Consider the following 144,179-nt stretch of genomic DNA (forward strand, 5'->3'; position numbering starts at 1 on the left):
AGGGTAACTTAGTGGCCCATTGGTAAATTTTCAGTTTCCACTAAGACCCAATCACAGGTCAAGACCTGTCTCTCAAGGAGAGAACAGTTGTCTGCAGATGATGGCAGATCCTTACTCTACAATCCCAAAGGTCCCTTCTGTGACTCACCAATAGGGCCCTGCCTAAGGCTCCGAAAGTCATCCCGATCTGCCACTGACACAAGGACCACTGCATCTGCTGGACCATGGTCCAGGTAGTAGAGCAGCCCACACAGCACCCTGGACCTGTTGAAGAGCCTTCTCTTGTTTCAGGCCCCCCACAGAATGAGCAGCTTTCCAAGTCAGTAGGTGTATGAACTAGAGTAATACACCCAAGTAAGGAATGTGCTGTCGCCAGAATCCAAACAGGCCCATTAAATGTTGTGCTCCTTTCCTGGTTGTGGGAGGAGCCAGGTACAATAACTCATCTTTCTCCTTAGAAAGAATATCTTTGCATGCTTCACACCACTGGACTCCTAAGAATTTCACTGAGGTAAAAGGCCCTTGAATTTTGTTTGGACTTATTTTCCATCCTCTGATGTTCATATGTGTTACCAATGAGTCCGAAATGGTTGCTACCTCCTGTTCATTTGGTCCAATCAGCATAATGTCATCAGAATAGTGAATCAATGTGATATTTTGTGGGAAGAGACAGGTGATCAAGAGCTCTTCTAAATATGACACAGGGCTGGAGAGCTAATATATCCTTAAAGTAAAACTGTAAAGATAAAGCAAGTTGCTTCTGCTGGTCCTTGTGGACAGGTCCCGAAAAAAAGGCATTTGTTAGATTAATAGCTTCATAGTATGTTCAAATAAGGATACCACATCTGGTGCAGCAGCTGCAATTGAAGTCACTACTTGATTGATTTTCAACAGTCAACTGTTTTTCTCCGTGATCCATCTGTCTTCTGTACTGGCCAGCTAGGAAAGTTAAAGGGAGAGTCATCTAAACTTCTGATAACTTTTTAAAATTATGAGCGCTTCCACATTAAATCTGGCCTTTCCATTCATGTGGGCCCATATTAATAAACTCAGCCTAATCCAGTTTTATGCTCCTTTCATCATTATCCCACACTCTTAAAATTCAGTCCCACACACATTCCCTAGATTTCTGCTTGAGGAGTTAGCAACCTCTTGAAGCTCTGTAGTAGAGTAGTGTACCTCCTCATGGACTACACTTCCTATCTCCCCTCTAGGATACTGCTTAGCTCTCTATCTGGTTCTAGGTCTAGAGGCCACTGTTGGTGGGCCCTGAAGAACACAGTCTCATCGTGTCTGGCTTTTCCTTCGGAGAAAGTCACTGCTGATGTAGCAGACAACGAAGGATCAATTTCCTCACCCAAAGGCATAAAAGGCAATATTTTAGAGGTTGGGAGTGTGCGTACATTTCCTGTTGAGTATGGACAGCCTACTTCCTCAAGTGATATAAACCCTTAAGAATCTGAGGGTTAGCTAGGCAGCAGTGGCACATGCCTTAATCCCAGCACTCGAGAGACAGAGGCAGGTGGATCTCTAAGGTTGAGACTAGGCTGTTCCGCAGAGTGAGTTCTAGGACAGCTAGGGCCGCAAACTGAAATCCTGTCCTGGAAACAAAACAACAACAACATGGATTCTGAGGGTTCAAAGTTCTGAGCTTCAGTGGGGGTCCTTCCTTACATCTGCATCCCACATTACAGGATCCCATTCCTTTTTTTTAAAAAATAAATAAGCTTATTTATTTATTTTACATCCCTGCCACAGTTTCCCCTCCCTCCTTTTCTATGAGCCCCCCCACACTCCTGCTGTGTTCCCACCCCGCAGTCCACTCCTCCTCCGTTTCTGTTTAGGAAAGGGCACCTCTCCCATGAGTATCAACAAAATTTGATGTATCAAGTTGCAGTAAGACTAATCACTTTCCCATGTATTAAGACTGAGCAATGCAACCCAGTATGAGGAGCAGGGTCCCAAAATCAGTAAAAGAGTCAAAGACAGCTCCTGTTCCAGCTGTCAGGAACCCCACAAGAGGATCAAGCTACACAACTGTAACAAATGTGCAGAGGGCCTATGTCAGTCCCATGCAGGGTCCCTGGTTGTCGGTTTAGTCTCTGTGAGCCTCTATGAGCTAGGTTAGTTGATCCTGTGGGTTTTCCTATGTTGTCCTTGTCTTCTCTGGCTCCTACAATCGTTCCTCCTTCTCATCTGCAGGATCCCCCCTACTCTGTCTAATGTTTGGCTGTGGGTCTGGATCGATTTCCATTAGTTCCTGGATGAAGACTGATAATTGGGGAAAGCACCAATCTGGTCAAGGGAGATGGCCAGTTCAGGCAACGTGCCTGCTATTGCTGGGAGTCTTAGCTAGGGTCATCCTTGTCGATTCCTGGGAGAAACCCAGGTTTTTACCTGACACTGGAATGTCCTGCCTTTACAGTGGTCTCTTTCAGTACTCTCCCCGCCCGGCCCCAGCACTCTGATCACTCATGTTCCCATCCGCACCTGCCATCAGTCCACTCACGAAATTTCTTCTCTTTTCTCTTCCCTGGGAGATCTGATTGCTCCCCCATGAACCCTCCTTGTTACCCAGTCTCTCTGAGTCTGTGGATTGTAGCATAGATATTAGTTTACAGTTAATATCCACTTATGAGTGAGTGCACACCATATTTGCCTTTCTAGGTCTAGTTTACCTCACTCAGGATGATTTTTTTCCTAGTTCCATCCATTTATCTTCAAATTCTCTGGTGTCCATGTTTTGAACAGCTGAGTAATATTCCATCGTGAAAATATACCACATTTTCTTTAGCCATTTCTTAGTGGAGGGACATCTAGGTTGTTTCCAAGTTCTGGCTATTACAAATAAAGCTGCTACGAGCATAGTTGAGCAAGTGTATATGCCCAAGAGTGGTATAGCTGGGTAACTTTATACCAGCAACCAAATCTGTTGCCTCTCATAAATGGTGTATCAGGATAATCAAATGCGTTTGTCTTCTTAAGTTTGTAGAATAGTTCACATCACTGGCTTTCAGTACTTTCCAATCTCCCAAGAGAGCCTTCTGTAATTGGAGAGGCTTCAGTACCTGTAGATGTTGGCAAATTGGAAAGTCTATTCCAGATACTTAAAAGATTCACTTTAACTCAGCAGTAGTGGTGCACGCCTTTAATCCTAGCACACGGGAGACAGAGGCAGACTGATCTTTGTGAGTTCAAGACTAGCCTGGTCTACAAGAGCTAGTTCCAGGACAGGCACCAAAGCTATACAGAGAAACTCTGTCTTAAAAAAATAAAAAAAAATTCATCCTTATTCTTCTGTTGCTCTAGAACCATTTCTGACACCAAAATCTGTATTAGTCAGGGGTCAGGGTTTTCTCAAGTAACAGAACTTATAGAATGAAGATGTATAAATAAAATTATATGTATAATTTTATATATATGTATAATATGTATATATTTTATATATATGTATAATATGTATATAATTTTATTAGAATGACTTACAGACTGTGGTCCAGCTAGTTCAACAATGACTCTCTACCAGCAGAAGGTCCATAGGTGTTCAATCCATAAGGCTGGATGCCTCAGCTGGTCTTCAATACACGCCAGAATCCCAAAGAAGTTGACTCCAATGACAGTAAAGGAAGGTGTTGCTAGCAAGAGAGGGAGGAAATAAGTGACAAACTAAAGCTTCCTTCTTTCATGTCCTTTATATAGGCGGACAGCAGAAGGCATGACCCAGATTAAAGTTGGATCTTCCCACCTCAAGAAAAATCTTTGCGGCGGAGAGGAGCGGCACGCAGTCGTGGTGGAGAGGTGCTGCAATCAGGAATAGGCTTTGGGGGACCGGCGCAGTGGCAGACACAAGCGGCGGGGACCAGAGCGGCGTCCCGTCCCTGCGGCAGACGCACGAGGCGGGGACGGGCACGCAATAACGAGAGCAGATCATTACATTAAACGGAGAAAAACTCAAAGCCATCCCACTAAAATCAGGAACACGACAAGGATGTCCACTCTCTCCATACCTCTTCAATATAGTGCTTGAAGTTCTAGCAATAGCAATAAGATAACATAAGGGGATCAAGAGGATTCATATTGGAAAGGAAGAAGTTAAGCTTTCGTTATTTGCAGATGATATGATAGTATACATAAGCTACCCCAAAAACTTTACCAAAGAACTCCTACAGCTGATAAACACCTTTAGTAATGTGGCAGGATACAAGATCAACTCCAAAAATCAGTTGCCTTCCTATACACTAAGGATAAGGAAGCAGAGAGGGAAATCAGAGAAGCATCACCTTTCACGATAGCCACATATAGCATAAAATATCTTGGGGTAACTCTGACCAAAGAAGTGAAAGATCTATTTGACAAGAACTTTAAGTTTTTGAAGAAAGAAATTGAAGAGGACACCAGAAAATGGAAGGACCTCCCTTGCTTTTGGATTGGGGGGATCAACATAGTAAAAATGGCAATTCTACCAAAAGCAATCTATAGATTCAATGCAATCCCCATCAAAATCCCATCAAAATTCTTCACAGATCTTGAGAGGACAATAATCAACTTTGTATGGAAAAACAAAAAACCCAGGATAGCCAAAACAATCTTATACAATAAAGGATTGTCTGGAGGCATTACCATCCCTGACTTCAAACTCTATTACAGAGCTATAGTATTGAAAACAGCTTGGTATTGGCATAAAAACAGAGAAGTCAACTAATGGAAGTGAATAGATGAACACCTGATTTTCGATAAAGGAGCTAAACATATACAATGGAAGAAAGAAAGCATCTTCAACAAATTGTGCTGGCAAAACTGGATGTCAATCTGTAGAAGAATGAAAATAGATCCATATCTATCACCATGCACAAAACTCAAGTCCAAATGGATTAAAGACCTCAATATCAGTCCGAACACACTGAACCTGGAAGAAGAGAAAGTGGGAAGTACTCTACAACACATGGGCACAGGAGACCACTTCCTACGTATAACTCCAACAGCACAGACATTAAGGGCCTCATTGAATAAATGGGACCTCCTGAGACTGAGAAGCTTCTGTAAAGCAAAGGACACTGTCACTAAGACAAAAAGGCAACCCACTGACTGGGAGAAGATCTTCACCAACCCCGCAACTGACAAAGATCTGATCTCCAAAATATATAAAGAACTCAAGAAACTAGACCGTAAAAGGCTAATGAACCCAATTATAAAATGGGGCACTGAGCTGAACAGAGAATTCTCAACAGAAGAACTTCAAATGGCCAAAAGACACTTAAGGTCATGCTCAACTTCCTTAGCGATCAGGGAAATGCAAATCAAGACAACTTTAAGATACCATCTTACACCTGTCAGAATGGCTAAAATAAAAAACACCAATGATAGCCTTTCCTGGAGAGGTTGTGGAGAAAGGGGTACACTCATCCATTGTTGGTGGGAATGCAAACTTGTGCAACCACTTTGGAAAACAGTGTGGCGGTTTCTCAGGAAATTCGGGATCAACCTACCCCTGGACCCAGCAATACCACTCATGGGAATATACCCAAGAGAGGCCCTATCATACAACAAAAGTATATGCTCAACTATGTTCATAGCAGCATTGTTTGTAATAGCCAGAACCTGGAAACAACCTAGATGCCCTTCAATGGAAGAATGGATGAAGAAAGTATGGAATATATACATATTAGAGTATTACTCAGCAGTAAAAAACAAGGACTTCTTGAATTTTGCGTACAAATGGATGGAAATAGAAAACACTTTCCTGAGTGAGGTAAGCCAGACCCAAAAAGAGGAACATGGGATGTACTCACTCATATTTGGTTTCTAGCCATAAATAAAGGACATTGAGCTTATAATTCGCAATCCTAGAGAAGCTAAATAAGAAGGTGAATTCAAAGACAAACATATAGGCATCCTCCTGAATATTAACCTTCATCAGGCGATGAAAGGAGACAGAGACAGAGATCCACATTGGAGCACCGGACAGAAATCTCAAGGTCCAGAATCAGGAGCAGAGGAGAGGGAGCACAAGCAAGGAACTCAGGTCTGCGAGGGGTGCACCCACACACTGAGACAATGGGGATGTTCTATCGGGAATTCACCAAGGCCAGCTGGCCTGGGTCTGAAAAAGCACGGGATAAAACCGGACTTGCTGAACATAGTGGATAATGAGGACTACTGAGAACTCAAGAACAATGGCAATGGGTTTTTGATCCTACTGCACGTACTGGCTTTGTGGGAGCCTAGGCAGTTTGGATGCTCACCTTACTAAACCTGGATGGAGGTGGGCGGTCCTTGGACTTCCCACAGGTCAGGGAACCCAGTTTGCTCTTTAAGCTGATGAGGGAGAGGGACTTGATCGGGGGAGGGGGAGGGAAATGGAAGGTGGTGGCGGGGAGGAGGCAGAAATCCTTAATAAATAAATAAATTTAAAATAAAAAAAAACAAAAAAAAGAAAAATCTTTGTATTCCCACAACAGAGATCCTGTTTAGAAGGATGTCTTTTCACTTCAAATGATTCAATTAATAAAAAAATCCCTCACTGGTATGCCCTGTCATTTGGGTTTTCGTTAATTCCAGATGTGGTCAAGTGACAACCAAGAATGACCAGCGCAAGAATAAGTCCAAATATATTAAAGACAAAGAAAGAAAAAACCAAATTGTCTCCAAAGTTCCAAAGGCAACCAAAATCCAAAATACCTCTAGAGAGCTGAGAGCAAGCAAAGAAGAGGACCAGACCCAAGGTCGAGACCAAAACGTCTTCAAAGCACACAGATGCCCTAAAAGTGAATATTTTCAGAGCAGACCACAAAAGGTATCTATCAAATTATGATCCTTACTTAAGCAGCTATTAATGAGAATGGAATGCTGACCAAACCAAGAGAGGTCTGTAGCCCCAGAAAGACCTCAACTAACAATCCACCTGAGGAATAGGACCCGGCGGCTGGATTCAATGGGTCCATGCAGATACTTGGCTTACTTTCAAGTTATTGGTCTGGTGAAAAGTGAATCCTTCTGTCAATCTCATGCTGAGGTCCTAAGAGACTAGGCCTTAGACAGATGGAAAAGGAGAGGGACTAGGTAATAAATATGATCAACGTCCAACATGGCTGGCTTCTTCCTCCCCTTCCTGACCTGAGACAAAAGCTGCAGCTTAATACATTTTGTCTGACCCGTCGAGACCCCTGATGACGGACTGACTCAACAAATTCAAGGCTGAAAAGTAGGGGTCTGCTAAGTTAATAAATTCCAAAATGGCTTTAGGTGTTAGTCACAGGATACTAGATCTGACAGAAGTGGGTAAGGAGGCGTGGCTCACTGGAACTAGTCCAACAAGGTAATTAGACTTGCAACATTCCAACCTTTCTAGAGTATCACAGGGTTTTTTGTTGTTGTTGTTGGTGGTGCGTTTTGTTTTTTTTTTATGGGGGGGTTGTTTTTCAAGACAGGGTTTCTTTGGTAGCCTTGGCTATCCTAGAATTATCTCTGTAGACCAGATGGGCCTCAAACTCACAGAGCTCCTCCTGCCTTCTGAGTGCTGGGATTAAGGGTGTGTGCCCCCACCCCCAAAACCCTGTGTAAGCAATCTTTTCAGTAGCTCTTGTTCATGGGAGGATAAGTTAAGAAAGTGCTTTTATTGGCAGTTTATAGGTTTGAGCTTTAGAGAAAGAAGCTGGAGATCCTCGGAAGCAGGGTACCATCCAGCTGCTGACCTGGGACTTTGTGTAGAGTGAGGCAGAGGAACTAGAGTGAGGGGCAGAAGTTGTCAGTCCAGATGGCCCAATCATGTGCTACCCTGGTGCCTCCTCTACGTTTTGGTCATGTCTTCATATATAGATTGCAAGCAGGGATGTTCTTTTGAGAGAAGAGAGAAAGCAAAAATGCAAAAATCTTGTCTCGCATCCCTGGCCTCTGCTCTGACTCAGGCAGAACCAAAGACATTTTGGCTCAGTCATTTTTGGCATCTTTGGGCTTTAGCAAGGACAGAATTGCAAACTGGACCAGGAGCATTTCTGACTTTTAGACATGGTATATCTGTTTTTAAGATCCCCTCCCTAAAACTGCCTAGCTTGTTTCCTATTCTCATCCTATGCTGGAGAAGTAACCCAAATCATTGTTATGTTATTTGGCCAGTGAATGGCTTCATTCACCGTTCTCTGGAGTGGTAGTTGAGGTACCTTACAGTGGCTCTGTGTAAGAGACCTTAAAGGAGCACTGGAGGTTCCTTCCGTTTGTACAGTCGCCATGCGTGATGAGGAAAGTTGCTTTGTGCCTTGATACAGATATAAGGTTTGGAGTAAAAACAAGAAAATAGTTGGGGAGAAATGAAACTGCAGGCCTCTAGTCAGAGAAAACGGTCATGTCCTACCAGGAGCAGGTGTGACTTCACACAAGAGCTTCGCATAACGAGCTCTAGGCAGATACCCAGGAGAAGCCAGAGCGAAGGCACTGAAAAGTAGAGACCTATTAGAATCCTTCAATAGGCTCCCAAGAGCATCAAGCCATGTGTGGTTTATTTGGCTCCTCGTTGTTTTTTGTGGTGGTTATTTTTATTTTTTCAATCCAGTCTTCAAAGTTTGATTTGAGAGTGATGAACCCGAGATCTCTGCCTTCAGCCATTTTGATAGTTGTGGGAGTGAGTGGCTAAAACCATAGCTTTGCGTTCTACCCAGCTGGATTCTGCCAAGGGAGAAATCGCGGAAAGAGATTTAACCACCATTTGATTTTCATGTTAGAGCACTAGTAGCAAGCTTGTCTTTCAGCTGCAGTGTTGAGACTGAGCCAAAGCGTGGGGTTTTATATATAGCAGCAGGTCTTATTAAGAAAAAAACTTACTCCCCATACTCCCCATATAGTAGGTTATATGGACTTAAGCCTAATGTCTAGTGTGTAGGATTCCTTGGACTGGTTTAAACAAAACCAAGGGGAGAGAAAAAGCATGCTGATTGTTCGAGTTTGGTTTCTTTTGCTGTGATAAACAGCATGACCAAAAAGCAACTTAGAAGGGCTTACTTCTTCTTGCAGATTACAGTCCGCCACTGAGGGAAGCCAAGGCCAGAGCTCAAGCAGGAGTTTGAAGCAGAAGTCGCAGAGGAACACTGCTTATTGGTTTGCTTCCAGGCTTGCAAAGCTACCCTTATATAAAACCCAGGCCACCAGCATAGGGCTGGTAGTTCAGATGGTGGGCAGGGGCCTCCCACATCTACCAGCAATCAAGACAATGATGCACATATACCACAAGCCAATCTGCATGGGCCAATTCTCAGTTTATAGTCATTATTTCAAGGCGATTAGAGTTTGTGTTAAGATGACAATAAGTGTCTGATCATTTTCCCTTTTGAAAAGAGACATAGGATATCCTGATTATGGTTTCCCCTCCTTCTACTCCTTCCAACTTCTTACCAACTTCCTTCCCATCCAAATCCACCTTGTTTCTGTCTCTCATTAGAAAACAAACAGGCAGGCTGGAGAGACGGCTCAGTGGTTAAGAGCACTGCCTGCTCTTCCAGAGGACCTGAGTTCAATTCCCAGCAACCACATGGTGGCTCACAGCCATCTGTAATGAGGTCTGGTGCCCTCTTCTGGCATGCAGGCATACATGCAGACAGAATACTGATAATACTGTACACATAATAAATAAATAAATCTTAAAAAATAATTTCTTTTAAAAAAAGGAAAACAAATAGGCTTCTAAAGGACAGTAATAAGATAAAGCAAAAACTAACAGGTCAAAATAGGACAAAACAAATAAGCCAAAGGAAAAGAGGCCAAGAAACAGAAATAGACAGAGACCCATTCTATTGCATACTCAAGAATCCCATAAAAACACTAAAAGAGAAGAAATAATATATACGTAAAAGAACTGCAAGGGTAAAAAGAGAGAACTTCTCTCTCTCCTTTCCTCCCTCTCCCTCTCTCTTTCTCTCTCACTCTGTCCTTCCCTCTCCCTTCCTCTTCCTTACCCCACCCCTGTGTGATATAAAATTTAAAAAAAGAAAAAACCCCAACACAACATTATGAGACAAGGAAACTTCAAAGATGCTGTTGAATTCATTTTCTTTTGGCATTCACTGCTGGGCATGCAGCCCTACCCTAAAAGCAGTTTGTTTCCCTAGTGAGACTCCATTGGAGAACACTAAAGTTTCATTTGGAAGTGGTGATAAATTTGAGATGCCTTCTGGGTTAGGGATGGGAGTGTATGAGCACTTTTCCCTTCAGCCCCAGGAAGTCATCTGTCGCTGAGGCCTGCATGCCCTGTGCATACTGCTTTAATTTGTGTAAGTTCATACTTGGATCCAGTCTTGCTGGTTTAAAGGGCATTGTTTTCTCAGTGTTCTCCATCTACTCTGGCTCTTACACTCTTTCTGCCTTCTCTTCCATGAGGTTCCCTGAGCCCTGAGGGGAGGGGCTTGAAACATTTTGTTTCGAGCTGAATGTTTCAAGGTCTCTCACTCTTTGCAAGTCTGGCTGTGGGTCTCTGTATTTGTTCCCATTTGCTGCAGGAGGAAGCTTCTCTGATGATGGCTGAGTAAGACATTGATCTCTGAATATATGAAGCATATGAGTAAGGCAGAATGTCATTAGCAGTCACTTTATGTTGTGGGATAAGCTTGATGTACACTGAATACTTATTACTCGGATTGGTTTAATAAAAAGCTGAATGGCCTGGTGTAGGAGGCCCTTCTGTATTTGTGTTGCTTTCATTGGCTATTAAAGAAACTGCCTTGGCCTAATAGATAGGGCAGAACTCAGGTAGGTGGGGAAGACAGAATAGAATGCTGGGAGGAAGAAAGCAGAGACAGGCAGACGCCATGAATCTCCGGCCTGAGACAGATGTAGGTTAGAATCTTGCCGGTAAGCCACAGTCACATGGTGATACACAGATTTAATAGAAATGGGTTAATCAAGATGTAAGAGTTAGCCAATAAGAGGCTAGAGCTAATGGGCCAGGCAGTAATAAAATTAATGCAATTTCTTTGTGGTTATTTCGGGTATAACCTAGCCAGGCACCCGGGACCAAAAGCAGGCCTTCTTGCACTACAATGGCCAATAGGTAAGCAACATTTTCAGGGTAGAGAGAATGCTGGGAGGAAAAAGGGCAGAGTCTCGAGTCGGTGCTGTGGGATAGATGCAGAGCCAGCAGGATGGGAAGCACATAAATGAGGTAAATAAGCCTCTGATATCCAGAGGAAGGGGTGAGGAGGGGGGACATGGATCTTTCTGGGATGGGGAAATAAAATATATTTTATGAATGAATTGAAGCAGGGATAAGAATGGGAGCATCACCCCAGAGGATGCCTGGTCAGTTTTGGGTTTACAATAACTTTAGATGCAAAGGACAGACATGCCGCTTGCTGATGATACAGATCTGAGAGCTTAAAAATCAAAGTGTAAATTACCTGAGTCTTTTGAACTAAAAAATAAAAGATTCAAAATGGAGGCTTACCTTTCAGTCAAAATTAGTTTTAAGAACTAAAGCCCTTCCCACTAAAATAGTTAAACTCACAGACAGGTCTCAATAAAAAACAAACTCAAAACTACCATACTGCTGCTGCTAACTTTAAGAAAATATATTTTACTATTCTTTGATGCTTTAATGGTGATTTTAAAAAGACTTTTTTTTTCCAAGGATTACTCTCAATAATCAAGCATCTATGCCTCATGGTAAATGACTGGATAGTTACAAATGGATAGGAAAGGTAGGGTTTTCACAAGTGGCACAGATTAAGATGGCAGGTGTTTCCAGAATGGAAAAGAGAAGTAGGTTTGTACAAACTGTGAGAGTATGAAGAAGTGGCTAAGCTCTGTGAAAAATGAGACTTGAAGGTGATAATATGATGTTACAATTTCAATGTTCAAACTTTAACACATTAATGTTAAACCTCTAAGTCAAGAGAGTTGCTGTAAGTTATTAATCTACTTTTGGTAACTGTTAAAATGTTGCCTATAAAAACTTTAACAATGATTAAAATGAAAAAAAAAAGAATGGGAGCATCAGCTGGGGGATGGAAGATGGGGTTGAAGATGAAAAAGAGGGGAAAGACAGTTAAATTGAGGGGCCTATGTAGGACAGTATAGGAACAGTGCAGTGGAACCTTCCTAAAATATACAAAGGCAAACCTAATAAAGTTTCCAAATAATGAGTGAGACATAGTCTCAACTGGTCATCTCTTGACACCAAATGAAGCTTCTAGTACTAGGATTGGGTTACATCTAATTGAGACTTATTGTTTTTGTAGTCTGAAATGACATGCAATGAACAATTATAACAATGCCCACATTCCCAAAAAATGGATTGTGGATGTTTGCCTTTTTTTAGAACGCTGGTTACAAGTTGTTATGGATAATGGTTAGAAGAAAAGCTAACCAAAAGAGATTCGATTCAGAGTTCTTGTTTTGTTTTTTGTTTTTAAAAAGGGGGGAAGTGCTGTGAGAAAATGGTTTTACACTGTAAAGATTTGTTTCTTGTATGTGTTTAACAAAATTCTGATTGGCCAATAGCCAGGCAGGAAGTATAGGCAGGACAACCAGGCAGGAAGTAGAGTCAGGACAAGGAGAACAGGAGAATTCTGGGAGAAGAAAAGAGTCAGTCTACAGTCATGACCCAGACATAGAAGAAGCCAGACACAGAGTAAGCAAGATTTGACTGCCTTGCTGAAAAGGTACCAAGCCACGTGGCTAACACAGTCAAGAATTATGGGCTAATAATAATTATTAAGAGTTAATAATAAGAAGCCTGAGCTATTAGGCCTACCAGTTTATGATTAATGTAGACCTCTGTGTGTTTCTTTGGGACTGAACAACTGCAGAACTGCGAAGCAGAATAGGAGTCCCTTCTTACAAGTATCAGGGGAAGGGAGAGGGCTCATGTCACATGGTTAATGAGTTAATCACAGTGTGAGCCAAGCTGTCCTCTATTCCCAGGTATATGCGAGGGGCCCCTGCACTCTGGGGAAGGCTTGTATGACTCTAAGAATGTTGGAGAGGAGAAGCAATTCTAGCTGAGGTGCATCCATTCCACTGGTAGCCCTCTGATGGCCCAGGAGTCTGGTAATCGGAAGCCTGTAAACTCCCTTGAGGAAGTAAGAATGACATTTGTCACCCTCCTGAACTCTGGGCACCTGGGAAGTCTGTTAATGGATTAGAGTCACAAACAGGTGTTAATTGGGAGCTTAGGCCACAGCCCCTTGCATCTATCCTAGCTCCCTGACTCTGAGAGTAAGCACTCTGGACTCCAAATCCCGGCAGGCTAGGTCATGACCCCTCCCTGCGGGGGGAGGTCAGGACCATGCCCAAGAACATTTAAGTGAACTCCCAAAAGAGGAACACGTGGTCTCCTTTTTTCCTCCCAGTGGTAGGGTAGTGTTCGCAAGGCTTCCTGGTTTGCCCTTGGGGCCACCGGAGAGTCCTGAACTCCTATTAAACCTGGATATCTCTTAATTTGGCTTGCTTTAATTTGGCTTCATTGGTAATTTGCATTGGTGGAGAGCTCACATTAGGAAAATATTTCCAATAACAGGCTCCCATTTTCTTACAACAGCTGTGGCTGTAAGGAGGCCTCTTGGGCTAAGCATGGCCTTATTAGCTTCTAGTTGAAAACCTAATATGGTCCACATGCAGAACTGACCGTTAGATGCCGAGCAAATATGTTTCTTTTGGCTAACTTGATGACTTACAGTGGTTTGTGTAAGAATGTAGCAAGGGCAGAACACAGCTTCTCAGGCCTCCTCTCACAGATAAAGACAGGCACCCTCCTGGTGCTTCATGACTCCCTTGCTAGCAGACTCACCTGGGAAGTGCATGCACATCAAAGAGGTGCCACATTTTGTATCCTAACCCCTTCTCTGCCTCCTGCCTGGAAATCAGAGAGCCTGCAGACTCTGGCTGGGACCCCCCTTCTGCCTTGTGGGCTCTGATTCTCTTTAGAAACTTCCCCATGTGGCCTCTGGCGCTGGAACCCAAACTCTGCTGAGAGCGACTGCCTGTGTGTGTTCACAGCATTAAGATCTCTCACAACGGACTCCCCAGTTCTCAGCTGTCTCTCTTAGTGCCCCCTGGAATCACAAACCCCAAACCCAAAACCTGGCAGTCTGTGGATTTAGAGGTAGCGGGGTACAGGGTGGTGGGTTTTGGTGGTTATTAAAAAGCCACAGAATGAAAGCTGACAACAGATAAGGGCTTATTAACTATATGAGCATTCCCCCCTCCCTTTGCTTTGGACTATATATAGTTTGATGCTGTCACCAGGAATGCAGGGAAGGAATGTGGACTCTAGTGCCCTTTCTTTGGGCTGGCAGACTATTGAAAAGATGGACCCTAGGAAATTACAATTTACCCAAGAATCTCATGCTGGGAGAAAGAAAAAGCTGAGGGCCAGCCAGGGAAGGAACCTGAGCCTGACGAACTGTCTCCAGAGAAGGGTTTACAAATCGCCAGATGACCTTGTAGGAGAGTCTGGCCCAGGGAAAGCTTGGAGCTGAGATAGTGGTGTTAGGACCCTGGAGCTTGACCAGGGCGGTTCCTGGGTCTCTTGGTCCTTCTTTCCTTGTCAAGTTGGGAGCACAGGCCCCAGCCCCTCACATCTATCCCAGTCCCCAGGCCTGATCTGGACTCCAAATCCCAGCAGGCCAGGTCCTGACCCCACCCCCAGGGAGGGGTCAGGACCACTTTTTCCCCCCAGGGTATTTAAATGAGCTCCCAAAAGAGGAACACGTGGTCTTCCTTTCTTCCTCCCTTTGGTCGAGTTTGCAAGGCTTCCCGGGCTTCCCGGTTCCCTCTCAGGGCCACCCGAGAGCGCAGAACTCCCATTAAACCTGGATATTTCTTAATTTGACTTGTTTTGATTTGGCTTGATTGGGAATTTTGCGTCAGTAGGGAGCTCACGTTAGGAAATATTCCTAACATTCCACGGTATGATTCTCCTTTGCTTTTTACATGGGGTCTTCTAGTAGTCTTACTTACACTGGGTGACTCACCCTGGCCTGCTCGGCTGCTAGCCCGTGCCAGGTTAGATTGAGCAGCTTCGTGCTGTATTAAATGACCTTTTGCTTTCTGTACCACTGCTATAAAAACGTTCTGCTTATTCCTGAAAATAAAATAAACGGTTATTTCTTTACTCATTCAGCTGTCCGAAGTAACTTCAGACATTTCAGAAATCCGTCAGCGCCCTCTGACCATCCTTTGGTGCTTTTGTTTAGGAAAGGCCTGCCTTGCTTCACACTCCGCATGCAGCTTGCCTTCCCTCTTTAAATCTCTGGTGGGCCTTGCAGCGGAACCGAACTCTGGTTTTGCTTGCTTCCTTTTCAACTGTATCATCTTCCTGCTCGCGCGCTTTTTCAACAAAAATGGCAAAGCCTGTAAAAGGAGAAGCCCCTTTCCTAGGAGCTAAAAGACAGGAAGTTTACGCGCGCGCACGCAGGATGGAGGCGGGGTGGGAGCCAGGGGTGGGGAAAGGGGGGCTTTGCCGGAATAGGTTTTTACTCTTCGGTTCTAAAAGACAGCTGCTGTTAGGGCTGGAGATGCTGCCGCCCAGAGAACAAGATATAAAAAGATCTCTCTGGCTGGATTTCCTTCTCCGGTCTTGCCGACAACTTCAAGAGAAGCTCCCAAGCTGATAGTATTCAAGACTAGATAATCTTCAGTTTGAATCCACATTTCTTTCTTGATTCAGGATGAGCAGCTAACAGAGATTCTTTATTTTCGTCCTGAAATTAATTGAGGAAATTTATAAATTTCCTTGTAGCTAGATGTTTGTCAAGTCTCGATTTTGCCTGTCTCTTGGAACAAAACTTAACAAGGTGGGGCACCGACAAGTTTCCTCCCCAAACTTTTCCTCAACTTCCCTGCAAGCAAGCGTGGACTCAACTCTTGGGGTGCCTTTTGTCTGTGTGGCAGACATTGATCTGGCTTGAAGTCTTGCTCCCGCGTGCAATCTTACTGGATTTCACACCCGCCTCTGTCTGAGGTTTGGGCTACTTTCCTTTGATATCACTCACCCCGTACCTAAGGTAAGTTGGCGGTTTTTTTTTTTCTTTCTGCTATTAGAGGTCAAACTTAGGACCTTGTGCGCGCCGTGCAAATGATCTGGCACTCACTGAGCTGCACTCCCGACCCGTTTTGTAGAAACAATCTTTCTTTACTTGTGCTTTGACAAATGTGATTAAATCTGTACTTTTTACACTTCACTGTGGGTATGAATCACTTGAGGAACTTATTAAAAATAGGATAAAGGTGGCTTAAGAGTAATCAGAGTGTGTTGGTTATGTGTATGTAATCAGCAAAGAACAGATTTAACTAATTAAAGCAATAAAAACAGGAACTTGAGATGTAGCCCAGTAGTTGAATACTTGCCTAACATGTTTAAGGCACTGGGTTCATTCTCAGTCATGCTGTGAGTCTGGGATTCTGTTTATTTGCTTGTTTGTTTGGCTAGATCGCTTTGTTTTAAAGACATGGTCTCACTGTGTAGCCCTGGCTGGCCTACAGCTAGCTTTGCAGACCAGGCTGACCTCAAATTCACAGACATCTACCTGACCCTACCTCCTGAGTTCTAAGATTAAAGGCGTGCATCCCTGCATCCTGCCTTAGAATTTTTAAATTTTATCTAAAAACAAAACAAAAGCTTTTATTTTATTTTGGAAGTTATTTATTATATTTTACCTAGGGCTTGAACTCAATGACTCATGTGTGATAGGCCAGTATCCTACCTCTGAGCTATATCCGCAGCCCCTAGATTCTACATGTTACAACCTCCAAGGGATCACTGCATCTCAATGCTGTGGTTTGTGTTCCAGCCTTGAGTAAACAAGGGCTTAGCTCTCTAGAGATTTAGCTTCATCAGAAGGGGTTGCAAAATACAGACAGGATGACAGGATTTGGCTGAGCACATGATTATGTAGAACATTGAAAAAAAAATCACTGTGAGAAGTTGTCTTTAAATTCAGAAGTTCTCGTTAAAGAGTTCCCAGACATGTGTAATGCAAGCCAGGCTAGTCACGTCAGAGAGGAGACTGAGTGTCTCCTCTGGTTATTTGTTCATCTTTCCTCTCCACATGTCTCACAATTATTTACCAGTCTGGGGCTGCTTTAGTGCTATGAGACCAGAAAGGAGCAGTTAAAACAGAAACTACATGCTCAAAAGTCTAAAATATCTACTGTCCTGACTTTTATAGAAGTGTGTCAAGCATCCCATGATGTAAGCAAAGGTGCTGTCTACTCTCTGGGTCCGAGGCTATGACTCTGACTTTGGCACTGGCTGTAGAAGATGGAGACAGAAATCCCTGCCTGTTTGAAGTGTACCTTATAGATAATAAGCAAGCAGAAAAGCAATATATGATACAGTGTAAAAAGGATATTCCGGAGGGCAAAAGGAGGTTTAACAACAAAGTGTTCGGGACAAACATTTGAAGGAAGCCTGAAGAGACTGAGAGAAAGGCGAAAGAGGTGGAGGAAGGCATGGTGCATCCTGCTAGAGACGCAGTCAGACCAGTGAGGATGGAGTAACCACCTCATGGTTCCCACAGCCAAGCATTGGGTTGTACACAATGGTTACTGATGGCTCAACTTCCCACACTGCACTTTAACGGCACCGTCCTATTCACTGTCCTATGAAGCCAGCTCTTTCGTCATGATAGGGATAGACAGTAAATGGTGCGAACAGGTGAGCATTTCCAAACCTGCTTTGCCACATACATAGGCTTGTGATGAGAAGCAATGGTATGTCAACTACATGGCAATACCCTTGCTCTTAGAGGCAAGGCCAAGAAGTAATGTGCAATAGAAAAGGTATCCTTCAACTGCATGGAAATAACGCAGGCCCATGTTCCGCAGGTAGGACATGTGAATTTCCACCCTGAGTATGTGATTGTCCTAGGAAGGAATAAGAGCCGTTTCCTTGGATTGAAAGAGTGCACACATTTCTGAAACTGGGTAACTACCTGGTCATCCTGGGTAGTTGTATCACATCGATGGCTTAGTATTGGCTTTGGCTGTTGGTAGATGAGGGACCCTGCGAGAATGATAAGCAGAGCATGCTGAGAGAAGTGAAAACCATGTTATAAACTCTCAAACCTATCATCATCGTTGAGTTTGAGGACGTCTGGGGAAAGAGTGTTTTATGGGCATCCACAAAACCGATTGTCTTGGCCATCTGATTCTTTTCAAACCTACAACATTATAGATCACTACAGTGGACATAAAGATATCCTTCTATTGTGTCTCCCCAAACCCCACCCCCTCTTGTCAGATTTCCAATTAGGAAACAATTGCCGCGTTAACTAATGGTTGCGTACTGGGGACTAGATGCTGTGTTGTCCGTGTTAAACATCTTAATCTTTTGCTGCTCTGGAACTGACATTTCAGTCTGATAGAGGTTTTTGTTCCCACTAAGTAGGTGAGTTAAATAGGAATTAGGGGGAGGCTGTTGGTTATCCTGTTTATTTTGGTATTAGTCACTGAAATTCTCTTTAGGGACACAGTACTGAGTATCTTTTGTCCAAGATTCTTGGGGCCACACATGTTTCAGACTTGGGAACACATGCATGTATTCCTTAAACTCTGAGGATCAGACCCAAATCCAAGTGCAGAATTTATTCAGATTCCGTTACCCACATACACTTTGTAATATAGCCTGAAGGGGAGCGCACCTGCATCTTTGTGACCAAAAGTTTCAGACTCTGGAGCACTTCAGGTTTTGGCCTTTTGGATTTGGGATTCATACTTACATGGTTTCTGCTTTCTTGGCCGGTAGAAGGTGAAGGGCAGGTCCAGGGGAAACCATTTAATGCTTGCTGCCATCCCAGCTGCCACTCCTCAGGGGCTGCCATCTGTATGCTCACCTGTAGAGTCTTGAAATATTTTCTTTTCCTAGATAGGTCAGGTGGGTAATTTAGAGGCCATAACTATGAAGCTCTAGAGGTGTTGACTATTTCTGGACCAGCTTTGATTGGCAACCTCATTGCAAAGGCAAATCCACAGACATTAGCCTAATCCTCTTAAATCAGAATCCTAGCAAGTGGTTCTCCAAAGTCAGGATTTTCTCTCTGTCTTGGTGAGGGGTGGTGGTACTGGTGCTTAAACTTGGGGCTCTGGGGATGTGCTCTCCTACTGACCCCCACCCTGCCATGAGCTAATCTACCCTGAGAATCGCCACATGAAATTATTGATAACTGCTAACTTCTATCAGTTGTTATCAACCAGGGACAATTGTGCTTCTTTTGTAAGACTGTCAAATATAATACACCATTTACGTATAAGTATTTTCCCTGTAATAATTTTAATCTGAGATTCAAGTTTTATCTGTATTGGTTAATGATCCCCCACCTATGCTCACACAAGCAATCCTAATTAAATAGAGTAGGCTATACGCGCACACACACACACACACACACACACACACACACTCACACAAAGACTTGAAAGTAACCAGGCGTGGAGAGGCAAAGAGGTTTGGTGGGAGAGGGGTAAGAGAGGATAAGGAGGATAAATATAATAAAAGTATATATATATATGTACATATGTATTTATATATATATATACACATATACATACAAATATATATGTACCGCATTGTGAAAGAGTCAATACAGGAAAAGAAAAACTTCCCACATATGCCCATCAGTGGACTCTCAGTCTCTGAACTGACTTAGGGCTGAGTATTAGATAAGGGCGTACTTTGGTTCCCTAAAGTTCTGCCTCACAGACCGGGATTTCTTTCTACTTACATACATGAGAATCTCAGTCCTGGTGACCCATATGCTCTTGCCTCAGAGCACAACAGGTTGGAGAAGTCTAGAAAACTCTCTTCCCTCTAGCTTACCTGGAAATTGGATCATTTGCTCTCTCACAGTGAAGCTGTCCCGGCTGGCCTCGAACTCGCTGCAGTATCCCCAGGTGAGGGTACGCTTTCCCACATCAGTCACGCATACCGTTCTGTCTGACCCACAGACTTCTTCAGGTTTAAGTCATCTGTGTGTCTGGTTCACCAAAGCATTTTCTGGTCGTGAGTCACAGTATTTGTCAGCTGAGCTGTCTCTTTAGCCCCCAGTAAGCATTTTTAAAAGATTTACTTACTTATTTTTTGGTATATGTGTCTGTGTAAGTGTACGCACACTTAGGTGTGGGTGAACACATCTACGTATGTACATGTAGGCCAGAAGAGGGTGTCAGGTGTCCTCTCTTACTGTTGGCCTACTTCTTTGAGGCAGGGCCTCTCCCTGAACGTAAAGCTCACATTCTCTCAAGGAAGCTGGAAGCCAGCAATCCTTAGTGATCCTCTTGCTTCTCATCCCTCTCAGAGTGGGGGGTTTCAGGTGTCATGAGATGTCCAATTTGGTACGTAGATGCTGCAGTTCAAACTCTGGCCTTCATGATTACACACAAGCACTCTTAACAGCTGAGCCAAATCTCCAGTCCCAGCAAATTTATTTTTTTTTTTATGCTGAGGTGTATGTGCAAAGATGTTATAGAACATGTGTGGAGATTGGAGAACATCTTGTAGGAGTTGATTTTCTCCTTCTAATCTCTGGTCACTTGGCCTGGGAGCAAGCTTTTACTTTGTATGACATCTTCTGACCCTCATCAAGGAATTTTTAATGTAGTGATAGCAGTACTACCCCAGAGTAGTAAAGTTCGTAGATGTACCCCTTCAGACTGAACATACTGGACCTATTCTGTAAATGTTGCTCTTTTGTCTAAATTATGTGAGAGATTTCCTGGTTTTTTAGTTGCAGACATCATCGGGCCTGGACATTTATTACGTATCCTTTTTCAAACTGTTAGCACCACCTCCATTCCTCCACCACTGTGCTATACTCCAAATCTTGATTCTTGGGGAGAGCACCCATATCACTGGTTTAATTGTTGTTTGCTTGGATGATTGGGAATCCCAGGTTGGGCTTACCCTTGCTGTTACCCTGACTCAGCCTCCTTAGTGATGGAATTCCAGATACTTGATGCCACACCCGGCTTTGATGGTTATAACCCGTAATGACTGAGCATCCCTAGCTCTTCCTTCAGGTCCTACAGATGTAAACTAACAAGTTCTGTAGCCTTTTTTAGGGATGAGCTCTCTCCCCCGGAGGGGACCATGTTACTGTCTCTGAAAAGTGGTTCAGTTATCTATTGCTGCTTACAAAACCAACTCAAATTTAACTCGGTAATTTATCATTATTCTCATTGTTTGAGTAGAGTGAATTCAAGGCCAAGACTGGAGAGCTGATGGAATTTGTAGGATTTTTTAAAAAACAGTTTTGCTGTCAAACGAAGCAGAACAACAGAACAGTTGGAAGAGAGTGTGGGATCAAGAGAAATATTGAAAATGAGGTAAATAAATAACAGCATGCTTATGCTGAGGCATGTGACCCCGATTGACTTCGTATAAGATAATACAGAAGAGAGAAAGGTTGTCACCGAGCAAAGAAAGAGATAGGATTTGATGCAAAGCAGCTGCCCTGGCCTTTACATAGGAAAGTAGACAGCTCCTCTAAGAATAATAAAAGTAGGTGGGCACTTCCAGTGGTCTAAAAGTTCCCTTTGCTTCAGTTTTCTCAGTAAGGCAGTAAGTGACATTATCATCTGAGAATCACACATACACACACATGTGCACTTAGACGCACATCATGAGCGTGGAGGGGCACATCATGGGGAGTAGAAGTAGGAGTGAGTGAATCAGGTGACTATTGAAATAGGAAAATAAGGACAGGAATGGTTGCACATTCCTGTACTTTTGGCACTTGGGAGTCTGAGGCAGGAGAATCATGAGATTGAGGCCTGCCTGGGTTACATAGCCTCCACACACACAAGAGAGGCCAGGGCTAGCAGCCATACAGTATCAGTAGGCAGACAACAGTGAGGCATTAGGGTTCCTGATGCTCAATTTAAAATTAGACGAGTCATTATTCGTATGGGATTTCCCCACTTCCATTCAGCTGCAGGGATGAAGAGGAGGGAAGTTAGTTACTGGGTTTTGCCTAGAGAGGGTGTGACTATAACAAAGACTGTCAACTTTCAGCAGGCGTGGGAACTAGAGACACCTGAACAGGACGAAGCACAGAAAACACTGGTGTGTGGGTTCCTGCGGGGTGTTGTTGGAACTGGGTGACTAGTGGAGCTGGAACTGGTGGAATATGATGGCTTGGAAGTGAGACAAGGTTGGTGATGGCAAATTCTCTGACATTCCCTGGGAGAATGTTGCTGAATCAGGGAAGAATGTTGGGAAGTCGTCTGTCTGTGTAGTGAGTTACTGAGAATAGAGACAAAAGGCGTGCTACAGAGTGACAGAGATGGCAAGAAGCATGCGAAGCAGCCAGTGACAGAGTTTAAAGATGTGATGATGTGGAATTCAAAGCTGAGACTTAGGAGGATTGTTGGATGGCCCAATTTGGAATGTTTATCTTTTACATTGTTTTGGTTTCTCCTTGAGGGATAAGCAATATCATAATTTGAAATGTCCTCATGCTTTGGGGAAAATGTGTTGGCATAAAGACTTTTCATGCTTTAATCACAAGAGGGTGCCAGAGTCAAGCAAACGAAGTAGAGCTTTGGGGCTGGAGAGATGGCTCAGCTGTTAACGGCAAGGCTCAGGAGCAAAACTATGAGGAGTCGGAGCTTTGGGTGTTGAGCTGGCTAATTGTTAATAGCTCATGTTCATGTTGAATAGGGGAGATAGTCACACATCCTTCATCACACACACACACACACACACACACACACACGTGTATATGTGACATGAAGTTGAGGGGAGGGTGTGTTGAGGGGAGTTCTAGAGAGGCTGAAGGGGGCCAGTAGAATGTGTATATAATTAAAATAAATTGTATACTTATGATGAAGAGATGATTCATTTGCTGGGTTTCATCAGGACTATTTTTGTTCTTTTTACCTGATGCACCATACTCCACTATCTCATCATCACTGAGATAGGTTAATGGGAAGAGTCGATGCAGAAAATAAATGGTAAGGCTACCAGGGAGAACATTTGAAAATAAACCAGAAAGGGCGGACCAGTGGCACACGCTTGTAACCCCAGCCATGGGAAGGGCAAGGTAGGAGTACTGACACAAGGTCAAGGACAACCAGATCTATAAACTGGGTTTCAGGCCTGCTAATTAGGATGAGACCCTGCCTGAAAGCAAAACAAGGCCCGGAGAGATGACTCAGCGTTTCAGAGTATGCATGGCTTTTCCTGTTGCATATAACTGCCTGTAACTACAACTCTGCAGGCGCTGCATTCATATTCACAAGCGCTCTCTCTCTCTCTCTCTCTCTCTCTCTCTCTCTCACACACACACACACACACACACACACACACGCAAGTACACATGACTTTGAAAATAAAATTAATTAACAAAACTTAAACAACACAAAACAAAAACAGCATCTCAAATAAAAGTAAAAAGGTATTTTATAATTTTTTTAGGGCATCCTAAATAAAATATTGGATTATTGATATTTTTTACCAAGTCATATTGTAATGTTTAGTATTGCTTTGTCAACTTGTCAGCATCCTGAATAACAGAAGGATTCTGTAGATTAGGTTGACTGTGGTAGGTAGGAAGACCCACCCTAAATGTAGGTGATGCCATTCCCCTGGCTGGACCCAGATAAATAAAAAGAGAAAGCAAGGTGAGCACCAACATCCTGGATACAGATTGTGAGACCCTGAGAGTCCACTGAAATGTGATTTCACAGACTCCATCTTAAAAGATGGGACTTCTTTTAAAACAACGGGTTAGCTAGGGTTAACCTCAGTTCCAGAAATGTGCTGAGATAGAGAAATTTAAAATAGACGGCCACCTGGACAGCCAATTAAGGTGTGAGACAGTAAAAGTGAACGAGGTCCAGCTGTGACTGAAGACATCCTGCCCTAGCAGATACCTTGCCAGTAATTTATGATTCTTTGTTAGGGTTTTGCGCACAAACACTGACTAATGGTTTCAGAAATCTGCTTATCTGTACCTTCTTTACCCAATCCCAAGATGCCAGGACATGTATCTCCTACTTGAGGTGTTTTCCCCTTAGAAGTTTGTCTTTTTTTGAATTCCTGAGCCAAGTTCTCTTCTTACCCGCTGTGTTGGTGTGCTGAAGGTTTGTGGTCCCAGCTTAAGCTTGTTAAACAAAGACCCTCTTGCATTTACATAGGAAAATTGGCTCCGTGGTTTCATTAGGGAGTCTGAGACACAGGCATGACAGATGCAGTGTGGTTAGTGTCCTATTCCTGCTTCCAGGACTTCTCCGGAATGCTCTACACCCTCGGACTTTGAAACAAATAGACCCTTTCTTCCTTAACTTTCCCTTGTTGAGTATTTCATCATAACCATGAGAAAAATAACTGATACATACTTTTAATCCACTTAGAGGATATTTAGTTGCAAGTTTGTGTGTGAATTAGCATTCTAAATGACTAAGAGATAGACCTTAACGAGGTGATATTCTTGCATACCATGTTTAGGCTATTGAGACAGATGTGTCTTTGTAAGTCAGTAAAGGATCTACCCCTAAGGCACAGACACGGGCAACCTTTCCAGTAAAAGTCAGGCACGAAGTCACAGAGAGTGAAAATAGTAAATATCGGAAGATGTTTCTGTTCAGCCTTTAAGCCAACTGTTATATGGTCATATTGCTGTGTTCTCTTGAATCTAAAAATTCTCTCTGTTTCTCCTCTCTCTCCCTCTCTCTGTCTATCTCCCTCTATTCATGATGCCTTTGATACACTGTCAGTACTGAATTCTGCCTTTAACAGTGCTGGTTGTGCAGTCACTTAAATAATCCAAAAATGAGACCAGCTAGATAGTTCAGGAGATAGAGCATTTACACCCAAGCCCGAAGACCTGAGTTTGATCACTAAGTTCCGCACTGCGAAGGAGACTTGACTCCCACTGGTTGAGAGCTGACCTCCACGGGTACATTTTAGTTGACTTTACAGTTGTGTAGATTGACCTATACTACTAAGCACCCAGGAACAGTAAATAGGAGTCATATGTTGTATAATGTTTTGGCCAAGAAAGTGGTTCCATAAAATTATATTGTCAAGAGGTACCTTACACATCTTCATTTGTGCAAGTCTACTCTGTGATGCTCATTTGATGGGGGAATCACCTGAGGATGCAAGATTGTGGACTGTCCTTCTTCCTTTGGGAATTTGGTTGATTTCAAATGTGAAGAGGGACACACATTTTTTTCCTAGCATTTTTCATCTAAGCCAGTTATGTCCATTCTATAAACTGTGGTGCTGATGCTTTTGTTGTCCAGACCGGTAATGACAACACTATGTCACAAGCATCACTTGGCCAACACTGTAAAATGATATTGAAAAATTCATCCCTGTTTCAGTGATACTAAGATGGGAGAGAAATGTGTATTTAATATATTTTAAAATTATTTTTATTTTTAATTTTTTTAGTGTAGCGGCGTAAATGAATGCAGATAGATTGTAATAATATATACAGCTTTAATGGGGAAATAGACTTACAGAACCACAGGTTCCCGTGGAGAACAGGAAAGCAGAAGGGGCGGTTGCAATCTTTATAAGTAAAAAATATCCTCGGGGGACCCTGCCCCCTGCTAGCAAGTTGATTGGCTGGGTCTCTCCTACACCTGTTTCAGTGATACTAAGATGGGAGAGAAATATGTATTTTATATATTTTAAAATTATTTTTATTTTTAATTTTTTGAGAATTTCATACCATAGTACCATATTTGTCATTAAAATATGCACTGTAGAAATAACTGAATATAGCGGATGGTTTTGTTACACTACACTGGCAGAGAAGCCAGAGAGTGGCAGAAGCTGAACCCGGGCTCCTGCTCTCCTTCTACCTGAGTAGAGGATGGGCAAGGGCTTCCATTGCTATCATAAACACTTGCAGAGAATTATTATTCCTATGTAAGTTCTCCCATTATCTCTACCTAGGGTTTCACTTATTTGTTATAAAGTTTACTTCTACTTTGAGTAAACTGAACTCTGGCAAGCTTCCTCGGTCAGACAGAAACAAGAATCATGAATTATCCCTTAACAAAATGCATATGGCCATTCTCTTTTATAATACAAAGTCCTTTCAAATTCATATTCCTGCAATTTCTTTTCATAAAAATATACATTGGTGACTCTCTGTACCTTCAGTAACATCTCTCATATAGCCTCTGAGGTTAGTAGCTTTGTATTTATTGTATGTAGCTATTGTTTGACTTCACCTCCCGCCTTCTGGCTTAGAGAGGCACTGTAGTCATTAAAAGTATGAACTCGAGAGCCAGGTTGTCTGTGCTTGAGTTTTTCCTCTGTTCCTTGTTATCCGTGTTACTTGGGGTCATTTTCCTGACCCTACCTTGCATTCCCCCAGAATGGTGTTTTATAGAACCAAACTTCACACATTTGTTGTAAGGACTAAATAAAATGGCGTATGTAGGACCTTTGAGGCATTGTCTGGCACAGAGAAGCAATTCCTTATCAGGAATTCAAATTCAAGCACCTGTTGATGCCATTCTTCAGTTCAGCTACTATGATGTCTTAGCTGATTAGTTCAGACTAATCATATATAAGGTGAGGTGTTTCTTGTTCCTTCTGTATCTCTAACATTCTGTTTGATTCCGCTAAGTACAGCCGTGAGTAGACTTATACCCCTTACAGTTTCCTCAACCATCTAAATTATCAAAGGCTGCATGCTGGCTGGCATCTTGTGTAAGATTAACATGACTGTGAAAGATGGGTGATGCCTCTTTGAGCTGTTGGTGCCTTTTCGTGAGCAGGAAAGCCATTTCTTCAATAAGATTATGCCTGGTAGGCATTTTAGAGCTGCGGTTTGTTAGGAGCTTGGGAGTAATTTTTGAAACCTTATATGTTAAGTTTCAAAATGCCAAGGATACAATTAAAGAATTACATTTTTAAAGATAATCCAATATACAATTGGAAAAACTGGAATTAAAAAAATAATCTCTATAAGAAAATTCAAAGTCTCTCAGCTTTTTCTGAAGTTCTTCCAACTTGTCTTAGGTAGGTAAGGTTTCTATTACTATGATGAAACATAACCAAAATCAAGTTGGGGAGGAAAGGGTTTATTTGGCTTACACTTCCACATCACTGCTCATCATCGGAAGAAGTCAGGCAAGAACTCAAATGGGGCAGGAACCTGGAGGCAAGAGCTGATGCAGAAGCCATGGAGGGATTTTGCTTATTGGTTTGCGCAGCTTGCTTTTTTATAGAACTCCAGACCACCAGCCGAGGAGTAGCATGGCCCACTAATCGAGGGTCCTCAATTAGTCAATTAATTAAGAAAATGCCTTACAGGCTTGCCTACAACCTGATCTTACAGAGACTTTTTTTCAATTGAAAATATATTCTTCTCTCATATAATACATTCTAACCACAGTTTCCGCACCCTCCACTTCTCCAAGCCCCACCACCCCACCTATCCCCAGTCCTTCTCTGTCTCCCTTCAGAAAAGAGCAGGCTTCCAAGAGACAACAACCTAACACACCAAGACAAGATGCGATAAATCTTGAATAAGAGAAGGCAAAATCCCTAACACCAAGGCTGGACAAGGTAACCAGGAGGAGGAAAAAGGTCCCAAGAAGAGCGAAAGAGTAAAAGGCACACCCGCTCCCATAGTTAGGAGTCCCACAGAATGACCAAGCTACCAGCCACAGCACATATGCAGAGGACCTCCTGCAGATGTTGCAGCCACAGCACATATGCAGAGGACCTCCTGCAGATGCTACAGCCACAGCACATATGCAGAGGACCTCCCGCAGATGCTGCAGGCCACAGCACATATGCAGAGGACCTCCTGCAGATGCTGCAGCCACAGCACATATGCAGAGGACCTCCTGTAGACGCTGCAGGCCACAGCACATATGCAGAGGACCTCCTGCAGATGCTGCAGCCACAGCACATATGCAGAGGACCTCCCGCAGATGCTGTAGGCCCTGTGCTGCTGCTTCACTCCTGTGAGCATGAGTCTTGCTCAGCTGACTCAGTGCGCCATGTTCTCCTGTTGTCCTCCATCCCCTCTGGCTCCAACAATCTTTCTAGCCACTCTTCTGTGGGGTCCCCCTCCGAGGGAAGGGACCCAATAGAGACCTCTAATATAGACTCTCTCTCTAAATAATGTCTGGCTGCGGGTCTCTTCATCCACTCCCACCTGCTGTCCAAGTAAGCCTCTCTGTTGACTCCTGAACAAGGCACCAATCTATGAGGACAGCAGAATATTGTTAGGAATTATTTCACTGATTTTTTTTTAAAAGACCAGTCCTGTTTGGTTCTACCCTAGGTCTCTGGGCTAGCCAGTCTCCAGTTCTTGGCCACCCAGGCAGTGTCAGGTACGGACTCCCTATCGTGGAATGGGCCTCAAGTTCAAGCAGATATTGGTTGGCCATTCCCACCAGTTCTGTTCCACCATTGTCTCAGCGCATCTTGCAGACAGGGCAGATTGTAGGTCAAAGGAGAACCTTCCTGAACCAAAGAGACTAGAGCCCTGGGGTGAAGGATCCATGCAGACACCAGTCCAGCCTCTTCATATTTAATGAGCCGTATGGGTGTTACCCTTGGCAATGTCTGTGCGTGTCATTGTTCTGTCATCCCTGTCTGTGCAACCCTCTATCCATTTAATGGGAGAAACTGTGGGGACATTTTTAAATTGAGGCTCCCTCCTCCAAGTTTTGTGTCAAGTTGACATAAAACTATCCAGCACAATGCCCATTGTGAGACTCCATTAAAACCCCATTTTTCAACTTTTTAAGGGGGGTTTGAATTCTGTAATTTTACAAAGCTCATAAAAAAGAGAGAGCGAGAGAGGGGGGGAGGAAGGAAGGAAGGGAGAGAGAGAGAGAGAGAGAGAGAGAGAGAGAGAAGGAAAGAAAGAAAGAGGAAAGGCAGTGGGACAGCTATCATCACAAGCAGGGCTAATGGATTTTATGGCTGAAGGCTAGCAATTCTTATACCAATGATTGTTGTGTTTTGAGATGCTTCTTGATGGGGAGGGCATTTTGGGGTGGGGGATACCTTTAGGAATTTACAAGGATGACCCAGCTAAGACTCATAGCAACTGTAGAAAGAGTACCTGAACTGGCCATCTTCTGTAAACAGATTGGTGACTGCCCTAATTGTTATCAGAGATACTCTATCCAGTAACTGATGGAGGCAGATGCAGAGATCTACAGCAAAGTACTGGTCTGAGCTGTGGGAGTCTTGCTGAAGAGAGAGAGGAGGGATTGTACAAGCTGGGATGATGGGGGGGGGGGGGTGAGGGGTGGAGTAAAAAAGAGAGGCAAAGAAGTTTAAATTTCATGGAAAAGGGCCAGGCGTGGACTTGTGTGATTTTACCAAATTCCTTAGAGCTTGAATAGGGATCAGTGTTTGGTCTCTTTCAAATTCCTCCTTTGATACTCATGAATTTGAGAGACTTGCAGAAATGCCGTAGAAATGCTGGCATTTGTCCTCACTCAGGTCCATACTTAAAATCTACATATTCATCAAAGTTCACAGTGACCCATGCACACAGTAAACATTGACAAGCATTGACTCTCAGGCTGTCTGTTTGCTGGAATCTTACCGGTGCAATTGACAGGTCTGTTGCTTGGAACTGGAATGTGTGGAACTGGAACTGGAACATGAATATGTGTATGTGTATATATATATATATATATATATATATATACACATACACACATATATATACACACATATATTTATACATACATATATATACATACATATATATACACACATATATATGTGTGTGTGTGTGTGTGTGAATTTTTCTTTAATGTTAATTTATTTTATTTATGTGGGAATGTGTGCATAGCATGGCAAATGTGGAGGTCTAAGAACAAATTCTGAGGGTCAGTTTTCCTTGTAGCATGTCGGTTGTAGGACTGAACGCAGGATATGATCCTTGGCAGCAAACGCCTTTATCTGCTGAGCCATCTCATTGGCCTCTGATTGAATATTTTTTATATGCCTCTGGCTATTTTTTTTTTTTTTTCGAGAGAGGGTTTCTCCATAGCTTTTGGTTCCTGTCCTGGAACTAGCTCTTGTAGACCAGGCTGGTCTCGAACTCACAGAGATCCGCGGGCCTCTGCCTCCCGAGCACTGGGATTAAAGGCGTGCGCCACCACCGCCAGGTCTCTGGCTATTTTTTATTGTCTTTTGAGAAATGTGTATTTAGGTCATTTGCACTGTCTTTGATCGGTTACTTTGGTTTACTGCTGTTAAGTTCCTTGTATGTTAATCCCTTGTCAGATGGATTCTTTACAAATCTTTCCCATTTTCTAAGTTACCGCTTTACTTTCTTGATTATTTCCTTTTCTGTGCAGAGGGTGTTAGTTTGATATAGTCTCACTTGCCACTTTTGCCTGAACTTGAGGAGACATAGACTTCTTCAAATTCTTTGCCTACATCAATTTCTGGAAGCATTCCCCTATGCTTTCCCATAATAGTATCAGCTTTCTCTATCTTGTTACATTGCTTTGTGCTTTTGCAAATATTATACTGTGTTTCTGGTCATTATATCTTTACTTTGAGATTTTTAAGATGACTCTAGACTATCTAAAATTCTGGTTTAGTTAAAAGAGCATGATAGAAAACAATGTCTATTTTCCTCTATAAACTTGTTAAGTTAGACTTGCAGATGTATTTGTTTCAATGGTAGTATTTACATTTGGTAGAGTGGAGGAGTTTGTATGGAAACATGTTTGAAACCAAGTCCCAAGTTGTTGCAATATGTTCCAGTTAAATTCAAAACACATTTCAAATTCCATGAAAACAGGAAGATGGGTTGGGCTTGAACAATGCTGGTCGGTCGCTGATGGTACTGCCAGTTCTTAGTGTGGGCTTTGCTTTCTTAAAGCTGCTTCCTCCTTGGTCAGAAACTTTGCTTTTTCCTGTAGTACATCCACGTGCAGGGACACGAAAGGAAAGGTCTAAAGAATTCCTTTAGTTCTATTTTCTTCAACTTCCCCTGGCAGGAAACTTGACAACCTTCTCACTTCTCTGAAGTATAATCACGGAAGATGTTTCTAGTTGAATCTTTGAAAACTATTGAGAAGTCTTCCCAAACTCCAGAAGCGTACAATGTATCACTTCATCAACCTGCACATTCTCCCACTGGGCGTCAGAATTTGTGGCTCTCCAAAGGTCTGTTCCGCAAAGTCAAGATTCTAATCTTAAGCATTGAAAGATATTTATTATAATTACATTTCTAGTTACAGTTTTCCTTTCTCTCTTGAAAAAGAAGAGATCAAAACTTTCAACTTATCTTCCTCTATGCACACTGATTGCAATTCAGTTGCTGTTAAAAGGAACTAAAAATACAAATAACCATAGATGCACACTCATTAAAAAAGTTATATTTCTTCTACTTTCATAAATATGATCTTATCTTTTGTGTGTGATCAGCAGTCTCGTCATTCTTCCTCTTTAATGTTCAAGGGGACCCAGAGTCTGCTAAGAATTTCAGTCCTCACAACTGACCACAGGGTACCAAGCCAGTACATCTACAACTAACCCATACACCTAAGCCTCGGGGAACAGCATAGAAAGAGAAAGTGGGAAGACTCTAAGAGCCAGAGGATCAGGATGTTTGATGTGAGACTGTGTTTTCTCTATGTTACAGGGAAGCTGCACCTGTAAAATCTCAACAAATGGTTGCTTAAACAAGACATGAACAATGATAATACTAATTGGTGTGCCAGTGTAGAGAGCGGAAATCTCACAGGGTCCTACATCAAGATGAAGAGTTAAAGCAATTAATGGATGCCAAGAGAAGAAAAACAAAAATCGGTCTTTCTCTAGGAATGAGCCCCCTAATTGGTTATCCAGGGCGTGTGCAGCTTTATGTATTTGGAGGTACAACATTTCTGACAGGTTGCCGAGTACGTTATTTGGAGAGGGTTATGTGCATAGTACGTGCAGGTGAGGGTCTTTGGTTGCCAAGTGCATTACAAGAGGATTGTGTGCATAGCTCAAGTCAAGTGGAGTCCCTGGCTGCCGTTATTAAGCTGCTCTGCCCACACTTTGGACTTTTAGTACTTACTCTCACTTCCTGTCCTTTGGTAACTTATAACTCACTGCTTGCTATAGATCTCAAAAGCCATTCTGTCGTGTTTTACTTTAATTTTAGAGATGTTTACAATTTAGGTACTCAGATAAACCATAGTATTTTTTTATTGTTTTTATTAAGTTATACATTTTTCTCCACTCCCCTTCCTTCCAGCTGTGAATATCATCCTCCCCTCTCCCTTTTACCCTCTCTTGTTATCCCCTTTCTCTCAATTTACTCAGGAGATCTTGTCTTTTTCTCCTTCCTGTGTAGATCCTTGTATGTCTTTCTTAGAGTTCTCTTTGTTCTGGGTTGTGAATGGTAGGCTGGTTTTTCTTTGCTTTTTATCTAAAGCCACTTATGAGTGAGTAAATATTATATTTGTTTTTCTCATTACCTCACTCAGTATGGCTTTTTCTAGTTCCTTCCATTTGCAGTATAACAAGTAAGTGTCAGGCATGACTCTTCATCATCCAATAGAGACATTTATCCGTAACAATAAAAAGTATTAAAATATTTGTGTTTAACTTTCCTTGCTTTTGGCACTATCACATTATCAGTCATTGAGTTCAATTCGGCTTCCTGGCTACTGATGCTTTTGTAGACATCACCTTTTAATATCACTGTAAAGGGCAAATGGTGCCACTTAATTTACTATCAGGTAGTGTAAATGGGACACCATATCCTGGACTCTTTCGTAACTGAATTCTCACTGAGCTGGAGCAGTAGAGAATTTGAGAAATGCCTTTCTTCCGAAAATAAAATAAGCCTATCGTGGGCCATAACATATATTACAGTTAAACTTTTGTAATTGCTTAAAGGAATATTTTTATGAGCTGAAAACCTTATTTAAATGTTTGCAAAGATTCAGGTTTGTTTACTTTTAGATTAATTTATTGTGTTTTATGTGTATGAGTGTTTTGCCTGCACTGTGCACTGTGTGCATGCCTGATGTTCACTGAGGTCAGAAAAGGGCATCCGATCCTTTGGAAGTGGAGTTACAGAAGGCTGTGAGCTACCGGACTGGGAACTGAACCGTGGTCCTTGCCGTCTCTCCAGACAAAGTTTAAGAACTGACCTTAGAGCCAGACCTCATCCAGCTAAGGTTCTAACTTGTGAAAAGGAATTAGAGAAAAGCTTAGGACCAGGCATGGTGGTGCACACCTTTAATTTCAGTGCTAACTAAACCTTCTCCATTAATCTGCATTGCCATGAGGTCGTGGCCTGCAGGCAAAGTTTTGATAGGCTCCAGTGGCAGCTACATGACTCTCCTTGACTCTGTCTTTTTTTCTCCCAGCATTTAGTTTAGTTTTCCCTCCTAGCTCCATTCTGCCAAGTCACTGGCTGAAACAGCTTTATTAATTAAACAATAAGAACAACACATATACAGAAGGACTTCCCACACCACTTGTGTACATGTATTTATGCCTGTATGTCTGTGTGTGTACCATACACCTGAATATGAGGCCTTATAGATATTAGGGAAACATTCTACCACTGAACTATATCCCCCAGTAAATATTAAATAATATAAAATGTTAATGTGGGCTTAATTATTGTAAACCTTCCTGTGATTAATTCTAAATCTTTCTAGAGTGAACATTGCTTTTCCTACTTTAGAAACAGTATCTCACCGCTGATACTCTTGCCAGCTGGCTTAGAAGCTGTCTGCTCTGGATGGCTTATCTTACTCTGACCTTAACTTGTGCTTATGGTGCTGAAATGGTGCTGTGTTTATGTGTATCACTTGTGTGCTTGCCATGCAAAGACTACTCTTCGTTCTATATTAGTTATTATTAAAGTCTTCTTTTTCCTCATGAGAAAAGAAATTTGGCTGTCATTTTTACTAAATGTTGACTCTCCACCCAACAAATTTATCATTTATTTTGGAAATATGAACCTTTCAAAAGTTTATTTGCTGTCCTCTAAAAACATCAAAAGTCATTGTGTTGTTCTTCCCCAAACCTTCAACCCTGCCAAGACCAACTCTAACACCTAATGTCCTCTCAGGATCCCAGCCAAGAGACTGTAAGAGCAATCTCTGAGTTCCCCAGGGCAAGAGACCAGTGTTAACTTGCTAGATTTTCACTGAACAGAGTCAACTCATCTTCTAGACCTGGATAATGAAGATTCTTGCTACTGTGTGCAAGGGGAGATCCAGAGAAATACCTGTCGGCATACTTGCCTGATGGGGAGTTTTGGGATACTCGTCCCCAGCACCCAGAAGTGGTGAGGAATTGTATTCTCCTGGGATAGGCCTCTTTGCATACGTTTGCTCATATTCATCAGGCTGAATGCAAGGACCCCAGTCAAAGTTCTGAATGCTTAGTGCTACAATCTGACTCATTGACCTCTGAACAGATGGACCGGCTGACTCAGCCTCAGCGCCAGAAGCAATTGTACAGAGTGCGTGATTGATGTGTCTTCAAAGCCAGATGAGAGTCGATAGAAACCAGACCTTCTCTTTTCCAGAAATCATTTTACCTAGGGGACCAGGGAGCCCCAACGAGAGACCTGAAGCACAGTCAGGCAGCTTCCACCTGCACCCAACAAGCTGCCTCCCCGTATTTCTGCATGAAACTCTCATCCAGTTTTCTCTGGTACTCAACCTTTTTTTTTTTGGTACCACCAAAGTGTATGGAAACTTACTTCCTAGAATCCAAATGACCTGAAACTTCTTGGCATTTCGTGTGACAAACACTCCCTTCTTCCTCCCCGAGGAACAGATGTTGTGAGCCAATGCTGAGCCTTCTACCTTTCATTTCCTTCATTCTTTCACAGTCTTGCCAATTTTTAATGTTGCACAACTTTTGTACGTAAAATGCCATCTAATTCTCACGGTGAATTCTTCAGGTGACTGGGAGAGGTGCTGAAGACTTTACAGGTGTTGATAAAGTTGATGTTATGAGACTGAGATTCCATTCTTGAAGAGGACAGTAGAAGGGAAGCAGATGTCAGGTGCAGGGCTCGGGGTGTGGTACTCTGGCAAGCTTCAGGGGGCGGGCGGAGTTGCTAGTGTGTGCCTAGGGTCTGTTCATGGCGTAGGGCTCTCCTCCAGTTATAGCAATGGGCATGTGAGTGGGTGGCATTGAGATGGGAGTCTAAACTACCCAGCTAGGGATGGGTGAGGGTACCAGGTAGGGGCAGATGGGGTTAGTGTCACGGATTGAGCTTCCCTATCTGAAGTGGAACACAGAGAGGGGCTTGGGAAGGTAGGTGTGACTTGTGTTCCTTAGGCAGGTCACGAGAATGGGAAAAGATGCAGGGATGAGTCTAGTCACCCTCCCTGGAGAGGAGCAGTCCTCAGGTAGTGAGGATGGGTGTAGTTGCCACGAGTCTGCTATCTGGCTAGAGAAGGTACCAGGTAAGTACAGAAGGATCAGTGGGGTTGCTGGGATTGCTGGAGTTGAGTGTAGGGGGTGTCTAGGTGTCGTGGATAGGGATGGAGCTGGGCTCTGAGACAGGGAGACCGCTAATCCCAGGACAATCTGTGCTCTTTAGGGAAGTCTGGAGAGAGAAAGAGAGAGAGAGAGAGAGAGAGAGAGAGAGAGAGAGAACAGAGAACAAGGAAAGACAAAATTGATCTGTAAAACTGGAAAGTGAACGAAAGGAACTGGGTGGGTAGGCAGTGTCTCCGTGTGGTCCTCCGCATAGGTGCCAGGGCTGTGCCTGCCTCTATGCCGTCTACCTATGGCTCAGACCAGATTTCTACCTCACAGAACATACGTGGCAAGCCTGTGGAAGTCAGAAAACTTGTGGTTCTCTCCTTTCACCATGAGGTTCCTAGGGACTGAACTCAGGTCTCCAGGCTTGGCAGCAGGCAGCTTTGACCACTGAGCCATCTTACCAGCCTGTTCTGTCTCCTGATTCAGTGCCTCCTGATTCCAGGCTGACCTCAGACTTGCTGTACAACTCCTGATCTTTCTGTCTCCATTCCCAAGTGATAGGATCTCTGGTGTGCACAACCACATTCATTTTTTTTTTTTTGCTGTGTTGGGGATTGAACTCACACAAGGCAACCACTCTACCAAGTGAGCTACATTGCTAACGTGCACCCATAACTTTAATGCTGATGTCTGTCCTCAACAGAGCAAAAACCATTTGCTTTGATGTCTAAATCGGTGGCTGAGTGATGAGTTGCTGACGAATCAGAAGTACTTTGTACTTGATACAACACTTATGAATCAATCTAGGTAAAAAGCTGGGCCTCACCAACTTTAGTCCAGAAAATAAACTTTTATGTGTATTTGGGCTGATTAAGTTCATGGTTGCCAACTGGGAAGAACTATTAAGAAATTAAGGTATGAATCAGAGTGGTAATTAATTGTTGCCTTATGGGACACACCTAAGAAACACGCATGTTCTCTACATAAGCACTTCCTGGTACTGAAGTAAAGAGAAGTGAATGTCAATGAGAGCTCTTTCATGTAAGTAATGGCAGACCTTTGTATTCTGTCTCTCTCTAGGAAAAATGTCTTCAGTGTTTGGAACTTTCATAGTTCCTTAGTCCAATGTTAAAACTATGGTTTAGAATATCAAATAATGGTGATTGGGATTAATTGTAGTAGAAATGAATTCACAATGTGATTGTTCTTTGTTGGGAGTTCCGTGCTAAGTAGCTAATTTTCACCAAATATGTGAGATGAATACTTTGATAGGATAGAAAGATTAAGTGAGTTAGTATAGTCACCTCCGTATTAGTGAAGCCCAAAGGAGGAATCAAACACAGAGGTCTCTGAGATGATCAGACACTACCTCAACTCTCGCTATATATAATGGTAGTACCTCTAGAGACCAAACAAATACTGTGTTAGCACATTACCTTAAAAAACATTTTTTTTATTATTTTAAAATTGTGTGTCTGTGTGTAGGTATGAATGTGTACTCATGAGTGCATATGCCCCATAGAGGTCAGGGGCATCAGGTAGCTGTGGAGCTGGGGTTACAGTGATTGTGAGCATCCTGATGTGGGTGCTTGTTGTTCAGACAGGTTATTGTAAAATAACTATAAATTTTTAACTTATAATTAATGCCAGCTAATAATGGTAACTATAATACTTTTCAATGAAGTGTTAGCATGTTATATATGTAAGTATATTAAATATTCTTTATTAAGCCTTCCTTGGGAGTCAACAAAGTCTGGCATACCAGATTGAGGCAGGACCAAGCTCTTCCCTGTATCAAGGCTGAGCAATATATCCCACTTTAGGAAATGGGCTCCACAAGTCATTTCATGCACTCGGGATAGGTCCTGATCCTACGGCCAGATCAAGTCACAAAACTGTCACCCACATTCAGATGGCCTAGTTCAGTCCCATGCAGGTTTCCCAAGTGTCAATCCAGAGTCCATGAGCTCCCACTTGCTCAGGTTGGCTGTCTCTGTGGTTTTCCCCATCATGATCTTGACCCCCACTTGCTCATATGATCCCTCCTCTCTCTCTTCGACTGAACTCCAGGAGCTCAGTCCAGTGCTTGGCTGTGGGTCACTGCATCCGCTTCCATCAGTTACTGTATGTGGGTTCTATGATGATGGCGAGGATAGTCATTAATCTGATTAAAGAGAGTCCATTCAGGCACCCTCTCGACTATTGCTAGGAGTCTTAGCTGGTGTTATCCTGTGGATTCCTAGGAATTTTCCTATTTTATAGTTATTTTACAATAACCTGTCTGAATAAAGAGCACCCATGGCTACCTGATCCCCTGACCTCTATGGGCATATGCACTCATGAGTGCATATCTATACCTACACACAGACACACAATTTTAAAATAATAAAAAAAATGTTTTTTAAAATAATGTGCTAACACAAAGTGTTTGTTTGGTCTCTAGAGGTACTTCTATTATATATAGCGAGAGTTGAGGTAGAGGTGGGTTAGGTTTCTTCCTAACCCCATAATGGCTACCTCTATCAAGATATCTCTTTCATTGCTCTTCCCCTTAATTCTTCCCCCACTCGGCTATCTAGATCCCACATGTTCCCATCCCCCATCACCTCCCTTCTACTCTGCCTCCCAGTTTACCCAGGAGATCTTAACTATTTTCTCTTCCTGGAGTCCTCCAGGAAGGTTCCTCTCAGGGTCCTCCTTTTTACTTAGCTTCTCTGGGGTTTTGGATTGTAGGCTGGTTATTCTTTGGATCTAATATCCACTTATGAGTGAGTACATACTGTGTTTGTCTTTCTGGGTCTGGGTTACCTCACTCAGGATGGTTTATTCTAGTTCCATCCATTTGCCTGAAAATTTTATGATGTCACTGTTTACTGCTGAGTAATACTCCATTGTGTAAATGTACCACATTTTTTTTTTTTATCCATTCTTTGGTTAAGGGACATCTAGGCTGTTTCCAGGTTCTGGCTATTATGAATAATGCTGCTATGAACATAGTTGAGCAAATGTCCTTGTAGTATGATTGTGCATCCTTTGGGTATATGCCCAAGAGTTCTATTGCTGGGTCTTGAGGTAGGTTGATGCCCAATTTTCTGAGAAACTGCCATACTGATCGCCAAAATAGCTGAACATTTGCACTTCCACCAACAATAGAAGATTGTTCCCCTTACTCCACATCCTCTCCAGCATAAGCTATCATCAGTGTTTTTGATCTTAGCCATTCTGATAGGTGTAAGATGGTATCTCAAAATCACTTTGATTTGCATTTCCCCTATGGCTAAGGATGCTGAGCAATTCCTTAGATGTTGTTTTGGCCACTTGTTGAGAATTCTGTTTAGATCTGTACCCCCTTTTAAAATTGGATTATTCGGTATTTTTGTGTGTAGTTTCTTGGGTTCTTTATATATTTTAGAGATCAGACCTCTGTCAGATGTGGGGTTGGTGAAGATCTTTACCCATTCACTAGGCTGCCATTTTGTCTTATTGACTGTGTCCTTTGCCTTACAGAAGCTTCTCAGTTTCAGGAGGTCCCATTTATTAATAGTTGCTCTCAGAGTCTGTGCTACTGGGGTTATATTTAGGAAGTGGTCTCCTGTGCACATGCATTCAAGGCTACTTCTTATGTTCTCTCCTCTTAGGTTCCGTGTGGCTGGATTTGTTGAGGTCTTTGATCCATTTGGACTTGAGTTTTGTGCATAGGGATAGATATGGATCTGTTTGGATTCTTCTACATGCTGACCTACAGTTATCCCAGCACCATTTATTATTGAAAATATTTTCTTTGTACAATTTTGACTTCTTTATTAAAATCAGGTGTTCATAGGTGTGTGGATTAATATCAAGGTCTTCAATTCAATTCCATTGCTCCACATGTCTGTTTTTATGCCCAAACCAGGCTGTTTTCATTACCATAGCTCTACAGTAGAGCTTGAACTTAGGGGTGGTGATGCCTCCAGAAGTTCCTTTATTGTATAGAATTGTTTAGGCTATTTAAGTTTTTTTTGTTTTTCCATTTGAAGTTGAGTATTTTTTTTTTTTTTTTTTTTTTTTTTTTTTTTTTTTTAGGTCTGTGAAGAATTGTGTTGGGATTTTGATGGGGATTGCATTGAACCTATAGATTGCTTTTGGTAAGATTGCCCTTTTACTCTGATGATCCTACCTATCCAAGAGCACGGAAGATCTTTCCATTTTCAGATATCTTCTTCAATTTCTTTCTTTAAAGACTTAAAGTTCTTGTCATATAGGTCTTTCACTTGTTTGGTTAGAATTACACCAAGATATTTTATGTTATTTGTGGTTATTGTAAAGGGTTATATTTCTCTATCAGCCAATTTATCATTTGTCTATAGGAGGGCTACTAATTTTTTTAGGTAGTTTTGTATCCTGCCACATTACTGATAACAGGTGTTTATCAGCTGTAGGAGTTCCCTGGTAGAATTTTTGGGGTTACTTAGGTATTCTATCATATTATTTGCAGATAGTGAAAATTTGACTTCTTCCTTTCCAGTTTGTATCCCCTTGATCTCCTTTTGTTGTCTTATTGCTTTAGATAGAACTTCAAGTACTATAGTGAATAGATATGGAGAAAGTGGACAGTCTTGTGTTGTTCCTGATTTCTGTGGGATCACTTTGAGTTTCTCTCCATTTTGTTTGATGTTGGCTGTTGGCTTGCTGTATATTGCCTTTATCATGTTTAGGAATGCTCCTTGTATCCCCGATCTCTCCAAGACCTTTATCATGAAAAGGTGTTGGATTTTGCTGAAGGCTTTTTCAGCATCTAATGAGATGATCATGCATTTGTTCTTTCAGTTTATTTATGTAGTGAATTACCTTGACAGATTTTCTTATGTTAAACCATCTCTGCATCTCTGGGAAGTCGATTTAGTCATAGTGAATGATTGTTTTGATGTATTCTTGGATTTTATTTAGTATTTTTTCATCAATGCTCATCAGGGAGATTGATCTGTAATTCTCTTTGTTGTGTGTTTGTGTACTTCAGGTATCAGGGTAACTGTAGACTCATAATAAGAGTTTGTCAATGTCCCTTTTGTTTCTTTTGTGTGAAACAATTTGAGGCATATTGGTATTAGCTCTTCTTTGAAATTCTGGTATAATTCTACATGGAAACCATCTAGCCCTGGGCTTTATTTTTGATTGGAAAATTTTGATGACTGCTCTTATTTCTTTGGGAGTTATAGGTCTATTTAAAATTTATTTGGTCTTGATTTAAATTTGGTATGTGATGTCTATCCAGAAAATTATCCATTTCTTTTAGATTTTCCAATTTTGTGGAATACAGGTTTTCAAAATATTACCTAATGATTCTCTGAATTTCCTCAGTGTCTGTTGTTATGTACCCTCCTTTTGTTTCTGATTTTGTTAAATTGGGTTTTCTCTCTCTGCCTTTTGGTTAGTTTGGATAATGGTTTGTCTCTCTTGTTTATTTTCTCAAAACTAACTCTTTGTTTCATTAATTCTTTGTATTGTTCTCTTTCTTTTTATTTTATTGATTTCAGTCCTCAATTTGGTTATTTCCTCTCATCTATTCCTCCTGTGTGAGTTTGGTTCTTTTTGTTCTAGAGCTTTCAGGTGTGCTGGTAAGTCACTAGTGTGAGATTTCTCCACATTCTTTATGTAGGCACTCAGTGCTATGAACTTTCCTCTTAGCACGTCTTTTATAATGTCCCATAAGTTTGGATATTGTTGTGCTTTCATTTTTGTTGAGTTCTAGGAAGTTTTTAATTTCTTTTTTTAAATTTCTTTCTCTACCCAGTGATGATGATGCAGTTGAGCGTTGTTCAATATCCATGAGCTTGTAGGCTTTCTGCAATTAGTGTTGCTGATAAATTCTGACTTTAAGCCACAGTGATCTGATAAGATACAGCCAGTTACTCCAGTTGTTTCTTATCTGTGGAGGTTTGCTTTGTTACCAAGTATGTGGTCAGTTTTAGAGATGGTTACATGAGGTGCTGAGAAGAAGGTATATTCTTTTGTATTTGGATGGAATGTTCTATAGATGTCTGTTAAGTCCATTTGAGTCATAACATCGGTTAGTTCCCTTATTTCTCTGTTTCTGTCTGGCAGACCTATTCATTGGTGAGAGCTGAGTGTTTAAGTCTCCCACTATTAGTGTATGGGTTTTGATGTGTGATTTAAACTTTAGTAATGCTTCTATGATGAATATGAGTGCCCTTGTATTTGGGACGTGGATATTTAGAATTGAGACTTCATCTTGATGGATTTTCCCTGTAATGAATATGAAATGTCCTTTCCTATCTCTTTTAATTAATTTTAATTTGAAGTCTATATTGTTAGATATTAGGATAGCTATACTAGCTTGTTTCATAGGTCCATTCAATTGGAATGTCTTTTCCCAACCCTTACTCTGAAATAATATCTGTCTTGAGGTTGAGGTGTGTTTCTTGTTTGCAGCAGAAGGATGGTCCTGTTTTCACATCCACTCTGATAGCCTGTGAATTTTTATAGGTGAATTGAGTCCATTGATATTAAGGATATTAATGACTGGTGATTGTTAATACCTGTTATAGTTGGTTTTGTTGGTGGCAGTAGTAATGTTTGTGTGTTTCACTTCCTTGGAGTTTGCTGGTGCGAGGTTCTCTGGTGCCTGTGTTTTTGTGGGTGCAGCTAATTTTCTTGGGTTGGAGTTTTCTTTCTGCACTTTCTATAGGGCTGGAATTGTGGATAGATTGGATTTGTGGATAGATATTGTTTAAATTTGGTTTTGTCATAGAATATCTTGTTTTCTCTGTCTATGGTGATTGAAAGCTTTGCTGGGTATAGTAGTCTGGGCTTGCATTCCTGGTCTGCATAGTAACTGCAGAACATCTGTCCAGGACCTACTGACTTTCAGAGTTTCCACTGAGAAGTTGGGTGAAATTTTGATAGGTCTGCCTCTATATATTACTTGGCCTTTTTCTTTTGCAGCTCTTAGAATTCTTTCTTTATTCTGTATGTTTAGTGTTTTGGTTGTTATATGGTTATGGGCCTTTTTTTTTTTTGCTGAATATATTTTCTGTGCCTTTGAGCTGATGTTCTCCTTTTTCTCTCCTATTGTTTTTAGGTTTGGTCTTTTCATGGTGTCCCAGATTTCCTGTATGTTTTGTGTTAAGAATTTGTAGGATTTAACATTTTTTTTTGGAATGATAAATCTCTTTCCTTTATCGTATCTTCAACACACGAGATTCTCTCTCCCATCTCTTGCATTCTTTTGGTTATCTTGCATCTGCAGTTCCTGTTAGTTTACTTAGATTTCCCATTTCCAGAATTCCCTTGATTTGTGTTTTCTTTATTGCCTCTATTTTGTTTTTTAAGTCTTGTATTGTTTCCTTCACTTGTTTGATTGTTTTTTCTTGGTTTTAAGGGATTTCTTCCAATTTTTTGTTTATCCTTTCCTCCATATCCTTAAGGAAATTTTAAGGGCCTCTCTCAAATTCATAAAGTTACTTTTAAGGTCATTTTCTTCTGATTCATGTGTGTTGGGATTTCAGTTCTTGCTATCATAGAACCACTAGTTTCTGGTGCTGCCGTATGGCTCTTTTTGTTGTTGAATGTATTTTTTTGTTAATTATCTATTTATATTTTTTATGTTTGAGTACTTTGCATGCATACCTATATGCCAGAAGAGGGCATCAGATCCTATTACAGATGGTTGTGAGTCACCATATGGGTGCTGAGATTTGAAATCAGGACCTCAGGAAGAACAGCCAGTGCTCTTAACCATTGAGCTATCTCTCCAGCCCATTGAATGTATTCTTACACTGCTGTCAACCCATCTCTTCCCCAATTGGTGCCAATGGAGCCTGTGCCTCTGGGGGTCTCTGTTCTTCCAGAAGCAGGTGGGGCCTGTGCCTCTGGGGGTCTCTATTCTTCCAGAAGCAGGTGGGGCCTGTGCCTCTGGGGGTCTCTATTCTTCCAGAAGCAGGTGGGGCCTGTGGCTCTGCTGGTAGCTGATGCAGTGGGAAATGGTTGGGTTGAGGAGGATGCTACTGCCTGGTCACTGGGATTGTGGTAGATGGGGGTGTGTAGTGGCATTTCATTTGTATTTCAATAATAAAAGCTTTCCTGAAGATCAGAGAGTAAAAGAACCCCACTGGTCAGCCTTAGAAACCAGGCAGTTATGTAACACACACTTTTAATCCCAGTAGCTACATTAGTTTGCCATAGAAACTGGGTGGTGCATGTGTTTAATCCCAGTGATGCACACTTTTAATCACAGCCTTAGAGAGAACTATAGAACAGGAGGAGACAGCTCCCAGACACAGTCTCATTCTGAGATTTCTGAAGGTAGGATCGCCATTTTTGGACTGAAATCGAGGTAAGAGCCAGTGGCTGGCTGCTTTGCTTTTCGGATCTTCAGGTTGAATTCCAATTTCTCTCTCTGAGTTTTTATTAATTGTGATTCAGTGGTGGGGCATAGGATGTACTTCCGGGATCTAGGGGTTATCCAACTGGGAGCTCAGATACTCAGCTCTTCTTCTAGGTGTAATTGGGGCTTGTGGCTCCCGTGGTCACTGCTGTGGTGGGGGGATTGTTGTGGGGACTGAGGAGGATGTTGCTTCCTAGTAACTGGGGCTGAGGTAGATGGGGGTCATATGGAGATTTTATTAGAGTTTATATAAGCCAGGTTACTTGAGCCTAAGTATTTGAGACAAGCCTAGGAAGGATAGCAAATCATATTGTAATGAATAAAATGATAAAATATCTTACAGTCCTTATGAAAAGCCAGAACTTATATCACCCGACTCCCTCTCTGTCCCGGCCTAACTCTGCTCTTCTTCCTCCACTTACCTTGCCATAGTCTAGATACCAAGTTCCTTTCTTGGAGTCCTTGCACCTACAAACTGCTCCCTTAGAACCACTCATATCTCTGGATTGCTTAATTTCAAGGCAATAACATTGCAACACAGGCCTTTATTTTTTGTTCAAGATATCCAGAAATACATTTCCAAATATAGGAAAGTATTCGGAAAAATTGCATTAGCTATGTACACATATTTTTCCTTTTATTACTTTCTGAACAGTACAGTATAACAATCATTTAAGGAGCCTTGCATTAAGGGTTATAAGTAACCTGGGGATGATCTAAAAAGCATAGACTTTGTACATGGATTCTATACAAATTCTACGTTACTTTATATAGAGACATCAGAACCTAGAGATGGAGGCGTCTATGGGTTTCTAGGAACCAGTCCTCTGTGGGTCCTGAGTGGGGGTGACTTACTGTACTAATCCATAGTTTCTAGAACCCTAGCTTCTACCTCATTGCTCTTCTATGTGTGTCTTACATCCTCAGTCATTTCACAATCCAACACAAATGCGATTTTCTGATCCTCAGGTTTGCATTCGAAACAAGGAGCAGGAGGACAAGGAGCGTCCCAGGTGCCTGCATGTGATGGCTGATGTCAGCAGCCAGTTTACGATATATGTAATGAGCTAACACCCAAGCAGCTGGGCATACTGATGAGGTCTTTTCTTGACCAGATTATCTGAGGTACGGAGAATTAGAGTTAGTCACCCTAAATCTGGGCTAACCTTCGCAGGGAAGAAGGAAGCTTTTGCTTTTTCTTTGCTTACCCTCGCTCTTGCTAACAAGTTCTTCTAGCCTGTTGCTAAGGCATTTTTCACTCTTATTAGAACCCATTGCTTCATGATTCCAATGTAGACTGAAGCCCAGCAGCTCTCTAAACACCCTCTGGCACTCCAACACCAGATTGGAACTACTGAGACATCCAGACTTATGGACTAAACAATTCCTGAATTCTTAACCTTCCCGCTTAGAGACAGCAATTGACAGACTTACCCAGATCACAACTTGTAACATATGTATATGTGTAAATATACATAACTATACATATAAATATAATTTTAATATAATTTATACATATGAAATAAACAAATGTAATTTACTTTTTTATTCCATTTTGTATCCAGTTGACAAAGTCAAAGTAGTACAATATATAAGTATATTTTCTTGAGAATGCACACACACAAATATATTGTTCTCATTTTGGGAAAAATATTATGATATGGAAACAAGTTGTTTATCCTACATTTGATTTGAATATATTCTCCCAGTCTGTGATTTGTGTTTTCACTTTCAGAATATTTATAAACAATATGCACACAAGGAGTTTGTGCAGTTCCTGAAGCTTCTCTGTAGTATACTGGGGTTATTATGCCACAATGTGAAATCTCCTACAAATGACAATTTATTTCACTGACATTTAAACTAAACCAAATGGGTAATGCATCTTTGGCAAAATCATGCACTAGTAAAGTTGGAAAGGGACTCAATGACCCAATGTCTTTCTAACTTTGTAAATAATTTCTTACATGTTTGAAGGGTTCAATTATAATTCCTGTACACACAGTTTTATGGAGCAACTTAAAATCAAAGCAAAACATGGAAATCTAGTTAATTCATGGAGGGAAGACATGTTAAAAAAAGGATTAGTTATTTCTCATAATACTGGGCATTTATTTGCTGGCTCAAGATGAAAAGAATCAGAACTCAAAGAGAATGGAGAACTTTGAATTCTAAAAATAACTGAGATAATAAAAATTCATTGTAAAAACAGCTTGTTTTTTGTTTTTTTGTTTTTTAAATTAAACAAGCCAACGATGGCAAGAGAGAGCTCTTGCATTTAGGGGAATGGTAATGTGCACACCGGATAAACTGTGACTGCACACTTGCCATCATCCCAAGCCTCCTTTCCATTTGGGATGTGTGCGTTCTTTTTTAAAAAATCTCTCTTTATATTGACTTCTTGGTTTCATTTGAGCAGCTATTGTAAGACTTAAGAGTAATTCATGCTCTCATAAGGGAAACAAAAAAGAAGCAGCTAAAAATAAAATTATGAACCAACCACCATAATATTTTATGTTAGTATATACATTTAAGTGAAAAAAATAATATTTCAAGATCAAACGCTCTTTATTTGAGATGAATGTAACTGATGACACTTTACTTAGATTGACTAAGAAAAGTAAGAAGACAGAAATTGCTAAAATGAGAACTCGAAATGGGGACATGGTTGCAAATTTAGAGAAACAAGAGTAGGGGACTTAGAAGATGGTGAACAGCACCTAGTTATGCCCTGATGGACTCCAAGGAACAAAGAAGGGAAAGCCAAGTGATGGCTATCAGAAGAGGTGCGTGATTCCTTTATCAACTACATAAAACAGAATTTTACAAAGAAGGAGAGAGAGCCCAGAATCCATCCAGGAGGGTCTGGCTGAGAGCTTCCCACTTCCTGTGAGAGAGAAAGCTGACGGAAGACTGGTAGAGGGTCACGGGCCGTTTGAATGTCTGACCTGTATGTTCAGTAGTCAACGGTTTAGAGAGGTGGGGGAAAGAGATGGACAAAGACAACAGCAGTGTTGGCAGAAGGAAATGACCATGAAAGCCCCTCTTTCCAGCATTGGATGGATGCTCAACACTTTCAGGACATCCTTGGGATTCCTGCTGCACGGGAGCTTGGTAGCTGAGACCATTTGGGCAGACTCTGAATACTTACAGAAGGTGTCCTGCGACCATACCCGAAGGCCTGACCAACAGGATGTTACTAGAGTGGGTGTGTGCTGGTTACTTTCCGGTGCTGTGATAAAATACCATGATCAAAAGTAACTTTAGAAAGAAAGGCTTTATTTTTGCTTAGTGTTCCAGAGAAAAGAATTCGTAATGGTGGGTGAGGAACAGAGAGGAGAAAATCACATTTTTTTTTTTTTTTTCACAACCAAGAAACAGTGAAAAGCTAGCAGGATGAGGCTCTAAGCCCATAAAGCCTTTCCTCAGTGATATGCTTCCTTTAACAAGACTGTACCTCCTACAGTTTTTATAACCTCCCGCAGACAGACCACCAATTGGGGAGCAAGTGTCTAAATTCACTGGCCTCTGGGGGACGTTTCTCATTCAATCCACAATATGGGAAGCGTGACTTTGACTCTGAACTGCTCAGTACTGAGTGAGCATAGAAGACAGTCTTTAAAGGAGCTTTCATAGGGCTCCAGCTTGGTTTTTTTCTTTTTTTTTATAAAGTCAGCCAACAAAATGCATCCCCTTTAAAGTCAACAACCACCTAACCTGAGACTTGTAAGCACCAATACATCATGAAAAACTAAGAACATGGCTCCTCTGAAAATTGCCAGTGCCCCAGAAATGACTCTGCATGAGCATGAATTCAATGCAATGGAAGACTACGAATTCAGTAATTTTATGTTCAAAGAAATGAAGTAGGACATAATGAACACATTCCAAGAGGGCAAAAATAATTAGCTGAATGAAAAAAATAAGTCAACACAGGATATGAAAATGGAATTCAATAAAGAGATAGAAATGCTGAAGAAAATAAACTGAAATATTAAAATTAAAATTCGCCAGTAGAGTTGATGGAATGAGTCACGGGGAAGGACAGAGTATCAGGGCTCGAAGAGAAGGTAGAGGACTGAAGCAGAAAATGAGAAAAGCATAGCAATAAAAAAATCTGTGAAAGATATATGTGAGATTCATAGTACACTATGAAAAGACGAAATTTTATGAGCCAGACATAGAAGAACTTCATGACAAAGGCGTAGAAAACGTTTTAAAAAAAACCTTAGACGAACACCCAATGGAAAAAATGCTCCCCATAGTGTAGTTAAAACACTAAATATACGGAACAAGAAAGTATGGTGAAAAATATAAGAGAGAAACACAAGTACCAAGTAGAGGTGGGTCCATCCAAAGAACAGCCGATCATCCAACAGAAAGGTCCAAACCAGAGGTGCTGGTGAAACAGACCAGTAGGTAAAGGCACCTACCATCCAGCATGACAACCAGGGTTCCATCCCTGGGACCCACATGGCAGATGGAGAGAACTAACTTCCACGTGTTGTCTTCTGACCTCCATGCGTGTGGTATGTGGCGCACGTGCTCACACACACACACACACACACACCATGGCATGCCACCACATGCGCATACACAGACAGAACAGATAAACAGCTAGGGTGGCACGGCAGCAGGAGAAACAGTACTAGATGTAAAGTCAGATCCATCCTAACACAGCCATAGTGGGTGACGTCAGTGTCCCCAATTGCCAGCTCATTCTGGGGGAAAACTAAATAGAAATACCTGGGTGTTTATAAAATATAAACATATTCCTCTACACATAAATCAAGTCTCAACAAAAAGAAAAATTAAAGTAATTTCTTGTATTATATCTGACTCCAATGGACTAGAGAAACTACAGAAAAGCCACACAAACTCATGAATATTCAGCAGCATACTATTGAATAATGAATAGGTCATTGAAGAAATCAATAAATAAAAATTTAAAAGTCCTCAAATTCAACGAAAGTGAAAACCCAACGTATCAAATCCTTGGAACACAATGAAAGCAGTCTTAAGAGGTAAACTTAAATCAGGCTGTGGTGGCACACACGTTTAACCCCAGTACTCAGGAGGCAGAGACAGGCAGATCTCTGAGTTGGTTAGTTCCAGGACAGGCTTCAAAACTTCAGAGAAACACTGTCTTGAAAAACAGAAAAAAAAAAAGAGGCAAGTTTACACCTACGATTTATTGCACTAAAAACAGAGATCACAAATGCATAGCCACTCCTTAGGACCTTGGAAAAGCTAGAAGAATCCAAATCCAAAAGTTGCAGATGTACAGAGATAATTGTGATCAGGATAGAAGCTAATAAATAGAAATAAAACAAAACAAATAAAAAAACCAACCAGAAAAAAAAAGAATCAACAAAAGGAAGATGTAATGGTTCTTTGAAAAGACAAGACAAATCCTTAGTCAGCTAATCAAGAGAAAGTAAAAGCCACAAATTAATAATAGAGATAAAAAGGGGAGACATTTTGACAGGCCAATGGAATTTATGAAATTGTTGGGACATACCTGTAAAATCTATATTCCGATCAATTAGAAAAGTCTAAAAGGGTTGGATGAAATTCTAGACAATATGACCTACCAATATTAAATCAGGATTAGATATGCAACTTGAACAGATCTATGAATAATGGAACCAAAATAATCCACCTAAGAAATGACTAGTCCTAGGTGCTGCAAAATACTCAAGTAAGTACTGACATTAACTTTCAAGCTCTCCATAAACTAGAAAGAAGAGGGGTGCTACCAAAATCTTCAAACAAAAATTAACAAAAATGTTCCAAGAAAGCCAGTCTAAATAAAATACACAGTACACACATTGTCAGCCAAGATAATTATAAGTCAATCTCTCTACTGAACACAAATATAAAATTTCTCAAAATACTTGGAAACTGAAATTAAGGACATATCAAAATACATGGGAATCAATACCTTTAAGAGAGAAATTTTCCGATCATCTCAATAGACACATAGAAGATCTTAGGAAAAAAATCCAATGTCCCTTAATGGTAGAAACCTTGAAGAGATAAATCAAGAAGGGATCAAGTTTCAATATAATGAGAGGTATGAATAGTAAACCTATATTCATATTATACTAAACAAAGAAAAACTCAAAGATACCCATCTTGTCTAGACTTCTTCATATAGTGCTTAAAGTCTCAGAGCAATAGGACCAGAGAAACACATGCAAAGGCCACCAATAGGAAAGTGTGATGGTTGGTGTCATTGTCTTAGAATCTAGAATCACCTGGGATAGGGGCTCCTACCATGTCTGGGATTCCTTTGATGTGTTCATTGATGTGGGAGGACCCACATTGACTATGAACCAGACAGTTCTCTTGGCAGGAACCACACAAAACGGGAAAAGGAAGGTGGGCCCTAAGAGACATTTCTAGCTCTGTTTCCTGTAGGCGGACACAATGTGATGAGCTGCCTCAAACTTTGTTGCCTGGATGTTCCTGCCATGAAAGACGGTACCTTGGATTGTGAGGTAGAAGCTGTTTTTGTCATGATATTTTACCACTGCAACAAGAACAGGAACTAAGTAAGACACAGAAGAAGATTCAAGGTATCTATTTGTGGCAGTGTGATTTTATAATGAAGAGATCCTGTCAACTCCACCAGGTTACTCTTGGAGCTGTCTTTGAGCAAACTATTAAGGTACAAAATAAAAAAGACAAAATCAATAGCTTTCTATATCCCAGTGACAAACATGTTGAGAAAGAGCTCAGGGAAATAGTCTTGTTCAAAATTTCCTCAACAAACAAAACTGAAAACCTGGTAATAAATATAAATAATAAATGGAAAATATCTTTAAAACGAAGCAGAAAGAAAGTGAAGGACACACTTGGATATGTCTTCTTCATGCTCCTGAACTGGAAGAATGAAAATTGTGAAAATGGTCATCTTATCAAAACCACTGTACAGATTCAAGGCTAGCCCAATCAAAATGCCGTTTCCATCCTTTATAGGAATAGCAAAAGAAATCTTGAAATTCATTAGAGAGCATAGAAGACCTTGGATAGCCTAAGCCATCCTGAACAAAAAGAATAATGCCTGATTTCTTGTTGTACTGCAGAGCCATTACTATGTAAAATCAATTGTCAAAGAATAAATTAAATTAAAAAAGCACCAATGAATCTTTCTAAGATTGTTTCAAAAACTGTAAATGAAGGAAGTCTTTTTATTGTATGAAGCCAGCATTACCCTGATACCAAAACTAGACAATATATAAGAAAGAGAACCATAGAGCAATGCCTTTTTTAAAACAAATATTCGACGTGTCTTTTACATCATGTATCTTGGTCCCATTCATTTCCCCATTCCTTCTCATCTGCCCTCCGCATCTGCACATCCCCCAAATGAAACAAAATTTAAGAGGAAATAAAATAATAAAATAAAATAAAAGGGGGTAAAGTTAAAAAGTCTCCACATACAAGTTGCAGTGTGACACAATGAGTCACTCCATGTCCCCCTTTGTCCATTTATCTTTACTTACAGGTGTTCATTGCAAAGAGTCATTGATCTGGTTCGTGGTCTCTGGTTTCTACTACACTTTAGATGTTGTGCCCTCACTAGGGCTCCTCTTGGACTTCCTGTCGTTGCCCTGCACTGTGGTGGTCCTGCAGCTTTGGGTCTACAGGTCAGGTCCCTTCACATGCACTGACAGATCATAGCTGGGGTGGATGATGGGATGGGCCAAGTCATATACTGGGCAGCTGTAGGGTTGGTCCACCAGGTGTGAAATGGGGACAGCTCTCTCATGCTTATAACTCTGGGGCTGACTCACCTACACCTGCACTAACAGGGTTGGCTCTTCCACTCTTATGCTCACAGGACCAAGAGGAATGTCTTTTGTAAGCACTGACACAAAAGCCCTTGACAACATCCTAGCAAATCAAATTCAGTGACATATTAAAAGGATCATACATAGTGGCATTTAACTATGGAATGGGAGAATAGTATTTCTGTCTGCTTGTTTGTTTTGACAAAGGTAGAAGAATACATCTAAAGTGTATCTAAATATAAAGGATTTTGACTAGCTAATGCAGTGTTAAAACAAAAAAAAAATCGAGGATCTCAAACTTTTTATTTCAAAATTTACTACAAAACCATCATAACCCAAACAAAATGAACTTAATGAACCAATACTTTTCTTTCTTATTTCCAGAGCCTTTTAATTACCTGGATTTTGTCACCAAATAACTTTTTTTGGACTAGTATTCCTTTCTTGTGTGGCCAAGAATATTTGCTATTATTTGACATGGTTTATACTTTTTGTGTGGGGTTAAGATAAATCCAGGGTCTCCCACAAACTAGGCAACTGCTCTACCACTAAGCTATCCTCCAGATTTATTCCTTTAAACACAGACAGACCATGGAAGACAGAAGAGTCTGGTGGTGACACTATGGAGAGTCAACCATAAAGAAAATAGCAATAGCAGTATCGTTTAATTAAATAAATTATAAGTCTATTTTCACTCATAACAAAATAGGATAGACTGGTTGCAAATGATAGGAATTGGTATCTCAAAGTTTTAGTTTTGAAGTTCCACATCAGTGTGGTTAAATCCTGTTTCCCTTATTTGCTTGCACACGACCGGCTGTGTCTTATGGTCACACATCTCTCTGTGTGCAAGTATCACTGGTGTCTTTGTGAGTCCAGATTTCCTCTTATGAGGACACAAGTCAATGTGAATTAAGACCTACCCTAACCGGTATGAGACAATCATAGAAATTTGAATGACAGAATATTTCATGAAATTAAGGAAATATAGACTGGAGACACAGTTCTTGTCTGGCATGCATGAGACAGAAGTTCACCTTCTCTGTTGCTGTTGAAGTGTGATACCATTGTTACCAGAGCTTTAAGGGTAAAAATGCTGCCACCTGTGCTCAATAGGCCAATTAAACAGACAAGTAGTAGGAGAAACAGGCACAAATTTTGATGGAGGAAGGTCATTGGCTAATAAAGCGACTTCCTTGGCCCATTTTATTGGTTAGAACATAGGTGGGTGGAGTAAACAGAACAGAATGCTGGGAGGAAGAGGAAGTGAGCTCAGACTCGACAGCTCTGCTCTCTGGAGCAGAGGCCATGCTCCCCTCTCCCGGGCATATGCACGCGATGAAGCAAGCCGCCAGGTCAGACAGCTCTTGGCCAGGTCAGACAGCTCTTGCCTTTCCCAGCATTAGACTCCTGGGGAAAACTCCATGAGCCTTGAAGCCTGACAGCCAAAGAGAGGGTATTTTTGTGACTTTTTTTTGTAACTAACTATGAAGCGAAAGGAGAGAACCAAGTCATCAGCTGACCTTCGCAGGTGCTCTGCAAGCACACAGCCCCAATACATTCACATACACGGACAAAAAGGAAATGTGATTTTGCTTTTCTCCTTAAAAAGAATCTGCTTTGAAGGGCTTTGCCGGGCGGCGGTGGAGGGGTGTTGGGAAGGGAGTCTCACAAAGGAAGAAATGGCAGCCAGCCTCCAGGATGGGAAGTGGCCCAAGCTGTCAGTCAGCAGTCACATGAACCTGGTGTAATCCAAGGGAACTCAGTTCTATCAGTGCTTGGAATCTATTTGGAAACAACTGATTCAGCTAAGAACCGCCAGCAGAGAGGCCAGCTGGCTGACATATTTGCCGAACCTATTGCCAGATCCAAGAGATGGATGGTGTTTTAAGTAATCTGTTATTTGTAAATAGAAAGCAAATACACCTGCCTTCCACTTCCATTTTAATAATCCAGTTCCTGGGCTCAAAGGCTGGAATTTTGTCAAACCTGAAATGTCAGCAATCAACCATACACCTTAACCTTCTACTGAGCTGCTTCAGCTTCCCAGGGACCCTCCGTGGGAAAACAACCACATTTCTTATTCATTCCCCTTGCTCTATTCCTCAGTAGAACCATATTGTCTCAGGGTTTCTCCTGCTGTGATGAAAACACCAAGGCCCAAACAATTTAGGGAGGAAAGGGCTAATTTGGCTTATCCATTCCTAGCAAGGTCCATCACCAAAGGAAGTCAGGGGCAGGAACTCAAAGTAGGCTAGTAACCCGGAAACAGGAACTGAAGCAAAGGCCATGGAGGGTGTGCTTATTGTCTTCTTCCCCATGGCTTGCTCAGCCTGCTTTCTTATACCAGCTAGGCTCTCTTGCCCAGGGATGGCACCCCCCACAGTGATCTCCAACCTCAACCATCAATCAAGAAAATGCTTCACCTGTTTTCCCACAGGCTAATCTGGTGGGAACATTTCCTAAATTGCAGATGGCTTCCCAGATGGCTTTCAGCTTGTCAAGTGGACAAAGACCTGGTCAACATGCATATCTCGGAGTTTATTCAATCCTCTCTATCTTCACGTGTCTGTGAAGGGGGAGTCTGTGCTCACGGTGGTTTTCATGTCCTTACGCTTATGGTCTTTGGTAGTAGGGTCCCCTGGGAGGCTCTGTGGTCTGTGAACTTCACTAGTTGTTAAAAGAAAAGCATTTTTTTTCTCAGCCAATTAAGGTCTCAGGTTTGAGAACCTGCAAATAATCCTAGAGTAGACAGGTTAAATAACAGGAGGGTAGTGAAGATTTATTTACATGCATACAGGAGCATACAGATGAAAATGCTCTCTGAATAGCTAAAGCTGGAAATTTGTATGCAGAGTTAAAAAGAGAACGGATGTGGAAGAAGTGCTTCTATGGAGAACAAAAAATGGGCATTTGGAGAAACAAATAGAAGGTACCACAGACTATGATAATATTTAGCTAAGGAGTCACTCAAGTAAATGTGCTTAGTCCCCTTCCTGGCACAGATGTCTTCCTAACAAGTTTTATCCTAGTCCAAGAAGTTATGCCCTCTGTTCACTTGAGTGCATGCACACTACAGCGATTCCGCTGGAACGTTCACATCGGTACGCTACTCACCAGTCAACTCAAATTTCTGAAATTATTGGGAATCTAAACTTCTCAGCTCCAGTGGTTGACAGTGCGGTGAGCTCTGGTTCCAGCTCTCCCTCGGTTTGTTGGGGAAGTCGTAGGATGCTCCACTCCTGTAGCTTTGCCTTCGCCACCTTGCTGTGGCCTTTACTTGCTGGGTCTTAACTGGTCCTGTTACAAGTGTTCAGTGCTGTTTGTACCTTCCTCTTTGGCTGCTTCAGAAGAGGACCGGGAACAATTATGAGCAGACACAAGTGTTCGGGTCATGCTCTAGCTGGATAACCAGTGATGCTTGATGTATGGATGAATCTGAGACTATTTTGTGACTGTTACCTGCCCCATAGTCGAGTCTATTTGGAGGTCGAATCTGCATGTTTAAGCTCTTAGTCTAACTCCAGTGTGCCATGTATAAAGTTAATCTCAGATCTGGAGCTTCCCTAAGGATAGTCTGGGGAAAATGCCAAAAAGTTATCTTACTTTTTCTTTAAACCAAGCTGGGTCCTCTTTCTCCTCTCCCCATCTGCTCCCATCCCTGATAGATGAATTTGGGGCAGAGGGCGAAGATGACCTCCTCCCCCGATGTGGCCTATGGAACTACTGGCCACCCTGGTGTCATCCCTCCCATCATCTTTGACGTGGAGCTGCTCAACTTAGAATGAAGGCAGGAAGGAGCTCGAGGTGGCTGGAGAATGTTTCCTGCTCTCTGTCCTAGCCTGCTCTGCCACTGGGACGGCTTCTCCTATAATCAACATAGATTTCTGTAACTTTAGAGCTATATGGGTTCTTTCTAGCAGCAAGATAGCCAAGAACGCTTTAACGACACAAGCTAAATTTATTCTGACTAATTTTACCTCCGATGCTGGAGATAACATCACTGAGATTCCACAGGCTCAGTCTTCTAGATGGATTCTACTTCAGATTCAGTTGGGAGTCCATATCTTTGAAACATTTGACCGAATGGCTAAAAGTTCCCACGGCTCCATTCCTAGGCTCCATTCATTTGTTACAGTGGCTAAGCTGAGTCAAGGAAACGAATACACATCCAGATGAAGAGATACATATCAAGTGATATCTGGGGTGCGCCACTCACTCAGCACACAGATGAGATCTCTTTGTGTCCAGCTGTCCTGAAGCTCTGGACCATGCCGTCTTGTGTTTCCGTGGAGACTTGATTGCATAGGCACAACTGAGGCATGAACAACTGTGCGGATGAAAGCAAATGACCACACTTTCAGGAAGATGCTTCAACATCAGGGAAAAGTCTTAGTTACCATCCCTTCAGTTCAACTTTCTCTTTTCCCTAATTAAAACATTACCTCGGACCAGCGAGATGGCTCAGCAGCCCTTACTATCTAAGCCAAATAACCTGAATTCGACTGCCTGGACCCACACGGTGGAAGGAAAGGACTGACTCCTTTAACTTGTCCTCTGATCCTCTCTGTGTGCACTGTGGCACCTGTGTATGTACACACACACACACACACACACACACACACAATTTAATTGAAAAGGAAAAGAACCTGTAGCTCAGCTGGTAGATGCCCGCCCACCTTCTCCATTGCCACATAAACCTGGGTGAGGTGCGTGTCTGTAATCTCAATACTTGGAAAGGTGGAAGTAGAGCGATCAGAAGTTCAAAGTAATACTGTGGCTATATGCAAGTTTGAGGCCAGCCTGGGCTGTGTGCCTGAGACCTGTCTCAAACTAGAAAATAAAAAGGAAAACAAAACAGAGCAGTGTTTAGACAGCTCAGTGTTAAAAGAAGCTCCAAAACCTAAGGACTTGAATTTTATCTTTACTGTGGAAGCAAACCGCTGTGGATGCATAGAACTGATTCCTAAATGCTGTCCTCTGACCTCCTTGCAAGTACCCACCTGTTCTCAGGTATGCAGTTTAATAAAATTAAACTAAAAACAAACAAAACAAATACCACTTAACTCTATGAAGAGACACCTGACTCATTTCCCTTCTGGCACAGTTTACATAATGCCAGACAAGTGCTGTAACAGACATATTGTAGTTTCAGCCTCACAGGAGGCCGAGGGAATAGCACCGTGGTAGCGACATTGGTGTGTTAAGGCCCTGGATTTGAGCCTTAGCATCTCTGTCTCTCCCTGTCTCTGTCCGTCTGTCTCTCTCTCTCACACACACACACACAGTTTTTTTTTTTCTCATTTCACTTCTATTTTGCTTGCTCCATCACTTTCCCAATAATATAACGACATTATAGGGCAATGAACTTAAAAGGGACAAAGGCTCCTGGTTGTGGTTTCCAGTCCAAGGTTACTTGGTCTTGGTACCTTTTGCCCTGTCGTGAGACATCATTGTGGAAGGGTGTGGAAGAGGAGGACGTTTTCCTTTTGGCGTCTGTAAATCAAGGAAACAGGGAGGGGCTAGGTCCCCGTTCAAGGACATGACCTGATAATCTAAGTGCATTCTTAGGTCACACATCTTAATGTTTCTGCTGTTACTTGATAGAACCAAACTGAGGGCCAAGCCTTTAACGTGTGAGCCACATTCCTGATCCCACAAGGTAGCACTAAGGGACCCGATTCAGCTCTGCCTTTCTTTTTCATAGCTTAACCTCTTAGTCTGCTAACATGTTCTGGCAGATCTATATATCTATGCCAAATTAAAGAAATACGGTCTGTAATTCCCAGGATAGCCTCTAGATATACATCCCCCACCTCCCCCTGGTACCATACTTCCTTTAGCAGTAAAACTTTTGGGAGAATTTAAATCGCCCCCATTGAGACCCGTCTCAAAATCATAAAACAAATTTGTCATCACTTAGACCATTATAGGAAACTTTTACCAAGTACATCAGTGTGTGAGAGCTGTAGGCCACTTCCTGCTGCCTGGCTCCCGGCTAGCTTTACACCCAAAATAAGAACACACACATTATATTCATTTAAACACTGCCTGACTCATTATCTCTAGTTCCTTATTGGCTAACTATCACATCTTGATTAACCCATTTCTCTTAATGTGTGTAGTACCACGAAGTGGTGGCTTACCGGGAAAGATTCAGCATGGCCGCTGGCTCCATGGCATCTGACCCATTTCCCTTCTTCCCAGCATTCTGTTCTGTCTTCCCTGCCTACCTATGTTCTGACCTATGAGGCCAAGCAGTTTTCTTTATTAATTAACCAATGAAGCAACAGATAGATAGAAGACACTCCTACATCACATCAGGAGTCTCTGAAAGCTATAAATAAAAACATGGGAGAAATATTGTGCATATAATCCATCTTTCAGTCCTTTGTTAAGTTGGAGTGATGCTGAAGACAAATATACTTGCATACAATATTAATATCAAATGCTCTCAGTCCTGTGAGAAGCCCTGTTGGAAACCTGGATCCTGGGAAGTCTGGCACAGTCACCCCTCACTCCCTTTGGAACCTATGACATTCATCACGTTGAAATCCTCTCACAGAACAGTTTGGTTGCTGGTCTGTGTCCTCCTGATGAACATGGTAGCATCCTGTGAAGTGCTTGCTGGCCTAGAGGCCCTTACAAAGTATGTGGTTGGTGATTGATATGCTCCTGCTGATGTAGGGAGCAGGTGCTTTCCTTGCCTAGAGAGGGCTGAGATTGCTTGTTACAAGAAATTTCAGTTTACAATCTGAAGACCAGCATACAGACAAAAAATGAAAAATACAATATAGCCGAGGTCATGAGAAACAATTGAATAACTGTGTTTTTAAGATGTAATGACGTTCTCCAGAGGAGTCCCTGTGTCTTCTTCCATAACTGCTGGTCAGGTCAGTAGGCCTCCTTATGAATAGCTTGCTCAGCATTGGAAATATTCGTTTGATGTAGATAACAGATGTTTCTCTTGCCTAATTTTTGGCCCTTTGTTTTCTGAGTTAGGCTCCCTTACTGAGTTCTAACTCAGAAAAGTTTCTTTATCCCTTCCCTACTTCTTTAAACAAATTTTTAGTTTAATTTTCATTTATGTGTTTGAATATTTTGCATGTATGTATGTATTATGTATGTGGACCAGGTGCATGTCTGATGCCCTGAGAGTTCAGAAGAGGGTGTCAGGTCCCTTGGAATTCTGTATGGCTGTTAGGCAACCAGTGCTCTCAACTACTAAGCCATCTCTCCAACCCCTTCTTTCCCCACTCTTTCAATCTCTTATGCCCTGGACCTAGAGGAAATCTTAAATCTCCTTGCTAATAGAATCATTAGGGTGACGGCTACCAGGGCCCAGGCTTGGCCAATAATCAATGAAAGAAACAAGTAAGAGCGAAAGCAGAGAAAGAAAGTTTACTCAATATGTCCATCTTTATCTTAGGAAAGATAAAGAACAAACAGACTGCCCCCCAAGTTCTATCCTCGGGGTCCTGGCATGAAGATTAGATGTGAATGGAAGGGGGAAAGGTAAGCAAACCAAGCAGTCCTGGCCAAGTGTAGCCCATCACTGGCCCATCACCGTCTGGGATCCAGACTCTCCCAGGGTCTGATAAGGGAGAACTGCGTGCAGTCTTTGTGCTCCTTAGGGTGGTGCCAGGCTTCAGCCTCTTCCTGCTCCCAGAATGAGATTCCTGAGGAAATTCCAATTTCTTGGGGACCATTGTTTAAACAACAGTCTGACAGCCAAAGGGAGTGGCCCTCGCTTCTCCTTAGAATATCTTCATTCCTGCCAGGATGGTTACATGCTCATCCTGACAGATGGAAACACTCACTGTCTTGAGTTCTTCCTCTCCCCCATGGGGGGACATACAGGTGTCCAATGCAGAGCCTGGCTGTTATTTTACCTCCAAAAAGCAGAACATTTCCACTTCCCTCCTGATAGGTGCATTGCTCTCCATCTTCCTGAACTGTCCTTTCCTCTAACTCCAATGACGTCATCCTTGAGCTCCCTCCTGAGTCCATGTTTAAATTATTTTATTAACAACACCAGGACATGGAAAGGTAACTGTGGGAGAGGGGAAGTAGTATGTTTATCCAGCCAGAGTAGCTGTTGAATTCCAAAGGACAGCAACCCACACAGTATCAGGGATGAAATTTACCCAAACTTGTTTCTTAATGAGAACTACAATTTCTCCTGTTTAAAATATTTTGCTGCTCATCTGACCCTTTTAGATGCCAATCATGAACTTCGTTTCTTCAAATAAAAATTTGCAAGTTTCTGAGAATAATTGAAGGGGAGGCAGAGAGATGACTCAGCAGTTAAGACTGCATACTGTTTTTGCAGAAGACAAGAGGTCCATTCCCAGCACCCATAGAACGTTCCTCAAAGCCAGCTTCAGCAGGATCAGCTCCTGGAAGTCCTCAGGCACTGGTGCTAACATCCACATACCGTCTCCACCCCTACCACAAACACATAAAAAAAAAAATAAAAACATAAAATAAAAATTAAAAACATTCCTAAGATATCCAACAATAGTTTGGGATTTTCAGTTTGAGCACAAAACAACGCAATGATTAAACAAACAACCAAACAGAACAGAAAAGAAAGACTGTGCCTGTATTCTCAGGGGCCTGAGATTAGCGGTGCAGTGTGGAGAACAGTTTTGCTACTGGCCTCAAATGAGGCTGTTGTTCAGTAGCTAGGGGGCCATCGCCAGGCTCTGAGGCCATTGAGGTCCTGGTTGACTTTGAAACCACCTCCCATTTCCTTGTTTCACCTAGAAAAGTTAACATCAGCTCTGTTATCACCTGTCACTCCTTGGAATTGAAAATAGCGTATGAAAAGATGGGGATTCATGGTTTTGTTGATGCCTATTGAGGCAAAGTTACTTCAAAAGAACGGAGTATCTCTGGCCTTGGGATGTGGCATTCTGGTCTGCTCCAGAGATTAGATCATTACCCACTATTATCTCCTTCCTTAAAAGTTAATCCAGGTGGATTTATCAACCATTCCTCCACGTATCCTTCACTCTGCCAAGTAGAGAGGAGGGGTCATTGTTCCCTTTAGGAGACAATGTACACCAATAGCTTCTCTTGGGTTCTCTCAGGGGTCTCCAGCTCAGCTGCACAGTGCCAAGCCTCAGCTGCTCTCCATGAGCAGACCTTCCCTCCCCTCCAGTGCAGTCCCTAACAGAGCTTCATTCTTGCTAACACTGTTGAACTTCCCCCTTACTTCATTCTTTTTCTTTCGGATGCTGGCAAAGTCCAAGTATGCTTTTCCAGACACCTTGGGTCTCCCTCCATTCTGCTTAATGACCTCCAGTGAAAATGGAGTGACTTTCTCTTCCTTGTCTATCTTCCTCCTATCCACAGACACCATGGCTTCAGCTTGCCTTCCCCGTTAGTAGTTATCCTGTCTAGATAGAGTCATGATTGGGAAGCTCAGGGGGAAGTTCAAAGAGGCTGTTGGGGCCCTTTACTACTTTGAATTAAGAATCTATGGTTCTCATCAGCTGGGGCTGAAAAATCAGCCGTGATTAACAGGATACTAGAACCACTGAATGAAATCTTTGCTTTACTGAGACAGTTGATGCTGGTCAGCTGGAGCTAAGAAATAAGAGGTGATTAAGAAGAGACCAGCATCCTCAGCTGAAATCTACTGGAAGTGTTTCCCCACTCTAGAACACAGAAGCTGTGTTCCAGAGGCAGCCAAGGTTGTACCCAGGGCGGACAGCAGAATTTGGTAGTTGACATGTTACCAGCTGGTACTGATTTTGAAAGCCTGAAAAGGCAGCTGAGGCTAGGCTCCGTGTGTCTGTGGTGGAGTTTGGGAAGAAGAGAGCGTGGGAGAAGCTATTGGTGAAAGCCCTGTTGCAGCTGAAGACCCCAGCATTCTGGAGACACCAGTACTGTGGGATGAGGCGGAAAGACAGCAGTAGCCCTAGAGTGGAGAAGACCTGAGGCCATGAGAACAGCTGTGTGTGCTATTACAAGCCGTTTAGACAAACCCAGAAGGTCATGCACGATTCTCACGTGAATCCAGAAGTCTGGCACTGAGCCTTACGTGGTTGGACTTTGGTTTTGTTTTGATCTGATTGTGACTGTGCCTGGTTCTTTCTTTTTGGAGTAAGAAAGGATTGACTCTATAGGAGCCCACAGTTAGAGACTCTGAATTAAAAAAAAAAATAAATTGTTTGAATTTGTAGATTCTGCCTGATTTTGAAGTTTGTAATGAGTTTTATATTGTCATATTTATTAATATGAGATATTGGGGAAGTAAAAAGAAAGGTTATTGTTAAATAGTGTTGTTTTGGTGTGTTAAATTTACAGTGAATCAACTGTTCGGGCTATTTTTTTTTTTCAACTTGACACAAAACTACAGTCATCTGAGAGGGCAAAGTCTCAGTTGGGAAAAGGCCTCCAGAAGATCTGGCTGTAGGGAAGCCTGTAGAACATTTTTTTTTTCTTTAATTAGTGATTGATTGGAGGGCCCAGCTCTTTGCAGGTGGGGCCACCCCTGGGTTGGTGGTCCTGGGTTCTAAAAACAAGCTGAGCAAGTCAGTAAGCAGCCCCCCTTTGTGGCTTCTGCATCAGCTCCTGCCTCCACATTCTTGTCCTGTTTGAGTTCCTACACTGATTGCTTTCAAAGATTGACTGCAGTATGGAGTCTCCCCAAGATGCTTTTGGACATGGCGTTTCAACGCAATACAAACTCTAAGACTGAAACCATAGCTGGTGCCCCTTTCAGGATCGCCTGTATGTAGAAGTTTCACCGTCATGAGAGATGAATTTGGCGTCTTCTAGTTTATCTGTCTTTTTTTCTAAGGCATTGTACATCGACCTAAGAGTAGCTCCCATCTTCTGGCATAGGATCCTTCCATTCTTGCCAGTTGCCTGATAAGGTTCTCAAACAAGAAAGGAATCAGGTATCTTTAGGAGCGAGACCCTTCCTCTCATCAGGGGAGCCATCTACCCTATCTCCATAAATCCCCAGAAAGTCCACACCAAGTCCAGCCTGCTACCATTACAGTAATTCGCCTAAACTGCATCCTCAGTATCTTGTAGTTCCTCAAATTCATATGGGCGAAGGAACTAAGAGTAGTATTTCATTCGAGGCCTCTGACCCCAGGGCAATGGCTCGCCCGGGCCTTGACCCCGGCTCCCCGCCTCCGTAGCCCACGAAGCCCCCTGCCCATGTGTGAACATCCGGCCGGTGGGACCGGCTTCTCCTGCGCGCGCTCGGCCGGGCGGCGCAAGCTGACGTCACGGCGGCGGAGCCTGGGGCGCCCGCGGACGGCGAGCAGACGCGCCAGGCGGGCGGCGGTGTGCAGGTCTGCGTGCGTGCGGGCGGGCGGGCGAGCGGATCTGGGCGGCGGGGCTGCGGCTCCACCCGGGACAGCGAGGTGAGCCGCGTGCCGGGGAGCCGGGCGAGGGGACCGGGCGAGCGTGGGGTGTGTGTGTGTGTGTGGAAGTGAGCAGGGAATCCGAACTGGTTCGGTCATTTCGCCAGACACTTGTGCGGTGCGGTGATAGTGGGGCTGCGGTAGCGGGCGGGAGGAGAAAGTCCAACCCCTGTGTGCTCCCACTGTTTGAAGACGATCATTGGTCTTGGATGGAAGGAGTAAACTTGAGGAGTGAGAGTCAGTACCACAAGTGGGGAAGTTTTCAAGGGGACTGAACAGCTTGTTGCTAATCCCACCCCCGGAACCTAAGTTTTGTCAGTTTTAGGTGTCTTGATACTGGGCTCCCTTTCGGATGTTTCTATGACTAGTTAAGTCTTTTATTGCTATTTTTTTTTTTTGCCTTTGCTTTACATTTTGCTCTTTGGCAGTTTCATATGTGTATGGAATGCATTCCGATTACTCTTCAGTTTTCTCTTTTTATTTTTTTCAGGGTAGGGTTTTTTCTGTCTTTCTCAGGTTGGCTGGGAACTTGAGGTCATATAATTCTCCCGCCTCAGCAGAGAACTATTACCGGGCGCTGTCACACCAAGCTCTTGATTTTTAATAATTAACTTTAAAAAAATAACCAACTTATTGCAATAGGTACTAAATAGGTGCGAAAGTTTTTGTGGATATCTGAGTCTTTGCTTTTCAGCCATTCTCCAATCGCAGGGAAGCTGCGAGAATATCAGATTTTGAGCTCATAGTTAATTTCCATATTAAGACAAAAGACATAGTTAGGGAATGATATTCAAGAGTGGTAATAAAGGAGCCGAGCGGTGGTGACACGTTTAGGCAGAGTCAGATTTCTATGAGTTCTAGGCCAGCCTGGTCTACAAAGTGAGTTCCAGGACAGCTAGGGCTGTTACACAGAGAAACCCTATCCTCCCCCCCCCATATCAAAAATAAAAAAAAATTAAAATGGATATGAGTAGATATGGATAGACCAAAATTATTTCTCCTGGTCCAGTAATAATTAATCTCAGCGAGTATGTTCATTTTCTCAGGAAGGGCAAATGCAATCTTGGCAAGATTTAGAGACCCCATAGAACATGGATTGACCCTCTGGATCTGAGCCTGGGGATATGGCTAGGAATTAGTTTTAGGTAACATCAGGTAATTAAACTGTCCTATATTCTTCGAGTTATCCTACAGGTGAAAAATTAAATTTTTAGAAAGAAACAACCTTTGTGACTTCTCTCTGAAGGGATTCTAGCTGAATGTCTTACAGAAAGAGGAAGACTCCCCAAGGGCTCGGTGAACCTAAGCTGTCCTTAACACATGGTGCTTCCTTGCCCACCATGACTACACTGTAGGCTGGAGACGAGGAGGAATGGAAAGTAAGGGACAGCAGAGTTATCTTAAAGGAAGAAGAAAACATTTCACCTTCCGTGAGCCGTTCCACTAGTTTGACTTAACATCCTAGCCTTGGGATGATTAGAAGGAGTGCACTTCAGTGTGCCCTAGAGGCTTCCTGTGTGCAAGTGCGCTGCACACCACCCCTGCCTACGCTCAAGCGGCTGAGCGGGCATTTTAACGAGAGTTGCAGGAGAAAAAGACGACTACACTTTTATCAGTGTTCACCAGTCCGTCCCTCTCGCTCCTTATCTTACTGTTTCTCCTCCCATTCTTTTCCCTCCATCCTTTTCCCACCCTCAGCCTGACCTGTGTGGGGGAGGGCAGAGGATAATCTCAGGTGTCCTTTCGGAGGCCACCCACGTCTCCTTGTGTTTCCATGAGGCTCTCTCAGTAGTCTCAAGCTCACCCAGTAGGCTTGGCTGCCTTATCAATTGGCACCAGGGATACCCATTCCCCGCCTGTTGCTGCCTCCCCAGCACTGGAATTACAAGGCAGATCTGAATGCTGACAAGTACTCTACTGACGGAGCTATCTCCGTGGTCCAGGAATGGATATTTTCTATAGATCCTGCAGGTCCTTAGTAGCTCACTGTAAAGGCACGTAGGGAGAGGAGACTGTATGAGTTGATGGGGAGACAGACTGAACGTGGGTCTATAAACTATGCCGTTCCTTTTCTCCCATTAAATAAGTTGCTTCTTGAGGCCAGCGAGCCCAGGCGCTAGGATGATCCATATTTTACTTAAGGGACCCTGAATGGGTTCCTGTATGGGTCAGTTGAAGTTTCAGGAAAGTAGTTCGCTGGGCTGTGGACATTTAGTACTTTTGTCTGACCTGTCAGTGCTAAATGAGGTAGTTGTGTAAGCTTTTATACTATGTAAGTATTAAACAAATGGAGTCACGCACGACCTGGGAAGAGGTTCAAGTGCTAGGGACCCAATTCTGGCAGACCAGCAGCTCATATTCTCTCTTGCTAAGTTAAGCTCATAGTTGTGATGCTCAAAGGAGACAGCATGATGTTTAGAAACTGTAAAATATTGTGTTTATCTGTAAATCACAGTGTATAAAATACTATATTAAATTTAATTTAAAATTGCAGTCAATATGAAACATAGCTTTTCTGTACTGATTACAATCTGCTGTATGTCTTATATCATGTACAGCATATTTTAGTTCACGTTATCCACATTTCAAGTCACTCATAGTTCGTGGTACCATTCTATATAACACAGCTCTAGGGGCATTACATTGGTACATTGATAGAAGTTAACTTAGGTTGGCTTTTTGCTGTAAAATTTATTTGTACTTTCAGCCTCTTGCTTTTAATCACTAACAGTTTGTTTCTAAAAGTTATTCTTTTACACACAGAAAGAATGCAGTTACAGGAAGAGTAGAAACCAAGGAAGTAAGAGTTCCCCATTATTTCAGAGTGTGCCCTCAGTGGTAGGGAAGTTTAAGAGACCCTGCTCTTAGTTTTGCGAACCTGTGGTCTGAGTTAGATTTATAATCTCTCTTACCCTTGACTCCTGTTACATAACATGGGAAATGTTGTTACTATGATAAAAAATATTTATTTGATCCTTGCCCCATCTTGATCAGAGACCTCTAGGAATTCTTAGTATCTTTTTGAGATTTTCTGTCTTTTGCTGTGCGTAATGATTCATCTCTGAGTTACACCCCCAGCCCCAACCAGAGTGGCTAGTTTGTCTACACTGCAGTTTACGTGAGTGATGTGGCCTAGGGTGGGGCTCCTCGGCAGCCTTTGGACGGGATTGACCTCAGAAAGGCCTAGTGATGAGGAGTGAGGACCTTTAGCTCCACCTGTGAACCTCTGGAAAGGGAGGAAGGGGTTGGTGGTTCAGCTCTATAAAACTTGTTAAGCAGGAATTGCTGAACAGAAAGCTTCAGTTACCAGGTGAAAGCCCTGACCCTCGGGGAAGGGGCCCTCTTAGCTCTGCGGGATCAAAGCTAGAAGCCGGCTCGCTGAGGACCCTGACTGACATCTCTGAGAGTAGGTATTTTTCTTGTCGTTCATCTTGTCCTTTATGACAACTATCCTTTTGTTTTATTTTGTGCTTTTTGAGCCGGGGTCTCACTTTGTTGCTGTTGTTTGCCTGCTTGCTATTTGTAGACCAGGCTGGCCTTGAACTTTCAGTCCCTCTGTTAGTCCTCTGCCTCCCAGGTTTGTAGATAAACACTACCTGCGCTGCCATCAGTGTCTTTTGTTAAAGTCTGTTTAACTTAAATGTCTCCCTGCATTCTGCGAGCTTACCTATCCAACCCAAGAGAGGCTAAGGGAAGTATGACGATAACCTGTTTGAAGTACAGGTGACAGCCTACTATGGATTGGATGGCTGAAATCAAGGCTGATGACTGAGTATATAGAACACAGCTGAGTTATTGGATGCCAAAGCTGCAGTCCACTGCAGAGTTCCCTGGTGTATGGGCCTGTCTCTAACGCAGTTACAGCAATGTTCATTTTGTGAGAGTGTAGTAAAAGAGAAGCCACCTATCTTATATGTCCAATTACCACCTATGATAAATATTCCAAGTAAAATATGCACTTCAGAAATGACAGAGCGGCAGGCTGCTTTTAGTTGAAACCTAGCAGCGTCACTTGTTGTGACCCTCAAACCTAAACTAAAAGTAGAATTTATTTGGCACGTGTGGTGCTGACTTACACACCGAATAAGTGGCCTCCTTAGGCGGTGGATCCATTCCAATAGAGACACTTTTTGGCCACTTAGTTGATTTCCCTAAATCTATAAACAAGTCATTGTGTCTTGGTTTCCAGCTATAGATACAGATCTCCCTTCCTCCGGGACGTGTGCTCAATCTTGGTCACCTGTGGTGGAAAAAGTAATTATCCCCCAGAGCGATAAAAACTTCCCCTTCATAGCTGCTTTACTCTAAGAGATTATTCAAGTGGCTTGAGGTTTCAACAACAGAAACAGTTGCCTTTCCTTTCTTTATTCTTTACTGTGAGAGTGAAAAGGGCTGCGATGAGCTGCCAGGTTTCCTCTCCCTGTCTGGGTCAGAGGTTTTCCCTGAACATTGGTTGGATTCCAGGAGGGGCTCATGACATCATCTCAGCTTTAGCTAATCAGATGCTGAAGCTTCAGGAAATGGTTTTGCGTGTGTGTGTGTGTGTGTGTGTGTGTGTGTGTGTGTGTGTATATATATATATTTGTAAAACAGTACTTTGCAAAAATACAACCTTGACTGATTTTGTACAGATTCAAATTTAAAATATCTTCAAGCTCAGAGATTATGCTTTCAAGAAAAAAGATTTTCCTTTCAATGCAGTCATTGCAGAATGTTGTTCATTTTCTTATTTGTCTTAATTTTGAAACATTTGTCGACTTACTAAAGTTGCAATAACAATACAACAGTCTAGTCCAGAGCAGCCTGCTGATGGGACTCGTCATTTAACGTTAGTACAGTACTGTATGCTGGTCATTGCGTACTCTGTCTCCCTTTCTCTGGCCATTCATCCCTGTCATCTAGGATCATCTGAGTTTGCCACATTATAGCAGACTGCTATATATTTAGTTTCTACTGATATATATGTGTATACACACACACACCAGTTCCAGTATATAAAGCAAGCCTTAATTTCTTCATGATCTTGACACCAGAAAAAATACTAGTCCATTAATATGTACATTGCACCTCCTTTGTGTGTGATACTTTCTCATGACTGGGTTGGCACTCTGTTTTGGGGAAGAGCAACATCATAAAAGTAAAGTGCATGCCTAAGTACATTCTGTGAGCATCCTGCGGTATGAGTGACAGGTGCATCTTACTGATGACAGTCACTTTGGTGAAGGGTTTCACTTTTCCCTTTGTAAATAAGGTCTGCCTTCGGAGACACACGTGAACTGTATATTCTGTTTCATTCTGGACTTCTCAGTGATTTTGGCGTATAGTTGTAGAACATATTGTACGTTACAGTTGTTTTCTTGATACATTTTAAAAGGAGTTTCATGCCTGTATTTCTAATTTTTTTTTTTTTCTCGAAGGGGCAGCTAGCTGTGCCTTTCCTTCACTTAGCTCTTTGTGTCAGTGCTGACTTACGGAATTTTATTTTGTATGTTGGGCCGTAATCCACTATTATCCCTATTTGATTTGCTGCTCAAATTGTCCCTGCTTTTGATGCAAGATTTGATGCTATGCTCTTTTTATATATTCACCTCTACCATCATTTTTGGAAGTATTTCCTTCTCTGGTATTGCACAAATTTATAGGCTAATGTGGCAAACCTGGCACTCTGGTTATGTTTATTTACCATGATATTAAAAACTGAGTTTGTCCTTGGTACCAGGTATCCTCTGAGACTGTGTTTTATGGTGACTAGAATCCAGGGTGTCCAGCCGTGTCTCTGTGTAGGTTAGTAGGGATCTCCCTCTGTGTGATCTCCACACAGACACCTCCACTAGATAAGACCTGATCATAGTCGTCAGTGCGGACTCCCTCTTGAGAGTCCAAAAGGGAGACTGAGAAAGAGAAAAAAGCTGCAAGAGTTAGAAGTTTAAGTGAATGCCCAGTTTTTAAATCAAATATTGACCTAATAAACATTTTAAACATGTAATCCATATGTTAGCTTCTGTTTATTAGACTCTGGGAAGGAACCAGGGATATTTTGTTAGCTGAGTAGCTTCATTAAGCTGTGTACCGACTAATAATTGAATGGTTATGAAAGGAAGTTCCGTAGAGACTGACATTTTCAAAGTGTCCTTACATAAATTACAAAGCTTTTTCCTCTTTAGTGTTATCCTGGGACAAGTCTTTAATCTTGCTACTTCCTTCTCAAAATAAAAGTCCTTGGCAATATTTTTATTTCCTGTGCCCCCCCCCCCCCCTTAAGTTTAAAACAGAATGTAGCATGCACAGAATTTGAGACAGGCTCCCTCTATGTTTTTAACCTGTTGGTTGAATCTAGAGTAGTGAAGTGTTCAGTTAAATTTCAAATAATTCTTTACTCTGCTCCTTTTAGCCGTGGAACAGTACCATAGTGATGCACGGCCTGTAGAAAGCACTGGAAACCAGAATTGGGAAACATGCAGGCTTTTTCCTTCAAAGGAGGGAAATGATGTCTGTTCACCCCAAAAACTGGAGTGGGTGTTGTTCAAACCTGGTGATCCTTTGCTATCCTACAGAGTCAGCCTTCACCCGATTCCAGATTCCACAATCCCCTCAGCAATCCTCTCAGTCAGTAGAACCCATCTTCCCGCTAGGTACAAACCCTCCGCCCCAGACCCTTACCACGAGCGCTGTTTATGCCAACAGAACGCATTCTTACGGTAATGGTCACGGGTGCTTTGTTGAAGAGATGCACTTTGCAAGGGAATTTTGATGCAACCAACTCAAAAGTTTTGTTGTGATATTTGTCCCGTGGAAACTTCCCCCAAAGTTTTTCTGTGTTTAAATGTGTAGGAAAAATAAACTGATAAGACTTCAGAAGCTTTAACCCAGCACTGACTAAAGTCGTACTGACCTGAGTTTCGTTCTTAATCTCACCCTGATCATTTCCTGCCTAAGGCTTGAAGGGTCCCCCCACCATGCATTACTGGATTTGAGATGATGTGCACCTGGATTAGCGGCTTCTCCTGTTATAATTACAGGTATCATGTATAGCGCCCGCCTGTACCACGTGACTGTATGGTACTACTCCTGTATTGCGGTGCCTGCACTACAGGACCATTCGTGAGCCTCGGGCAAGGGGCAGGAGATTGAAACACACAAAGACACATACAGACAGCACAGACAGAGACATACACCTCTAGTCACTGGTAAAGAAGCCCTTTATTGAATAGTACCATGGAGGCTTATTTACCCAACACCAGCAGGTGAAAACCTCATCTCCTGATCCTCCTGATCCTCAATCAAGGAAAAGGCAACACGTGCTCAGGAAGCAGAGCTGGACACAGCTTTCAGAAGCTCAAATCAGAAGGCCAAGTAAAGGTCACTAACGGGGGAGAGCAGCTGGAGGCCAGGGCTCCAAACGGTCCCAACAATTATGATTTTTGTGGAACATACACCTGACATAAAATACATTTACTGCTCTAGGCTTCATAATTTAGAAACCAGCGCTGCTGTAGACTTCTGCTTTTTTGTTTATGTTTATTGACATCTGATTATGATTACATTTATTGAGTTATGAACTGGAAGTGAACAGGAATAAGGACCTTAATGTGGTAGATGTGTGTTAGATGCATATTAGACTCTTGAGGAAGGACTGGGTGGTGGTAGACCCTGTGTTGGGTAGCCTCCTGTAAAATCCTGATTCAGAAATTCAGCTTCATTGTTTGCCTGGTTCTCTTATTTTTTGCTGTGGATCTCAGGGTCTAAAATTCTGCGATCACCCCGCTTTCACTGCTGCCCATCTTCCCCCGACGCCATAGGGGTAGAGGTCTCAGATGGTGACCTGTAGGATTTCTCCTTACCCTTCACAAATCTGAAGCTAAGTTTCTTCATTTGTGTTATTTTGATTGTAGTTTAGTAATAACGACTATAATATTTCTCATGGAGCTTCAACATTTCATTCTTGCCATGATTTTAATACCTGTAACACATTGTGAGTCTTTTATTTATAGGAATCCTTGAGACTAGGGCATGAGAAGATCTGAAGGATCCAAAGTAATTGACATTGTTAGGTTCCTTTTTTTTAGTAGCTATAATCTGCTGGCAAAATCAACTTATGGAATTATGACTTATATTTTTAATTTTGTCTTTTTGAGACAGTGTCTCCTGGAGCACATCTGGTTGTGAACTAAGCAGTAGAGGGTGGTCTTGAACTACTGATCCTCCTTCCTCTCCCTCCCGAGAGCTGGGATTGTATGTATGTCACAGCCTGGCTTTTGTTGCTTGTTTTTATGCTAGAGTCCCATTGTACCCTCAGACTCTCCTTTCGGTTGATGAACTCCTGTGGGCCACCATCTCTTGCTCACAAATACAACCTTTAGAATTTATGTTTTTATGGAAGCTTTAGTACATTTATCATCTGTTTATTATTTAGTGTGTGGGTGTGTGCGTGTGGGTGTGCCTATGGGTGCACGTACTCTCGTTCGTGTGTAGAGGTCAGATGACAGCTTCTAGGAGTTGGTTCTCTCTTGTTGTTCATTCCGGGGAATGAACTCAGGGCATGTGGCGAAGTGGCGAGTGCATTTAACTGCCGAGGCTGACTTCTAGAGAGTGTGGGTCTGCAGTGTAATCTAAAGGGTAAAGAATTTAGCAAGAACGTCTTGCTCTGTGACCTCGGCTAAGTTGTTAAAGCCGTAACTCAAATACTTGTACCTGTAATAGTGACCTTTGGGATTGTAAGGAGCGCATGGGAGGATGCTGGGAAGGGTTACTGTCCTATTGGTACTGGAAATACTGAACAAAATAGTCTGGAAAGCTCTCGAATAACAAATGTGCTCCTTCACAAAGTTCTGTGGTTGCTTTTGAGAGAGCAGGTCTAGTGCTTTGGGATTTACCTCATTTGTTTTGCATGAGGAAAAACGTTTACTTCAGCAAACAGAGTTGTGAAGACAGAAGTATTTCTGTTAGGCTATCCCAACATGACTCACATTACAGATTTGTATTCTCAGCTAGAAGAATGTAGTTACCTGGGTGTTGCTTATTTTAAATTTTATGTATTCACTTGATAATTTCTAAGGAACTATAATATTGTTTTAAAACTTTTTAAACATCTGTGAGTGTGTGTGCATGTGTGTGAGTTGTGTGCATGTGTGCATGTGTGCAGGCCACAGTGACCATGGGGAGGTCAAAGGATAACTTGATGTTCGTTCTTTCCCTGCAACGTGTGGGTTCTTGGGATTGAACTTAAGTTACCAGGCAGCAACTACTCACTGAGCTGTTTCACAGCCCTATTTTGTAGTATTTAGAAACTCAGGAATAAGTTAATTTGATATAAGATAGAGAAAACTTTATGGCAGTGAGAGGGAAGGTGGAGGGAACGGGAAGAGAGGAGGGAGTGGAAATTAGGATTGGTATGTAATTAGGATTGGTTGTTGTTTTTTTTTTTTAAGAAAACCTTATGGCTTTATAAAATTGTTAATAAGTAATCTAGTAATAAAAATGTATCCTACAATGATGAATAATGTAGACTTGTCTTATCTAGTTCAGTATCATATGTAGAAATTGACTTGACATTAACTAAGTCTGAATTTCTCAGTCATGTTATCTGTTTCAATTGGTCCATATGCATCAGGTGAATGTATCTGGCAGATAGTGTTTGAGTCTCCCTTACAGTCTGTCTTCTGATTGTTTACAAAGGAAGTAGGAAGAAGCACAGGCAGTTTTTAAATAGAACATAGATTTTTGAAAACTATGATATATTCTGAGAACAGTTTCCCCCTCACACAACTCCACCCAGATCCTTCTTGCTTCCCCACCAGCCCAAATCCATCACCTTTCTTTCTCTCATTAGGAGCCAAACGGGTGTCTGAAAAATAATAATAGTAATGATAAAACTAGATAAAATAAAATAAAACAGAATAAGACAAAACAAACAAGCAGAAGAAAAGACACACACACCCACACACCACAAAAACACACACACAAAAAAAACGGAAACCATGACATATACACAAAGGACCTATAAGGTTAAAAAATAAAATAGACAAACCATTCTGAGACCAAGAACTTCCAGAATGGCCATTGAGTTTGTTGTTATGTTGGACATCTGCTACGGGGCATGGGCCTGGTCTGTATCCCCAGCGAGACTCTGTTGGAGAAAACCAAGTTTTCATTTGTGGCCGGTTATCAATTGGAGACAGCTTCTGGGTTAGGGATGGGGGATAGTGGTCAGTTCCCCTTTCAGAGTTGGGGCCCAGGTAATTTTTAATCTGATTCGGTGGTGTTTAGTTGCAAAACTAAAAACAAGTTCCTTTAAAGACTTCTATTTGTAGACTCTTTAACAGATCAAGAACAGGGTTTTTGTTAAGTCATTTCTTAAATAATTCGTTGGCTCACAGTTGCTAATTTTGAGCTCTGGTCAATGTGTAGCTGTCGCTGGTGCTTCCTGAACTCCTTAGGGTAGCTACAGCCTCAGGAGTCAGTCCCTGGCCGGCTTTGCCTGCAGTGTAGTAGAGGAAAACCCTTCTCCCTTCTCAGGTTGAGTATTTGGAGACATGTGACTTGAATTGAGAAGAACCAGATCAATGAGGGAAATTATGAATACACATTGAAAGAAAACTATACATCAAAGGCTAAAGTTTGAGTTGATGCCTATTTATTTATTTATTTATTTATTTATTTATTATTTGAGATCATACGCAACCTGACCTGAATTCCTGGGATCCTCCTGCCTAGCTAGGATTCCGGGCTGTGCTTCCTCCTCACCATTCACAATTTTCACGGTGAGATGGGGTGGGGGAGGGGTGGGGGAAACACTGTAGGTCTGGGGCCTGCTTGATGGCTCAGTGCGTGAAGCCATTTGCCTCCTCCGTGCTTGATAACCTGAGTTCAGTTCCTGGGCATACATAAGCCGCACAGGGTAGAAGGGAAAGAACTGACTCCCACAAGATGGTCTTTGACCTCCACATGAGTGGGTGTGTGCGCGCACAACACTGCACACAAATATAATGGGAGATGTGACAGTTCTGTGACAGGGTCTGTAATAGGAGTGAGCCCCACTCCCCTCCTTGCGTCTCTAGAAAGGTCTTTACTTTCAGGCCAGTAGGGGATTTGGGGACTTTGAGTGTCTTCAGCTCAAGGTTACAGTCTAACCCTGTTTGGCCTCAGGACTTAACTCCTTTTGAATGTGTCTAGGCCTCTCCTGTGAACTCTGGCCCATTTGACAATCTGCGTTATCTCTGCTGGGTATCTGCCAAGGCATTTCATTGATTGAGAAAAGGAGACAGTGGTAAGTTGGTCAGAATGTCTAACTAGAAGGAGTAAACTGGCAAAATAAGAGCTAAGGAAAATGTCCCTGTTCACAGGTTGGTAAATTGAGAGAATGTTTGGCTGGGTTAATGAGGAAGGTAAGATCACTTAGAAGAGAGGTTTAGGATGGGAAGCCAAAGCCAGACATTTCTCCTGTGGACTCTGACACTGTCCTGGCTCCCCAGTTTTCAGTTTTACAACTGTGTGTGCTGAAGGCGCTCTTACCTGTGTGCCTTGCTATGTCTAGGTGTGCTCTGGAGGCTGCAGGAAACCCCGCACCAGCATACAGCCCCTGTGGTATCTATACTGGCTGTGGACAGTACTAACATTCTGTACTTTCCCTCATCTGTAGTATATAAATAGCTATTCTTGTAATGTAAGTTTACATGGATAAAGAGAGTTGATATTTTTATAGGTATTTGTGTGTGATGGCTTACTCTTGGGAAGACTTTCTGGGAAGACAATTTTTACTTGCCTTAGCCCTCTTGCCCTCGGCTGCCCAAACTTGTGACCAGAGCCCCAAGCTCTTCTTCAGAAGAGTGAAAGTCCTCAAACATCCGGCCTCTCCTAAAGTACCATTTTTTTTCTATGTTGAAATTTGTATGTAGAGCAAATCAAGCCTTAAACTTTTCCCACTCAGCCCCGTTTTACCTGAGAAACCTTTAAATATAATACCTGGTAGGGCGTGTGGTTATATGGGTATACTAATCAACATTTACTGATGATAAAATATTAACAAAGCTATTTTGTTTTTATGTTTTGAGAATTTCATACACAGTACTGTATTTCCACTATTTTCATTCCTTCCTCTTTCTCCAGCTCCTCTTGTGCGTCTTCCCTTCTCAAATTGTAAATTTCTTTAATTATGTGTGTGCGTGCATGTACAAAACCTGCTGAATCCATTGAGTGTTGCTCCTGTGTATACATGTTTAGAGCTGACCACTGAGGATTAGACAACCTGTCTCTCAGGGGCCTTGTCCCTGGAGAACGGACTCTCCCTCTTCCAGCAGCTGTTAATTACCTGTAGCTCTTCATCTAGGGGCAGGGCCTTGTGAGATCTTTCCTCATCTACATTGGCAGGTGTTGTCGTGTAGGTCTTGTTTAGGCTACCTATTGTTGAGGTTTCATGGGTGCAGCTCCCTGTCAAATATAGAAGACACTATCTCACAGCAGACGGTAGGGTTCTCTGGCCCTTACAGTCCATCCACCCATCATTTGGGATGATGAGCCTTAGGTCTTAGAGATGCAAACAGTAAGTGCTTCAGAAAATGCAGTATCTTCAACAAATGGCATTGGAGAACAGGTTGACCATGTAGAAAAATGAAATTAAGCTAGTATCTATTACCATGCATAAAAGTCAACTCCAAGTATATCGAAGACTTTAATATGACACCTGAAGTGCTGAAACCACTGGGAGAAAACACAGGCAGTAGCTCCTAAAATAGAGGTGTAGGTAAGGACTTTCTGAATAAGTTTCCATTTGCTCAGGAATTCAGGCCAACAATTGACAAATAGGACCCTGGATCAAAGGCCTTAAACAGCTAGAAGAAAACAGCCAGTATCCTTCAAAATGCAGGTGTGGGAAAGGACTTGAATAAGAGTCTATTTGCTCAGTAATTCATGCCAACAGTTGACAAATAAGACAGAATAAAACTTAAAAATCTGTTGTACAGCGAAAGAAACACAGTTCAGTGAAGTGGAATTCCAGCATAGAGTCTTTGTCAGCTATACACCAGACAAAGAATTAGTATCCAGAATATATAAAGAGCTCTAAACCATTTAAAAGAATCAAAGAACAACCCAATTAAAGATAGGCTATGAATCAGAAGAGAGAATTTTCAGAAGAAAAAAGTAAAATGACCACGAAATACCTTTACCAGAGTTCAACATCCTTAGCAACTGGGGAAATGCAAACTAACAGCACTTTAAGATGTCATGTACTCATTTTACCCCAGGCAGAATGTCAAGACCAAGAAAAGGAATGCTGTTGAAAATGTGGGGAAAGGAGAGGCCTTTGAGATTGGTGTTATTACAAACAGGTGGAACCAACTGTGAGAGAACTCTATTTTAGAACAATTCTTTGGTATACGTAGGATTTTATCATTTATTAAAGACAAGCAAGTTTGCACCAGAATTGGGATAGATATGCTTGTTTATTTTTACGTGAACTAAATATTATCCAGGACGGTCATATTTTAATTTTATAATCTGTAGTGCTGGAAATACCACTTAATATCGATACACACAAAATATCAGTAGCATGTTCATGGCTATTTCAGAAATTGTTGAAAATTCAGTACTAATCTCAGGCCAAAATTCATATAATCATATTTTTTATGAAATTCAAGTCAACAACTCAAACAACATTTAAAAAATCAAACATTTTAGCACATATATGTTAGCACAAGATATATTTAGTAGAAGATACATTAATTAGATACTTATGGGGAATGACGATAGAAAAATAATATGGGTTTGTTTTCTATAAAAAACCATTAATGCTTCTTTTAAGAAAAGTTTTATCTATTTTATTTTATGTGTTTGGGTGTTTTTGCACAATGGTTATGTATCTGTTGCCTCAGGATACCAAAAGAGTGTGTTAGACCTGGAACTGGAATTACAGATGGTTGTGAACCTCTATGCCTGGGTCTTCTAGAGGAGCAAACCAGTGCTCTTAACCCGTGAGCCATCTCCCTGGCTCACCTTTATGTTTAAGAGTAGGAAATGTTGCACCATAATATTGCACATGTTTTGTTTTGTTTTTGCAATTCATACCGCACAGTAGTCCAGTCTAAGCCAAGCTATTGCAGGCAGCATTTGTTGCTCTTGTGCGGTGTTGGCATGCGCAATGCTGGGGGCACAGGGGTGAGGTCTGCCAGAAAAGCCAGGGACTCACTAGGAGTTTGATTTTGAACTTGAGTTTATTTATTTATTTATTTATTGCTTTTTTTTTTGAGACAGGGTTTCTTTGTAGCTTTGGTGCCCATCCCGGAACTAGCTCTTGTAGACCAGGCTGGCCTCGAAGGCCCAGAGATCCGCCTGCCTCTGCCTCCCGAGTGCTGGGATTAAAGGCGTGCGCCACCACCGCCCGGCTCTTGAGTTTATTTTTGATCATTTATTCAGATCCCCTCATTTAGGTCCAGGACTAGATATAGTGCTGAGAGCCGTCGTAGAAGATGCACACAAATAATAAACCTTTTCCTTTTGCTAATTGGGTCTTTTGTTTGTTGTTTTCTATGTATCCATGTTCATATGTGTGCCTGTACACATGCAGGCATATGTGTGGAAGCCAAAGATTAGTGTTGGATCTTGCTCAGTTGCTGTTATTGTTTTGAGACGACAGTCTTTCATAGGACTTCGAGTTTGTTGAGTTGGCTAGACTGGCTAGAAAGCCCTACGGATCCTCCTGTCTCCACCTTTCCAATGCTAGAATTACAGGCATCCCTGGCATTTTGGCCTAGTTGGTGGGGATTGAACTCAGGTCCTCATGATTTAATAGCAAACACTTTACTCATTGAGCCATATTCCCAGTTCTCATCTTACTCTTTATTCATTTGCCCATTTTTTATGTATTTATTGTATCGTGTCTCTGTGTACACGTATGCATTTGTGCACGTGTGTACCTGTGGAGGACAGAGGACAGTTGTATAATTGGTTCTTTCCTTTCTCCAGCTGTGATAAGGGGATCGAGCTCACACTGTGGAGGACAGAGGACAGCTTGTATAGTTGGTTCTTTCCTTTCTCCAGCTGTGATAAGGGGATCGAGCTCACACTGTTACACGTGGTGGCAAGTATATTTGCCACTGGAGCAACTTACTGGCCCATTTTGCTTTTCAAAGTCCCAGACTGTTACTCTTGAGCTCCGCCACTGACTTACATCCTCAGCCTATTGTTTATTCTATTCCCTGGCTCTTGAATAATGTGGATTGGTGAGAGGAAAGGCTTTCACCTTTCTTGAAACAGCCTTTAAGGAAATTTAAGGGGGGTGGTGGGGTGGCTCAGTGGTTGAGAGCACTGGTTGCTCTTCCAGGAGACTTGTAGATCTTCTCAGCACCCACATGGCAGTTCACAGCCATTTGTTTCTCCTGTTCGCGGGGATTCAGCACCTTCTTCTGTCCTCTTTGGGCACCAGGCACACATGTGGTACACAGACATGCATTCAGGCAAAATACCATGCACCTACAATTTTAATAAAATTAAGTTTTAAATAAATAAAAGAAAACTTAAGGAACCAGAGAGCTGGTTCAACAGTTAAGAGTGCCTACTGTTTTCTGGAGGACCTGATTTAGTTCCCGGCACCTGATTTTGGGCAGCTTACAAACCACCGTGTCCTCTGAGCTCCACAGGTACTCATGCACTGTGGTTCGTGCGCACAAGTGAATGCATGTGCACAGAGACACAAGACAATAAATACATAAAAAATTTCCAGCTCCAGAGGATCCAGTGTGCTCTTGCCTCTTTGGCACCTGCTCATTCACACCTACACACCCACACACAGAGATAAAAAATGTTATAAAATCTTAAAGAAGAAAAGAAAACTCAAGGTGAATACCCTTTTGCCGAAGGAGGACTCAAAGAGGATAAGGCAGATGGTCATCCAGGAGAGTCTCGCTCATGGTTAGTTGAACCCTAGAAGCTGAGGTCCTTTCTGGTGATACTCATATACACCCTCCCTCTGCAAGCATGTCTTCCCTAGCTTTCTGTAAAACTGACCCTTATTTCTGCACTTACTTCCTAAGCTTATCCCAACAGTCACCATACAACAGAGTGTTCTTTTAAAACCACGTTTAGTATTAGGAGCCTCAAGCATGTTTATTGAATATATATATGGATATATATGATTATATGTATGGATAGATTTACAAAATATTTAGAGTAAAGCTGTGCTGTCTCCATCCCTTGTGTCTTCCTTTTAATTGCTTCAGGAGAATAAAACTTTGGCTAGTTTTCACTGTTTGTTGTGTTCAGGTATTTTCCTGTACAGCTTAAGGGCCATCTACTTGAAGAGAGTGGTCAATGCTGAGGTTGGGGCATAGAAACATTATTCAGAGATTATTATGCTTTTTCTTAGTTTTGCTTTGGCACACCTTTGAATTCTTTTGTATTTATACTGATTGTTGATTTTGGAACTTCATTCTGAGATTTGAAACTCCCATCTGTTTGGGAAGATACTGTCCAGAATTTCTGTAAATATTGATTCTCCTCTGTCTTCCCTCCCCTTCCCTCCCCTCCCCAGGTCTCTGGTTAGATGTATGAGAGACTATTTTACTCCTGTCCCCACCCCACCACCCCTTTTTTTGAAGTTCTCCTTAAATCCTTCACAGTAACACTTTCATCATTTTAGAAATTTAATCCTGGATGATGTTTATAGGAACCAAAATCTTAGGAAGGAGGGGACAGCAATCAAGTAAGTCCAGCTCCCCGAGCCCTTCCTCTCCTGTGTCTGCACTGATAAACTTTACACAGAAATCAAACTCATGAAAAATAAGCAAAAAGAAAGTTCTTCATGAATCCGTGTTCTTGCAACATGAACACTAATTTTATTGAATGTCTTGTTAAGTCTGTTTCATCATCTCAGTTAATCTGAAGGTCTTATCAGATAGCTGAAGAGCTTTTTATAGTGTATATTGTGAAATACCTTAAACCTGACCTATAAGCTTAATTCTCATCTTTTGCTTTAAAGCCCTGAATTTTTAAATTGCTCATTTGATATAGCTAATTTTCACAATTTATTTTACATTTTCCTAGAATTTAAATTATTTTCCCACTATGAGTTTGTCACTGGAGACAGTTTAGGAAGGACAAATAACCAGAGTGTATGCTCTGACAGAGAACGTTCTCCTGAGTCTGATTGCACAGCTAAGAGCAATGTTATAAAGTGTAAGATAAAACAATGACAACCAAGCCGATGTGGTATTTATCATGTGGTTTGAATTTATGCTTTATTACATGCCTTTAAAGCTAGGTAAGATGAAGCTTACCCATCTGGTTTTCTCCTTGATTAGTTTGAGTACTGTTCCTATTCAGTTGACTAATTAAAGTCTTATTTCTTAGGCATTTGATGGCTAGTGGGATCAAAGTATTCAAAATTATGTCTGCTCTTCGTTACCTGATCTCAGGTCTTCTCCCAGTGCCATGAGAAGAACGTTCATCTGAATCTACAAATGATAGAGCAGTTTAAAGACTTTAGAAGTCCTGTTATCTGAGCCGGGCGGTGGTAGTGCACGCCTTTAATCCCAGCACTCAGGAGGCAGAGGCAGGCGGATCTCTGGGAGTTCGAGGCCAGCCTGGTCTACAAGAGCTAGTTCCAGGATAGGAACCAAAAGCTACGGAGAAACCCTGTCTCAAAAATCCCCCCCCCCCCCAAAAAAAAGAAGAAGTCCTGTTAATTTACTGTTGCTTTTCCCTCTGTAGAAAGATGTCTTCCAGCAATGACCACGTTTTAGTACCAATGTCTCAGAGAAACACCAACGGCCTTCCTGGAATGAACTCCAGCGACATGACGACGCTTACAGGAGATGTGTTGAGTTTTCACAACATCACCTATCGAGTGAAAATGAAAAGTGGGTTTCTAGGCCGGAAAAAGACTGAGAAGGAAATACTCTCGGATATCAAGTATGTGTATGAACTCTTTAAAGGACTGTTTTGTTTGCCTGCAGTACCTTCACAGGGCTTCTGTTAGCAGCAAGTTATGGATATAGACACATACTTTCATTTCTTTGGTCTAAACTAGGACATAAATTGCTGTATCTCTTGTTAGGCATATATTTTGCTTGCAAAGGAACTGTCAAAAAAATTTTTTTAAAATTGTCTCATCTTTTTGAACATTTTAATGTACCATTTTGTCATGACTTGTAAGTCTTATGTATTAGTGGTAGAGGTCTGACTTTGCAATTTATAGTGTTTTGATTGCAAAGATGTAGTTGTAACCTCAGATTTAGTTACCCAGTCTCTGGAATAGAAGACCTGCGCGCACGCGCACACACACACACACACACACACACACACACACACACACACACACAGAGAGAGAGAGAGAGAGAGAGAGAGAGAGAGAGAGAGAGAGAATTGTGTGTATTTGTACTGAAGAATAGAGACGGCATTATTTGAAGGTCCTGTTTGAATAGATGCACAGTACGTACTGTGAGATGGTACTCAGTGTGTGGATGCATGTTGTGTGTAATGTTGAGGATTAAACTAGAACTTAGTGAATGCTAGACAAGTGTCCCTTGTGATTCTTTTCAAACTCATCACATACTGAGTGTATCATGTGCCCCAGGCTTCACAGTGCGCTTGACTAGGATGGCGTGGCGCGCACATTAGCAAAGGAGGAAACGATTATCTTAGAATCCCCTAGACTAATAAAGTGGAGGCAAATCTTGCTTTTTTTTCTTATTTTTAGTTCAATTTTTATAGTCAAAGGGACAACTAGGATTAATTAATATTCTTGCTCACTCACATCTGGTTAGAGTTTGCATGAGAAAGGTCTTTCCTCTGCCTAAAGGGTTTCTAATCTTTCTCTTGCCCCGAGCTTCAAATAAGAGGTGGTACAGAAAGGATTGCTTTGTTTCCTTATGTTTTGTTTGTGTTAGGTAGTAACATCTCCATTCAAAATGGTTATCATATTGTAAAAACCCTGAGGAGAATCAATTTTTCTTTGGATCTTCATTTTATCTTTTCTTGTCTGAAAGAAAACAATTTGTTCGTGAGAATGCCCAAGATTTTTTTCCCTGGTGTCCAGTCTTTCTATTACACTAACTTTGTCTCATACTCGGCCCCTGAGCTTTTCTTCCTGGTGCTGAAGATCTCAGGAAGAAATCACCATCCTAGTACACGTGTCTGTCATGTAATTGGGTGGGTGGGGGAGGGGATCCATTATACTCTTGCGAAGATCATTAAGCAAATTATTTTGAGATAATTTCAGAATTAAACTGTAACATGGAGGGTCCTGCTAGTTGGGGGTTTCTGTCCCGCCCGGTACCCCAAAACTGTTTAGCCCCAAAGAAAATCACACATAGGTCTCCATAAATTATAAGATGATTGGCCCATTAGCTCTAGCCTCTCATTGACTAACTCTCACATCTTGATTAATCCATTTTTCTGATCTATGTTAGCCATGTGGCTCAGTACCTTTTTTCAGTGGGGCAGATCACATCCTGCTGCTTCAGTGGTCTGGGCAGGAGTGGGAGGAATCAACTTCCTCCTTCCCAGAAGTCTCCTGTTCTCATTACATCATTTCTACTTTCTGTCTGGTTTTCCTGTCTATATTTCCTGTCTGGCTAATCAGCGTTTATTTATAATATGATTGACAGAATACAGACAATTCTCCCGCACCATAGCCTGAGAGGCAGAGACAGACGGATCTCTGTAAATTCAAGGATAGTCTGGTTTACAGAGGGAATTCCAGGACAAAGATACACAGAAAACCTGTCTCAAAAAGCCAAAAGTTATAAAAATAAAAAAAAAGAGGTTAAAATAAAGCCACATAAAGATAAAAAATACACAGAAAATCTTGATACTGTATGTTATTATGCTCTCTTTGAATTGTTTAAATGCTGAGGAAGGAGCAACAGCTGCTAAAAGATATTTGCTTATAAATACTACAGAATTAATCCAAGATAGGATTAATTACAGAGGGAATTCTGTAATTCTGTAAAAATACTTCTTATGTCAAAATAAACCTTAAGCAAACTGAACTCTTAAGTTGCGTTGGGTCGTGGTATTATATCACAGCAGCAGTAGAGTAACCAACACAGCCATATATACTCCTGGATTTCTGTTTTCTTCACTAGCATCAACAACAGTGCATCCCAATCTGGTTGCAGGAAAAACCTTCAGGGTAATTTCCGCTTCTCCTTTACTACTTTGATTTAGTCCTCATTTTTAATATTCCTTTGATACTGAAAGAAGTTCCAGAATCACTGCTGACTTACCCTTCCTGTGACCTGGTCTTGGCTGATGTTCATTTTTTATAGATAATGGTCTATAAAACAATGATAATGATCTGGGTCCTTGGAGTTTTCATTGCTGTTGCAGTGCCATTGCCTCTGTGTTTCTGAATGGGAAGAGCTAGGTAATTTACATATGCATGTATAGACACATATAGACACACACATACTGTTGTTTGAAAAAGAAACCCTGTCTCATATTGAGATGCACATGGATCTTGTTAGGTGGAATGAGAGTGAAGTTGGTAGTGGGTGAGGCTCTGGTGAGGGAGCCGTTAATGGGCATCTACCCTCATCCACATAGCTACTTTCCTAGCTGTGCTTTTCTGTAGCTATCTGTATATAGATAACACCTCATTACCTACTAATATATCAGTTGTAATCTAATACTTTACATTTGATCTGCATTCACATGTTTTCTTTCCCCTCAAGATGTATAAAATTTAGCCACCATTCTTTTCTTCCTTCTATCTTGGGGATTAAACCCAGGGCCTTGGATATGCTAGACAAGTGTTCTACTACCAAGCTGCGTCCTCAGTGTTCATTATTCTTACTGAGCAGCTCAAATGTTCTTATTCTGTCATGGTCATAGAATGATGTATCTAGCTTGTGGCTGTCTCTTCTCTGGTTTCCACCCTCTTTGAAGCTAATGTTCTTGGGTGCTAGTGTTGGCTGTGTAGAACGTATGTAGTCTTCCTGCCGAGAGAGGGAAGAGAAGTCTAATAGAAGTGGCAGGGAGTTGTTAATGTTGAAGTTTAGCTTTTGAAACAAGGTTTAACGAATGCCAAATTAACCTCAAACTCACCATGAAACCAAGAATGGCTTAAATTATTGATCTTCTTGTTTCTATATCCCAGGCTCTAGGATTACAGATGTGACCATCACATCTCCCTAATAAAAAGGATTAATACATTATTTGAATAAAAAAATAACAAATGACTTTTGTGGGCAGATACTTATTTTCAATAAGTGGTTTCCAATTTCTTAATTTATTAATAGAACTTAGTTTAAGTGATACATGAAGATGACATTTACTAATATGAGTATCTTAAGCCGTGGCTTGTTTTGTCTTGTTTTTGTAAAAAAAAAAAAAAGAAAAAAGAAAAGAAAAACATGACTTTCTTAGAAGTACGAAGCTGTAATCTCACTAGTCAGGAGGCTGAGAAAGGAAGATTTCAGTGTGTTGAAGACCAGTTGAGGCTACATAGTTAGTTCTAGGCCAAACTGGACTATAGTGTGAGCAAGTGTCTCAAACAAAAGTCTCAATAATAAAATGTAGATTCCTTTATTCAGTAATTTTGAATGCCAGCTGGGTTCTTGATGTTATGTAGATTTTTTTGCTGCTCTCAGAGACTTTATGTTGTAATTAGGAATTCAGAAACTGGAGTAGTGTCACTGTGTTAATTTCTACTGTGACAGAGGATGAAAAGATACAGCTAAAGCAGCTTGCTCTGAACTGAAGGAATGGGTACATCAGAACCGAGTGTGTGTGTGTGTGTGCGCGTGCGTGCGTGCGTGGTGTGTGTGTGTGTGTGTGTGTGCGTGCGTGCGTGGTGTGTGTGTGTGCCCACACGTGTGAGTGCATTTGTGTCTGATAGTAGGGATATGTCCCTCCTTCAAAACTGATATTCACAGCCTTTATCTAGAAATGGAATAGGGTGGAAGGATTAACTATTGCCCACTAAAATGCAGTAGAAATGACAGGGCTCCTTCAAGGAGCAAAGTCTTCATGTGTCACAGTTCCTACTGAAGGCTCTTATGTGCTCATGAGGGAGGACCGCACACGCAGAGGCTGTAAAGCAATAACTCAGAGTAGGGAATGCTGAGATGGGTGACAGAAGGGTGGAGGGCAGGGTGGGGAAGTCAGGAAATTGTAGGTCACAGTAGAACAGAGGTCATCAGCACACACTGTCTATAAAGAGCCGTATCATAAATGTCTTCAGCTTTATGAGCCATACAGCAATGTTGTAGCTTTATGGCATGAAGCTGATACAGCTCTGTCCAAATCACGCTATTGATGAGAACAGTGAGTAGGTGATGAGCTGTAGTCTGCTTACTCAGGAGGACCCAGACTTCCTTTTGTCATTTGCTTACCTGCTTGCTCTCTTAGCTTATTCCATCTCCTACTAAAGGGTCTCTGTGTCCATAGCGTACATCAAATAATGGTGGGCGAGTGGAGCTGGAATTGACCACTGCCCCAGAGGAGAACTCTTGGGGCCCAGCTTTATTAGTTTTGTTTTTTTTTTTTTTTAATGTCAGAATTCAGTGTAAGTATAAGCTAACCTCAGAGACCCAGTAAACTACCATAGCACATTACTGTTCAGTTTCTGCTTAGATCACTTTGGATTACTTAGTTTTTATATAAGTATGCATTTTTAAATACTGAAAGACTATCGTGGCAGTGAATACTTACTGAATAAAAGATTCTGTTCATTTTTGAGGCAGTTGCTAGGTAGCTGTTGATAAAGGAGATGCATCAAGAGGTATCATTAGATACAGGCTGAAAGTTTACTCAGGCGTCTCTGCCTTCATATGTTGGACAAGTATGTTGGAGAGTAACACATCAAAGAGTAAGAGATTTTTTTGTGTTACAGCTTGATTGAAGCTTAATGACCTGTTATTATATTTGTCTGATATTTCACTGAGAGGTATGTCAGTTAACAGCATAGGGACAATGTCCATTTCACCTTCATCCCCGCCAGCTGTTGTGTAACTGTGATATAACAGACAATAGCTGGTCAGTTCCCCTTGTATTTAAGAGCAGTGAGGCGGACACACTAGAGAGTTTATTGCTCATGACAATGCATGATCATAAGAAAGGTATTTCTAGTCATCATCTAAATGAAATAGTTGGCAGTCTTGACATTCCACTTGGAATAGATGCTGTGTTCTTTGTGGAATGCATCTTGACCTCTTTACCAGTTCTAGAGTCTGAACATGACACCAGCATATTGGATAGGCCAGCTAGGGCTTCTCTTCACCGTTCCTGTGCAGCTGTGATGGGCTTGCCCTTAATTCTCTTGCTCATTTTCTTTAACATCTTACTTGTCACCTTTAGGATAAAATTCATACTTTCTTGAATATCATCACAGTCAACAGTGCTGTAAGTTTTCCATCTTGGTCAAGCTAAATATCCATTTAGTTTGTTGAAACAGATGGCTGTGAATTGTGTGCCTGTAAGTCAGTATTAAACCCTTTACAGTAAAGGTGACGATCTCTTCCAAGAGTGTGTGTTTCCCTCTCTAATTGGCAATACTTTTTTCATTGTTTCAACTTTGTGTGTGTGTGTGTGTGTGTGTGTGTGTGTGTGTGTGTGTGTGTAGGGAGGGAGAGAGAGAGAGAGAGAGAGAGAGAGAGAGAGGAACAAGAAAGAGAAAACAGATACAGACAGAAACAGACAGACACCAGGACAAACATGGAGGACAGAGGACAATTTTTGGGAGTCTGTTCTCTCCTTCCATCATGGCTTCTGGGGCTTAAACTTTGGTCTTCAGACTTTCATAGCCAGTGTTTTGCCTGCTGAGGCATCTTGTCTACTGTGTGTCACATACTGTATTCATCCTAATACTGGGGCTTCTAGTTAAGGTACTTTGACGTTTTAATCTGATTAGATTTAATAATGAGAACATCACTCGCTGGTATTCTACAAGTATTGATTGTTCTGAACTTAGCTAGGTAGTAAATGAAACAATTTAAAGATACTAAGCATCACTCAGAAGCTTTATGTGCTTTATGTTGTTTTGAAGGCTATATAATAGGAATGCAAAGTCTTTGAGAATCTTACTTCTTTATTTCAGGAATCTGTTATTTTAAGAATCTTATAGTAGAATCTTTCTTACGTAAAAGAATTTAAGTTGCTGTTCCTGGGATTGAACCCAGGGCCTCAGGCATGACAAGCATGGGCTCTTCCATTGAGTACTATTCTCAACTCAATATCAAGGAACCTGGAACATTGGCCATTTTCAAAAGATTGTTGTTTTAAAAGCAACTTACAAAACAGTAGTAAAAGAAAGGAATTCAGAAGGACATGACTGTTTCTCATAGGTACTCGTGGCTGATAGTCTTTAGATTAGACTTCTAACATCAGCTTTGTTTATCTTCACTAGGTTGTTCTATTTGCATTTTTATCTTCCTTTATTAGTGCATTAAGTGCAGATGTTAACTTTAAAGAATTTCATGTAAAATACAACATTGAAGCAATATGGTTTTGTTTCTAGTGGGATCATGAAACCTGGCCTCAATGCCATATTGGGACCCACAGGCGGAGGCAAGTCTTCGTGAGTATAACATACCTATAAATAAGCCTTTTCTGTTTATTAACCATCCCATTTATGTGTACAGTCATTGGCTGATTATTTGCAGTGTCTGTCTGATCTGGTCTTAGGTGCTGTGGGTAACGTGGGGTTGAACTATGTCATGATTTTGTGGTAAGGGCCAGAAATATTCATTAGGTCAGCTTTAGTAATAGCACATGATGACATGGTTGGGATAGAGTGGTAGACCATATTGTGTATTAGTGAGGAGGTAAAAGAATGAAGTAATATTGAAAGTGAAGATGTGTAGGGAAAGTATGATTGAAGTCGTGAATACTAGTTAAACCACATGTTGTCCATGTTGTGATCTCCAAGTCCATTGGCCAAGAGGGTCATTTTGGGGAGGTCCTGCTACTTAAATCAATGTTTTCTTGCTTTTATAGTTTGGGATTGGTGGTAGCACATAATGAAAAAGAAGCCGAGAATTTAAAACATGGAAACCTGGTTTTTGTTTTATTTTCCTTGTTTGATTTTCGAGGCAGTGTATCAACTATGTAGCTCTGGCTAGCCTGGAACTCACTATGTGGACTGGGTTATCCTTAAACTCACAACAGATCCTCTTGCCTCTGTCCCCTGAGTGCTGGGATGAAAGGTGTGTGACACCATGCTCAGCCTATAAATTTGTTTTATATAAATGTATCGACTGGTTAAATTTGAACATTAGCAGAAGTTGCATTTCGAGCAGCTAAGCAGTATGGCCTTATGTAGAAGGAAAGACTATCCTCATAGTGTAACATACATGTCCTTCTCAGGTTATTAGATGTCTTAGCGGCAAGGAAGGATCCACGAGGATTATCTGGAGATGTTCTGATAAACGGCGCACCTCAACCTGCCAATTTCAAATGTACTTCAGGCTATGTGGTTCAAGTGAGTATAAGTGGATCGGGGCACTATATGTGAAAGTGCATTTGCTGATAGTGTAGTTTGCTGCCAATTGAGTGGAAAACACGATCAAGGACCAACATATTGGCACCAGACTTTTATAATCTTCCTTTACATGGGGGATGGTGTTAAAGGGAAAGACAGAGATGACCTGGAATGTGACCCTTATGGGGCAGTGATATCAGTTCTGGCTGCTATGTAATTTCTACAAAATAAATAAAGTTTACCCTTCCTTCACCTTCTTTCTTCCCATTATAGATGTCTGTCTGCCAAACCCTTCTGCCAGGCAGCCTTAAGATGTCTAGTAACAGTCATTATATTACATGTGTTCTGTTGGGTGTACAGCCAGGCAATGCAAATGATAACACTGTAGGTGTTTGTATAATCAGGTCCTGCAGCCTAAGAGAATGTGCAGGCCACCAGTAGCCAGAGTTTTACCCTGGATGCATTCTGTGTGTGGATCGAACTACATGTACTCAAATGATGTCCTTAGAAAAGACTCACTTATCTCACTAAAATATCCCCTTCTCTTAAGGATGATGTCGTGATGGGCACCCTGACAGTGAGAGAAAACTTACAGTTCTCAGCAGCCCTACGGCTTCCAACAACTATGAAGAATCATGAAAAAAATGAACGGATTAACATGGTCATTAAAGAGTTGGGGCTGGAGAAAGTAGCAGATTCCAAGGTATGAAAACCCCTCATAGTATCATAGCTAGAAAATAGTTTTGCGCAGGCAATTTAACCTTAACTTCACGTTTCCTACAATGTCTGCAGCCCAAAGTAACTGCTTTCTGCATGATGTGAAATAATTGTTTTTGTTTTTTTCTTCTTATTTATTTATTATGTATACAATATTCTGTCTGCATGTATGTCTGCAGGCCAGAAGAGGGCACCAGACCTCATTACAGATGGTTGTGAGCCACCATGTGGTTGCTGGAAATTGAACTCAGAACCTTTGGAAGAGCAGGTAGTGCTCTTAACCACTGAGCCATCTCCCCAGCCCCGCAATAATTGTTTTTGTAAGGTAACTTAGAAATTAAGATGGGGGAAAAAAAAACCCTAATCATGGCTGATTCCTGGAAATGGGAGAAGTGTCCCTCATAGGACTGTTTCTGTATGCCCTTCCACCAGCCCCATCCTTCAAGTCACAGCTTGCTGTGTATCGGCTCTAACTGCTCTGCTCCTTCTTCAGGAATAGCTGTGAAACAAGAAAGACAAGAATCCAAAGGTCCTTGCTCTGCATGCGTCATTTTGCTGCAATTTGGCTTCTAAAATTGTAGTTGGTCACATTAGGATTTACTTAGCAATTTGTCCAATGTTCAAGTTACTTTTCTTTTTTTTTTTAAGTTACTTTTCTGTAGTTTGTCTCTTGACAGTTTTATTTCTCCTCCTTTCCTTCCCACTCTCCTTTTTTTCCTTATCTACTGTCAGTATTTGTTTCCAGACTCCCACATGCTAGGCTTTTTTTTTTTTTTGTAAACTTTAGAGAGTTAAAAAAAACAAATAGAAATACTGCTTCTCCTTTTGAGAGTTATACAGGATCAGGAAGGGGAATTAGACAAAGACAGTGGATGAACTTTACAAATGATCAACCCATATAGTTTTGCTGAGCATTTGAGCATTGCATGAAAATAGAATGGCTGTAGCTTAACCCTCTCCTGCCCATCCTTATTTTCCTCTGTAGAGGCAATGGATAATGGTGATTGCATGGAACTGTTGCTTCTCTTGGTGCTTGCTAGCAGTCTTTCCTGTGCTGTGTATTTTGTTGGGAAGAATAACCTTGTGATCACATCATTTGGCTTTATTTCTGAATTACTGTGTTTGCTTTGCTATGGCACTGTTTGCTTGCTTGATTTTATCTTCCTAGGATACTTTTCCTTGACTCTGTTAAGTTTTTCTTCTTTTCGTATGTCCTGGGGCCTCATTCCTGCTCGGCAAGTGCTGCATAACTGGACTATCCCTCCATCATGTTTTTTACCTTTAAGCAGTCTCTCCTAGAAGTTACTTGTTTGGATATCCAGAAGAAATATAGAGAGATACTTATTACTGACTTTTTAGAATTAATATCTCTAAGTTATTAAAATATTTTATTTTGTAAAACAGTAAGTGTAACACAAAAAATAGTCTGTTTACTATAATGTTAAGGTTGTTAGGTAAAATAATGATATAATTGGCGATACTTATTTGTGTAGATTTCTCAGTTGCTAACATCTCAGGCTGTGCTCTCTCCAGCTGTTTCTTACTGGAGGACATAAAAGAAATCTTCATAGTTCCTCACCCTCAGTACATGCCGTGCTCCTGTAAAAACCAGATGTGATACAAGGCATGCAGCCCAGTGGTAGAACATGTGCTTAGCACGTGCAAGACCCTTGATTCCATACCATTATCAGCTAGCAAAATGAAAGAAAATCGTATTGTATTTATTCTCTTTTGTCAAATTGTCTTCAAAAGTTTCTTGTAATTCAGTTTTTATTAGGACCCGGTTAAGGTTCATGAATAATAACACTGGGTTATGGCTCCCTGGATTTGTGTGATTCCAGAACCATTTACTGCTTTCTGCGTCCCTTCTCCCAGCCCTTCCTACTGCAGTCCCCACATCATGACAGTGGTGGTTGAAAAGGTTGGCCAGTTTTTCTGTGAAATACCCCACTTTCTGGGTTATTTCAGATAAGGACGAGTCAGAAATTCTGCAGTGAATTAGTGTGTAGGTACACAGCATCAAATCGGAGCCCGAAAAGCTCTTAAAATGGTGGTGTAGAATGTGAGCTTTTCTCTTCCCGCTCGACTACATCTGCGTAGGGACCATGGGGGTGGGGGGAGCGCGAGGGCCAGGTGCTGGGTGGTGAATTATTGTCAGCATGCTCCCTTTCCCTCTTTCTTGCCTATTTAAGACTAAAATTTTACTGTATCTTCTAGTGTTCTCATTCATTGGTGAAGCTGGAGGCAGTTCAGAGACAATTGGGGCTGCACAGGTCTGTCTGCCAGATGCTGGTGATGGTGTTCACTCTCGTTGATAAAGATGACACTTGCTTTAGGTTGGAACCCAGTTTATCCGCGGTGTCTCTGGAGGAGAAAGGAAGCGGACGAGCATAGGAATGGAGCTGATCACCGACCCTTCCATTCTCTTCCTGGATGAGCCCACAACTGGTTTGGACTCAAGCACAGCAAATGCTGTCCTCTTGCTCCTGAAGAGGTAAATGCTACAAGAGCACTGATCTTTCATTTTTTCCTATCTGGTCACTCATATGTGACTGGTGGTGTTCTTTGTGTAGGAGATTCAGACGTAAACGGAATCTCTCCCTACTTCGTTAAGGGAAAGAAGTGATAAGAAAGATTAAATAAGAGGCAGAAATGATGGCTGTGGTGGGCCTGGGTCGCTGTTTTAAAGAGCAGGAAGGTCAAGGAGGATCTAGCGCGTGGACTTAGGACCTGGGAGGAGGCATGAGAGACCTGGCTGTCTCTAGCCACAGAATCTGGCTGGAGGGAACAGCCAGTGGCCCCAAGGCAGAAGATGCCTGATGATATGTCTGGAACATTAAATAGACATGTGAACCTAGTTACCGTGGGACGGTACATATTAGCTATTGTACAGTTAAAACGAAGCACCACAGACTGGTGGCTTAAGAAGAGAAGCCAGTCTTTTCCAAGCGCTACTGTGCAAACTTACCACCTGCCCTTTGGTAAACAGTGATGATTCCGTAGGTCTGAAGTGGAGTCCTGGAGTCTTCACCGGGGACTCCCAGGGGACATGCTCATTCTGCTATCCCTAGTCCTCAGACCCACGCTGAGGTTCAGGCCTCACACAGCTCTGTTCCTCCGGGTAGCTCCTGTTGCCTTCTGGTTCTTACAGTTCCTGAGTGAATGTGTCATGAGTTTATTTGCTTCAGTCTCTCTTCCCCCTTTTGATTTTTAAATTTCATTGTACATGTTCATTGTACCGTGGCACCATGTTGCATAGGGGCATTTTCACACAAATACATGTTGTAAGTTGAGCACACCCATCCATATGTGCTCCTGTTCCCTTCTGTCCCCTAGACAGTTTCACTTCTGCTTTTATATAAGTACATGCATGATTTTATGTGTCTATAAAATTTAAGAACCCCAGATGAGAAAAGACAGGATATTTGTCTTTATGAGACTGGTTTAATTTAATGTGATTTTCTCTGGTTACATCTGCTTTCCTGCAAATTCCATATCTTATATTTCCTTGTCTCCCCATTTCTGTCTTTACTTAGATTCTTCATCTAATACTATCCACACATACCTTCTTATGTTATACTCTCTTGAGTGTGTTCTTCTACCTTCTGTACCTTTCTCCCATAGGTCACTCCTGGGGAGCCCTTGATATTCATTCTACTTGATAAACTTCAGACCGAGCTTCACATTTTATATTTGGTATATACAAAACCCCTAGATGCATCTGTTGTTTTTTTTGGATTTTTGTTTTTAAAGCCCTGGCTGACTTAGAATTCACTCTGTAGACCAGAAAAGAAAGACTAGCCTGAAATTCAGGGATCTGTTTACTTCTGCCTCCTAAGTGCTGGCACAAACTATCCAGCTCTGGCTTGTTTAGTATGCCATATACCTTTGGGCACACTGTTTTCAGATAGTTGGTACTTAAAAATATGTAAGTCAAATTATTTCTCAGAAATCATTTCCCAAGAACAGTTTTAAGTGGTGATTTGGCTTTAAACAGTGATTTTTCCTGTCATAAGCAATAACTCCTCTGAATAGGTAACTAGCATTGTTTCTGCCTGAGATCAAATCTTACCCTTGCTTCTTATTTATTCTAACAGTGTGGCCAGTTGCTTGAGCTTTAAGCCTACTCAGTAAATGAAGGAAAACAATAGCATTGGAAGTGCTTATAACAATATTATAGCGAGCCGGGCAGTGGTGGTGCGCGCCTTTAATCCCAGCACTTGGGAGGCAGAGGCAGGCAGATCTCTGTGAGTTCGAGACCAACCTGGTCTACAAGAGCTAGTTCTAGCACAGGCTCCAAAACCACAGAGAAACCCTGTCTCGAAAAACAAAAAACAAAAAACAAACAAACAAAAAAAAGGCCTGTACTAAACAATATTATAGCAATTGAAAATGAGATTGCCTGTAAAGCATTAGCAACTATGCGGTAAGCACTCACACATGCTTCTTTACTACCAGAGCAAAAGAATGGAAACCCACTTATAACAAGCCAGAAGCTAAGGGCCTTTCAGTTGGTTTTCTTTCCTGTACTCTTCATATAATAAGGGTAAAGGTGCACCAGCTCTTTCCCTGACTGTGCTCTAGTAGATACATTGTAGTACTCAGCTCTTTCCCTGACTACACTCTGGTAGATACATTGTAGTACTCAGCTCTTTCCCTGACTACTCTCTGGTAGATACATTGTAGTACTCAGCTCTTTCCCTGACTGTGCTCTGGTAGATACATTGTAGTACTCAGCTCTTTCCCTGACTACTCTCTGGTAGATACATTGTAGTACTCAGCTCTTTCCCTGACTACACTCTGGTAGATACATTGTAGTACTCAGCTCTTTCCCTGACTGTGCTCTGGTAGATACATTGTAGTACTCAGCTCTTTCCCTGACTACACTCTGGTAGATATGTCTAACTTTGTCAATGTCGCATATGCTCCCACACTCACATAGCGTATTCCAAGGGTGCATGCTGTCATCACAGGACTGGCTCTTTGTCCTCTTACTTTATCGTGGTCCCTTACAGCAGCCCTCCTCTTAGGCACTCTGACCTGCTGCCCCTTCTGTATTGCTTGTTGCCAGCTCCAAAGCGTTTAGAGCAGTCTGTGCCCCAAGCCCTTCGACAGCTCATAGGGTAACTTGAGCGGGAATGGTGGGGTGAGGCTGTAGGAGTTGACAGACTTCCTGGTAGGCAGACCGAGGAAGAGGGGCTGTGAATAGATTATAAAGATAGAGAGTTCTGAGATTGCCCAGCTTCTTCCTCACAGTCCTGACCTGAGACAAAAGACTGGCAGCTTACAAAGGCCTGCTAGGTTTTTATTCTTTCCAGTACCCCCTCATCCTTGCCTGTGGACCACTCTGACAAGTTCAAGACCAAACCAGGATGTGTTTACCCTGAACTTGTGGACCTATTAGCTTCCCTGATTCTATTCAAACTGACCAACCCTAAACGGCCCCTTCAGAGGTTCTTTAAAATTCCCCATTATCAATGAGAGGCCAGGGTTTGGTGTCTGTGTCCCTAAGCAGGGGTCCTTCTTTCTGTGTACCCTGCCATATGTCTGTATGTTCTTCACCTTAATAAAAAGCCTTCCTTTGCTGTGTGTGCGTGTGAGCATGTGTGTGCATTCATGTGTGTGCGTGCGCACGTTCTCCCAGAGATTCTGGTCTGTGAAAACTGTCTTCGTGACTGTATCTGTCAAGAAACATTCTAGTGAATTTTGTTCTGCCACAGCTCCTTTCTTAAGAAATTGTGGCTGGCTAGTAGCTTGAGGTATTGGTGGGAGCTGCCGAGTGGCACGAGCAGCTATTACCAGAGCCGGAGCTGCCGGTTAAACCTGATTAAGATGACGACCTCCCCAAAGCACCGAGACTTTGTGGCAGAGCCCATGGGGGAAAAGCCAGTGGGGAGCCTGGCCAGGATTGGTGAAGTCCTGGGCAAGAAGCTGGAGGAAAGGGGCTTTGATAAGGCTTATGTGGTTCTTGGCCAGTTCCTGGTGCTATAGAAAGATGAAGACCTCTTTCCAGAATGGCTGAAAGACATGTGTGGTGCCAATGCCAAGCAGTCCCGGGACTGCTTTGGGTGCCTTCGAGAATGGTGTGATGCCTTCTGGTAGTGCACTCTGGGGACTCCTCAACTGCCCAGCCACAAAATCTAGTCTCCAGAGTCAGCAGCTGGGTGGGGCTCCTCCCTGACCCCATGAAGGAAGACATTGCTGTTGTCACAGTCACCTCCTGTGTACTCCGGGGTCTTTTGGGAGTTCTCTTCCCCACAGCCTTTCATCTGTTTTGGAATTCTTGCCCTTGCATCCCTTGCCCCTCCTCCCCCTGCAGGTCCGTGGCAACAGCTACCAGCTTTCCTGAATGGATTTCTGGCCCCTTTCTCCCTCCTTTCACCATCTGTTGGATGCCCTTTGCCCTTTGGCTCCTTTTTTTTTAGTCACTCTCCTTATAAACATTTCTAGACTAATAAAGTCAGTGGCCTTCCTGGTTGGTCTTCTGTGTTGGAAAGCAGGTGGACTGGGATTGTGTCTTCCCCAGGGTTGAACACATCTACCTCACTTCTTATTAGTGTAGACCGAAACTGGTGGCTTCCCTTTCCCCTCCTAAGAGGGAGTCACCCTAGCCATGTGGGCCTTGGGCAGGTGCCCTAGGTGTCCCAATTCCTAAATAATGTGGGAAAGACTGTGGGTTGATTTCTTCCTGGGAGCCAGGTAGGCTGCAGGCTTCCAGATGTCAACAGTTGGTCAAGCAGCACCTGGTGGAAAAGTCAGTAGGAGTCAAAGTTACCAGGAAGAGGGTGGATAGGATGTAGGTAAGAGGTCACCTGCCAGTCATCCTGTCACCTGCTCTCTACCTCTGGGAAGAACGGGTGGGACGCTTGCTGTTTGTCCAGCTACCATAGCAATGAAATAATTAAACGTGAAAACTAAATTCCAGTCCCGCTGTTGTCAAGCTCATGTGAACACCTGAAACTGACGTCTTTGTAAGCATTTTTAGATTATTCGATTTTGGAGAGGTGAAGAGATTTGGGGCTCAGAAAAGCAAGTTTGCCCATGAACTTGCTGCAAGAAAATAGCCACTTGAACTCAGATTGTAATTTGGTAGACTGTTCTATGTCATGTAACCAATGATCTCTGAGGCTCAGCTTCCTCATATGGGTGAGGGCTGTGGGGACCAGGTACAATTCTGCTTACACTCCCTCCTGCTTGGTGTTCATTCCACCAACAGAAAGCATCACTGATGGTTTGGGGGGCCTTGGTCCTGCCTCAGAGTGAAGTGTCAGGCTTTGTTGACTTCCCATGGGAAGCCTTACCCTTTCTGAGGAGTGCAGGGCAGGGTGGAGAGGGAGTGGGAACAGGGATAACTGTAAAATGAGAAAAATTGTATTTAAAAAATAATTAATAAAAAAAGAAAAAAGTGTAAAAAAAATAAAGAAAAAAAGAAATTGTGGCTGGATTTGTGTCTTGGGTTTTTGTTTGTTTATTTATAATGATTAAGTCTAAGGCGCCTCCCATGCTAAGCACTTTATTCACAGCTGGTCTCCAAGACTGCTGTACACCCAGCTGCTCTAGCTTTTAACAAAAGCATCAAGTCTCATTTCCCTAGGTATCAGGCAGATATCTTGAGATGAGCTGATGCTGTATGTGTGTATGAGAAAATCAAGTTGAAATTGGGACAGATGTTCAAAGAGCAGGAATAAAGTATTTTTTAACAATAAATGTAAGGATGAGAATCTTAATGACTTGTTATTTTCTTCCTATAATGTAGGATGTCAAAACACGGTCGAACAATCATCTTCTCCATTCATCAGCCTCGGTATTCCATCTTTAAGTTGTTCGACAGCCTCACCTTATTGGCCTCAGGGAAACTCATGTTCCATGGGCCTGCGCAGGCGGCTTTGGAGTACTTTGCCTCAGCAGGTATGGTTGGTTGTTTCCCATGTGGTGGGTCCTTCCCTCCCATGTGGCTAGAGCAGACGGTCCACAGGACTGCTGTGTAGTCTCCATGCTGGCCTTCCTCTCTCCTAACATGCTTGCTCAGGTCTGTGTCTCTTCATTGTGCTGTTTGAACATCTGTGGCATTTGTGTCTAAGTGTCTCTCTCTAATGGGCCCAGGCTGCTTCTGTTCCCCAGTCATGGTGGCCTTGCCCTGGAAGTGCAGAGTCACAGTTAGCACTTGGGTCAGTTGAACAGTTTTGGGAAGGACGTAGGATTGTTGTCTCCTTGACTACAGGGCAGGTCCCAGCTTTTCTAGTCACCAGGCAGGTGATCTTGGTGGGCTTCCCAGAGGACTCATGGAAGGATACTTAACTTTCTGGTGGCATTAGGTTGCCAGTTTAGTCTGTGAGTGGGTCTGAGTGACTAGTCTCAACTCTCACTTTGATGAGCCTGCATTTTTGGCTCTTCTGAGTTGCTTTCTTCTATTGCAGATTAAATTGCATGATTTCTTTGTATTTTTAGGAGCGTCTGCATTATAAATGTGCCCACGTGTAGGGCTGGTGCCCTGAGAGGTCAGAATAGAGCACCTGACCCCTTAGTACTAGGATCACAGAAGGTTCTGAGCTACCATGGAGGAGTTCTAGGAGCCAAACCTGGGTCCTCTACAAGAACAAGTGCTCTTAACTGCTGAGCCATCTCTTCAACCCTGTGATTTCATTTTAAATGCAGTGGTTTTCATTTTTATAGATGATTATAGATGATTCTTCATGACCTCAAATAAAATTATAAATATTTGTTATCCATCATCCTTAATTTTTAAAAACTTAATCTGTCATTTAAAATAAGTGAGCATATCTTGGTTAAGAGCCCTTGCTTCTCTTCCAGGAGACCTTGGTTTGATTCCCAGCACTCACGGGATAACTCTTAACTGTCTGTAATTCTAATCCCCAGAGATCCTGTCTTCTGTCTCTACATGTAGACACCAGACCCACATGGAAAACATCCATACACATTAAGAAAAAAAGATTTTTGAAGAAAAAATAGAATAATTGAGCCCACACGAGTGGAACGTTCAGTGGCTGTTGTTCTGAGAGGACTGTGAAGTTGAGGTCAGAGGTTAAGGTGTGCTGTACTCTCCATGTTCTCTGAGAATGCGGACCAGAGCTTGCATTCCCTTTGGCACTGTGGCAGTATGACAGATGAGAATTGCAGCCTCTCCACTCAGCTAAAGAAGCGATAATGGTGCCGACCTGATGTCAGAGAACACAAAGACTGCTAATGTTTTCCTTTCCTGATCTGGATTTAGATCTTGGAGGGAAGAGTAGCAACACCAGATCGTATCAGTAGCCCTTTGCAGGCCGTAGTTTATGGTGAACACCAACGTAAGATGCTCTCGAGTGTCCAGAATTCCTTCTGAGTTATTGAAATATTTATTAAGAGAAATGGTGTATTGGTGAAGGGAAAGTGAGAAGAGGGAGAACTTGTTAGGTTCTGCCTTCCCAAGCCTCCACTCCCTCACCCTCTAAGGTTCTAAGACCATCATGTTTGTGTCCTTGCATTGCCTTCTCTTCTAGGTTACCAGTGTGAGCCGTACAATAACCCTGCCGATTTCTTCCTGGATGTCATCAATGGAGATTCTTCTGCTGTAGTGTTAAATAGAGAGGAAGAACCCCAGAGAGGTGTGTGACTCGCGTAGAGTTTGCATTGGTGTCTGTTGCTTTGATGACCCATAGGAGTGTGGCTCACGAATACGTGCTCTCATAGGCCAGGCAGGACTACATAGTGAGATCCTGCCTCAAAACAAAGCAAAAAGATGCTTTTGAAATTCATGTTAATTCAGCGTGAAAGTTGTCAGTAGGCAGACTGTTGTTTGTAAGTGCTTGGCTGTTTATCTAATTTGTAAATGAGCGTTTTCCTGAAAGGCTCAGTTGTGAGGCAACTTTCCACTTTAAAATGGTTATTTTTATAGTGTTAGTCAGGGTTCTCTAGAGGAATAGAACTGATAGATTCTATCATATTGGATATGTATATATGTGTGCATGAATGAGCGTGGTTTACAGGCTGTGGTCCAGCTAGTTAAAAATGGCCGTCTACCAACAGAAAGTCCAAGAGTCCAGTAGTTGTTCAGTCCGTGAGGCTAGATATCTCACCTGGTATGTTGGAATCTTGAAGAAGTAGTCTCAAACGCCAGTGATGGGATGCCTCAGCAGCAGGATATATGAACCCACCAGTAAGACTGAGGACAAGGGGGAAGAATCAAGAGCTTCCTTTTTCCATGTCTTTTATATATGCTGCCACCACGAGTTATAGCCCAGATTTAAGATGAGTTTTCCCATCTTAAAAGGTCCAGATTTAGGGTTGGTCTTCCCACCTCAAGTTAGTCAACCCATAAAAATCACTCAGGTGTATCTAGCCATTTGGATTTTAACTAATTCCAGATGTAGTCAACTTGACAACTAAGAATAGCCATCACAAGTGTTTTATAAACGGACTGGATAGGGTGTCTCAGTGCTTTTAATCCCAGCTTGTCATCACTTGAGATGCAGAGAGGCAGAGCCAGGGAGATACCTGTGAGTTCAAGGCTAGCCTGGTCTACATAGCAAGTTTCAGGCCAGCCAGGACTATATAATGATATCCTATTTCAAAATAAACAAACAAACATACAAACAAACCCCAAGAAATGGCAAGTTTTGCATTTGAGTATAGTAAAAGACAAAAAAATTAACTCTGTACAGTAGTATAATGTCTATTTGAATAATTAGGGTCTAAACTGATAGAAAAAGTCAGTGATTTTCTCTATCATAAGATGTGGTCATACACAGATAAATTAGCTGTTTCTGTGATATGTAAATCAATAACAGAGTAACTTTATTATTTTGAGAGTATTTTTCTGTGCAGCCCTCGCTGGCCTTGAACTCATTATGTTATGTAGACCAGACTGTCCCCAGATTCAGAGATCCATTTGCCTCTGCGTGCTGAATGCTGGGATTAAAGGTACACGCCACCGCGTCTGTCCCCACTCCAGAGGTAGTGGGATCTGGGAGGATGGAGAGGATAAATGAGGTGAACTAAAGAGTAAAGCTCTGATGTGTTCAAGCTGTACACAATCACAAGGACAAACCTCACATGGCAAAAAAAAAAAGCAAAAACTGTGTGACATTAATTGAATAATAGCAGGAAGCCATAATGAGTGATCTTAAGTAAACTCACTCCTATCTGCTCCACCTAGGAGGAGCACACATTCCAAGAAGAATTTCACGTTTTGAAGAAACTGAGGTCACAAGGTGTCCAAGGTGTCTTAGTTAGGCTTTTATTGCTGTGAGGGGACACCACAACCACAGCAACTCTTATTTAAAAAAGCATTTAATTGGCGCTGACCTTAATTTTGTTGGTTCAGAGGTTTAGTCCATTGTCATCATGGTGACAGGCAGACACGATGCTGTAGGGTAGCTGAGTTCTACATCTGGATCCTCGAGGAGCAGGAAGAGGCAGACCTCAGAGCCCACCCCCAGTGACACACTTTCTCCAATAAAAACACACATGTTCCAGCAAGAACACACCTCCTAATAGTGCCAGTTCTTATGAGCCCTTGGGACCATTTTCATTCAAACACAAGACTAGTTTTCTTGGAGTGTTCTCTCAAGCACTTAGAATTCTCTTTACATGACTCCATTCCTAGACCATGTTCTGACATATGCCCAGCCAATATTTTATTTATATATATATATAGATACACACCCACGCACACACACATATATATCACATGCAGTATTATATACATATATACACAATTCTAGAATTAAGGAATCATAGAAGTATGGAACCGTAGAAAAATGAGTTAAATTAGTTGTTATGTGTTAATATTTCACTTCTTTATCCACATTTATCCAAAGAAAACAAAACTGAAGAGCCCTCCAAGAGAGAGAAGCCAATCATAGAAAACTTAGCTGAGTTTTATGCCAACTCCTCCATCTACAGAGAAACAAAAGCTGAATTAGATCGACTTCCAAGGAATCAAAAAAAGAAAGGAATATTAGCCTTCAAAGAGACGACGTATACTACCTCCTTCTGTCATCAACTCAGATGGATTGCCAAGCGTTCATTCAAAAACTTGCTGGGGAACCCTCAGGCCTCCGTAGCTCAGGTAACCTGACAGATGCGGCTGTGCTATGAAGTACTCACAAGGACAAACTCGGCTCCTGGTCTTCTTGCCCTGCTACTATTATTTATTTTCTAGTTTCCTGTCATTTCCACTGTATCTTTATTAACAGATACTGAAGTTTCACTTTCAAATTGCATAAACAACACTCTTTGTGGTTCTCTCCCCTAAGTAGTAAAATCTGATAAAAGTTATTCTTAGTTCTTGTCTTACAAAAATGCTCATTTGTCCTGGTTTGTCTTTGGTGTCATACCTTACTGACTTTTGCATAGGATATTTTTGGTAGTCTTATGTTTTTGATTTTCATGAGCATTGAGTTGATACAGTGTGTCATGGTGTTGTCATGATACATCTTTTCTTCTATTTGTAATAGTTGAACTTTGGTTTGAACCGGTTAGTTATTTACACGATTTAGACTTAGCATATAACCAGAGGTGACTGTATTTGGAAGATCTCAGAACGAGTGTGGTGTCTGTATAAAAATATTTCATCTGTTTAGTGTACTAACATTTTTCTGATCAAAGCCATTTGGAAGAGACTATCAGCCTCTTGTAGAGCCGCTAATGGCTGGCTATGGTCTTGCATGTTTTATGCCTGTAATGACTGCACCACAAACATAATTCCGAACACACTTTCAAAAAATATTAAATATATTTTCATAAAGATATAATAACACTTTTAAAGAATTGTATTACATTTTTTGTTCAAAAATGCAGAGGTCAGATGCAGAAATCTTATAGATACGCTCCTTCATTCTATTATACAAGACTTGGCATAGCTGTTCCAAGTTTGCTTTTCTGTTTGCTGTGGTGAAACACTGGCCTAATGAAACAGTGGGAGGAAAGGTTACAGGTTAGAGTCCACTATGGAGGGCAGGAAGGCGGGAATTGAGGCAGAGAGCATGGAGGCCACTGCTTTCTGACTTGTCTCCCCTGACTTTCTTACATAGATGAGGCTCACCTGCCAAGGATGGCCATTTGCCATAGTGGGACGATCCCTCCTACATACGTTAGGAATAAAGAAAATGCTCGTGTCCAGACTGTCCACCAGCCACTCTAGTGGAGGCAGTTTTTCTATGGAAGTTCCATCTTCCCTGCTGTGTCAAGTTGACAACCCACACTAGCCACCATAAAAATAAAATATAAAATAAATATAAAAGTAAAAATTTGCCAGGGTAATAGGCTTTCCCCGTGCTAAATTTCTACCTTAATAGCAAAGAGACTTGTAATTCTCTCGTGAATATGGTATTTCCAGGTCTTCAGAGCACATACTTCTCTTGCAGAGGACCTGCATTCATTCCCAGTCACCTCTAACTCGAGCTCCAATAGGAACTGACACCTCAGGCCTCCTTGGGCACATGCTCTCATGTGTACTAGTGTGCACGCATGCACACACTCATACACACATACACACACACACACACACACACACTCAATGCTTTAAGCTAGAAGAGTTGACTTTTTCATAAACACAAATATTATGTATTGGTGAAGCTATATAGACTATTAAACGTATGCGTATAACCAGTTTAGTTCCGTTCATGCTGTACTTCATGTTTTGATACTGTTAAAGTATTAAGAATTTTTTGAGCTTTGAAATTTCAATATATATATAAATGGATATTTCATTTTTAGATGAGCATTTCATACATTTTAAAAATTACCTGCTGATAATATATTAATAAATATAATCCTCCAAATAAATAACATTATATAATCTTTGCCCCTTGCTTCTTGAAGCATCCTTAAAAGACTTCTTCTCCAAAGTGTTGCTAGTGCGGTCTCCCTGGGGGCAGTCTGCGCAGATCGGTTAAGTGAGAGGAGTTGACTGTGAAGGTGCAGAGGAAGCATCTCGGGTGTTGTGGGGCAGAAGGCCCAGTGGGTGGATGGAGAAGTGGTGAGAGAGGAGACGATAATGAAAGCCTCTGAATGTCCCACAGAAAGAAGGGGTTTTTGTTTTGTTTTCTTTTTTGCTTTGTTTGTTTGTTGTGTTTTTTTGTCAGTGATGCTGCACAGACTGAGCTCACCCCTACTTCTACTTGGGGGTGTGTTCATTAATTTTTTTTTTGTCTTCCACATTAAAAGACAAGGCATCCTGTTCTCACTTGAACCTCTTGTATGAAACTTTGTCCATTGGCACAAAAGTTTAATTCAGTTCAGTTCAGAACTCTTAGTCACTTAGTCACTTTGGTTTGTCCTCAAAATAACCTCTTCAGGTTCCCTATGCACCATTCACAGATCCAGTGTCTGACCTGGGACTTCCCTGACTGCTGGAGCAGTGGAAGGAATCTTAGGGGCTGTTCTGTTGACTGACAGCAAATGCTTGGTTTTCAGTTTACTCTAGAAAGCAGTCTAATAATATATTCTATCCCATACGTTCCCAGGAACCCTATCATAACCAAGTGTACAAAGTGAGATTGGACTTTATATGTATATTTTAAAATAATAAATAATACGCAAGCATTTTAATCTCTAATGGGAACTCTTTTATCTTTCTTTTCCTTTTTGAAAAGCTAATTGTCACAATCATACTGGCACTGATTATTGGTGCGATTTACTTTGACCTGAAAAATGATTCCTCAGGAATCCAGAATAGGTAAGTAAATTTGGATTTTCCCCCATTCTGTAGGATAGAAATGAGTATGGACTTGTTCTAAGCAAAATAAGAGAGAAAAGTATAATTTACAAAAGTAGTACAGTAGTCTACTCCAGAGGCAGAGCAACAAAATTTGGATCTTGGTTTTGAAAAAATAGTGTTCTTTCTTTAAAGTGTTCTTTCTTTCTTATGAATATTGATTAAGGATTTAACCTTAATACAAGTTCATGGTAAACGTCACTGTATCATTGTAGGTCGAAATGAGCTGCTGAATTGAAAACTTCATGAGTTGCCTTTTTCTTTTTTTTTTTTTTTTGGTTTTTCGAGACAGGGTTTCTCTGTGGTTTTTTGGAGCCTGTCCTGGAACTAGCTCTGTAGACCAGGCTGGTCTCGAACTCACAGAGATCCGCCTGCCTCTGCCTCCCGAGTGCTGGGATTAAAGGCGTGCGCCACCACCGCCCGGCTATGAGTTGCCTTTTTTGATGTAACCATACAAAAGATTAAATATAACCAATCTTAAGTATGTGTAGTTCATTAAGAACATTCACACTGTTGTGACATTTGACAACCTCCAACTCCAGATGAGATTTTTTTTTCCTTAATGGAGCCACCTTATCTATTAAATTAAATCCATAAGTAATTCTTCAGTGCTGACCTCATCTCCCGGGAAGCACCATCCGACTTTGCATCTCTAATGTACCTCTTCTGGAAGATATATGATATCTTAAGTATTTGTCATTTGATGACCGACTTATTTCCCTTATATAATGTCTTAATGGTTCATCCATTTTGCAAGTTGGTCAGAATTTCCTTTGTAAGGCTGATTTAGTCGTGTGTGTGTATGTGCTCACTTTCTGTATTTATCCATTTGCCTGTGTCTGAACATTTGTGTTGCTTCGCCCTTTGGTTGTGTGAGTGAAGTTAGGGCTCTGCAGGCTTCTTTGGCACCCCAGTTTTCAGCTCTCTCAGGAACTGTACCAGTAGAATTGCTAAATTATGATAAGTTTTTAAAGAAATGGGAAGTTTGTCTCCCTGACAGCTTTGTCGTTTTTCCATTCGTGACTGTAGCACACAGGTGCTTCAATTTTTCCATACCATGAGTAGTTATTTACTTTCTGATAATGAAGGTCAATTTATATCTATTTTAGTCCTTTGTCTATTTTATTATTTGTTGTTGGGTTTTATGAATCCTTTATTTTTCTGTACTATTTTTCCTTATCAGATAGACGTTTTGCGAGTATTTTCTCTAATTCTGTAGGATGTTTTCTCTGTGTTGATAGTATCTGTTAGCGCATGCATGCTTTTGATTTTGGTATTGTTTGCTTTTGACTATTGCTTGTGAAACAGCTTCCCTGTATAGGTTATAATTTATTTGACTTGAAAGTTGAGTCCATGTGTATGTAAGATTCAGTTTATTTGAGCTCTTTGCTATGATAATGTGTAAATTCAGTCATAATTGTGTCCTTAATTTTTCTAAAGACTTGGGTGTGTTTGGAGGCTTTGATTGTATGTGTGTCTGTGCACCATAGTGTGTACCTGGTGCCTGAGAATGCCGGAAGAGGGTGTCACATTGCTTAAAACTGGAATTACAGATGTTTGTGAGCAGCAATGTAGGTGCTGGAAATCAAACTCAAGTTCTCTGGAGGAGCAGTTAGTGCTCTTAACTCCTGAGATATCTCTCCAGGACATCCTTGACAATTTTGTTTTCATAATAACTTAGGTTTGTTTTTTTTTGTCTTTGTTTTTTTTTTTTTTTTTTTTTTTTGAGATGGTTTTCTTACTGTGTTTCGAAGACTGGCTTGAATTCATCATCTGAAGTTATTGATCTTCTTGCCTCAACCTCCTAAGTAGCTGCTACTAAAAGTAGATGCTACTGAAATGAGCTTTACACTGAGGCATTTTAATTGCTGGTCGTGCGGGGAGTGCATATGCTCAGTAATAGCACCAACCTCAGAGTCACAACCGTGTCATGATTCACGCACTGAGAACCACACCTTGCTGTAGACTTTGAACTCAGGGTTTGGCATCCAGATGCCACTATGGGTGGATGGCATTTTTCCGATTTTGTTATTGAAAAATGTTGAAATCATTTTATGTCTGAGAAAGGCTGATTCTTTTGTAAAGAACCATAGAAAAGTCTATCATTCAGGTCAAGTGAATTTTCTTCTGTGTGGAGTCAGTGTTACTCTAGTGAGCTATTTTCAGCATTAGATCTTTGTTTGTTTGTTTTACCTTCCTTGAAGGTTTAGATAGCTAGTGATGGATGGTTTCTGTGGATGTTATTTCTTGAGCTAACCCAGCATATACGTAGGAACTAGAGGTTGTGTAGTATTGGGGGAAGTAGTTGAGGCTGAAGCAGTGACTCAGAGGTTAAGAGAACTAGTTGCACTTTAAGGGTCCTGAGTTCAGTTCCCAGTTTTAAGTAAATTTACAATTTTATGTTTGGCTATATCCTAGTTTCATTTTTTTTATTAATTTGATAAAATACCCTGACCAAAAAAGCAACTTAGAGAAGAGAGATTTATTTCAATTTGAGGTTAAAGTCCATTATTGTGGGGAACGTCAAGACAAGAACTTTTAAAGCATCATGTCTGCAAGTGCAGGGAGGGAATAAACACACAGGTCCTCACCTGCTTGCTCAGCTAGTATTCTCTTTCCGTAAACATGCCAGGGCCCAGTCAATGAAATGGTGCTGCCCACGTTCAGGGTGAGGTTCCCACTTGAGCTCACACTCAAGATGATACCCCACCCCCGCCACCAGCCACCAAGACTCTTCCCGGGGATTCTGGGTTGTATCAAGTTGACCGTGAACTCACTAGTACCGGCCATCTTCTGCTGCAAGCAGGGCACAGTTGGATGTGCCTGAAAGGCCCTGTTTCCCATACCTGTGTATTAGGAGGCCACTGCTTCAACGGGAATTTTATAGGAACAACACGATTCACTAAGGATTTCAGCATGTGCTCTAACAGGGAGTCACTGGAGTCAGTTGTCACCACTGTAGAGGTATAGACACAGTAATGAGACCCAGTTGGGGACAGGGGGTCATTCCTTCTATATGTGTATGTGTCTGTACGTGTGTCTGTGCGTATGTATGTGCATTGGTGCTCTTGTGGGGGTCAACTGAGGTCCTGAGGATTGAACTCAGTTCACCACTAAAACCTGCTGAGCCATCTCCTAGAGCCCTGCTTAGCCCTCTCCCTAGGGCCTCTCTCCGTGTTAACCAGAACAGTTTTACTTAAAAAGAGAAAGTAGCAGGTTAGTAGAAGACCATTTGTAGACTGCAAACCTCAGTGCACAGAGCTGACTGTGGTGCTTCTGTCCCGGCAGAGCTGGGGTGCTCTTTTTCCTGACCACCAACCAGTGTTTCACCAGTGTGTCAGCTGTGGAGCTCTTCGTAGTGGAGAAGAAACTCTTCATGTGAGTAGGCCACTGTCCTAGCTGTGTGTCAGACTGGTCACGTCCAAAACTGGGTCAGAATAGCATCCTAATAGTATCCATATTTCTTATTTATCTGCTTCATTGAGAAATATAAATTGCGTGCATATTTATACTATTCAATGTGAATTTTTAAAAGTGCATAGGACTATAGTATTAAGAACGAGGAGTCTTGGTAAGGGTGGAAAATTCAGAGCATATGGTGCCTGCTACCAGAGAAAGGCGATTTTCAAGTTTGGGTTGAAGTTAGGCAATCCCAGTGCTGAGAGAGAAAGCAGCATCAGCAGGGCTGAAAAAGTAACTTGTTTTGATTAATCACAGGTTGATATAACTCCAGCACAGGAAGTGAAGGGCTTCTGGAAGTTGAGTGGTTCAGCAGCCAGAAGTGGGAAGATCACGATTGCAAAGGCAGAGCAAGTACAAGCCTTGGCGGGTGGAGGCATGGAAGGAGCCAGAGGACAGTTTCACTGTAGGGAGCTGGCTGGGTTTTCTCCCTTGTTCTTCAAAGGTTGCAGAGATTTGCCCGCCTTTATTTACCAACAAAATGAATCAACAGACATCAAAGGAACAAAGACACTGGTGGAAGAGTTTGGAATAACTGGAGAAAGATGTCAGGAACAGGAGGGATTAGCTAGTAGCTGGAAGGGCTATAAGGTTGTAAGGTATGCTTAAAGAAGGAAGAAGTTTTGTTCTGATGCCCGAGTCCACAACAGCCAGAGGAAGTGCTGGGCTGAGAGAGGGTCACAGTGTAAGAGCTGCCTGAAGCTGAAAGGCCAGGAAGGGTGACACTTAAGATGGCGAAAGGCTTGGGGGTCAACCTGGAGCATGTGGGAGGACCCTAGGAGTGCGACAGGTACCCTATCTTCTGTTCCGTGCTTTCTGGACTAATCTGAGATCTATGTTCTGTATTTTCATAGACACGAGTACATCAGTGGATATTACAGAGTATCTTCTTACTTCTTTGGAAAGCTGATATCTGACTTACTACCCATGAGGTTTTTGCCAAGTGTTATATTCACTTGTATATTATACTTCATGTTAGGTAAGTAATAGGCCAGACGAAATTGCCTTTAGTCTTGGATGTAAAGTGAACTAATTTCTCTTTGTATATTTTTATTGATCTTTTTCTATGTGTCTATATTAAAAAGACACAGAAAATCTTAATAACTACACATACTCTGATGCATATTCTCTAATAATAAAACCATGTTGAGTTTGGGGATTGTTTATTTTATTAACTAAAAAAAGAAATCACTGAAAGATATAGACAGATTTATTTTTACATTATGTCCAGGCTTTGGCCTTAGGATCACTGATTCAAAATTTCATGTACACATGCATACATACTGGTAATTCTATTTTTACAAAGCACTATAGTATGAGAACCACCAATAGAGCTTAAAACTTCCATTTTATATGTGAGGTTTATCATAATGAATATGACATGGCATCGAGAGCCTTAGATTCTTGATCCATTTTCTTGTCAGTGTTTCAAAATCATCAGGTTGTATGATATATACATAGTCATATATGTATATATACATATATTTACCTCATAGTTTATAAAGTACTTCAAGAACTTAATGCCATTTTTTATGTCTAGGGAGACATAGGTGATATAAGAACCCTCCATTCCTTTGTATACTAAACCCTGAGGTCATTTAATTGTGAACCAAGTTTCTTCCCTAATGTAGTTAGAACAAATACTGAGAGATGTGGGGATGTCTGGATGAATGAGTGTTTTCTGTTGGTGAACTTCCTGTGGCGGGAGAAGGCAGTAGTAATGGAGCCAGTGTGGAGCCTGTAGCTGTTCATTTAAGGAGCTCAGAATTATTCTTGCTACATCTAAAGAAATCTACATGTTATCTGAAATACTGCTCCTAAAACAAGCATGGGAAAGGAAACTGTTAGCTGATCAGTGACACAGAATAAAGCAATGACATTGGTGACCTTTTCTCTTTAATTCTGATGGTGATTGCTACAGTGTTATTTGCACAACAGACAAACCCAATACACGAGGCAGCGGCACTGATTGCTTTTTCTCTTTCTCAGGACTAAAAAACGAGGTGGGGGCTTTCTTCATCATGATGTTCAGCCTTATGATGGTGGCTTATACAGCCAGCTCCATGGCACTGGCCATAGCTGCAGGCCAAAGTGTGGTATCCGTGGCAACACTTCTCATGACAATCTCTTTTGTATTTATGATGGTGAGTATGGACAGTGCTTCTCGGAGAAGACACTCCTGGCCTTGTTCTCTCTGTATATCCATCTGTTGTAGAAATCTGCTTTGCGGATTCTTTCCATTGGGACTGTGCCCCTTTTAGAAAGCCAGAGGCTCAAATAAAGTGACTGTTAGGGAAACTGATGGCTTTGCTCCCAACCTCTGTCAAGTCCCTTGTGTTGCTACTGAATGTCGCTGTGACTTTGCAGACAGAGCCTCACTAACAAGCTTCTAAAAGCTGGTTTTTACCCAGGTGTGGTGGTGTATATCTGCAGCCTGGCACTCAGGAGTGTGGCTGGGCGTTCAAGCCAAGCCTGAGCTACAGTGAGACCCTGTCTCAAAACTGCTGGCATTGAAACCACTGTACCTTGTGAGTTTATTGTTATGCAGTAAATTCTGTTGTCACGGAAAAGGGGAAAAGTCACAGAAATGGAAGAAAATACTTCTTGCTGATCTGATGTTAGACAAACTTGGGATCATTGAAAACAGGGATTAACATTGACTCCTTAAAAAATGGCAGCATATCTTTTATGGTGTTTACCAGTTAGTAACCAGAAATGGCTTGGTTGAATTCCTGCAAAGGAGAAAGTGAAGCTTGGGAGAAGTTAACTGTGTGCCAAAGAGTCTGTCTTGGGTCCCTCTTATAACTTGAATATCATTTTTAAAATAGTAAAACATAAGAAAGCGTGGTAGTGTATGTTCATAATCTCAGCCCTCGAGATATTTTAGAGGCAGAAGGAACAGGAAATTGAAGTCATCTTTAGCTACATAGTAACTTTGAGGGCAACCTGCTCTACCTGAGACCATATCTTTAAGAAGAAGCTGGGAACTTTCAAAGTCCACCTACCTTCAGTAGATACCTATTTATTTCACATTGTTTAATGTGTCCTCACTCCTAATCTTGTATATGTCTCAATTTTGCACGCGTGATAAATCAGAAGGAGCAGCTCCCATGGTTTTTCTCCTGCATCACTAAATAGGAACAGCTAGCACGTAGGCACATAGTCCTCTTCGCTAGAGGTGGCCGTACTCTAGTGAGACGGCACTAGCTGAAGTCCGGCTAAGCTTTAGTTCCTTCAGTTTTCAATTTTGAAACAACCGATGTATATATTATTTAGAAAATAATCATCCTTGTTTATAGTCTCATCCAATAAATAAAATACCTTTAAACAAGTAAAAAAAAATATGTTTTAATTTCTGTTTGGGCTGATTGCTATGTAGTGTTTATTACAAACAGGACTTCAAAGCCAGTGCTCAATCCGTGTTTTACTCAGAGATGGAATGTCGTAAGATCAGTTCTCAGTGCATTCCTGAACATGCACACGCAGCCCGCCAGCACTGTCATTGTCCTGCATATCCCAGCGCTCTTAGTATGGCAGAACACACTCCGTGAGAACCTCATTTTGCATATTTTTAACCTTATGTGGTCAATTCCTGGCATCACCACTGTGGTTCTGCTTTTGGGGCAGTCTTTTTATTTATTTTGATTTTTGGATTATGTGCATGTATGTGCATCTGTATGCAGTGACTCAAAGGCCAGAAGACAGTGCCAGACTCTCTGGAGCTGGAGTAGTGGTTGTGAACCACCTAATATGGGTGCTGAGGACCAAACTCAGTCCTCTGCTAGAGCAGCGATTGCGCTTGACTGCTGAGCCATCTCTGGCCGCATAGGTAAGCTCACATGGAGGTACTAGTTATGTCTTCTGCTGCACATCATCACCACGTCATGGTCTCATCTGTCCTAATTTGGAGATTATGTTGTACCTGCATTCTGAATCTAAAGTAGTTCCTACAGCCATGGCTATAGAATATAATTTTGTAAATCAAATCTCATCTGGATGTACAGCAACCTGTTTGTCCTGAATTATTCTAGTGTTCTCTATATTTCTAGGATTATTAGGAGGAGCGCATATGGGTGACATAGTTAGAATCACATAGCAGTCTGTTTCCCATGTCCGTATCAAAAGATTCAACTGGAAAAAAAGTATACTTTCTTGGGTATGCATGACACTTTTCTCTCCATGTCATTATTCCTTAAAGAACACTATACTCCAGTAATGGCATCTTCTATCTGTAATCCTAACATTCGGGAGGCAGAGTCAGGAAGATTACTCCAAATCTGATGCCAGCCTCACCTACATAGAAAATTCTAGAGCAGCCAGGACTACATAGGGATACTGTCTCATTCACTTATTCCATTTATCCATAAATAATAAATGAATATGCCAACTTTTTATTCAGCATTCGTGTTGTATTAGGCATTTTAATCACTCTGCAGATAATCTGTGATCGCTTGTAATGTGTCTATTTTGAGTATAAAGGCTGAGCTGGAAAGAAGGTTTAGCAGATAAGAGCACTGGCTGCTCTTTCTGACGATCTAGGTTTGATGCCCAGCACTCACAGGGCAGCTTGCAGTTGTCACTAATTCCAGTTCCAGGGGGCCTACCACCCTCTCTGGCCTCCTGGGGCTTCAGGAATGTGTGCAGCACACTTACATACAGACAGAACACTCACACACACACACACAATAAAAATGAATAGAACCATAAAAGCTGCGTGCAGGTTACATTAAAGTACTGTGTCATCTTCAAAATGAGATAATTGCTTATCTGAATGTAGTTTAGTGTCGGAGGCCTGGAACCAACTTTTTCCCATGGGAGACCAGGGGATGGTTCTGTTTCTTGATCTTCCATTGCAGTTATACAGGAAGTTGAAGACATAGTTAAACTATTAAGGGTCATCAAATAACTTGAATCTATAGTACTAATTATGGGTGCATTATCCTCCCTTAATGCCATAAATAGCCACGACAGAAGTACTCACATGGAGGTACAATAACTGGAAGTTTTCTTTCGTACTGCCTTAGCCTTAGCAGTGATGTTTAGCAGATGTAGGTTATTTGCGGGGGAGGTTTTTTTTTTTTTAGTTGTTTTTGTTTTTGAGACCATTGTGCCAGGTATTCCAGGCTGGCCTTGAAATTGTGATCCCTCCGTCTCTGCCTCCTAGGTTTGATTACAGGCATACACTGTCACATTTGTCTACTTGCAAGGCCTCAAAGGAGGTCTTACCTCAAGCTGTGAAATTGCTGGACTGGCTCTAACCTATAGGTTTTGCATCTTGCAGATTTTTTCTGGTCTTTTGGTGAATCTCACAACCATTGAGCCTTGGTTGTCCTGGCTCCAGTACTTCAGCATTCCTCGATACGGCTACACAGTAAGTTGTCCTTGCTTGTCATGGTGACCGGAGTCCCAAACTAGGCATGGTGGAACGATGCCTAACCTTGTCGTATGCTCAAGTGGGACCCTGTCCCATCCAGGTTTCCTCCCAGAAACAGTGGCTAATCATTTCCTATTAGTCTTTGTTATTGGAGGGTCGAGGAGTCATCTGGGGTTTTCCATAGTCAACCCATTTTTAGAGGGACGTGAAGAGTAGGCAGAAATCACATAAAAGAGAAGTGTTGACTAATTGATGAAGAATATTGGTTTTCTGTTCAGTAAGGAAGTAAATGGAAGAGAGTATGGGGGCTGTACTGCATGGTTTATATTGGAACTGAGATCTGAAGAGAAGTCGACCGTAGTACTCAGCAACCGTGTTGGCTATAGCAACTAATCAAACACAAAACCGTTGTGTCTTAAATTCAGTACAATGAAATTTCTGATTTCCATTATTATTACTTTTTTCTGAAAACAAGAAAAGGTTGTTCCTACAAATGAACAGTGTTCACTAAGCATCACTGTATCATTTTAATTATAAAAGTTATGGGTTATAAAATTGGGATGAGGATGCTCTGGGGTAGTCACAAGTCTTCCCTCTTGGCCAGTTGGAAGTTGCATCCCAGCCCTGAGTTTCTTGATTGCCTGTTTTGGTGTTTAAGAAAAGAGGAGAAAGAAAGATTGTGCATAAGCAGCTTGGTATGCTTTTAGAAATAACAATAAAGATTAAATTTGAGCATGAGATTGTGATGACTCTTTAGAAACCTTCTGGAATTTCACACTACTGACATTGCTGTGTTCTTGTATGTATTCTAGGCTTTGCAGTACAATGAATTCTTGGGACAGGATTTCTGTGGCGGACTCAATGTAACCGCCAACAACACCTGCGATTACAGCAATATGATGTAAGTCTGTGTCCAGTGTCACAGTATGTTTGTGTCTTCCTGTGGCGTCCTGTAAAGCAGCTACTGCGCTTAGAGGTGGGAGGAGTCAAACTTCCCAGTCTGTGAAGGGATCCCTTATACACTATTTCATGTGACCATGTTGAAGCTCCTATAACCTATACCAGTCACTGCCATATTTAATATATAAAAAAAAAACTTCCCTGTGTATTGAGTGAGATGTTTTAAAAGTTCCCTTTGGTATTTTTTTAATTGGGTTTGAATTCTTACTTTGCAGAACTTTGGGGTTAATAAATGGGCTGTTTGATAGTTTGGAAGGGACTTGTGGTCTCTGATCCAGAATGGATTACAACCCAGAGCCCAGAGTGGAAGAGAGTTGCAAGCATTAGAGCAGGGAGGGCAAGAAGGGGGTCACTGATCGCTGTGACCCTGGTACCACTTTCTGCCTCACTGCCTTTGGGAACATCATGGAACTCAAGGCTGCCAGCTGGTGTGTGTGTGTGTGTGTGTGTGTGTGTGTGTGTGTGTGTGTGGTGTGTGTGTATGCTCGTTTAAACTGATTTGAAACTCTCCCTAAAGAGGATGCACTCTTTCAAGACTTAAAATAGAATTCAGGTCCTAATAAATTAAATGACTTTATTTTAAAATGTTAATACTTTTATGATATTTTTATTTAGAGATTAATGAAAGAAAAGAGTGCTGATCTCTCAAATATCTCCTGAATGCTCAGTTGTAAAAAGTACTACTAGTTAATAGGATGGTTTTCTATTTTGGGTTGTGACAGACAAGGGGTTTTTCCTTGAGCGCTTTTCTTTGCCTGCCCACCTCATTTTGGTTTGACTTAGGTGTGGCTTGTTCCTAACACAAAGTCCCAGCCAGTCAGTGGTAAGGCAGGAGGAGGAGTCATGGCAGGCTTCATGCTCACACACACAAGGATGGAATGGCTGGTTTGAAAGCTGCTGAATCCCACCATGCACAGGAAAAACAGCCACAGTAATTGTGGCCACATGGGCTGGATTCCCTGCTGGGGCCACTCCACCCCGCCATGCTCTCCTTGCTCCCTAAGGCTGTCAGCTGTGCCCTCTGGCTGAATGTCTGCACGCAGCAAAAGCTGACAGACGTGTCCCTGGCTGACAGCCACTGTGCCCCTCTGGCCAGATGTAGCTTTCTGACCTGTTGCGTTCACTGTGTGGGTGAAGGACTGAACCTGGCATAGCAACAGCTGAGGTAATGAGTCAGTGTTTCTGCCCTCAGACAGCAGCATTATAGGTTTAAATCTAATGAGTCTGAAGAGACAAGAAACTTAGTTCATACTAAGACTATGTTAACTTGACCAAATTTGCTAAACCACTTAATAGTTATACTCTTTTGGATTCTTTTAGGAATTAACTTAATTAGGTACACGTTGCTTAGCATAGAATCTAGTAAGTTACAGAGGAGAGTGCCGATTTGACTAACCTGTCAATACTGAATATACTGATTAATATTTGATAGATACGGGGATGAACCTAATTAATTTTGTACATTTAAATTTCAGGACTTGTACTGGTGATGCCTACTTGGAAAGACAGGGCATCGATCTCTCACCTTGGGGACTGTGGAGCAATCACGTGGCTCTGGCTTGTATGATTATTATCTTCCTCACAATTGCCTACCTGAAACTGTTATTTCTTAAAAAGTATTCTTAAATTCCCCTTTACCATACTATTAATTGTACTCCCATTAAATGCAGACACTTTGATTGATGTATCCAGTGTTCTTTTTTGATGTACATAAAATTACTAACTCTGAAAACTTAAGGACATTATATATTATGTATTAAGCTTATCGAATAGTAATCACGAGGGAAAAATCCAGTTAGATTTACTGAACTGAAAAGGCAGAGTTGAATTCTAGATACTACTAACATATCACTAATGTGTCTGATATAGGTTATCATCTTTAAAGTTGATGTGCGGAAGCCAGGCATGGTGGCACACCCTGGTAGCCCTGGCACTTGGTACACAAAAGCAGGGCTGCTGTTCAAGGCTGGTTTAGACCCTATGCTAAAATAACTGTAAGAGAGGCAATCAGGTAGGTCAGTGCCCTTTAATAGTCGGTGAAGTTATAATCTGCTATTTGATAACTAATAAATATATTCAAGCTGTATTAGAAGTCTGAAATCTATGTCAGGAAAACACCTTTTCCCCAGGGGTTAAAAAAAAACTAATGATCATAGAAAATACTATTTGATAAACTTACTGATACAACATATAATTATCTTTGCTGATTGGAGACTGAGTTATAGGTGTGGTAGAAGGCCAGAGGTCTTATGATACAGCTTTGTCTCATTTCTGGAATGTTCTAGTCCCGAACGGTCACTTATCCTGTGTGGTATAGCTCAGGGATATAATCTGAATATGGGTGTCGTCTTAGAAACATTACCAAGACACAGACGTAAGGTCCTGCATCTGCCCTGTTGCCCCATAGAAAATGCACCACTTAGGGACTTAGAAATTCCCAATTGTTTCTAGCCCTTGAAATTAAGACTGGGGCTTAGTAACTGTTTATATACCTCTTATACATGTTTGCCCCCTTGTTCATCTCATTTCCATAAGCTCTCTTCCTTCTAACACTTACCAGTAACGCATAAGTATTTACCAGATAATGTGAGAAGTTTTTTAGCTTCCTTTTAATTAAAAAGCAAGCACCCTTTCCACTATTGCTAGGAGTCTTAGCTGGGGTCATTTTTGTGGATTCCTGGCAGTTTCTCTGGCACCAGGTTTCTCTCTAACCCCAAAATGGGCCCTCTATCAAGATATCTTGTCCCCAACTTGGCCAGCCCATCTCTCATGTTCCCATTCCTCCCCCGATCCTCTTCCCCCAACCCCCAGTTTATCCAGGAGATCTCATCTATTTCCCCTTCCCCTGGTGATCCATGCATCCCTCTTTGGGTTGTCCCTGTTACCTAACTTGTCTGGGGCTGTAGATTGTAGCCTGATTACCCTTTGCTTTACATCTAATATCCACTTATGAGTGAGTGCATACTGTTTGTCTTTCTGGGTCTGGGTTACCTCACTTAAGATGATTTTTTTTTCTAGTTCCATCCATTTGCCTGCAAATTTTACCATGTCCTTGTTTTTTTTTTTACCACTGAGTACTATTCCATTGTATAAATGTACTACCACACTTTCCTTATCCATTCTTTTCTTTCATTTTTCTTTTTTTTGAATTTTCGAGACAGGGTTTCTCTGTAGCTTTTGGTTCCTGTCCTGGAACTAGCTCAGGCTGGCCTCGAACTCACAGAGATCCACCTGCCTCTGCCTCCAGAGTGCTGGGATTAAAGGCGTGCGCCACCACCGCCCGGCGTCCTTATCCATTCTTGAGTTTAAGGGCATCTAGGTTGTTTCCAGGTCTGACTACCCTAATTGTCATCATGATGGAGTGATGGAGGAAGGTCATTGGTTAAATAAAAAGAAACTGCTTGGCCCCAATTGGTTAGAAGATAGGTGGGAGGAGTAAACAGAACAGAATGCTGGGAGGAAGAAGAAGTGAGCTCAGACTCCACAGCTCTCCTCTGGGGAGCAGACGCCTCAGAGAGAGACTCCATGCTCCCAGCTCCCAGGCAGACACACGCCATGAAGCTCCGACCCAGGATGGACATAGGCTAGAATCTTCCTGGTAAGCGCACCTAGGGGCACTACACAGATGATTAGAAATGGGCTAAATTAATATGTGAGAATTAGCCTAGAAGAGGCTAGATAGAAATGGGCCAAGCAGTGATTAAATGAATACAGTTTGTGTGTTGTTATTTCGGGCATAAGCTAGCCAGGCAGCCGGGGTGCTGGGGACGCAGCCCCGCCACTCTTATTACTACAATGGAGCAGATGCACAGATCCACAGCTGAGCGTTGGGCTGAGCTCCAGGAGTCCAGTTGAAGAGAGGGAGGAGGGATTGTATGAGCAAGGGGAATCAAGATCATGATGGGAAATTCCACAGACACAGCTGACCTGAGCTAGTGGGAGCTCGTGGACTCTGGACCAACAACTGGGTAGCCTGCATGGGACTGACCTAGGCCCTCTGCATCTGGGTGACAGTTGTGTAGCTTGGTCTGTTTGTGGGGCCCCTAGCAGTAGGATCAGGACGTGTCTCTGGCGCGTCATCTGGCCTTTTGGAACCTATTCCCCATACGGAGATGCCTCTATCAGTCTTGATGCAGGGGAGTAGCTTGGTCCTGCCTCAATTTGATAAGCCATGCATGCTTTGTGGACTCCCATGGGAGGCCTGCCTCTTTCTGAACAGAAGCAGAGGAGGAGTAGATTGGGGGAGAGGATAGATGGGAGGTGGAGGTAGAGAACTAAAATATAGGAGGGAGGAAAACTGTGGTTGGTAAGTAAAATAAATGAAAAGATTTAATTAAAAAAGGCAAGGTAACACAAGGTACAGTTCAGGGAATCACCATAAACTGAAGACTCAACGTTCAGCCACTGTTGCTGCTCAGAAAATAGGGCACAGTGCACAAATGTTCATCGTGCCCCACCTCCCCGCTATGCCTTGCTTGCGCCAACACTTGTATACCCCTCCATGTGACTATTACTAGAACATTCCTGGAGCTCGGTTTTATGCTCTCATATACACACATATGCTCATGTACACACAGAAATCTCCTTCTTAGTTTGCATTTGCTTTATTCTTATTTAAAAACATTCTTACTTTATTATCATAATATAATTTGCATGTTAAATAACACCATAATAGAATGATTTGATGTATTTGAAAGTAATAGAAATTTGAAGCAAAAGAAAAACTTAAGGTTACAAAACCCATCCCCTAGAACAGTTTTTGCATTTATTTCACTATTATTTTTTGAGAATTCCATACAGGAGTCCTGTTTTTATACCATTTCCACCCCACTTTCCCCTGTCTTCTAAGTCCTCCATGCCTTCTGTGGTGGTTTGAAAGAAAATGGCCCACAAAGGGAGTGGAACTGTTAGTTGGTGTGGCCTTGTTGAAGGAAGTGTGTCGCTGTAGGGGTGGGCTTTGAGGTTTCTTTCTAAAGCCTCCTTCAGTGTGACAGTCGACTTCTGTTGACTCTGAGTTAAGATGTAGCCTCTCAGCTCCAGCACCATGCCTGCCTCCAGGTCACCATGCTCCCCACCCTGATGATGATAACTAAACCTCTGAAACTGTAAGTGAGCCATTTCAATTAAATGTTTTCTTAATAAGAATTGCTGTGGTCATGGTGTCTCTTGACAACAATAAAAACTCTAAGTCACCACCTCTACTCCATCTCAACCTCATGACCTTTTAAAAAATTGCACACAGGAATATAATCTGCTGGGTTCATTTAGTGTTGCTCATATGTGGGTATGCATATGTATACTTATACAAATATACATATTTAAGGTTGACTACCCATCAGGGGGCTCATCCCGGAAGAAGGCTGATTGTCCATCTTTTCTCAGTCTTTAATTGCCTATAATTCTCCATGTAGAAGTGGGGCCTTGTAATATTTCCACTGTCCATGACAGGGTGTGCAGGTCTTGTTTAGGCAGCCATATTGTTGAGATTTCAAGGTTTCAAATTCCCTGTCATTCCATGTATAGAAGATACTGTCTCATAGCAGATATCAGGTCCTCTGGCTCTTAACATCTTCCTGCCCTCTTTTCTACAATGTCCCCCTTGTCATTTGATGTAAGGGTTGTGTTGTAGATGTATCAGTTAGGGATGTGCACCCTACAGTAAGTTATTCTCTACATTTCGACCAGTTGGGGCAATATGTAATTGTCTCCTTTTATGAGGGGTGAGAGCTACACTTACCTTTGGCTATAAGGATAGATGTTTAACATTAACACTGGGTTAATGTGGCAGTAGTGGATTCTCTACTAAGGTACAGGACCTCACCAGCAACAGGAGGTTGGGATTATAGTACCAGGTGTGAATTTCCTCCTATTAAGAAGGCCTTAAGTCCTCCTTTGGGAACTCTGAGATACTGTGAGAGATAGTCCGCGGGGAGAGGCTTCCAGATCTGTTCCAGCTGGATAGATACCCCAAGTCCCGTGTTCAAAGTGCATGGTGTCTTCAGCAGTAGGGTTCTTACAACCAGTGACTACTCTTGGCTGGTTCCTGTTGGTTAATGGGATTAAAAAGAAAGTAAAGCTTTCATAGTTACTGTGTAAAGGGTTCACACATGTTGAGTTCCTTTAGATACAAAAGTACTTGCTTCTGCTTCAGTGCACTGAAATTTGAAATTATATCCTCATCATTGAAAAGAAACATAATTGAAACTAGAAAAAAATAGATTTATATCCACTTTAATTTTTCCTTTCTCTTTGCCTCATATTACCCTCTCTTGATCCCTTGAAATTTTAAGCTTTACCCACACCTACAGCTGTTTATATGGATGAATACATTATAGGCCAGGGTTCACATGTGAGAGAAAACATTCAGTTTTTCTTTCAGAGTTTGGATAACCTTGCTTAATACTATTCTTCCTAAGTTCATCAATATTCCATGATTTCATTTTCTTTACAGCTGAATGATATCATATTATGTATGAATAACACAAATTCATTATCCAGTCATGTGCTGATTGACATTTAGGCCAGTTCCATTACCTTGCCATCATGAATAGCACAACCATAAACATGGATGTTCAAATACCTCAGTAGCAGGATATGGAGTTCTTTACCTATATACCCGAGAATGGTATAGCTATGTCATATAGTAGTTTTATTTGTAATACTGTGAGAAGCTTCCAAACTGATTTGTATAAGGGCTGGATGAATTTTCATTCCCTCCAGCTGTGAATGACAGTTGTTCTTTCCCCACATCTGTTCCAACATGTATTGTCTGATCTATTGATTGTAGCCCTTCTAACTAGGGTGAATAGTATCTCAGAATAGTTTTGTTTTTCCCTAATGCCTAGGGTGTTGAATAACACTTTTCAGATTTATTTATTGGCCATTAGTGTTTTTTATTTGAAGAACTGTCTTTTCTTTCCATTAGTCCTTTTTTTTTTTTTTTGGTCAGTTTTGTTTCCTTGGTGTTCATTTTTGCAGTTTTTTGTAAATTCTGGTTATTAGTCCCTTGTCTCAGGTACAGCTGGTGAAGATTTTCTACCATCCTGTAGGGTATTTACTGATAGTTTCTTTTGTTGTGCAGAAACTTTAATCCCATCCATTCGTTCTTGGGGCCAGTTACTGTGCTATTGGAGTTCTGCTGAGAAAGGTATTGCCTACCCCAAGATCTTAGGAGTATTCCTTAATGTCCCCAGCAGCTTCAGAGTTTGGGGTTTTGAATTAAGATCTTTGAGTTTTGTGCATGATGGAGGTATGGATCTAATTTTATTCTTCTTCAGATGGCCAAACGATTTGCTGAATGGACAGTATTTTCTGCTGCATGTCTTTACCACCCTTGTCATAATGTCCTTCCCTTGTCAGTTTATCTCCAGGTCCCCGGTCTGTTTTATCAGACTGTTTCTTTTTATGTCAGTACCAGACTATCTTGGTCACTATAGCTCTGCAGTTTAACTTGAGTATTTTAACCTCCACCTCTCTTATATTTGTTTGTTTTTGTTTTTAATCTTCTGAGGATGCCTTTGACTTCATGGTCTTTTGTGGTTCTGTGTGAATTCTTGGATTTCTTTCCTCAATCTAGGAATTATAATGCTGAAATTTTGATGGGTATTGTAATGAATCTCTAGATTAGTTTTGATAACACAGTCATTTTCACAATACGAATTCTGCCAATTCAGAAGCGATAAGCATGGATGTGCAAATATCTCAGTAGCAGAAAATGGAGTTCTTTACCTCCAAGTCTTTTTGTTATCTTTTGTTTGCATTGGTTTCCTTTTTCTTGCCTTGAAGTTTTCATTGTAGATCTTCCCCTTTTTTAAAGGTTAGGTTTATTCCTGGATACTTTATTTTTCTTAGAACGTCTCTGAATGAGATATTTTACCTAATTTTTTCTTAGAGAGCTCATTGCTAGTATACATGAAGGCTATATTGATTTTTTTATATTGATCCTGCAACTTTAAGTGTTCTTTAGAGTTTTCTAGTACATTCTACAGGATCTTTTAGGAATAAAAGCAGGTGTTCCAGGCTTTTCTTGGTGTGCAGACTGATTACAGCTTTGACCGCATTGCTAGTTATGAGTCTGAGTTCTTTAGACCTTTTGGTTTTGTTTTCAGTGTGCCATATGCTTTTAGAAGTTCATTATTTCAGCTTTTTTAAAATTTAAGTTTTCAAAGTGTTCTCTAATGATATTCTGGATTTCATTGTTGTCTGTCATAATAATATCCATTTTTATATTTTATATTTATTCGGTCTCCTCTCTTTTTGTGAGATTTGTCAGTCTTTTTCAAAGAATCAACTCTTAGATTGATTTTATTATTCTTTTAGTCTCTCTTTCATTAATTTCTTTCCTAATCTTTATTATTTATTGCAATTCATTAGATTTAGAGCTCTCTTGCTCTTCTAGATGCTGGAGAGAGGAACTTGCAATCTCCTTCTTCTTTGGTCTTCTTTCTAAACAGACCCACTCTTACAGTTTATGCTTTTAAACACAAGTGCATTTGAGAAGAGCCCCTGGATCCTTGCTCATGTTGGTAGATTATTAACTCATTGCTGGCATCCTGCCATACTGTTACCACATTCCCTCTGAAAACATAGGTTTGTGTTTTAGTCTTTGAACTTCCACGGATGTTTCAATAATTTTGCAATGTATCATAACTTCTGGTTTTTCTAGTTATTGTTTGAGTATCAAGGCCCAAAATTATTTCCAGTTTGGAATATAGATCATTCTTTTCATGTCATTATATGTTACCCACAGTTTTCTGAATATAGAATAACTTTTTGGACGGTAGACATTTTAGAAAGAATACTTTTCTATACTTTATACACAAAATATAAATACCAAGAAACTCACTAGTACTGTAGCTCCTTGCTTTGCCTCTGCTCTAGCAGCGTACAAGTCCCGAAGTTACTTTCTTCAGGAACTTATACCTCCCTGTTATAAGTGCCTACTGTATAGTGTTATTTAATGGTTTAAATAACACATGGCATAAACATCTAAGTTTAAAATTTGAGCTTATTTTCTATAAGGTAAAAAGCAGGATGTTAGAGAAATTTACTGTATGTCTCTTTAGTAGTTTTGTTCTCATTTCCTTGGCTTTTAGAGCTAGTCTATAGTGAAGGGCAAATCAATTTATTGAAAAGAAACCACAGGAATAAATGAGTGCCAGTTGCTCTTCATCTGCCTTCCAGTTGCTGTCCTGGGGTGAGGGTGCTGCTGTGGGAGTCTCCATGGTGTTGTGGGGTGAGGGTCCTGCTGTGGGAGTCTCCATGGTGTTCTGGGGAAGCCAACAAGAAAGGGAAGAATATGGGTGTTTGGGAAACCAAAACATTGAAGGAGAAGTGCATGCGCCCCTTCCCTTGCCCTTGAAGTCGCTCTTAGTGATGTGCAGGGTTTAACTTTATTGGAATCAGTACATGTATTCACGTTGGAAAAGGATCACTCACGTGAAAAGTCTTTTGACTGTTTGAGTGGGCTTTGTCAAGGCGGAAGAGGTGGAGGCTACCGATGTATCTTCTGCAGCTGGAGCTGTCAGCAGATAACTGTCAGCAGCAGGGTTGTGCTGAGCTCTCAGTGTGGCCTGGAACAGCTAATTGGTGCAGATAATGTGCAGTGAGTGGTTGTCTCTCATGTCTGCGGAGCACATTGCTGCGTTGGGATGCTGGTCCTAACAGAGGCATCGACTACACAGATGTGTGCTTGTATTGTCTAAGGTAAGTTTTGTCCCTTCATGCCAAGGCTGGGACAAATACAGTTATCACCTACAAAACTTAAAGTATTTTTTTCTGTTACTTTGTGTAGTGTGTGAAAACCCTGCATTAAAGCAGCAGAGCCTGTCCCCAGTGTTTGGGATAGTCTGATCCATGAATCCAGCTAGCATTTCCATTAACATTACTTGAAATTTTTATACTTTTTCTGTCTCTGCAGCTTTAGGCTTTGCTAGAGATTCTGAGTTCTAAAAAACAAGGGTCCCTGCTCACTTAGATATCTAGTCAAGGCTCTACTAAATCTGACATCTGCCACTTAATAACGTAAGGATTTGCACACTGTTGGAATGGAGGCAAGGGTATTGCAGTTTTGATCCTAATGGGGCTGATTTGTACATAAAAGACAGAGAACTTCAAGCCTCTGATATAACAGCATGGCATCAGGTTAGAAACAGGTCCTGATGATAGGCAGTTCAACTGCAGGCAAAGGTATGGGGAATTCTAAAAGGATGCTGGAGAAATGAAAGATAGTAATCAGAGCCTATGGCCAGCAGCAGAAAGGAGACCTGTTGTCTCCGCTACCCTTTCTGTATCATTGCTTCTAGAGATTACAGTGAGCCTTGCACTTACCACGTCAAGGGTGGACTTGCGTGGGCCTTAGTGAATGTAAGCGGCACAATGGGAAGGATGCTCCTGATGCTGGCCATCCCTCCCCTATGTATCCTCACAAAGGGAAGGATGCTCCTGGTGCTGGCCACCTCTCCCCTATGTATCCTCACAAAGGGAAGGATGCTCCTGGTGCTGGCCACACCTCCCCTATGTATCCTCACAAAGGGAAGGATGCTCCTGGTGCTGGCCACCCCTCCCCTATGTATCCTCACAAAGGGAAGGATGCTCCTGGTGCTGGCCACCCCTCCCCTATGTATCCTCACAAAGGGAAGGATGCTCCTGGTGCTGGCCACCCCTCCCCTATGTATCCTCACAAAGGGAAGGATGCTCCTGGTGCTGGCCACACCTCCCCTATGTATCCTCACAAAGGGAAGGATGCTCCTGGTGCTGGCCACCCCTCCCCTATGTATCTTCAATTCTAATTGCAGGTGTGGTAGAGAGCTTGATGTGAGCTGAAACCATCCTGACAGCATCCCACCTCGAGCCTTTACTACACCTCTCCACTGCTCTGTGATTATGCATTTTCTAAAGATAAAAAATAATTCAGTTTTGTCAAACTGTATTCTGAAACAGCACTGGTTATCACCTATGAGCCAACAGGCATCAGGGACAGGGAAAAGAGTGCTTCAGGCTTGTATTTTTTGATGGGAACTTATTGAAGCATTTCTTCCAGCTGTCACCAGGAATAAGGCCACGACTACCCACAGAGGCAGCTTCAGTTGCACCTGTGGGTGGGCATTTCCTCCTTTGTTTCACTCCTTCCTACTGCAGTTTCCTAGTGATAACTACCATGTGAACCACACCCTTGCCGTGTCTCTGCTCTCAGTGGAACACAAGCCGAAGCGCACATACCCACTAGGACCACTCAGACATTTGTCTACTGTGACTGTTAACCCCTGACAGCGCTGTCCTTGTCCTTGTACACAGATGGGATGTTTTACAGATCACATCAGCAGACAAAACACAGAGATGGTTATGACACTCAACATATGTGCTGATTTTATGGTTTATTGATGAGAAAATTGTGATTCTTTTCTTAATTATAGCAGCATTTAGCTATAATAAAATGAAAGACAAGAATATGCTCATCGTATCCACAGAATCATAAAGTAGTATCGAAAGCATAGTTACACTAAAACCATTTATTTTAACAAATGTGTAAGGTTTGTAAGAATTTCTAAGAAACAAAGGATAGTAGGAACAACTTGACTAAGTGGAGAGCTGTTGTGGTTTGGTATTGTTTTGGTCAGCTTTTCTTAAACCAATAATTTAATATAACTCTATATTTTGGTGGACCAACTCCGTCTGCAGGAACTCATAAACTCGTTCTATATGGTTCCATATAGAAACAGGTTTTTTTAAAGAAATATGTTTATTTATTACATATACAGTGTTCTGCTTGCATGTATACTTGCAGGCCAGAAGAGGGCACCAGATCTCATTACAGATGGTTGTGAGCTATCATGTGGTTGCTGGGAATTGAACTCAGGACCTCTGGAACATCAGGCAGTGTTCTTAACCTCTGAGCCATCTCTCCAGCCCAGAAACAGGTTTGCACATACAAAAAAATCAAACATTAAAAGCAAGATACCACCTTACTGTAAGATTTTTAGTTTTATCAATATATGGTTTTATAATGAAAGTTATCTTTTGAAATAATAATACATATATGAAGACAAAGTTCAACCAGATGTAATACATGTGATATCTACCAGTAGCACCATGAACTGCCAAGGAATGTAAGTTACTGACTCAATAATGTTGAAAAAGTGACTAATTTATATGAAGAAGAATACCTACGTGAATTGAATTGTGAAAGGTAAGAGTCGTGAGTTGATAAAAGTGAAGTCTGTGATCTTAAGAAGGTCTAGGTTACCCTCCAAAACTCAACAGCAAACAATTGGGTGGACTTTGTTATGTAGCATTGAAGGATGCATTGACAAATTCACCAGATGCATGGAAGATACTAAAAGAGACCCAAAGTGATATGGGACTAATACATAAATATAAATAAACCTTAAAAATCAACCAAAAGAACAGAGCCTGACTGAAGAACAGGTGGTGGAGGAAAGCCTGCGTCCTACCTGGATCAGTTACTTTTCATCGCTGTGATGAAGCCATGACCAAAGGCAACCGGGAAAAGAGCACATTGGTTTTGGCTTAGGCTTACAGAGGGCGTGTGCATGAGCATAGGGCATGTCTTGATTTTTGATGATGTAGGAAGGCCCAGGCCTCTGTTGGAGGTGTTGTACAGTCAGCTCACCACCACCCGTGACCCAGGGAAGGTGCTCCTGGGAAGGATAAAAGGAACTAAATGTAAGGCTATAAGCAAGCTTTTTGCACAGTTTTTCTCCATGTTCATAGCCTCAGTCCCTGCTTGAGTTTATGCCCTGGCTGTGATGGGTTGTGATATCAAAGTCTACATGCTCCCAACCACTTTTACAACCCAGTGGAAAGAATGAAAAGTTAGCATTCATATTATTTTGAAGCAAAGGTATTACAACCATTTAATTGTTGAAATAATAAGTAAAATAATTAACTTGATGCCATAAAATAGAACACAATTTTAGAGTGCCTTATTAGAACTACATAATACAGAACAAATTTGCCTTTGCAGTGTAGTATAAAGAAAAAAAATATCTTTTTATTAGTTTAAGTATATTTATATAGATATATCTACCTGGCATCTTTGTGGAACTACTATCAGACTCTATCTCTGACTCTTGCCTACCCTGGGATCCTTCTTCTCCTACTGGGTTGCCTCTTCCAGCCTTGCTATAAGGACTTGTGCCTCGTCTTATTGCATCTTGTTATGCTCTGTTTGATTGATAGCCCTGGGAGGCCTGCTCTTTCTTAAGGGAAACTAAAGAGCAGTATAACTCAGGGAGAGAGGAGGTGGTGGAGAGACTGGGAGAAATGGAGGAGGGGAGGATGCAATTGGGATCTATTGTATGAGATAAAAATAAATAACAAGAAAAAATTAAAACCTAAACAAAAGACATTTTTGTTATAGTGAATATTAATATAATGAGCCATTCTGGGGGGAGTAGGTCTAGCCTGAGAGGGAAAGGAAGGTAAATGGTCATGGGTCAGATACAATGCCTCACAGGTTTACTGGGGATGGTATGAGAATCGTGATACAACATACTTCAAAAGCAATAAATTGTTGGGCTGCCTACACAGCTGCAGATAAGGTACTTCCTGTGTAAGTGTATGGATCAAAGTTTGGATTCTACCCACATAGAAACTTGACAGTCATGGCACTGCCTGTAATCCCAGCAGGCCAGGGACAGAGACAGAATCCCTGGGGTAAACTGGCTAGCAAGACTACTGAAACCTTACCTGAGTGTATAGAAGTGGAGAGTGATTGGGGAAGACGCCTAACATCAACCTCAGACGTCCAAACATGTGCAAATGCTCAGCCATACATGTGGAACATGCATTCACACACCCCACATGTATACATACAAAAATTGTTTATGCACCGGATATCCTAGTCATAATGAAAAGTTACTAAGTGTAAAAGTTAGGTAGAGTTCACTTGGTCATGTTCAAAGTTGAGTAATCAAGATAAAATAAGGCCTTGTCATGGCTTGGATAAAGCATTTTTATTTTGAGCTCAACACGAGACTGGGAAGATTGTTTTAAACCTTTTAAATACTAGGCTTTGATCTAGTTTAAAACAAATGTTTTGCCCAATTAAAAAACAAGTTGGCGTAAAATAAATAAGCTCTTGAAAATTTTGTTTTGTAAGTGCTTTGGGTTTGTTTTGTCTTCAAGTTCAAAGACTGGACTCAGATAAATAAATGAAGACAAATAGCTTTGTGTATCTGCAGATGCATATTTAACTCCATGGTGAATTCACATTGTTCAAGAAACAAAGAGACTGGTCAGAATAAATAATAAAATATGTGTTAACAGTGTTGATTGACTGATGGAGGAAGGTCATTGGCTAATAAAGGAACTGCCCTGGCCCATTTTATTGGTTAGAAGATAGGTGGGAGGAGAAAACAGAACAGGATACTGGGAGGAAGAGGAAGTGAGCTCAGAGTCGCGACAGCTCTGCTCTAGGGAGCAGACGCCTGAGAGAGACGCCATGCCCCGCTCCCGGCATGAAGCTCCTACCCAGGATGGACTAGGCTAGAATCTTCCCGGTAAGACTGGTTCTCACAGATTATTAGAGATGGGTTGATCGGGATGTGAGAATTATCCTGTAAGTGCTAGAGCTAAAGGGCCAAGCAGTGCTTAAAAGAATACAGTGTCTGTGTAATTATTTCGGGGCATAAGCTAGCTGGGCAGGTGGCTGGGGTGTTGGGGACGCAGCCCCGCCGCCCCCATTACTACAGTTGGCGCCCAGATGTGTGGACAGCCGAAACCCACTTAAAAAACCTGAGAAGGCTTAAAAATAAGGGAGCGAGAGTTTAACACAGATTTTTGCTGTTTGTTGGTGGCGTGCTGTAGAGAGATTTCCTGATTCGGCAACAGTAGCAGAAAAAAAAAACGCTGTGTCATTTTAAAGCGCGACTTCCTGGGGCTGTGCCACCATTACGATCTCTGTCTGGCTCCTGCGTGAGACAGAGCTTTTGAATAGAGCATTTGGAGTAAAGTGCTACGATTTGGTTGATGGCAACTAGACTCGCTGTGTTCTCGGGTCTACTCTGCTTGCTAGAGGCAAGCAAGCGCTTCATCTAAGAGAGGCTTCCTGACTCAGCTTTAGCTGCAAAGCCTGCAGCTCATTAAGAGGTCCTGCCACGAAACACTTAAACGGTGTTGACGAAAATCTGAATGCATGCTTTTCGGTTTTCAGCCGTAGCAGGAAAAAAGCTGCGCCATTTAAAAATGCCGGCTTTCTGGGCTGTCCTGCCAGGACAAACTCTGACTCTTTTACGCAGGCGGTTTGTGCGGTTTGCTAGCACAGGCTGCTGAAGCTCGCTTGCTGGCTACAGCCAGTACCTCAGCCATGAGGCTGGAAAGCTCAGAAATGGACTGGATCTAGCTGTCAAAGCCACGCCTTTAATCCTACTGACATTGCTTGGTAAATTAAAGACTCATGTGGTCAGAAAAAGAGAGATATACAGTAAAGAGAGATTCAAAGACAAAGAAAATTTTTAAATGGTTTACAGTGTGTTAAAAATATATGCAGACTAAAAGTTGAAGTTCTTAAAGTAAAAAACAAAAAAAGAGTTGTGTGTGGTAGCACACGCCTTTAATCCCAGTGCCTAGAAGGCAGAGACAAACAGATCTCTGTGAGTTCAAGGTGTAGTAGTGTACACCTTTAATCCCGAATGCCTGGGAGGCAGAGACAGGCGGATCTCTGAGAGTTCAAAGACAGCCTGCTTTACAGAGTTACTTCAGGTCAAAGATACAGAGAACCTATCTCAAAAAGCAAAGAGTTAAAAGTAAAAATAAACAAAATAGAGGTTAAAACAAAGCTGCACAAAGATGGAAGATACACAGAGAATTTTGATACTGTATGCTATTATGCTCTCTTTGAATTGTTTGAATCCTGAGGAAAGAGTAAAAGATATTTGTTTATAAATGCTTCTGAACTAATCCAACATAGATATTTTGAATTTGGATCTAAGGACATGATACTTTGGAAAGGAGTTTCTTATTTTGTTTTCACAGAGGATGAGACGCTGTTCATTTCTTCTATTCCGATTTGGTATGATGGACCACGCCCCCCTGAAGGGTTGTTGTGAACATCTCCAGAAAATTGCTTCGTTCAACTGCCAACTGAGAAGAAACTAGCACACAGGTTATACCATGAAAGACCTAATTAACTACGCCCCCATTCAGCAGGAAGCAGTTTGGAGAGAAATAACTGCGCCCATATTCCCAAAAAATGTTTATAAATGTTCGTTTACATTTAAAGGAGGATATGATATAGATATGAATAATTTGTATTAGTATAGATTTTGCTTTATTGATAGAGATTTAAGGTCAATTTTGTTATATGTATATGCATATTTCTGCTATCGATTAAGGTATTGTGATTTGTGTAGTTCACTTAAATATGTACTGTATAATTAAGAAATATAGGTTGTTAATGGATAATCATCGATAATAGTAAAGCTTGCAGTCATGTTAGTTAGATTTTCTAGATATATAGAGATATATTTTAGATAGACATTCTTCATGTCTTTCAAAGATTACAGAATAGGGCATTTAATGTTTTAATAACTGAGGACTTTTCATGACAATGAGACACTCTGCTCCTGGCAGCACCAATCTACTTCAAGAGGAAGATGGGCATCGAAGAGGCACCTTATGGAGTTTGATAGCCATTTGGGCAAGAAACTGCTCTTGCCTGGACTATTGCATAAACTGGACACAGAGAACCCACAGAGAGAGGACTACTGAACTTGCCTAAGGTGAGATGATCTTTCGGGGTTCCTGATTGATGAAAGAGTCTTCGAGACATTCTGCAGGACACAACAGATAGTGACTGAACTGACTTTGAATTTTCCTGCTTTATGGAAATGTCTGCTGGATACCATGGGCCTGAAGGCTGAAGATGGATGCCCCAACCGTACAGAGGAACTTTGGGTGACTGTCCAGGTAGCGAGATGTCTCTGTCATTTCTAGAGTTTTAAAAGTTGCTTTTTTCTTGTTTGCTTAGGTAGTATTGTATCTTTCTGGAGTCTTTGATGGAGTTAAGAATAGTTAGTTATAGTTATAGTTTTCCTTAGTTATGATAAAGATTATTGTAACTTTTACTTGATAACTGTTTTGTTATATGTAATTTTGCTATGTTAAAGTTAAAGCCTTTTTTTTTTTTTGTTTAAACCGAAAAAGGGGAAATGATGGAGGAAGGTCATTGGCTAATAAAGGCACTGCCCTGGCCCATTTTATTGGTTAGAAAATAGGTGGGAGGAGAAAACAGAACAGGATACTGGGAGGAAGAGGAAGTGAGCTCAGAGTCGCGACAGCTCTGCTCTAGGGAGCAGACGCCTGAGAGAGACGCCATGCCCCGCTCCCGGCATGAAGCTCCGACCCAGGATGGACTAGGCTAGAATCTTCCCGGTAAGGCTGGTTCTCACAGATTATTAGAGATGGGTTGATCGGGATGTGAGAATTAGCCTGTAAGTGCTAGAGCTAAAGGGCCAAGCAGTGCTTAAAAGAATACAGTGTCTGTGTAATTATTTCGGGGCATAAGCTAGCCGGGCAGGCGGCTGGGGTGTTGGGGACGCAGCCCCGCCGCCCCCATTACTACAATTGACTGTTCATTACATCTCTAGAGTTGAAGTTCATGGGCATTTGGAGTTTGGGATAACACTGACAGTCACCTGGTAATGCATCTCGCATTTCCCAAAGCTATTTTGGTTTTCAAGCTATTTCATAGTTTTTAACCATTTAAGTGTAGAGTTAGCTCATATTTTAAGAGATGTCTTATTTTGACCCTTCCTGGATGACCATGTGGTCCCAGTGCCTGTTCCATCTAGCAGGTTAGTGCCCAAAGTTACCATACATTCAATTTTTTCTTCCCTTAGTATGCAGTATGCTGTAGTAGCTACTGTCACCATTTTGGTGAGGCGTTCTGGTCTTCTTAATTGTATTGTATGACCAGAGATCATGAGTTATTTTAACAATAGGGTCTGCCAACAGCATGACTTATTTTCTGTAGTCAGTAAAAGAATTAGCAGTTCATGAGAAAATATATAGAATATTCATATGAAAATTGATACCTTAAGGAATAAACATAATGCTACTTACTAAGTTAATAAAATTAAGTTTTCTTCAATCAAAGGAGATTTTTTTAACCTTTCAGGGATCGATTAATGACTTATTTTTGCCTTTAAATATGTTTTTAATTGAAATAGAATTGCATTCCTTCCTTCCTCTCTTTCTTCCAACCTCTCTCATGTCCTCTTCAACTCCCAAGTTGGTAGTCCCATCTTCATAGCTATTGTTGCATACATACAAATGTGTGTTTTATGTATGTACATATAGAAATACAACCTGCCTAGTCCATTTTTGATGTTTGTGTGCATATGGTTTCAAGACTGACCATATGCTGGATAACCAGTAAGGGAACTCATCCCTGGGAGAGGCTAATGATCTTTCCCCCAGCAGTCATTAGCCTATAGTTCTTGGACTAGGTGTGGGACCCCATGAAATTTTCTCCGTGTCCTGTTAGTATGTCCATTGGTAATGCCATTGTTCTAGCCTTGCTTATTCACCTGTTTCTAAGAAAGACTGTCTCACTGCAGACTTCGTGGAATTCTGGATCTGACCATCTTTAGAATGCCTCTTTCTCAATATTTCCTAAGCCATGGACAGAGGAGCAGTGATATAGATGTATCTGTGGGAACTGGGCTCTCTCCCACAATCCCTTGATCTCTGTAACGGGGAGAAAGAGAGAGAGAGAGAGAGAGAGAGAGAGAGAGAGAGAGAGAGGAGAGAGAGAGACTTCTCTGTTGAATGGGTGGTAGCTATACTTATCTGCGAGTATAAGGATAAGATTTAGAATGCAGTACCAAATTTGCCTTACAAAGTGGCAGAGGGAGATTCTTTTCTAGTGACCATAACCTCACTACCCAGGAAAGCTGACTAGGTTTTCAGTACCAGGCATGATTTCTCTCCTGTTGAGTAGCCCTAAAGTTTAATTTAAAATGGGGTACATATAATTTTAAAATGGGGTACAGAATTCTCAACAGAAGATATTTATTTGGGAAGGAGGAATCCAGGAGAGTGGCTGCCTCTGCCAGGGCGAGATTAACAACAGTTCTTAACTGAAGGAGTGGAGAGGCTTATATAGGGCTTCTTAGGAGTGGAGTTTCTCCAGGGAGAAAGGGGATTGGTTAGGTTTTCCTGTTCAAGGATTGGCCAGTTTAGCTGGTCAGGGGCAGAGATGCCTCTGACTTCATGGCCAAACTGTGTTTCTTTCACTGGTCCTTTTTAGCTTTGTGACTCTAATCTTAGGACCTGGGCATATTTCTTTTTGGGGGCTTTGTTTATTTATTTATTTAAGATTTCTGCCTCCCCCTCCCCCAATCAAGTCCCCCTCCCTCATCAGCCCGAAGAGCAATCAGGGTTCCCTGTAGGGCATATTTCTTTCACTGTCTCTGATTCTAGGGATAAAGTGTGTTTCTTTGACACTAGTTTCAGAGCCAGGGCACATGTCTTTAGTCCTGGGTTCAGGGAGAGAGATGTTTTTCTCCCTGGCCCAGGTCTCAAATCCAGGGTGTGTTTCTTTCTCTGTCTCTGGGTTCAGAGTCAGGGTGCTCAGTGATTGGTTGGCTTCCTGCTCCAGTTGTCCCTTTTACCCTATACTTACACCTGTTAGAATGGCTACAATAGAAGCCACAGTGATAGCTCATGCTGGCAAGGATGTGGAGTAAAGGGGACACTCGTCCATTGCTGGTGGGACTGCAAACTTGATCAGTCACTTTGGAAATCAATATGGCGGCTCCTCAGAAAATTGGAAATTGATCTACCTCAAGACACAGCTATACTACTTCTGGACACATGCCCAAAGTACATCTTGTCCTACCACAATGACACTTGCTTTACTATGCTCATAACAACCTTATTCATAATAGCCAAAACCTGAGAACAACTTAAATATCCTTCAACAGAAGAAAGGATAGAGAAAATGTCGCATATTTACACAGTAGAATATTAATCAGCTGTTAAAACCATGACATCATGAAATTTGCAAGCAAATGGATAGAACTAAAAAGAAAATCTAACTGAAGTAACCCAGACCCAAAAAGACAAACATGGTATGTACTCACACATAAGTTATTATTAACTGTAAAATAAAGGATAATCATGCTAACTCCAGAGACTTAGATGCTAGCCAGCTATCTGAGACTTGTGAGCTCATGAATCTTAGAATACAACATACTACTGCCACTTTACCAAAGCAATACAATTCCTAACTAAATTCCAAGTACTCTTGGGGTGGGGTGGGATGGGGGTAAGGGGAGATGGGGAGAGAAAAGGTAGAAGGGAAGGAGGGGGGATTTGGGGAATCAGGAGAATTGGGATAAAGGAAAGGTGGATAGGGGAGCACGGAACCACAATTCTTAGTTAAGGGAACCACTTTAGGGTGAGCAAGAGATTTGACCCTAGAGGGGCTCCCAAGTGCCCAAGATGAGGTTCCCAGTTAGTTCCTTGGGTAGCTGAGGATTGGGAACCTGAAATGACCCTATCCGAGAGCAATACTGACGAATATCTTGCATATCATCATAGAACCTTCATCTGGTGATGGATGGAGACAGAGACAGAGACCCACACTGGAGCACTGGACTGAGCTCCCAAGGTCCCAATGAGGAGCAGAAGGAGGGAGAACATGAGCAAAGAAGTCGGGACCACGAGGCGTGCACCCACCCACTGAGACAGTGGAGCTGATCTACTGGGAGCTCACCAAGGCCAACTGGACTGTGACCGAAAAAGCATGGGATAAAACCGGACTCTCTGAACATGGCGAACAATGAGGGCTAATGAGACGCCAAGGACAATGGCACGGGGTTTTGATCCTACTTAATGTGCTGGCTTTGTGGAAGCCTAGCCAGTTTGGATGTTCACCTTCCTAGATATGGACGGAGGGGGGAGGACCTAGGACTTACCACAGGGCAGGGAACCTGGACTGCTCTGTGGACTGGAGAGGGAGGGGGAGAGGAGTGGGGGGAGGGGTAGAAGGGTGGGAGGAGGGGGAGAAGGGTGGGAGGAGGGGGAGGGAAATGGGAGGCTGGGAGGAGGTGGAAACTTGTTTTTTGTTTATGTTTTTTTTCTTCTTTTCTTAATAAAAAAAAACACACACACAAAAAAAATAAATTCCAAGTACTCATTTTATAACAACATATGGGTATCTTTCATCCTTCATCAAAGAAACTTCTCTTGGCAGGAGATAGAGACCATTACAGGAAGCTACAGCTTGTCAAAATGCAACTGATCATGGCGTACCAAGCCCAAGTGATGCATGTATAATACAACTCCTGCACCCAAGGCACAGGGAAAATCATGGGAGGGAAATAGAAAATGTCTAGGAAGAAAAAAAAAACAGTCTGCTGTGAGATTGTTTCTCCTAGAAATGACAGGGAAGGTATACCCATGAGACCTCAACAAAATGCTTAACAATACCTAAAGACACAACAGACATACTAATGTGAAAAGGGTAATGTAGAAGGAGCAGTGGGCCTGCTTTTCGTCCCGCCCTGCTCCCGCATGCCTAGCTTTACACCCAAAATAACAACATACAAATTGTATTCACTTAAACACTGTCTGGCCCATTCGCTCAGCCTCTTACTGGCTTAAGCCTCTCACATCTTGCTTAACCTATTTCTATTAGTGTGTATCACTACTTGACTGTGGCTTACTGGCATGAGTCTAACCACCGTCCATCTTGGGTAGGAGAAGCATGGCGTCTGCCTGACTCTGCTTTCTTCCTCCCAGAATTCTGTTCTGTCTACTCCACCCACCTAAGGGCTGGCCTATGAAAAGGCCAAGGCAGTTTCTTTATTAACCAATGAAAGTAACACATAGATGACCCTCCTACACCAGGGTAATATCACTGGGCACCACTGAAAAAATAACTTAAAAATGATTTTAATAATCATAAAAAGAGGGGACTGGTGATGTAACTCAGTTGTCGGAGTGCTTCCCCAGCTTGTACAAAGCCACAGGTTTGATTCCCAGTACCACATAAAATCGGATGTGGTGGTACATGCCTGTTAATCCCAGTACTCAGCAAGCAGAAGTAGGAAAATCAGAAGTGCAAGTTCATCCTAGGCTGCATAGTTGAAAGCTAGCCTGTGATACATAATCCCCTCCAGCTACAAACGATAAAATAACATAATTAAAATATCAAAATGTCATACTAGAAAAATGTTCATTTAATTTTAAAGCAACGAAGAATCAGAAAAAATAAACAAAACATTGGTTTAAATAACAAAAGGTAAAAATGTAGACATAAATTTAATTGTATCAAGGATAAGTTTAAGTTTCAACAGATGGAATAATTTAATCACAAAGCAGACGTTGAGGGCCAGCAAGATAGCTCAATGGGAAACCGTGCTTGCCACCAAGTGTGATGGCCTAAATTCAACCCAGGCTCCCTCTGGAGAAAAGAAGCCAAATTCCCAGCCACAAGGGAAGCCAGGCACCTCTAGACAACATAAAGGAAAGTCATAGTTAAGTGAGGTGTGGACATTGAGTGAGACAGTGACTTCTTTTGTCTGGCAGACACTCCTAGAGAAGGAATCCATGTGGCCATTGTCATCACTCAGCCAGGTGCTGTCATGAGGAGAGTTAGAGGGACATGGATACATGAAGAAAGGAAAGATGGGCTTCCTGAAATGGCGCTTTCTGTCCCCAGAAGACATTGTGAAAGGCATTGCAGTATCTAGACCGGGTCAGTGAGGGAAGGACAGGGCCCAGGGACTCTAAAATATACCCAAGCCAGTGTCTAGTTCAGTCTTAGGCTCCTCCCATCTCAGATTACTACTGTCTGAAGGACTGACCTCCAGCAACACAGGGGGTTGACAGGAATCCACGGAGTCAGCCAGGCTAAACTTTTCTATCTGAGGGAGGTTAGGGAAAAAGGTACTAATAAACTCTCTTGACGTTTTTTTCTTCTTTATTCCTATTCTTTTTTTCTCTCTTCATTCTCTCTCTCTATGATGTTTACAGCTTTTATTCCCTAACAGAATCTTCCAGGCAGTACAAGAGTCAAAACAGCTGCATTCCATTTTTTAAGTGAGTTCTTCATCTCCCTCACAGGATTAAACATTTTATGTATTAAAGGTGAAAAGCAAATCATCCCAAGAGCCCACATACATCCATACCCAAGCAACTTGTTATAGACTGACCAGGTGGCAAGCAAGGTGTTCTTGTCAGGTCTTTTATTGGCAGGCTGCATTTTGCAGTTACAAAGAAAGAGCAACTACTTTATTACTTATCTTGAAAGGTAATCTTATAAGGAATCTTACGGAAATCATAAACCTAAACTTTTATATATGAAAAAGAATCAGTCAGCTCTACTTTAAATCTTAGGGTACATATCTATTCATTAATAGTTTTTTTTTTTAATATCAGGAGGTTGAGGCCAGAAATAGGTATAAGGAATTAACCATCACTTTGGTCATCATCCAAACCTAGCAAGGAGAGTCCATCAGCCAGTGATAACTGGGTTGCTTTGTTCTCGTTCTGAATTCAAAGAGTTCCACACTCAACTATGTGCCTTTCTAAAACTTTAGAATGTCTTCTTGGGTTTTTTCCACCACAAAGATATTTAACAAAACTTTCTTAGACTAACTTAGTTATTTTCGAAGCTTTATTTCAGCTGTGATGCATTCTGAGACCTGTGAACACATCTCCCGACATTAAGGTTAAAAGAATTTAAACTAGCCATGCTATTAGGACTCGACTGTCATTGACTTGAGCTACAATCCATGCTTCTCCTTAGGTGAGACCCATAGAATCTGGCTGTAAAACATATGCTTGTATTTATTTTTATTTATCAAAACTCTATATAAGCTATCATTATTATTATCCAATTAGACAATACAACTTTGGGGAGATCATTTTCTTGTTCGTGCCAGGGAATGAACACAGTAATCCTCAGGACATCTGCTTTCACTGCCTCCCACATTCCATGTCTTTCTTGGGATTTAAGAAGACCACTACTCAACATTATATACTTGACTGAAAATCATAGGGAAGAACTGGGAAGTGGCCATGACCTATACAGTACTCCAAGGTCATTTTCTGATCAAGGGGTCATCCCACCTGTGACTAGCAGGTGGGAACTCCAGTCATTCCGCATCCCCACTGGGAGTAGGGATAGTAGGACCTCAATCTCTGATGGAGCAGGGTGAGTTGATCTTTCATGTCTGGACAGTTTCTCCCTTAGGAACCAAAGTGGAAGGTTAAGCTGCCACTTATAAGTGAAGACAAAGGGCAAGGTGAACCCCAAGAAGAGACCCCAAGGAATAAATCATCTTTCCGAGGAGGAAGGACAGGAGAGGACACGATTTCAGTCAGGGTATCTGAAGAAGATCCAGGGGGAAAGCCATTCCACTGCCCAATAGTTCCTTACCTACACCTGAGCCTTGAATTGTGAATAGCGAAGTGTATAATCAGGAGATGGACTGAGGGAGAGGAAAGCTTGCTCAGGTTTGTTTCTTGAGCCATTCTAGCACTCAGGCAAACCCCAAAGTGGTTTTCCTGTGTAGAGCAAAAGAAGAGAAGCAAGCTTGCTCTGAGTTCAAGATGATGAGTGTCATATATTCAAATGGAGGCGGCTGTGCATGAACAAGAGGGGAAAAATCTCTCTCTGTACACAACCAGCCTCCTTGGGAGCTGGCATCCCTGGGGAGCTTCGGCTGTTCATCTAGAACCCACATGGCCACTGAAGCTTGTCCTCGCTCCTACAGCTCTCAAGGGGAGAGGTACGAATGCTTCGCCTCAAAGAGTTGTTACCATATGTGAACTCTGAGGCAGGGTTCTTGCTTAGCTGGACTGGGTAGATGACAAACCCCTTCACACACAGTTCTCCGGTTCAGGCTCTCCCTTGTCCCCTCTGTATGTGCAAGTCACTCTGTAGGAGATAATTTGCAGGAGACACTGGCCTTCGAGGACCTCTGAAATGATGTCAGGTGAGGGGCTGTGATGGGACTCGGGTAGAAAGCTTCCCAAGGCACTGAATTCCATCCCTGGTGCTGTTTGGGCACCCCTGGGCCAGGTACCAGACTAACTTTAGATAGTAAATAACTCTAGAATCAAAGAAGGATCCCCCTGCTTGACTGACAAGCTGGAAATGAGGGTTCCTCTGTGTTTTAAGGCCTGCTCATTCTGCCCAGAATCTCCATGTCTGTTGTTACCTAGTTTTTCCTCCCTTATGTCTGTTTTTGTTTCTTTCCCAGTGCACCCTGGGTACACCCATTTTTATTTTCACTTTCTGGTTGCTATGGCATAAGCAGGCTTAGATAAAAGGTCATTCTATATTCTCTGTGTATGAGTACATGTGAGTACGTGTGGTAATTATTCACTCTTAGTGCTTATGATCACTTATAAAAGGGGAAAGGGACAAAGGGAACATTTAAGTTCTTTTCAGTGGTAGAGATAAGACAGGCAAGATAAGATTAGGAAGTCATTAAGCCACTACTCAGGCTGGTCTCTCTCAGGTACAAACTAGAGTGCCCTGGTTATTCCTGTTGACAGACTGGAAATGCCCATCTGGCGAAGTAAGATGTGAGGGTAGGGAAATTTGAACCCTCAGTCAAAATTTCTCTCTTTTTCCTCGTCCATCTTGCTGCAGAAGAGACTAAGAGATGGGATGAACTCCGAGAGTCCATCAAAGTCACCGCTCAGTTGCCTTCTCAAACAATGGGAAACCCTGACTTTCTTTTGTTAGGAGCCAAGGGCCCAGCATCTCCTGGGATGCTTCCTTGCAGGCTTCGCACCTCTATTCACAGAGCCTTCTTGTTAGCAGAGCCTAAGAAAAATAGAGGCTGTTAAGTTTCTCAGGATGTATGCCTCCATTTGCAGGCACATACAAGCTCGGTTAGGATACTGACTTCCAAGCAATTGGTCACCTCAAGTCTAGCCAAAAATCTCAGATTGGACATTAGAAAGGCAGATATAGCTGTTGCCTCAATCCTCATTGATCTTGGGTGCTCACTGCTGCTCATCCATGAACTTAGAGAGTTCAAGAACTCTAAAGAAAAGCTTTGACAACCTGTTCTAGTGCACAACCCAACAGATAAGACTCCCCTTGTGTTGGTAAGAAGAATGACGGTTTCTTTAAATCCACTCAGCTGTCACTGAACTGAAGAGCAAGTCGCCTGTTCAGTGTAAACACCTAGGACTGGTTTTTATAGAAGAACAAATGTGTATGTTAAATTGCCATGTGCTGTTTGAATTCATGGAGAAACTGGGTCTGGAGATGGGATTTTTTTTCCCACCCCCACCCCCCCACTTCAGACCCAAGTATGTCTTGTCTCAAAATGTCTTCCAACATCCTCTTTGCTAAGTCTTGCTGGCCTCCTGATTCTGTGGCAGGGAGAAAGAATAACAAAGCAGTCAAAGAGTAAGGCACTGTGACTCTTATTTATCTCATGATACAAACATCCATCTCTGTCTCTACTTACACTCATCCAAAGCAAAAGCAAGGTTATGGTAGATCACTCTGTATGTATGCTGTCTTGTGTTTCCCATGAGGCTGACTTGGGCACTTACCGCCGAGACCCACGATTTTATCAGTGCATACACAGGCAATATTATTTGATGTGTGCAGTTTGGTTTCGACCTCCTTTTATTACGGTGATGTGACATAGTACTGCCTTCCAAGTCAAACAACTGCCCCAACAGCATTAATGCTGACTTCTGAAAGATCATCACAGATAGGCTTGTCGACTGTCCCCTTGTTAGTGTTACTGTGTTTTGTAAGATGGCTGGATATTTTTCCAGAATAGAGAAGAAAACTGGAAGACTTAAGCAAACTACAAGTGTCTGAGCAATTGTATAAGCTATGTAAAAGATTAAAATTCAGTATGTTGATGTCAAACCTTTTCATAAGTCAAAGGAGTTGGGTTATTCATAATAATTGCAAAGCGTGGCTTAAAGAAAAAAAAAGTACCCTTAATCAAAGTTTATTTAAGGGATTGGTTTTTTATTTAAATACACACAGTATTTAAAAGTGTCAGACCGATAAACCACACTCAGAGGCTGTGGCAGAAAGATTAAAAGGTAGAGTATTTTCCTTCTTGTTCTCTGAGGTTAAGCAGGTCCCAAGGGATTGTGGGGCATCTCTCAAAATTGTTCTGTAACTGTGGAGAGCCACCTCTCTGTCAAGGGAGGCCCTGGAGATCCCACCAGGTGAGCTCTAGCCAGTGTCTAGCCTACAAAGGGAGGAAACTTTCCTCTGTGCCTCCAAGGGAAGCCACGGTCAAGCAAGGCTTTTGACTTAGCCTCACTTCAGTGAAACAGTTGGTAAAAGGAAAGACCAAGAAGTAAGCCACTCCTCTCAAGCCCAAGACACTTGAGATAAGCTCTGCAAGTGACCTTGACAGTAAAATATGTATGATATTGTACACTCAGTGGGAAAGTATACCGAAGGAATTGATGGTTGGTGTGTTTCCTTAACAGTTTAAGGCATCACACTTTCCAAGCATTAGGCTTCAGTCTACATGAGATGTTGTGTAGACAACTGTCTCTTACTTATGATTTTCTTCCTGATAGAAAAACGCAGCCTAAATGTAAGGCACCATGATCTTGGCTCATTTCCAACATTGTAGTACATACCTGCAGCCAGGAAGTACAAATCCAATATTGTTTTAAAATAATGGTTAAAGATGGTTAAGGCTTTTTCTCTTTCCTTTCTCTGTCTCTCTGTCTCCTTCTCCCCTGCCCGGAAGAACTTCCTACTGATTCTGTCCACTCCAAAAACTCTCGAATTGCCCGAAAGCAGGTTCTGGATTTGTCATTCTCGAGACTACCCTTGGGGGGAGGGAGACTTTCCTCGGTATGGTTGCTCTACTCTGGTTATACTGTACTGGCCTTGGCATTTTTCTGCCCCTCTGCTTCTACAAATAATCCTGTTGAGGGATCCCCAGGTGCGCTGCCCACCAGAGTTTTGCTACAGGCCCCTGGTCCAACTTCAGGAGCCCACCTCTTACATAAGAGTCCTCTCTCCTTGGAGCAACACCCCATAGACTCTGACTCCTCTCACCAGGAAATGGCTAGAGCAGTCACAAACCTGCAGCAGTAGTTGGTCTCAATCTCTAAAAGGGTAGAATGAAGGAGAGTTAGAGGGACATAGGTAGATTAGGTATGCAGAAGTGGGATTTCTAAAATGACAAAATGGTAACTTCTTCCTTCTGAAAGATAATTGCCAAGGGAAACAGCTGGAAGGCATGGGAGTAAGCATCTGGATAGGACCAACATGGGAGAGGGGAATGCATAAGGGCCCTACGAAGTACGCAAGCCGGTGTCTGTCTAGAGGACTTTCAGCATTAGGCTTCTCCCATCCCAAATGTATAAAGATGTTACTTTTCTCCTCTCTGTGGCTTGGTCTCTTGGTCTTCTGTCTTTCCCAGTGATTCACTTATTTGTTCGTGCCAGAGAACCAAGTCAGCAGTCACCTAGGCAACCACCATCACACACATCCCTCCTCTGTTACACTGAGAAGTTTGCTACCAATTGAGACTGAACGACCTTGTGTATTTGAAAATAAGAAAGAATTTGCCTTCAGAGATCTTGGTGACTCCCTGACACAGTGTGCGAGTGGGAGACAGCCATGTGTGGTGATCACGTAGTGAGGAATGCTTGCATAAATGCTCCATGAGAGGTTTAACCAAGGAGGATTGGGGTCTGTGAAGGTGTTGCAGTTACTGTAGGTTTCTTCAGCTCTTGTCTCAGTAAAGAGGCCGCTTGACAGTTTGAGCCAAAGTTTATTTAGCAGAGCAGCAGGTACAAACTGAAGCAAACCAGCATTCCTAAGAGACTTTGGACTAGGCTGCCTCCAGGCAAAGAGCATAGAAGGCTCTGTATTGCCAGATGGAAAGGCGTTCTTGTGAGTGCTTATGATGTGAGTAGCATATTTATCCCAAATTGTTGTGAGCTGGATCTGCTTTTAGGGTGTTTCCTCCATGATCCCCACAAAAACAGAGAGGCGTTAAAACTTCAGTGCTAGCGTTAGCATCTTGAAAATGCAGACCCATGCTATGTATGGGCTCATGCAGTGGGAATAATCTCACTACAGCTTCTAGGATACTCAGCCTCAAAGGGATAGCAACAGGCACAGCTACCGAGATGCTGTTACCATATATCACTTCTTGTCTATAGGGAAGTCTACGCTAGTCCTCATTATAGAGTATGTGGGGGCTTTCTTTAAAGTCAAAAAAACTTTAAAGCAAGAAAAAATATGAAAAAATAAACCATGGGAAAGTAACAAGCAGGAAATGTGGGACACAAGGAAAAGCCCGAATATCTGAACAAAGGCTTGGATGGGGAAGAAGAACTGCAGGTTGTTGTAGACCAGATCTTCAACAAGACTGAAGGAAAAAGTTCCTTCAAACTAAGGAATGACACGCTCACACTGATATTCGAAGTAGACAGAACACCAAATAGACAAGACTAGAAAAGAAACTCCCCACGGCATGTCATAGTTAAAATACTAAAGATATAGAAAAAGGAGGAGTATTGAAAGCTTCAAGAGAAAACCCAAAAGTCACACATAAAAGGAAATCCATGAGAATAACAGAAGCTTTGAAAGCCAGAAGAGCAATGGATCAACACATTCTAACGTCTAGAAGACCACAATTGTCAGTCTAGACTACCATAATTTAAGGAAAAAGGAAAACATTCCACAATCCCAACAGGCTAAAACACTCATATTTAGCAGACAAATTCTAAACAGAATATGAGAAGCAGTATTTTGGTATGAAAGAGATGAATAAACATAGTCAAGAAACTACAGAAAGGAAGCAAATAAAGCTATAATGACTGAAATACAAAATATGACAAAGAACACAAACAGGGAAAAAAACTTCAGCCAACACACACCTTCTACTATTGTCTTTCAACATTGACATTCTTAATCCTCCAGGAGAAAGACACAAGTTGGATGAATGGATTGAGAAACAAATCCATCTTTCTCCTGTCTACAGGAAACTCAGCTTTAAAGATAGGCACCACTTTAAAGTGAAAGACTGTATGAGTATTCCAGGAACATGAGTCCAAGAAGCAAGCAGGTGCCACTACCTGATATCTGACAAAATAAATTTCAAACTAAAACAAACCAGAGAAGCTAAAGAAGGACTCTTTATAATAATCAAGGGAACAGTTAACCAAGAAGACAATACTATCCTAAACATAAAGGCTCCAAACCCTGGTGTACTCAATCTTGTAAAAAGTATAGTAATAGAATTGATGATACAAATTTAATGTCAACTTATTGATAATAGGTGATCTAAATATCCCATTTTCTGCAATTGGCAGGTCATCTGAACAAAAAAAAATGAACAAAATTTTAGAACTAAATGATACCAAGTATCAAATGAATCTAGTAGATATCCACAGAATATCCCACCCAAACACCAAAGAGTATATATTCTATTGATAGCCATGTTGAATAGAAGCTTCTTTAAAATAGACCATAGCCTAGGACTCAAAACAAATCTTTACATATTCAGGAAATGCAAAACAACTCCCTGTGTTCTGTCTGACCAAGTCATTAGCAAATGGGTCTC

The 144,179-nt window shown here is 41.7% G+C and overlaps 1 protein-coding gene and 1 pseudogene across 3 annotated transcripts; both read left to right on the plus strand.

Moving 5' to 3' along the window:
• Positions 1 to 15,839: 15,839 nt before the first annotated feature.
• Positions 15,840 to 115,297, plus strand: LOC121434341 (broad substrate specificity ATP-binding cassette transporter ABCG2). Of its 3 annotated transcripts, none has more exons than XM_041633221.1 (16): positions 15,840 to 15,986; positions 80,668 to 80,868; positions 87,419 to 87,478; positions 88,267 to 88,381; positions 88,932 to 89,084; positions 91,435 to 91,592; positions 96,855 to 97,006; positions 98,599 to 98,703; positions 100,918 to 101,168; positions 103,696 to 103,778; positions 107,106 to 107,195; positions 108,131 to 108,255; positions 109,266 to 109,420; positions 112,558 to 112,647; positions 113,463 to 113,551; positions 115,086 to 115,297. In XM_041633221.1, the coding sequence occupies exons 2-16, from the start codon at positions 80,672 to 80,674 to the stop codon at positions 115,234 to 115,236; spliced, it is 1,974 nt and encodes a 657-aa protein (XP_041489155.1). In that variant the 5' UTR covers positions 15,840 to 15,986; positions 80,668 to 80,671; the 3' UTR covers positions 115,237 to 115,297. The 3 variants fall into 3 exon arrangements, with proteins under 3 accessions (XP_041489155.1, XP_041489135.1, XP_041489144.1); XM_041633201.1 differs by lacking the exon at positions 15,840 to 15,986 and adding an exon at positions 62,827 to 62,967; XM_041633210.1 differs by lacking the exon at positions 15,840 to 15,986 and adding an exon at positions 66,184 to 66,373.
• LOC121434352 lies at positions 94,861 to 95,301 on the plus strand (annotated as a pseudogene).
• Positions 115,298 to 144,179: the final 28,882 nt, after the last annotated feature.

This window comes from Microtus oregoni, unplaced genomic scaffold (genome assembly GCF_018167655.1).
Source record: "Microtus oregoni isolate MIOR12 unplaced genomic scaffold, Mior012 000002F_ref0000024, whole genome shotgun sequence".
NCBI lineage: Eukaryota > Metazoa > Chordata > Mammalia > Rodentia > Cricetidae > Microtus > Microtus oregoni.

Coding starts and splice junctions, on each gene's coding strand:
- LOC121434341 (XM_041633221.1), top strand. CDS start 80,672: ATGTCTTCCAGCAATGACCACGTTTTAGTACCAATGTCTCAGAGAAAC. Junction 89,085..91,434: donor AGAAAGTAGCAGATTCCAAG/GTATGAAAACCC, acceptor CACTTGCTTTAG/GTTGGAACCCAGTTTATCCG. Junction 98,704..100,917: donor AGAGGAAGAACCCCAGAGAG/GTGTGTGACTCG, acceptor ATTTATCCAAAG/AAAACAAAACTGAAGAGCCC.